Source organism: Chrysemys picta, chromosome 2 (genome assembly GCF_011386835.1).
Source record: "Chrysemys picta bellii isolate R12L10 chromosome 2, ASM1138683v2, whole genome shotgun sequence".
Lineage (NCBI taxonomy): Eukaryota > Metazoa > Chordata > Testudines > Emydidae > Chrysemys > Chrysemys picta.
The window spans coordinates 118,080,025-118,223,681 of NC_088792.1; the positions used below are offsets into that span (position 1 = coordinate 118,080,025).

Below are 143,657 nucleotides of genomic sequence, written 5' to 3' on the forward strand. Positions count from 1 at the left end.
CCTCTCACCTGGATCCTCCACACTTAGATCCTGCCTGGTTGAGCCTGCCTGTCCCGTATCTGGCTCAGAGTGGCAGGGTCCCAGGGGTTTCTGGAGCGGGCCCAGGCCTTGTGCTGTATCAGGGTCGGGTGCAGCCTCACCACTTAGTCTGTGTCCCTGGGATTGGGGGTGGGGAGGCTGCAGGGTTATCTCCCACCTTCGTGTACTGGAGCCTCTGCATTTACTTATTGACAAATAAAACTTGCAGAATTTTTCAGAATTTTAAAATATTGTGTGCAGAATTTTTATTTTTTTGGCACAGAATGCCCTCAGGAGTAACCCCCTGGAAAGCCTCTGCAAACCCCCAGAGGTACACATACTCCTGGTTGAGCACCTCTGCGCTAAACTACACCAGATGGATTTGTCTAACTTGTTCTTAAAAAACTCCAATGACAGAATTCCACAACTTCCCTTGCAAGCTTATTCCAGAGCTTAACTACCCTTATATTTAGCAAGATTTTCCTAATAGCTAACCTAAATCACCATAGCTGCAGACTAAGCCTATTACTTCTTGCCTTACTGTCAGTGGAAATGGAGAGCAAATGAGTATGATCTTCCTTATAACAACCCGTAACATATTCGATGAGCATCAGGTCCCCTCCCCCATCTTCTTTTCTCAAATATAAACAGCACAGTGTTTTTAAACTTGTTTCATAGGTCAGGTTTTGTAAACCTTTTATCATTTTTGTTGCGGTCCTCTGGACTCTCCAGTTTATCCACATTTTTCCTAAAGTGGGATGCCTAGAATTGGACACAGAACTGCAGCTGAGGCCTCACCAGAGTGTAGAACAGGACACTTATCTCCTGTGTTTTACATACCAAGTTCATCGCCGTTGTTGACTCATTCAATTTGTGATCCCCTAGGACTACTAGATCCTTTTCACCGGTACTACCACTTAGCCATTTCATAGTTATGCATTTGATTTTTCCTTCCTAAATGAAGCACTTTGCACTTATTTTCATTGCATTTCATCTTGTTGAATTCAGAGCAATTCTCCAGTTTGTCAAGGTCATTTTGAATTCTAATCCTGTCCTGGAAAGTGCTTGCAACTGCTCTCAGCTTGGTGTCATCTGCAAATTTTATAAGCATACTCTCCATTCCATTATCCAAATCATGAATGAAAATATTGAATAGTACTAGATGAAGACTGATCCCTGTGAGACCCCACTAGATACATCGTCCCAGTTTGATGGCGTAGGTCAGGGGTTGGCAACCTTTCAGAAGTGGTGTGCCGAGTCTTCATTTATTCACTCTAATTTAAGGTTTTGTGTGTCAGTAATACATTTTAATGTTTTTAGAAGGTCTTTTTCTATAAGTCTATAATATATAACTAAACTATTGTTGTATGTAAAGTAAATAAGGTTTTAAAAATGTCTAAGAAGTTTCATTTAAAGTTAAATTAAAATGCAGAGCCCCCCGGACCAGTGACCAGGACCCAGGCAGTGTGAGTGCCACTGAAAATCAGCTCGCTTTGGCACACGTGCCATAGGTTGCCTACCCCTGGCGTAGGTAATCCACCTCGCCGACAGGCAGTAGTCAGGTTGACTGTCGACCTAACACTGTCTACACTGGGGGTTAGGTTCGTATAGCTACATATCTCAGGAATGTGGATTTTTCATACCCCTGAGAGATGTAGCTATACTGATGTAAATTCCTAGCATAGACCAGGCCTTAACCTGTTCAGAGGAAGTCCATTCAACACAATGGCTGAAACACCACTGATTGCTGATGCCTTGTCTATATCAGCGTTGTTACTACCTATAAAGCTGTTTTGGTGTTAACGATTACTGGAAAAATTTTTGGGGGAAAAAGCCAGTTTAGACTTTTGTGAGGCCCATAGTGACAAAGCAAAATAAATTAAATGAATCTCAGGCTGAACCTGTTTTTTAAAATGGGATAAGCAAGGACAACTTTTTTTTTTTTTTTTTAAAGTATAAACTGGACCAAAATGTAGAGGTGCGTGTTAGGTACATGCTTTATAAGGATGATAAGAAAGAGGTATTAAACAGCATAGTGGTTAAATTGAAGACTGTACTAAAATGAAATATTTCACTGAGGAACAAGAAATAATACTAAAGGAAATAAAGAGCATGATCAGGAAATTGCACAAATGGGATTACATTTAGAAAAATGCAAACTAATGCAGCAGGGAGGAACATATGAAACATAGATATTCAGTGGGAGGAAGACAATAGGAAAGCAGCAGTGTTGAAAGAGACCTGGATAGCATTATAGAACATGGCAAACTAGTTTATAAAGTTTACAATGGAACCGGGCAGAAAAGAGTTCAGTGCAATTATGGACACCCTGCATAGACCAAGAAGGTGAATCATGAATCTGGTGAGACTGCACCTGGAATTCTGCATACTTAGTTCTGGGCAGCTAAACAAATAGTTATAGATCATTTGGAATTCCGGAAAGAGCAAAAAAGGTTACCAATATGGAGGGACTGATTTATGAGGAAATATTAACCATAGTTTAAGATTCTCTGATCAGGTCATAGATTCTAAGGCCAGGAGGGACCTTTGTGATCATCTAGTATAACACAGGCCATACAACTTCCCCAAAATAATTCCTAGGGTATATGTTTTAGAAAAAAATCCAAACTTGATTTAAAAATTGTCAGTGATGGAGAATCCACCACGACCACTGGTAAATTGTTCCAATGGTTAATTACTCCCACTATTAAAAAATTATCCCTGGTCTTTAGTCTGAATTTTTCTAGTGAATTTCTTCCAGCCATTGGATTGTGTTATACCTTTCTCTGTTAGATTGAAGAGCCTATTATCAAATATTTGTTTCCTGTGTAGGTACTGACAGACTGTAATCAAGTCACCCCTTAACCGTCTCTTTCTTAAAATAAATAGATTGAGCTCCTAGAGTCTAAGACATGTTTTGAATCCTTTAATTATTCTCATGGCTCTTCCCTTAACCCTTTCCAATTAATCAACATCATTTTTGAATTGTGGACTCAGGCATTGGACAGTGTTCCAGCAGCAATTGCACCAGTGGCATATACAGAGGCAAAATAACCTCTATTCCTACTGGAGATTCCCCTGTTTATGAATCCAAGGATCGAATTACCCCTTTTGACCACAGCATCACATTGGGAACTCATGTTCAACAGATTATCCACCCTGTCCCCCAAATATTTTTCAGAGTCTCTGCTTTCCAGGAGAAAGCCCCTCACCCCCATCCTCTAAGTATGACCTATGTTCTTTGTTTCCAGATGATCTAGATCAGTGGTCTCCAAACTTTTTGATTGTGCACCCCTATCAGTAAAAAATTTTGAGCACACACCCCCTGCCACGTCAGCTCTACCATTTTTGCCAAAGCAAAAAAAAAAAAAAAAAGGCGCTCGGACTCCCGCCTGAACTGCTGAAGCAAAAAAAAAAAAAAAAAAGCGCTCCTCCTGTCGCGCACCCCCAAGGATCCTCTTGCGCACCCCCTGGGGGTGGAGGGCTGGCAGGGCCACTTTGGAGACCACTGATCTAGATTATCCAATAAATGTGCAAAACAGACATTTAATGCCTGACAATAACCCTGTGGCAATAAGTAAAGTATTTATCCCCATTTAATTCACGAGGAAACTATGGGTATGCCTACACTGCAAAAAAAAAAAAAAAAAACTACATCAGCAAGTCTCAGACCCTGGGTCAACTGAAGCCCAGAATCTGAGCCTGGGTTCTAGTTCAAGCAGGAACAGCTACACTGCTATTTTAGCCCTGTAGTATGATCCCCACAAGCCCAGGTAGCTGGGAGAGGCAAAGTCTCCCCAAACAGGCCTGCATGTCTCTGCCCACGCTTCCCTTCGAGGCCCACTCCTGCTTGCTGCTTCTCCCTTGGCCCCAGCCCAGGCAGGCTGCTCCTCTTCCTGGAAGCAGGCTGGTGCTGGGGCTAGGGCAGCTGGCTTGCGGCCGGGACTCGGAGCGGTTAGGGCCTCCGGGCACTGGGGCCACGGTGCCCAGCGCTCCAGGGTGCTCAGGTAGTGCGGCCCGAGCCTGGTGCAGTGGAGCCGGCAGCTGTGAGGAGGAAGGAGGGGTTCGGAGCTCCGGCAGGGGAATGGGGGCGGAAGGGGCAGGGGCAGAGGAGGTGGGGCTGGGGGCTAGACTCCCCCAACAGGCGGCTTATGTGCTACCCATGCCAGGTCAGTTGACCTAAGCTCTGAGACTTGCTGCCGCAGGTCTTTTTTTTTTTTTTTTTTTTTTTTTTTTTTTGCAGTGAATATGAACCCTATGGCACAGAGAGGTTAAATGACTTGTCCAGTAACACAGCAGGTAAATAGAACCTATGCTCCTGATTCTCAGTCCTGTTTGCTAAACACTAGACTATGTGTATCTCATACAACTGTGTATAGTTTGACTAAGCTAAGCCAAAGGTCAGAACATAAGTCCACCAACAACTGAAGGATTTAAAAACCAAGGAAAGAGAAGAATGTAGGGTGATAGAGGTTGGCTCAAATAGGAATAAATGAATGATATTAAAGTGAAAACATAGCCTGAATAACAACAATACCAACAAAAAATAACTACTTGACAGTAAGATTGTAGTAAACTAGATCTTGCTAGAGAAAAGGCTAATGATTTTTTGAGACCTTAAACTATATGCAACAAAGCCCTAGCAAATACACTACATTGGCTCCAGGAGTGAGCTAGATTAGGGTTACCATACGTCCTCTTTTTCCCGGACATGTCTGGCTTTTCGGCACTCAAACCCCCGTCCGGGGGGAATTGCCAAAAAGCCGAACATGTCCGGGAAAATGGCGGCTCTGCTCCTCCCCTGACTCTTCGGCTCTGTTTAAGAGCCGAGCTGCCCCAGCGCTACCGGCTTCGGGCAGCCCCCTTGCCTCCGGACCCCAGCCGCTGGGCGGGAACTTCCCCTCCCGGGCTCCGGCGGCGCAGGGTCCGGAGGCATGGGGGCTGCCCGAAGCCGGTAGCGCTGGGGCAGCTCGGCTCTTAAACAGAGCCGAAGAGTCAGGGGAGGAGCAGAGCCTCCAGCCGCGGTGGCTCTGCTCCTCCCCGACTCTTCGGAGCCGAGCGCTACGGGCTTTGGGCAGCCCCCATACCTCCGGACCCTGCGCTGCCGGAGCCCGGGAGGGGAAGTGCCCGGCCAGGGGCGCAGGGTCCGGAGGCATGGGGGCTGCCCGAAGCCGGTAGCCGGGCTGCCCGAGCGCTCTTAAACAGAGCCGAAGAGTCAGGAGAGGAGCAGAGCCTCCGGCCGCAGCGGCTCTGCTCCTCCCCTGACTCTTCAGCTCTGTTTAAGAGCCGGGCTGCCCGAGCACTACAGGCTTCGGGCAGCCCCCATGCCTCCGGACCCTGCGCCACCGGAGGGGAAGTGCCCGGCTGGGGGCGCAGGGTCCGGAGGCAAGGGGGCTGCCCGAAGCCCAAGCGCTACCGGCTTCATGGTTTGCCGGGCAGCCTCCAGACCCTGCGCCCCCGGCTGGGCGCTTCCCCTCCCGGGCTCCAGCTGCGCTGGGGAAGCGCCGGCCAGGGGAGCAGGGTCTGGGGGCTGCCCGGCAAACCGTGAAGCCGGTAGCGCTCGGGCAGCCCTTTCCGCGTGGATGGGAGTGGGAGGGAGGAGGGGGCGGAGTTAGGGCAGGGAAGGGGCGGAGTTGGGCGGGGCTGGGGTGGGGAATTGGGCGGGGCCAGGGCCCGTGGAGGGTCCTCTTTTTTTATTTATTAGATATGGTAACCCTAAGCTAGATGACCTCAAAGGTCTTTTCATTGCTAATTTTCTGTGAATGTATTTCAAGGCAATAGAAAATTTGTTTTTGTTTAAAAGGACATCACTTTTCAGCCTCAAAGGAGTTGAAGATAAGTATCAATATACTGCACAATATAAGGCAAACTCTTGTTGGATCTGTAAAGTTAGGTACACTATCTAGATAATGCCAGAGATGTGTAGTATGCTTTACAAACATAGGAAAGAAAGGTCCTTAGTGCTCAATGTTCATAATTGAATTTCTATGTACCAAAAAGAAAAAAACAGCAACAAAAAACAACAACTGGTTGTTTGAGGGGATAGTGTAAAACCAGTAGGAGACATGAAAACTTTAATATGAGGGATGTGATAGGATGACTCCCCAGTTCAAAATCCATTTATACAATGACTTGGCAATTTTGCTAGATTTACATTCTTATTTCTTCTGTTTATACAGGCTCTGGGTGGCCGGGCGGTGTGGCCACAGCACCCCCAGCCCCATGAGCGGGGCGGCCAGCCCCAGAGTGCTGGCTAGCACAGCTGCAGTGTCCCCAGCCCTGGTGCACCAGGCGGCGCGGCCTCAGCACCAGCCACCCTGAGCTCTGAGTGTGGGAGGCAGGCCAGCCAGCCAGGGCAGAGCGCTGGGAACTGCATGGGGGACCTGGCCTGGGGGTGGAGGGTTGGCGGGGCCACGCTAAGCTGTTTGAGGAGGCCTCCCCCTGCCTACCATACACACCACCCATGCCCTCTAGACACCAGTCACACTCTAAAATACCTAGTTATTTTTACCTTAATTAAGTTGACACATTACCCCATTTAAAGTAAATTAGCTTCTTTTTTATTGTTGTACTGTTGTGAAGCCTGTTGTGCCAGTTCACATATGGTGTAGTATTTTGTTTGTAACAACTTAGTGTATCAGAAATGGTCTGTTATTACTAAACTAAATTGGCATGTAAACCCACATGGTGGTTTTTGACCTGCTTGGTTTCTGTGGAAGATAAATAACCCCTGACCATAAGCCGGAATCTTGCTAAGAAAAAAAGTTGCCTTATTCCTTATAAGGCATGGGCAGGCTCATGAAAGGGTGTAGTTACACTTCAGTGTGCTGTGAGCTCACTCCAGCACTGTCAGCTCTGCAGACAGTCTCTGCAGGCTTGGCTCTCTACAAGAAAATTACAGTCAGCTCAAAACACATCTTAATTCTTATAGGAGTAACTAAGTCAACAGAAGCAGCTTCAGGTAACAATCAAGAACGAGGTCATGGGAAAGTCAGGTTGGTGAATATTTATACAGAGCTTGTTGTGAATACTTAATCTGTAGATTATGTAAACAAAGCTTGTATGCAAAAATCCTTCCCGATGGTTTAAGAATTGCAAAAATGGTAGTGGCTTTGTCTTGTAGGAGCTGATTGCTTTTATGCATACAGTAATCCAGGAGGAGTTTCTTTGTTTTGTGACAAAGGAATGTTTTCATTAGATTTTAAAATACTGTATAGAATTTATAAGATAAAACCAGTTACCTTATTATATATGGTGACTTTAATATTTAAGGTAGCTTTGTTTTGATGTATGCAGTTAGACTAGCTACACAGTACTTGAAGCACGATATTTATAATTATAAGCACCTTAGTTGTGAAACTGCAGTTGGTGAGTGGCTCCGTAAGCATAACTGAGGCAAATCATGTAGTTATAAATATGCTTATTGCATTAAGTTAAGTACTTCTTGCCTAGATGACCATATTCAGGAAACTGTTAGGATCAGCCTTTAGCTACAATTCAGCAGAATATAGTCTCTGGCTTTGCGGGGTTCATAGGTTTCACAGCTGTGTATCCTCCTCCCTGTTGTGAGGATGAAATCTATCCCCTCTGCCTGCCATAAATTGTTGCATTAGACATTCCACAGCTGTCATCCTCTGCATGGCCAAATTCTGTCAATATGATTCTGATATCTCTTATGCTGGTGTAGATCAGAACAAATTCCACTGAAGTCACTGGAAATACACTAGTTTTACACCAGTGTGCGTGAGATCAGAACTGGGCCTAGGCCCATCATGGTGTCTTTATATTAGTTATCAGATTTATGGAGCCAATGGAGATTTGCTTATTATGATCAGTCGAGTCTATTAATGAGGGGATATGAGTTTTACCTGGTTGATTTTATATCTGTTAGTCTGAAGAATTTGAAAGGGCTCATGCCCCAAAGATACTAAACTCTCTCACTGAAATTCTCAGAGAAGGGGAAGAAGGGCATTATGCAATTTAAAGATTAATGCTCTGCCTACACACACAGTTGACAGGACCTGGGAACCAAACATAGCAGAAGAGGAGTTCTGACTCCAGTAAAATAGTTTTTAGATGATGGAACAGAAGTTCCTTCTAATACAAATAAGTAACTTGAAAAAAAATAGTCTGAGCATAGGCCAGGCCAGGCCAGGCCTCAATCATTCTGTCCCCTGGCAGACACACACGAGAAGTTACTCCAACACTAGAACACTTGTAACTCTCTTGCTCACATGGGGATATTGACTGTTCTGAGAAAAATGGGGGAGCTTATTTACATATTCCCACTGCTCGCTGCTGTGAAGCTGAATCATTTCTTTTGGCAGCAAACAATGGATGGTCATCAATAAATGACATATATAGGGCTAGAAACTAGAACAGAGGACTTTCAGTTCTTAAAAGTGCAAGCCTCTCCCAGTTAAGCTCAAGAAACATCTTCATTAGCTGTCAGTTATGGTGGGGCTTTTTGACCTTCCTGTTTATTGGGAGTTGAATTGGGCCTTTACTCCTTGGAAGACCATACACCAGATGCCATATTGTCAAAATCACTCAGCACTCATAATTAGGATTAGATTTTCAAACAGTTTATCATGTTGAGTGCTGAGGTCTTTAGAAAATCTGGTCATAAAAGGTGAGACAATTGCAAAAACCTGAGCAGGACTTAATCCATCCAGTAGAGGGAGGTAGGATACATACATTCTATGTCAGATGTTACAGGCTAGAATGTGAGTGCTCTTTGTAGTCACATGGCTCTGAAGGCTACAGATGTTTTCAAATGGATTAGGTCCTTAGTAAATATGTTTGTGATTTAAATTCCTATCCTGTTTCAGCACTTCCAAATTTAACTACCGTATATTCCGGCGTATAAGACGACTGGGCGTATAAGACGACCCCCCAGCCAACAGGGTGTAAGAGACAAGTTTTGGCGCATACGCAGGGCGCTTCTTTAGCTCTGGGTTTATTCCCAGAATCATTTATTCCCGGCCCTGGCTGCGCGCTCTCATCCATTAAAAGGCGGGATTCCCGCCTCTCTGCTCTCATTTAGCGCAGCGCTTCCCTGGGGCCACCCTGCTGCACTTCCCATAAGACTCCCAGCCCTGTGCTTCCGCAGAGCTGTAACAGTCGGCTCCAAATCAAGCCAGTCCGCCCCTTGGTTACCTACAAGCAGAGCCAGCCGCTCGGGCTGCCCTGCCCAGGACGTGCACCAGAAGAGGCGCGCTGGCTACTTAGGAGCCCTGGAAGCGAGCGGGCTGCGCTGCACAAGCTCTGGCCATGGGCTTGGACTTCAGTAACGTGCCCGGCTAATTCCCCCCCGCCCCGCACTTCGCCGCAGGGTCGGTGCCGTGCCAGCCTGCACATTACACACAGACTAGAGCAGCCCCTCCCCCATGGTGCGGTGTCCGGTGCGATTGGGCACGTGGCAGTGCCCTCCCTCCCCCCACATGTGGGGCTGGTTCGCAGCCCTCTGGGCCCCGCGGGCTGGGGCTGCAGGGGACCCGGCTTGCCTGGCTTCCCGCACAACACGGCGTCCGGCGCACTGGCTCGGCAGCTGATAGGGCTCAGCGCTGTCTCTGGAGCCGGGACTGTGTTCGCTCAGCGTGGTCTTAATCAGCTGAGCCTCGATGGTCCCCGGCTCGCTCACTCTCTCTGTCCGGGAGCCGTCACCCCTTGGGGCAAGATGCCCTCCCGCCCCCCGCTGTTCGCCCCGATCCGCCCCTGGCCTGCTCCCGTGCGGATCGTGGCTCCCTTTCCCCGTAGGGATCCCCCCGCCCGGGCACTCCGCGGCAGCCGCAGCTGGTTCCCACGCTCCTGTCAGGGCGGGAGGGAGCGGAGGCAGCCGCAGCAGCCCGGGAGACATATGTGGTGCCGCAGATTCAGCTCGGAGGTTTCAGCACCCGGCGTATAAGACGACCCCCGATTTCGGAGAAGATTTTCCTGGGTTAAAATGTCGTCTTATACGCCGGAAAATACGGTATATAATTTTTAGGTTGGAATAACCCTTTTATGCTAGTAGAATAAAAAGGACAATTGTCAGATAAATTAACAACCCAGTGTTACACCAATAAAGATTATGTTTAATTGGGCAAAAGTGGTGGAAATCAAAATAGGTGCAATCCAATTAGAATTTGATTAAAATCTGTTTATCTTGGCATGGACATGGTCCATGTTTGAATACTGGTAATTCTGTGGATGATGAGATTAATCTCTGTAATAAATAACAGATTATGTTTCCCTGACACTTACTGAGCGTCAGTCAGTTGTGGTTTTTATTCTGAAATTACTTCCAGTCTCTTACTGGTTTTTGTTAGTTTGCCAATCTTGATAGTTTTTGTGGGTGTAATTTTTAGACAATCATTATACAAATACATCCCAGAAGTGGATTTTCTTTGGTTACTTAATAGGTGGTACTCCTCCTTTTGAATCAACACTGGGTGACCCAGCGTGCTATCAGTGGGCAGTGTATGTTGCTGGGGGTACATTCAGATATGATCTATAACTGAGGTCCTCATAGATGCCGCTACAACCCCTGGCTTGAAGTGGTTTCTATCACATACAGGGTTTACAGTTTGGTTCAATGACTCTCAGTACCCCACTATACAAATTGTTCCAGCATCACGGGAGATCCTGACCATCTATTATTAAAAATCTTCCAGGCATACAATAAGAGTAGAGGTGTTGACCCCTATGTTCTGCCCTGTTCCCTCTTAGACAATTACATTCACTGACTAATTTCTCTGTGCAATTTCAATTTGATGTAGTATTCTTCATTTCCTGTCCTGAACCATTCTGTGGTCTTTTCTCTTTAAATAACCGTGTGTTCCATACAGAGGTGGCTGCATTTCGATGATAGGTGAACTGATTCCTAGTATATATCTGATGTTGTGAAGCTTAATTAATATTTGTAAAGCTTTTTAGGTAAATATCCAACTCCTGTACAAATGTAATGTGCTCCACAAATGGCATTGCTCATCCCAAATACCAAATCATTCAATTAATGCTACCTCCTCACCAGCTACAAACTAAATCAGTTTGAGTTCCCTATAACAAGTCAATGCTAAACAGCCCTTACCTTCTCAACAAATTGATTTGTGCTGGCCCTACACATACAACCTTCTGGTGGGAGGATAGGGCAGGAGGCTTCCATCCATCCCCCTACTCAGCCCTTGATGGGGCAGTATTGGCAGGAGGCCCCCATACAAGCAGAGCTTTCTGCTCCAGGAGCTACATAGAACCAGACCATTTTTTTTCCCCAATGAAGAGTAAATTTACCAAAAAATGCATTTTTGGAGGCACCCAAACTGTTTATGAATTCAGGTCAAATGTGGCAAACAGTTTGACCTGGAAAAAAAAGCCAGAAAACAAAAATTGTGAAAACATTGAAATGTTTTGAATCGACATTTCAGGAAGGAAATGAAGATTTGATTTGACAGTTTGTTTTGGAAATGCCAATTCAAATTGACATTCCGAATGTTCCATTTCAACCCAAATGACTTTTTTTGTTTTGAGAAAAAACAAATGAGTTGTTTCTGTTTGAAATGAACATTTTTTTTCCAGTTTGCCCATGGAACCAAAAAAAAAAAAAAAAAAAAAAATCAGTGATTCACTCAGTTCAGAGTCACAGGCTGGCCAAAGAACCTTACTCCTAACAGCAGCAGCTGTGCCCCTCCTACCGAGCACCTCATCTCAGTGGTTCTCAAAGTTTTGTACTGGTGACCCCTTTCACATAGCAAGCCTCTGAGTGCAGCCCCCTTATAAATCAAACACACTTTTAAAATATATTTAACACCATTATAAATGCTAGAGGCAAAGCTGGGTTTGAGGTGGCGGCTGACAGCTCAGGACCCCCCCCCCATGTGATAACCTCGCAACCCCCAGTTTGAGCACCCCTGTCTTATCTGCAATGCCAGCCATGTTCCCCCTTTACAGAGGTAGTTGCGCTCGCCCTGCTCCCAAACAGTGGTGTGGGCGATAGAGCCATCTGTCTGAGCCTGCCGACACATGTCACTGCATGGGGTTATGTTTAGAAGATTTTGTTTGAAACTTTAAGGGCATTTAAAAAAATGTAAGCTGAGGTTCTGCAGAAATTGATGCAAAGATTGCTATTTGCTGTGGGTGAGTGGATTTTTCAAGCCCTAGTAGCGATATTTCTAAATTCCTAGCCTAGCAGTCAGACCGCCTTCTCGCTTAGTAATTTTAGAACATTAAACATGATAGCAATATTCCCCTGTCAGGACTAGAACATCCCCTCCCATGAAAATGATACACTGGTCGGGAAACTCCCCAAATTTTGCCTACATTTTCAGGAAATCATTCCTTTTGGGACAATATTTGGGGCAGTCTTTCAACTCCATGAATCCTGGGGATCTGAAAGGAAAAGACTCTCTCAGTGCTTCTTGACAAGAAATGACCACACCAGGGGCAGGCAATTCTATGCTGCTCTGCAAGATTCCTAATGGCTGAATCCCCTGCAGCTGTGCACTTGCAGCTGTGCAGGGACTCTGCAGCATTAACTCCCAATAACTCCCACTTGGATGTCTGTAGGGCCATCTGGTAATGATGTTTCAGAGAGCAACTGGTTGCCAGCCCCACCCCTAGGCTCTGAGGAGCCTGATCCTTGCTGAGAACCCATAAATAAGCTTCTAACGGTCCCCACTGAATAGGGTGACCAGATGTCCTGATTTTATAGGTGCTTATTACCCGCAACACTCTGTCCCAAGTTTTCATACTTGCTATCTGGTCACCCTACCACTGAAGGGGTGGAAGAATGTTGCAAAAATAGCACTTCCCTTCTCTCCCTCCCCCTACCCACTTTCCAGGCTCTGAGAAAGGCTTTTTTAATTTGAGTGTTCTCTACTCCTGAGCAGAGGGGATGGCCCGGAGATCTGTCACTAACTGTTCTTTGAAGGAATCTTGTTAATGTGGTATAAAATAACATCACATTGGGGGAGATTCAATAAGGAGTGACTCAGTAGATATTGTATATCAGTGGTTTTCAAACTTTTTTCTGGCAACCCAGTTGAAGAAAATTGTTGATGCCCATGACCCAACGGAGGGGTTTGGAGTGTGGGAGGGGCTCTAGGCTGAGGCAGGGGGTTGGGGCTCTGGGCTGAGGGTGCAGGCTCTGGGGTGGGGCTGGGGATGAGGGGCTTGGGGTGCAGGAAGGGGTTCTAGGTTGGGGGGGCTCAGGGCTCAGGCAGGGGATTAGGGCACGGGCTTACCTCGGGCCAGGGCTGGATTAATCTTTTGTGGGCCCGGCGCCAAACATATTTGTGGGCCCCCATGGAGGCAATGGTACATGGCACAGGGAGGTCAGTCCTCAGAGCAAGGGGCCAGCCAGAAGCAATGGGGCATAGCGTGGCAGGGGTGGCCCCACTCCGCCCAGCCCAGTGCAAGGCCACTATTTACAAACCGGCAGTTGCCAGACACACAGTGGCCCACCTGGCCCTGTGCTGCCAGTATGCCCCTTCTCCTCAGGGGCAAGCCCATGCCATGCCACACAGCACCCCCCCGCCCAACACCCTGCCCGACTCCCTATGGCCAGAGCCCCCTGGACCCATTATGTCCAGCGCCCCTGTCATAACTATAAAGGGAAGGGTAATAGCTGTCCTGTGTACAGTACTATAAAACCCCTCCTGGCCAGAGACTCCAAAATCCTTTTCCCTGTAAAGGGTTAAAAAGCTCAGGTAACCTGGCTGGCATCTGACCTAAAGGACCAATAAGGGGACAAGATACTTTCAAATCTTGGGGGGGGGGGAAGGCTGTTTGTGTTCTTTGTTTGGGAGTGTGTTCGTTCTCGGGACTGAGAGGGACCAGACATCAATACAGGTTCTCCACATCTTTCTAAACAAGTCTCTCCTATTTCAAACTTGTAAGTAAATAGCCAGGCAAGGCGTGTTAGTTTTCCTTTGTTTTTCTCAACTTGTAAATGTACCTTTTACCAGAGTGTTTATCTTTGTTTGCTGTACTTTGAACCTAAGACTAGAGGGGAGTCCTCTGAGCTCTTTAAGTTTGATTATCCTGTAAGGTTAATTTCCATACTGATTTTACAGAGATGATTTTTACCTTTTTCTTTAATTAAAAGCCTTCTTTTTAAGAACCTGATTGATTTTTCCTTGTTTTAGATCCAAAGGGGTTTTGGATCTTGATTCACCAGGAGTTGGTGGGAGGAAGGAGGGGGGATGGTTAATTTCTCCCTGTTGTAGATCCCAGGGGGGGTTGGAACTGATTCACCAGGAGTTGGTGGGAGGAAGGAGGGGAATGGTTAATTTCCCCTTGTTTTAAATCCAAGGGGTTTGGATTTGTTTTCACCAGGGAATGGGTGAAGGTTTTTCAAGGCTTCCCAGGGAGGGAATCCATTGAAATGGTGGCAGCCGAACCAGAGCTAAGCTGGTAGTTAAGCTTAGAAGTTTTTCATGCAGGCCCCTACATTTGTACCCTAAAGTTCAAAGTGGGGATATAGCCCTGACAGCCCCCCACCCCATAAATGCACAGCGCCCTGCACAACACTACTCCTGCCGAGCGCCCCCCTGCCCACAGCCCCACCACAACTGTCCAGCGCCCCCTCAGAACCCCCACTCCCTAGTGCCTCAACACACACAGATCTTCCCCGCCCCTCACAGCCCATCCCTCCCCCCCCCACACGCATACCCCAGAGACCCACTCCCCCACGCCCTGCCTCCCGGCCACACTCACCTGGTCTGCTGGGAGGCGACTGTGTCTGCCGGGCTGAGATGGCAGCGCAGCCAGGGCTGGTCCCGGGGTGGAGAATCGCTCTGGCCCCTTGGGAGTGACATGATCAGCCAGGGCCTGTCCTGGCAGGGCTCCCTCAAGACGCACTTGCCTGGAGGGGCCCAGCCAAGCCCCCCACACTGTTCTCCCCACCCCCACCTGGCTGAGACTGGCAGGGCTTCTGTACCAGTCCCAGGCAGCTCAGCTCTGGGGTCCCCACAGGTAATGGGAAGCAGAGACTGCCTGGAGCCAGAGGTGTATTGGGGTCCAGCCAGGGGGCAGAGAGGAGCAGGCGGATGGGGCCAGAGGGCCGAGAGAAACCCTCAGCCAGCCGGCAGGCGGGCAGGCCGAGAGGCGCAAGTGGTGGGTGGGGGCAACCAGTGAGATCCCCGGGCGCAGTGCAAGCGGAGCAGGCTGGGGCCCCTTATAAGCAAAGGGCCACTGGCACCATTGTAAACCCGGTGTGATGGGTTAGATTACAGAACCTCCCTTGGGAGCTGCCACCCGATGTGCCAAGACTACTTCTGCTCCTGCTTTCCCTGCCAGCTCGGGACCCCAGCATCCTGTCTTGCTGAGCCAGACACTCCCGTCTGCTCCAACAAAGACCCAGGGTCTGAATTACTTGCCCCAAAGCTGCAGGTTTACCTGAAAGCAGCTAACAGAAGTGTTCCTGTCTTTAACACTCATATGCCCAACTCCCAATGGGGTCTAAACCCAAATAAATCCGTTTTACCCTGTATAAAGCTTATACATAGTAAACTCATAAATTGTTCGCCCTCTATAACACTGATAGAGAGATATGCACAGCTGTTTGCCTCCCCAGGTATTAATACATACTCTGAGTTAATTAATAAATAAAAAGTAATTTTTATTAAATACAGAAAGTAGGATTTAAGTGGTTCCAAGTAGTAACAGACAGAACAAAGTAAGTCATCAAGCAAAATAAAATAAAATGCGCAAATCTATGTCTAATCAAACTGAATACAGATAAGATCCTCACCGGTTCCAGAATGCTCCCTTTTACAGACTAATCTTCTTTTAGCCTGGGTCCAGCAATCACTCACACCCCTTTCACACTGTCCTTTGTTCCAGTTTCTTTCAAGTATCCTGGGGAGTGGAGAGGCTCTCTCTTTAGCTAGCTGAAGACAAAATGGAGGGGTCTCCCAGGGGTTTAAATAGACTTTCTCTTGTGGGTGGAGACCCCCTCCTCACTCCTGCAAAGTCCAGCTCCAAGATGGAGTTTAGGAGTCACCTGGGCAAGTCACATGTCCATGCATGACTCACAGTTTTTACAGGTAGCACCATTGTTTACATGCTACCTTGAATGTCCTCAAATAGACTTCTTATGTGGATTGGAGCATTCCAAGATCCATTGTCCTTTAGGTGTTTCTTGATTAGATACTTAATTTAAACATTCCTTTCTCCAGGAACTGACCAAATGCTCTACTAAGGTTATTTAGAAATCAAGCCAGTTCACTGCCAACATTCATAACGTCGAAAACAAAAATGATACATGCATACAAATAGGATTAATACATTCAGTAGATCATAACCTTTACAGAGATATGTTACATGGCATATGTAGCATAAAACACATTCTAAGCATATTTCCATAAAGCTTTATGTGAGGTACCGTCACACCCAGCACTGCCTCGGGCAGCTCTCGGGCAGTGGCGCAGTGGGGGTGCTAAGGCAGGCTTCCTGCCTGTCCTGGCACTGCGGACCCCGCGGTGCCCCAGAAGGGGCCAGCAGCAGGTCCGGTCTGACCTGCAGTTTGAAAACCACTGTTGTATATCATCTTACATATCCTTCTGTAAATATGAGTCAGAATTCAAAACAAAAGAACTGTATCCGTGAGAAGTGAGTGAGCACTAGGAGTATCCTAGGTTGTACTGCCAGTTGAGCCAGTACAACAAATAAATAACTGATAAGATCCAAAAAGAATACAAATGATTACAAAAGAAAAACAAATCACTTTTAAAAATGTGTTTTAAACACGGTTACAGCTTTAGAAGCAAATGTCATTTTTCTCATTAAGTAATGTGGGATAAATGCAACTTTTGGAAATATTCAAATGTCTTCGATTTCTTTATGCAAAGTGAGATACATCTTAAAGTGAGCTAAAATTCATGTCACTGTTTTGTGAAGCTGTTATACAAAATGTCTTGCAACACTTGTTGCAACTGCCTTGTTCTAGTTCTTAAGGAAAGTATCACAAGTTCACTAGATGCACACAGGCTACCAAAATGATAATTCATTTTCTGTGTTTGTATGTTTTACAGGACCAGAGGGGATAGACAGGAGATGATGAATTAGTCTTTGTTGTTATCAACAAGATGTTCATAGACTATCATAGTTGGAAGGACCTCAGGAGGTCATCTCATCTAACCCCCTGCTCAAAGCAAGACCAATCCACAGACAGATTTTTGCCTCAGATCCCTATACAGCCCCCTCAAGGGCTGAACTCACAACCCTAGGTTTAGCAGGTTAATGCTCAAACCACTGAGCTATCCCTCCTCTCCTGATGTTCAGGAACATTAGGGCAATTGCAGATCTTAGAAATGTTATCTCCTCTTATTGTCTAAGGCCTTGTCTACACTACGAGAGTAGTTCGATTTTACTTGCATCGAATTTTTGTAATCGATATTGCAAAGTCGAACGTGTGTGTCCACACTAAGGACAGTAATTCGACTTTGTGCGTCCACACTAACGGTGATAGCGTCGACATTCGAAGCGGTGCACTGTGGTCAGCTATCCCACAGTTCCCGCAGTCCCCTCTGCCCATTGGAATTCTGGGTGTAGCCGGCAATGCCTTCTGGGTAACAAAATGAGTCGAGGGTGCTTTTGGGAAACTGTCGTCATCCGTCCATCACTCCCGCCCTCCCTCCCTGAAAGCGCCGGCGGGAAAACAGTTCGCGCGCTTTTCCAGTCATTGACAGCGCGGACGCCACTGTACTCCGAGCATGGAGCCCGCTGCGACCATCGCTGCAGTTGTGGCCGCTCTCAACGTCTCGCAGCTTATCATAAAGGTTTCCCTGAGGCAGATGCAGAAAAGTCAGGCAAGGAGGCTACGGCACCGCGGTGATGTCCTGAAGTCTGAGAGTAGCACAGACCTGTCAGAAAGCAGGCGACCCAGCGCCGAGGACATCACAGTGGCAATGGGTCATGTTGATGCCGTGGAACGGCGATTCTGGGCACGGGAGACAAGCACTGAGTGGTGGGACCGCATAGTGCTGCAGGTCTGGGATGAATCCCAGTGGCTGCGAAACTTTCGCATGCGGAAGGGAACTTTCCTGGAACTTTGTGAGTTGCTGTCCCCTGCCCTGAAGCGCAGTGACACCCGGTTGCGAGCTGCACTGAGTGTACAGAAGCGAGTGGCCATAGCCCTGTGGAAGCTTGCAACGCCAGACAGCTACCGGTCAGTCGCGAACCAGTTTGGGGTGGGCAAATCTACCGTGGGGGTTGTTGTGATGCAAGTAGCGAAGGCAATCGTTGATGTACTGCTGCCAAAGGTAGTGACCCTGGGAAACGTGGAGGCGATCATAGATGGCTTCGCAGCGATGGGATTCCCAAACTGCGGTGGGGCCATAGATGGAACTCACATCCCTATCCTGGCACCGGACCACCAGGCCACCCAGTACATTAACCGAAAGGGATACTTTTCCATGGTGCTGCAAGCACTGGTGGACCACAGGGGACGTTTTACCAACATCTACGTGGGATGGCCGGGCAAGGTTCATGACGCTCGTGTTTTCAGGAACTCTGGTCTGTTTAGACGGCTGCAACAAGGTATTTACTTCCCGGACCACAAAATAACTGTTGGGGATGTGGAGATGCCTATAGTCATCCTCGGGGACCCAGCCTACCCGCTAATGCCCTGGCTCATGAAGCCCTATACTGGCGCCCTGGACACTGAAAAAGAACTCTTCAACTACCGGCTGAGCAAGTGCAGAATGGTGGTGGAGTGTGCTTTTGGCCGTCTCAAGGGGAGATGGAGAAGCTTACTGACTCGCTGTGATCTCAGCGAAACCAATATCCCCATTGTTATAGCAGCTTGCTGTGTGCTCCACAATCTCTGTGAGAGCAAGGGGGAGACCTTTATGGCGGGGTGGGAGGTTGAGGAAAATAGCCTGGCTGGTGATTACTCACAGCCAGACAGCCGGGCGATTAGAAGAGACCAGCGGGAAGCGCTGTGCATCCGGGAGGCTTTGAAAGCAAAGTTCCTGAGTGAGCAGGGTAACCTGTGATTTTATAGTTTGTGTACTGAGAAGCTAAACCTGCCCCCGTTTCTTTACCCAGGTAATGTTGACTATCCTATCCAGTTACATACCCCCTTCACCCCCCCTCCAACACACGTGTCGAAATAAAAATAGTTCTACTTTGTTAAAGCACACCGTTTTCTTTAATACTGTTTTAGCGGGAATTTTTTAAAACTGGGACGCAGACTGTGGTGCGGGGCGGGTCTAGTGTTGTGATGCGAATGCAGCTTCTAAACTCAAGGATTGACAGGCTCCGCTGCGGTGGGATGCTTGTTTCAACGGAGCCTGTCACCCCTCCTGATCGGGACTGTGTGTATGGGAGGTCTATTTGACTTTGTGGCAGGGGGAGGACGGTTACAGATCCCATGCTGTGTGGCTCTGTGATCCTGTCTAAGGACCGGCGCTTAAGATCTGTAACTGCCCTCCCCCGCCACAAAGTCACAGAGCAACCCACCCCCCCCAACATTACATCAAAACAACCTCCCAGACTAACCGGGGCAACTAGTCACTGCATCACTGCACTGTGTATATGCCCTGCTGCTGTGCCTGCCCCCGACTATGTACCCTGCCAAAGGAGACTGTCCTGTCCAATTTCCAACCCCCTTTCCCCTCCTCCTCCAAAAGAACATGATTGAAACAGTAGTTAACAGAAACGAATTTTTTATTATCAACTACACATGGCATTGGGAGGTGAAACTTGGACGTGGGCTTGTGTCAGGCGGGAAGGAAAGAACTTTTCAAATTTTGGGAAATGAGAGCCTTCTGCTACTAGAGCTCTCTGCAGGGGTGGAGTGAGAGTTAGCAGGGACTCTGCCGCCTCTCCTTCTTTGCACTTTGGGTGAGGTGGGTATGGGACTTGGTGGCGGGGGAGGGCGGTTAGAGATGGACTGCAGCGGGGCTCTGTCCTCCTGCCTCCGTTCCTGCAGAACATCCACAAGGCGCCGGAGCGTGTCCGTTTGCTCCCTCAGTAGTCCAAGCAGCGTTTGAGTCGCCTGCTGGTCTTCCTGCCGCCACCTCTCCTCCCGATCCATGTTGGCTTGGTGCATTCGGGTCAAGTTCTCCCGCCACTGGGTCTGCTGTGCTGCCTGGGCTTGGGAAGAGGCCATAAGCTCAGAGAACATGTCCTCCCGTGTCCTCTTCTTCCTACGCCTAATCCGCGCTAGCCTCTGGGAGTGTGATTCCAGGCTAGGTTGTGAGACAGTCGCAGACGGGGCTGTGGAAATGGGAAAAAGGGAGTGAATTCCTCTGAAAGATAAATGTAGTTGTGAACAAAGAACATAGTCTTTCTCTGTGAACAAGACCATGCACAGCACCTTTCACATGCGCACTCAGCACAAGGTCGAATTCTCGGCCTTCGCATTCTGTGCCTGGGGTCTTGAACAGCACATTTGAGAAGCGAGGCAGCACAACGGAATTTCTGTTGCAGGCAGACATGGTAAGCCGTACACTTGTGGCAGTTTAAAACTTTTATATTACCACTGGCCTCATTTCACATTTAAATCAATGTCAGTCCCTGCTGCCAGCAATCCGGCAAGCGGGAACTCTGCCCCTGTCCCACCCCCTCGCGGCTGTCCCCGGGAATGATCCCTTTCGGCTGCCCCTCTCCCGCCTCCACCGCGTGGCTGCAAACCAGCGGTGACAGTTCTGTAAAGGAACGGGAAAGCAGTCCCAACACTAACATTCCCCTACCTAATTAAAAGCAGGTCACCATGGCCGACATCACCCTGATGAGGATCTCCGAGAGCGACAAAGAGAGAATGCTCCGGGAAAGCCTCCAAAGACCAGGGCCGTATGCCGCCCTGCTGTGCAGAGCAATGATCCCCGAGTACCTGATAATCTCGTGGCGCGGCAACGTGTCGTACTTCGGAGGACCCAATAAGGCCGCTCTCCCCAAGAACCTCATGCAACGGCTTTCAAGTTACCTCCAGGAGAGCTTCATCGAGATGTCCCAGGAGGATTACTGCTCTATCCCCGCACATATAGACCGCATTTTACTGTAGCTGCAGTAGCAGGGAATACACAGTAGAGCGGCTTGTGCAGGACAATCACTGAAAACCGGACATTGCTAGATTTCTTTTCAAAACTTGCACTGCCCCTTACTAAACCGTTAAGCGCCTAGGGCACACTAATCATGAACAACCCATTCTTTTAATTGTTAATATTCCTGTTTTGTTAAAAATAAATGTTTAGATGTTTACAACACTTACTGGCTGATCCTTCACCAGATTCTGTGTCCGGGGTAATGGCTGGGGACGCTTCGTAGGGGATCTCTGTAAGGGTGATGAAGAGATCCTGGCTGTCGGGGAAATCAGCGTTGTGAGATCTGCCAACTGCCTCGCCCTCCTCATCTCCTTCCTCATCTTCCCCGTCCCCTAACATGTCTGAGGAACCGGCCGTGGACAGTATCCCATCCTCAGAGTCCACGGTCACTGGTGGGGTAGTGGTGGCGGCAGCACCGAGGATGGAATGCAGTGCCTCGTAGAAACGGGATGTCTGGGGATGGGATCCGGAGCATCCGTTTGCCTCTTTGGTCTTCTGGTAGCCTTGTCTCAGCTCCTTGATTTTCACGCGGCACTGCGTTGCATCCCGGCTGTATCCTCTCTCTGCCATGTCTTTAGAGATCTTCTCGTAGATCTTTGCATTCCTTCTTTTGGATCGCAGCTCGGAAAGCACGGACTCATCGCCCCACACAGCGATGAGATCCAAGACTTCACGATCAGTCCATGCTGGGGCTCTCTTTCTATTCCCAGACTGCATGGCCATCACTGCTGGAGAGCTCTGCATCGTTGCCAGTGCTGCTGTGCTCGCCACGATGTCCAGACAGGAAATGAGATTCAAACTGGCCAGACAGGAAAAGGAATTCAAATTCAAATTTTCCCGGGGCTTTTCCTGTGTGGCTGGTCAGAGCATCCGAGCTCGCACTGCTGTCCAGAGCGTCAACAGAGTGGTGCACTGTGGGATAGCTCCCGGAGCTATTAGCGTCGATTTCCATCCACACCTAGCCTAATTCGACATGGCCATGTCGAATTTAGCGCTACTCCCCTCGTCGGGGAGGAGTACAGAAGTCGAATTAAAGAGACCTCTATGTCGAACTAAATAGCATCGCAGTGTGGACGGGTGCAGGGTTAATTCGATTTAACGGCGCTAACTTCGACATAAACGCCTAGTGTAGACCAGGCCTAAGGATCTTTCTATACAAGGAATAGACTAAAAAAAGTGCTTTTTAAAATCAAGCTACTTAACCCAGTTAAAAACACACACATGTGCTTTTAGTCTGTTCCTTGTGTGGAAAAGCCCTAAATCAAACAAAGGATTAGAGATGCTATATTTAAAAAAAAAATCAAAATGCAGTATTCCTAACCAGCAGAAAATGCTTTAAGCCAAAACCTGTCTTGCATTCCATGTAACCCTGCTGAAGTCAAAGGAGCTGCATGGTGTGTAAGAGAGTGCAGAATTTGGCTCTAATTTTGCACAGCACTTGTCCTTTAAACATGAGACTCACCAATGTTGCAGTAGATTGTGGCATATCTCTAATTCTTCTTGTTTATTGAAGGTTAAGTGCAGCCCACCCATGCTCAAAACTGATAAATGCTCAGAGCAAACATATCCGAGCAATTTAAAAGAGAAAGACAGACTGTACTTGTCTGCAGTTCTATCTCAAGGTTCTTCATAAAGTAGAACTTCAAAACATGCTCTCTTTGTTGCTTTCTCTTAATCCAAAGGGAAACTGTTGGGTTTTTTCAACAAGTTAATAAGGCACCACGAAAAATTTTCCTTTACTAAAATTAGGTGAAAGTTATTCATCCAAGAAATGAGTCTTCTGGCAGTGTTGCCGAGTGGACAGAGCACTGGACTAGGATTGAGACCTGGGTTCTATTCCCAACTGTACTACTGGTTTGCTGGGTGACCTTATGCAGGTCACTTCAACACTGTGCTTTAGTTTGCCCATCTGTACAATGGAGGTAATGAAATTTATCTCTTTGTAAATTGTTTTGAGATCTAGTAATGAAAAACGCTATATGAACATGAGGTATTATTATTATTATTTATTAACACAGTGGTAGTTTCTGCCTTTGCTTGTGTGCGTTTGACTTGGACATAATCACTGCTTCATATACACTGGAGAATCAGAAATTTGGGTGGGGGAGAGTGTGCTATTTTGTACATGTGCAATGCAGACCTAAGAGTGTGCCCACCTTCAGGAAGGTCATCATAGCAGTAGAGGTAGCATTTGGTGCAAAAACTGTGACAGGCCCGTATGATCCAGCCTTTAGGGCTCTATTGTGTCTCCAGAGTGTTCTGTGTTATCTTACCCCAGAGTGAGGTAAGTCACATAAGTGCTAGCAGTGGGACTGAAGGAGTATTTCATAGTTCTAGGTTCATAGTGCAGCAGAAATCCAGGGATGTGAGTGGGCAAGGTAGAAATTCCAACTCCTTTTGAAGATTCATCCCATGGTGCTCCCCCTTTGAGTTTCCTTTCCCCACTCTCCTCCCCAAGGGAAGGGCCAGATGTCATGTAGCTGCTCCCCTAAAGAAATATGAAGGTGAGAGAGGGGGCCAAAGGCTGCTGTTCTCCCCCAAACCCTCAGAAGATCGAAATAAGGAAGGAGCAGGCTGAGTCATTTGGAGGAAGAGGTTTTGGGCCTGCCTGAGACCAACACAACTATCTAAGGTTCACTGACAAGGAACCAGAACGAGTTTTAGATTTCCATAGCAACCATGTGATTTTCATGTGGTCTCAGGTATCAGTGGGACCGGTTCACACAGTCATGTGTACTGTGCAAATAAATTATGGTATGATAAGGTAACTTGGCAGATAACCTGTGCTATCGCTCTGGAGTCTTACGCAGATGTTACTGTGATGGAGGGTTCACAAACCATTTTATAATTAGAAAAAAGCTCTTTAGGATATGGACTGCTTTTGAATGTGTTTGTACAGTGGTTAGCCCAGATGGGGCCCCAATCCTGGCTGGAGCCTCTAGGTCCTACTGTCATACCAATACTGTAATGAAATAAATTGGGCCACATCTTCATAGAGTGTTGTATGGACATTTTCCCTCCCTGTGGCAACTACAATTGTCTATGTGGTAAAGAAAAGTTAGAAAACTATTTAATGTATTTTAAGCTTATTTTAATGTGATATAGAAACTGGAAACAAGGAGCAATAAATCTCCATGGACAAGCAGTAACACTGTGGTGGCCCACAGGTCAGATCCAGCCCAGGGGACAATTCCCTCCATCCCTCAAATGTGTCCATCCCCCCAACAGATTTGCAGTACAAAATGGTGTCCTCCATGCGGCATGACTGCACATACCATATGTTCGAGATCATGCCACAAGTCATGTTGTTTATCTATTCATGGCAAGATTTTATAAATTGCTTCCTTATATTCAGGGGTGAAAGTAACTCCGAAGACTTACCGGTATGGGGACCGGCTCTAGCCCCGGGAAGGGGTGGGGACTTGGGCGGAAGGGGCAGGGCTGGGGAGAGCATCCCCCAACCAGCCCTTCCACGCTGCATGGCCTGTGCCACCTGGGGCTCCAGGGGCAATTTAAAGGGCCCATGGTAGCAGCAGCGGCAGCTGGAGCCCCGGGCCCTTTTAAATCGCTGGCCCTGGGGCAGCTGCTCCCTTTGCCCCCGCCCGTCGGCAGCCGGGATGCGGGAAAGGGGCAACGACATTAAAGCGCTGCCACGGCAAAGGACCCCCCATAAAGCGCTTTAACATCCCTGCCCCTTTTGCCTCTCCCGTCGGCGGCCCTGCCGGTAGGGTCCATACCGGCAGGGCTGCTGACGGAGAAGGGGCAGCAACGTTAATGCGCTGCTGTAACAGCTCTTTAAGGACAGTCCTTTGCCGCAGCAGCGCTTTAACATTGCTGCCCCTTCCCCATCCCACCCCTAGGCTGCGTACGGGCCGGCTTCTTACCAGTACGTTGTACCGGCCCGCACTGGCTCACTTTCCCCCCTGCTTATATTCCTTCTAAACATATGCAACCAGTACAAATTATTGAAATCTGTACTCAAAATAAGGTTTAGGTAGCAAGATTATGTAGTGGTCTAGAAAACAATGTAAACACAGAATACAGTGAACGTCTTATGCAATTTACTCCTTTTGAATAATACAAATTCAGATGTGTCATTTATATTCATTCCTTGGGTATGAATATGTATACAAATATTTAATATTTATCATATTGGGGTGCACAGCTATTTAAGAGAAATCTAGCTTAAAACTGAAATTTGCTAATGAAGCAATATGCAATTTGCAATTTATTCATATAAAAATTGTGTTTTAAATTCACATTAAGGTGCAATTGCATTCACAAATATTATTAAAAATGTATGAAAATGTTTCCTACTACTAGGATTACCATATTAAAACATTTAAAAAAGAGGACACGCCACGGGGCCCTGCTTCCGCCCTGTCCCCGCCCCAACTCCGCCTCTTCCCTGGCCCCACCCCAATTCCCCCCCAACTCCGCCCCCATTCCAACCCGTTCCCCAAAGTCCCCGCCCCAACTCCGCCCACTCCCCTGAGTGCCCCGCATTCCCCCTCCTCCTCCCTCCCAGCCACGCGAAACAGCTGCCCGAGCGTTACCAGCTTCACGGTTTGCTGGGCAGCCCCCAGACCTCCAGACCCTGCGCCCCCGGCCGGACACTTCCCCTCCCGGGCTCCAGCTGTGCTGGGGAAGCGCCCGGCCGGGGGCGCAGGGTCTGGAGGTCTGGGGGCTGCCCGGCAAACCGTGAAGCCAGTAGTGCTCAGACAGCTTGGCTCTTCAGCTACACAGAGCGGAGGTGTCTGGGGGGAGCAGCAGCAGCCGCTGGAGCTGCTCTAAGGTAAGCAGGGGACAGGGATGCCGGCAAAGCATTTTCCCGGACATGTTCGGCTTTTTGGCAATTCCCCCCGGACAGGGATTTGAGGACCAAAAAGCTGGACATGTCCGGGAAAATACAGACGTATGGTAACCCTACCTACTACTGCCCCTGGAAATAGGGAAGTCTCCAGCACCAGAAAACGGAATTGGATCAGTGACCCTACAAGAAGGTGAAATCAAAAGAGGAAAACATTATGATTGCTTCATTCTGCCTATGTAGGAGCTCCACTGGCTGTCTCAGGTCTAACAAATGGATGTAATCCAGTGCTAGCTAGTGATGAATTTTCAGGGAATTTTTTTACTGTGTGGTTGGGCCTTGGAGAATTTTTGGCATGATAACTCACAAGGAATTCTTGGGATTCTTCTTAATCAGGCAGCAGCTTCCTCTTTTGAGTTAATGGCCTGACCATGTTTTCCACCATCTTAGATTGGCTAAGAAGTTCAGAGAGGCATTATTCCCACCCCAGCTTTCTAAAAGCAGAATGTCTCTGCATGTGGCCTGTTTGCAATAATTAATCAGTAATCAGTAAACAAGGGCTATTGGCAGCGTGGCAATGGCGTGGCAAGCACTGGCTTCTACAAATACAGCAGGTAGTCAGGCCCAACCATAAGTATGGCAACGTATCTATGAAGGAGGCTGGTTAGTGGTTCAGTAGCTAGCTTCTTCATTGATACACAAAGGAAATCATGTCTGCTTATGCCATGAAAGTGGGAAACTTGGTGTAACAACTGTTCAAGGTCTGGGGAATCTAGGGTGACCAGATAGCATGTGAGAAAAATCGGGATGGGTGTGGGGGGTAATAGGAGCCCATATAAAAGAGACCCCCAAATATCGGGACTGTCCCTGTAAAATCAGGACATCTGGTCACCCTATGGGAATCTATGCTCATTAGCCTGGCTTCTGCTTTGTTTGTTTGGCAGAAGGTTCTAAATCCTCTCAAGGAGTAACAAACAAAGCTTCTTGATTCCTTCCAGCAAGTGTTTCTGAGCTCCCCAAATCTCTCTACCAAAGTGGATGATCATGGGAAGGGCCATTCTTCCCAACATCCAGGTTAACAAGTGTATTTTTTCACCTGTTGCATACCAAGTGTGGGCAGTGGTTTAGTTAGTAAAAAGCCTTAACTGAGAAAATATATAAAGGCTGTTATTGATTTAAACAAAAATGGAATTTGCAGTTAATATATTTTCAAATGTTTTTAATGCTATGCATAAAAATATAAGAAACACTGTATACCAACTATAACACTTCATACCATATACCTCAAGTGGGGGAAGCCTGCCAAAACAGTTATCTGGTAGCGTGCCTACTCACCTTGTTACATGATGTGGCACATATACAAGACTATTGCATAGCCAGTGTAATGTAGAGAGAAATAGTGTGATGAGAAGAGATTCTGTCTTAACGTCAATTAACTTTAATAAGAGCTTGAGAGACATGAGCCTCACTGAAAATATAGCCCCATGGTGAGAAAAGTGTAAGAAAAGGCAAGATGGGAGGGAAAAAAATGCAAAAATAGATCAAGGAAAATCCTCACTAGATTGAAATGAATGCTATTTTGAGAGGTCTAACACACAAGGAAGTCCAGCATAAAAAAAAAAAGACAGTGTTCCTGGAAACTGCTTCCCTTCCAGTTCATGTATAACTATAACCCCAAAACCTCTAGTGCCTTTTGGCAATACTTTCTCTGTGAATTTGAGATACCACACCCGCAGGTATTTTTTCTTAACTCTTGCCCTGTGCAGGAAGTTACAAGGATGCTCCTCCCACTTTCTGGAAAGTGCCTCTTTGCTCTCCTAATACAGCATCCTTCGCCCTGTGCGTACATAACTTTTTATTTCTTCTGTGTTTCCCATAAATATTGCAACTATTTTTATTTGAAAGATGGGAGCCTTAACAGTGGGAAAACTCAAAGTTCTGAAATGAAGGGAAGGAGGGATTCATTGATATTAAAATGGGTAAGAAATATGAATTTTTAACTCCTTGCTAGCATTCCAAAAGGTTTCGTCATTAAAGTAGCAAAAATCCCAATGGCCAGAGATGTGGCACTAGATGGGGAGGGCTCTGAGTTACTACAGATAATTCTTTCCCAGGTATCTGCCTCAGGGTCTAACTGATTGTCATATTTGGGGTCAGGAAGGAATTTCTCCTGGAGCCGGCCCTGACTTGAAGTCTTTAAACCATGATTTGAGGACTAGTAACTCATCCAGAGGGTATGGGTCTATTTCAGGAGCGGGTGGGTGAGGTTCTGTGGCCTGCAACATGCAGGAGGTCAGACTAGATGATCACAATGTTCCCTTCTGGCCTTAGAGTCTATGAGTCTATAAAGACCATCCTGAGGCCTTCGTGACCTTGGGCATGTGAAACAAACTGAGGCAAAGGATAGGTATAGCTATGGGCTTTTTACTTCTCACCCAAATCAGAAATCTCAGGTATTTCCCCACAGAAGGGTTGTTATTGTAGGGGAATAAAATGATTAAATAAAGATTACTGTAGCTGGTCTTGCTTCAGAGTAGGATGTTGGTCCCAGTACATTTAATTATATCTGTACTATGTATTATGATATTCTTATTTTTATTTCAGTCATAGCTTTACTAATAAAAAGTCATTTTCACAATAAAGGCAAATTATAAAATACCTATCATAGGTGAACATAATATGACATGTACAAACCAGCATGGCTTCTGCTAAGGCTCTGAAGCACCTTTCTAATCCCCTGATCCTGGGTCAACCAGAGACCAAAGAGAGCTCCTGGCATAATTTAGCAAAACCTAGGGGCTGCTTCTAAATTATACTCACTGCAGTGGGTCCCACAGGGGCCAGTGTGTTGGACAGGATTCAGATGGCGCACCATGCACTCTCCCCCTGGGATGCCCCCTCACTGCCCTTTCTCCACCCCAACATTGCCCAGTATTATTTATTATTTCTATTATCTTGGAGACCCCATGATGGACCAGGACCCCATTGTGCTAGGTGCTGTACAAACACAGAAGAACAAAGACAGTCCCTGCCCCAAGGAACTTACAACCGAAGTATGGCAGCTCTGCACCACCTGAGGATTACGACTTCTTTATGGCTGCTGAAGTGGCACAAAGCAGTCAGAGCTGGGGCAGTCAACAGCCTGGACTGCTATAGTCAGTCCTGATCACCATGTCTCAAGAAGAATAGAGCAGAAATAGAGGGGGTTCAGAGGTGAAAATGAAGAAACTTTCATATGCGGAGATACTGAATAGATTGGCACTGTTTAGAGAGAAGGCTAACAGAGGGGACAAAACAGAAGTATTCAAAATAGTAAATTGTGCAGAGAAGGTAAATTGCTCCTATTTACCTTTTCTCATAATATGAAAATGGGGAACAGTCCAGGAAATTGAAAGGCAGCAGAACTTAATTCTGACAAGCGGAAATACTGTTTCACACCACACATCATTAACCTCTGGAACTCATTGCTATAAGATATTGCTGAGGCCAAGACCTCAGGATTCAAAAAAGGATTAGATACTTACAGTAACATTTGATAGGATGATTTTTTTTAATTAGAGGGTTTAAAACTTCATGACATAAAACAGAATCTTAATTGACTGGGATTACGGAGTAACTTTCTCCATGGCCTAAGCAACCCAGTTGCACAGAACAGGGAGGCACAAAAGCTATTTCCAGCTGGGAACAAGCCTGGAAATTCCCACTAACTCTCACTTTCAGTGTCTGGCTTCTCAGTTAATGGCATGTCATTGAAATGGAAAAAATAGAATTCCTTCCAAAACAAACTGGAAGACTTTTGGCAGGGTGGAGTCTCTACTTGCATATCAGAGTACACAGATCCTGGAGGGAAAAAATGGCAAAAATATACATGACCTTGAGATCATGGTGGATAATTACTCATTTATATAATTGTTCAATAGTAGCTTTTTTTGTGGGGGTGGGAAAAGGGCAGAGAAAGAGACACAGAGTAACTCTAGGCAAAAATTAAGTCCTGTTTGCTAAGTCTTGAGGAAATTGTTGGTATTGTCAATTGTGCCTGCTACTTATTTGCTTTTGTAAGCCAAAATGTAAATGCAAAAACAATTTTTGGTGCTATGTTTCTGCTAACGTGTTGAGTGACTATTTACGTGATCCTGTAAATCTCTGGACTCTTTGTCTAGTATTTTTCTCGTTTGCTCTTGCTGTTATTGGAGATATTTGTGTCACAGTTCCCCAGTTTACTGTACTTCTAAACCTCCATGGTCCCCATGAGTGTAGCTCATTAGCTCTTAGGCCTCTAGCTTTCACCTTTCTCAAGGTAAGATCCCACAATCCTCTCCCTCCAGACATGGCTGCATAGCTGTCATTCTGTGATCACCTCAGCATCTCTCACTTCAGAGGCAATAACAAAGTTATTCAGTGACCAACCGGCTCTCATAAAGTAGCATACTATTTTTTTAGAACAAAAACATTTCAGTTCAAACATAGCTTAAAAACAATAAACAGCTTATATGCATGCCTGGTTTTCCAGGTGGTCATCCATCTTTCATATGGAAACCCTGGCAGGCTTTAAAGCACTTCAGGTCCTCTCACAGGGCCTGTCTATGGGCACAGACTCATGTCAGCTCTTTGATTAAGTGTCAGTGACCCTCTCCCAGGTCAGGGCTGTCACTGTGTACCGTTTCAGATCCTCTGTATTCAGAAGCTTCTTGAACTAGGTCAAACCAGTATATGCTATTTCTGCAAGGAGCCATAACTTCAAAAATTTATCTGCATTGTTTCAGCATTGGGGATTTTCATTAACTGCCATCCATTAATTTACTGCAGGAAACACCTTTTAACTTACCCATTGAGCCAGGGATGCTCACTTTCAAGCCCACAAAGATATATATAAAATTTATAACATTAATACAATAGTCATTGAATAGTCCATGTTTCAAAAGCATCTGCCACAATTTGTATTTGAATAAAAGCTCTTTCCCTTGCGATCCAAGATTTTCCACTGTTTAATGCAGGACAGAAGTGATAATCCACTGTAGATGACATCAGTCAGTCATTGTGGAATTTGATTAGTTGTTGCATGCCGTAATATGGATCTCATTCCGGCAAGTGCAGCGTGGAACATGCAGATGCAACCTCTAAATCAATCTCTAAGCCAAATTCAGTGATAACAAAAATGGTGGTGTAAATTGTTCGGAAAATGGGTGCATGTGAGTTTGAGAGGCAAAGTGGTATAAGCTGCACCAATTTGGCATTTAAAGGTATTGAAAGTGAGTACAGAATATAAGTGGGGGGAAAGGTGAGGTATGGAAGGAAAAACATCGTGCAGGAAGATGCAGGGGAGGCTGCTAGGCTGGTTTCTTTTAATAAAGTTACATCACCCAGAAAACTCCCATTGCCAAATTCAAACCTGGCATAAGTGAACACAAGTCACAGTGACTTCAGTGGAAGTTGTTAATCTTTACTGCAGGGATTAGTTTAATGTTTATTTAATGTCAAACTGGTGCAAATCATACTGTTCCGCCACTCAACACTCATTCATACCTGTCTTCTGACGAATGTACACCTGTCATTTTACTGTACATAACTAAGGCTACAATTTTTTCACAGAGTTCGTGGAATCCGTGACTTCCAGTGACCTCTATGAATTCAGCCCTGTGGGCCAGGAGCTGCGGGTCCTCCTGCCACCCTCCGTGGCCACAGGCCCCCCAGAGCTCCCAGCTGCCGCAGGGGCGGGGCTGCAGCTCCTGAGGTGCTTCGGGCGGTGGTCCCCCCCAGCTCCCAGCCAACGCAGGCGGTGGGGCCCCCAGAGCTTCAAGCAGCTGCGGGCAACAGGGGCTCCCCCGCAGCTCCTAGCTGCCACGGTGGGGCAGGGGTCCCAGGAGCTCCAAGCCACTGGGGGTCCTTCAAAGCTCCCAGCTGCCGCAGGTGGTTGGGGGACCCTGGAGCTCCGAGCCCCTACAGGCAGTGGGGCCCCCAGAGCTCGGAGCAGCCCGCGCAGCTCCCCAACCTCTGCAGGCGGTGTGTTGAGAAGAAATTTAGGAAACCATAAGGTTAATAACAGGAAAAACTTCCCAACCAGGAGGTGAATTAAGCTAGAAATGATCTTACAGGGGGAGTGTTGGAAGTCCTGTTGTTTAGGATATTTAAAAATAGACTTGATAAAACATAATTAAATGGATAATAGTGAACAATCCTGCATCACTGGGGAGATAGAATTAACATTGTAATGGGACTTGTCTTCTTGTGGAGCAGCAATAGTTAAAGTTGAAACTAGCTTCTCATTTAAGGTTTGTCTATATTTTTTTCTTTTTGAAACCCAAACTGTCACCAAAAGAAACTGAAACGTCACATGCCACAGCTTATCCTAAAGTATAGTTCCTCTGTGAAGTTTGAAAAAATTCAGCAAAGCCATTGTAAATCTATGATGTCTCAAAATTTCCCTTGTTCATTTTTTGAAACCTCTCCTAATGGCTTTTTGGCTCATTGCATCTCGGAAACTCCAGTCTCTGCAAACTTCTGACTTCTGTCAGCAAAGTGAGTTGCTCCTGCTTCACTATTCCAGTGACACCATATATCATTGCTTATTCATCCTGTGTGCTGTCTTAAAGTTGAAGATTACCAGGGTATAAAAATAAACATCTTAAAGTTTTTTTAAAAAATCAGATTTTTACAAGAAACAAAACAATCCATTCCTGTCTTGCCTCTCAATATTTGTGGTGATTGTTTCAGTCTTTAACCCCTGAGTTGTATTTTCAATTCCTCATACGTTTTTTTCCAGTAATGGGGAGTGGTGGGGGTGGGGGCAGGGACAGTGACCTTATGCAATGTATGTTTCAAAATATTTGCATATATCTTAACTGTGAAGAACATTCACGTAGTCTTTTGACTATCTGTACCGGGGGTTTTGACATATGTAGAAAGGTCTTGTATAAAAAAAAACCTTTATTTTTATTCATCATCATGCTACTTAGATAGTGTCCTTCCAACAAAGTATCTCAAAGGGCCTGATTCTCATTTACAGTCAGGCCCCTTCACACTGACCTAACAGTATAAAAGGGCCTTAAAATATGCTTACTTTAAGGCCTCTTTATACTGCTACTGAGATGTTAAATTAGGGTGACCAGATGTCCCGATTTTATAGGGACAGTCCCGATATTTGGTGCTTTGTCTTATATAGGCTCCTATTACCCTCCCAGCTCTGTCCCAATTTTTCACACTTGCTGTCTGGTCACCCTATGTAAAAGAGCCTTATTGATGATGAGAATAAGGTCTGTGTTCTGCAGGCATTAATCAGTAGACCCAAATAACACCCTCTTGAGGTCGCAGGTAGGTATTTAAATATATATAACACTTTCAAAATTCTGAGATATAAAGCACTCGCTATACTTCTGGCTTCATTTCATTCTGCTTGTAGGTAATTAGGGTGGTACAGCTCTGTTGTTATTTCACTGAACAGTGCACACAGTATTTTTTAGATTCATTCAGAGTGCTTCCCAATATATTTCAAGTTTTCTTTTCCTGATTTTAATGAAGGCTGTATTTGATAGACCTCTCCAATATTTTGCATTATTTCAGCTTCCAAACAATTTGCTGAAGAGGTCTTAAAAGCCCACAATGACTACAGGAAGAAGCATGGCGTCCCACCACTGAAGCTTTGCAAGAAGTTAACCAGTGGAGCACAACAGTGAGTTCAACCCTTCCTTTCTTGTAATGAGACTTTTATCACATATATGAATTAAGCATAGCACATTCTATTCTTTTACCCAGCACCGGGATCTGCCTATGCATATCCCAGAAATATGTGCACTTTGATATGTATTGTCCTTTGTTGAGATGTTGCCTCCATGTATGATGCTTCCATAAATGATGCTTCTATACCAGTGAATCTCTCGAGGTGGCGGTGGTATTCATATTCCTAGCCTCTAAGGCCAGAAGGGACCATTCTGATAGTCTAGTCTGACCTCCTGTATAGCACAGACCATAGAACTTCCCCCAAATAATTCCTAAAGCAGATCTTTTAGAAAAACTTCCAATCTTGATTTTAAAAATGCCAGTAATGGAGAATCCACCATGACCTTTGGTAAAATTGTTCCAATGGTTAATTACTCTCACTGTTAAAAATTTACACCTTATTTCCAGTCTGAATTGGTCTAACTTCAACTTCCAGCCATTGGAGTATGTTACATCTTTCTCTGTTAAACTGAAAAGCCCATTATTAAATATTGGTTTCCCACACAGGTACTTATACATGGCAATCAAGTTACCCCTTAATCTTCTCTTAAGATAAATAGATTTTGCTTCTTGAGTCTTATCACTGTAAGGCATGTTTTCTTTAATCATTCTTGTGGTTCTTCTCTGAACCCTCTCCAGTTTATCAACATCCTTTGCAAATTGTGGGCACCAGAATTGGACACCGAATTCCATCAGTGGTTGCACCAGTGCCAAATACAGGGATAAAATAGCCTCTCTACTCCTATTCGAGATTCCCCTGTCTATGTATCCCAGGATCCTACTCTTGTCATCTGCAAAAGTACCCTATTCTGGAGATGGAATAGTGGAGAGATACAATAATTTCGCAGAGCTTTGACTAATATAATAACACCAGAGCTTTGATCAATATAAATTTTTGTGAGACTACTATTTTGTGCTCTGAGGGAAGGAGGATGGAAGAAATTATCTTTTAGAAACATAGGAACGACCATACTACATCAGTACACTAGTTCTTCTAGGGTTCCTGAAAGTAGGTATACTAGATGCTACAAAGGAAGGTATACAAAATCTGAGAATGGACAATATGTGAAATAACCTACCCTTAAAATAAGTTTCTTCCTACTCCTGACAGATAGATAGTATTTGGTTTGTGCCTTAAAGCATGCAACCTTATATGCTTTTATCCTTCTAATGTAACTGTGTAGTAAAAAAGTCATCTTGTTATCTATATCAATAAATCATTTTTGAGTATTACTAAATTTTGACTGCAATAAATCCTGCGGTAGTGAGTACCCCAAGTTAATTAGGCCTTGATTTAGGAAATGCTTCAAAAATTGTTGTGTTATAATTATATCTGATGTCCCCTTGTTTTATTTGAGAAGCTTCCAATTGCCTTTCTCTACACGATTAATTATTGTACATATCTCTCAGGTTCCCTAGTATTTGTCTTCTCTCTAAAATGAATAGTCCTGCTCTTTTCAGTCTTTCCTACAGGAGCCGTCCCATTTCTACAGTCCTTTTAATTGGCCCCTTTTGGACTCCTCCTACTTCTGGCATATTCTTTTTTGAGATGCAATAACCAGAACTTAGCCCAATATCCCAGGTGGTGCCACAAATTGGTTGTATACAAACAGTAATATTCTTACTGTTTTCTAACCCATTCTTTATGCATCCTAAATTTTTGGTATTTTAACTGATTGCCTTACAGTGACTTGTCCACAGCCAACCCAGGTCTTCTCCTGCATGATTACAGTTAATATAGACCACAGCAATGTTTATGAATAGTTCAAGTTATTCTTTCAAATGTGTATTACCTCGCATTTGTCTCTATTGAATGTCATCTGCCATTGTGCTGCCCAATTGCCTAGTATTGTTAAGTCTCTCTGGAATTCCTCACAATCCTCTCTGTTCTTGACTTACCACTTAACTTTTCCCTGTATGTGTGGAATGAAGAGAAACCTTTGCTTGACTGATGTTAGTCACCTTGATATATTTATTTTAACTTTGGAAGGCACTCAGATACCAGTGTAAACAGGCACTACAAGCACCTAATAACTTTTGTGTCATTGCAGATGTAAGCCCCTATTCCAATCATTAATATATTAAACATTGGTCCTAGTAGAGCACCTTGGGCAACTTCGCTGTACCATTAGCTCCATCAAACAACTCCCTGTCATTAGCTGATGCCTCACACTGTGCAGAAGACTTCACAGAAAACTTGGGCATTGGTGGCACCCTGTTCTCTCCTCTTCTCTGCTTGTGGCACACAATAGTTTAGTCTCCTGATGACTGACATGTTTTTTTTTTTTTAATTAAAACATCACTGGGCTCAGTATAGAGGTCTCTGGGTGAAATGCCGTGTGATATACATGAGGTCAGAGTAGATCAGTGGCTCCCAAACTGGATTGATTCACATACTACCTTCCTAAAAAAATTGATGTTTGAGTTACCACATGAAAATTTGTCCTTGTTGTGCATATTTATTTTAGGCCTTAGGAGGCTTACCTTATGTATTTCCAGATTCTATGGAAAAATAAATGCGTACAGAAGCCTCAAATATTTGATTATAATATTTGAAAACATCTCAGGTTTTTAGACAGTGCAACAAGAAGCAGCACAGTGAGGCAGCCATTATTATTATTGGCCTTTCGTAGTACTCAGATTACAAGAAACAATTACATATCTCATCCATGATGCATTGATCTGTATTGGTGTGCGGCTGTACTACATGCGGTGGCTTGACTTTTTAAATCATCTCATTTAAATTCAAAGTTCCTGCTAATTCTTATCTGGATGGTTGTTGAACACAAGCCAAAGGTCACGTTGCTTTCCTTTTGCAAGATGTAAATCAAGAAAAACACAAAATACTTTGAGTAGCTGTCAGAGAAAAAGAAGAGTGCTATTAATGAGAAGGGGACGTATCTGTGTGAAAGGGCAGGGGGGCTCAGCAGGTGGGGTAGAGAGGGGAGGGCAGTGCTTAAAGTGGTCTGAAAGAAGAGGTGGGGGTTCTATCCTAACCTGGGAGCAGCAGCTTTGGTAAAACAGTGCTTACAGTGCACGCCCAGCAACCCAGCTTGAGTTTAAATGTCTTTTACTAGGTCTGTGATCTTTTGCATTCTCCTTCTTGCCCTCTCCACTTTAAGTGCTGGTGGAAGAGTCTTTGCTGGAAGTTGGGGCCTTTATGTGGGCACCAGGCAGGTTCAGCTCCAGGAGGCCTTTTGCTCCTCAGCAGTTCTAGCCTCCACTCCCAAACATGGCCCCTGGACATCTGCAATGCTGGACAAACTGCACAGTGGCCCCGTTCTTAGGATGAGGCTCAGATTGCAGCCAGAGCAATGTGACTCTGCTTAGTCCTGTAGCCAGGCTTTTATTCACTGGACCTGACCAGGTGCCACCCCACCCTCCCAACCTCCCTGCAGAAGCAGGGGGAATTCTCCATGCATCCCCTGCCTTCCAGCCCTGCAGGGGTCAGGCCTCAGCCTCTGTGGGGCAGGGAGTGCAGAGGAAGCTCCTGCTCTGCAGCGGTTACTTATGTGTGTGGTGGGCGTGAGGGGGCTTCAATCCTGTGGCTCCCTGTGACTGTGAGCTTTGCAGCTGCCCTGAACCAGCCCTGCCTGCGCATGTCTTTTCGGATGAGAGGAGCTCTTGTGGCACGACAGGGAACTTTGCACGTTTGCTACAATAACTCGAGCAGTGTAGCCCTGTACAAGTAGAAGACTATGCCGGCTTTCTGTTCTGTGTGCAGCGCCTAGCACAACTGGGGCCTCGTCCTAGGCACTGCAGTGACGCAAATAATAATATAGCAGAAAGGCAGCTAGCTGGGTGCCTGGTGAGAGTAGAGCGCCCCTGTGGACAACCACAGCGCTCAACACACCACCGAATAAAACTACTGTGCCGGCGCAGTGGGCAGGTTGTTCACCTTTGTGGCTGAAAGCACCATGTTGCTTCTTGAAGTCGGGTGGCACCTTAAAGACTAACCGATTTATTTGGGCATAAGCTTTTGTGGGTAAAAAACCCCCACTTCTTCAGATACAGCTGAAGAAGTGGTTTTTCTACCCACAAACGCATCTAAAGAAGTGGGGGTTTTTTACCCACAAAAGGTTATGCCCAAATAAATCTGTTAGTCTGTAAGGTGCCACCAGATTCCTCATTGTTTTTGTGGACACAGACTAACATGGCTACCCCTCTGATACATGTTGCTTCTTGGGTATTTTTTGGCCTCCACGGTGCAGGAAATGACTGTTCCTTTGGAACCGAAAGGGTTTTTTAGAGTTTTGGGTGTAACCCTTCCAACAGGCTCCCATACCATGTTCATGTACTGCGGTTTGGGAGCCCCTGGACTAGATGATCTAATGGTCCTTCTGGGCTTAAACTCTTTTAAATCATCTCTGTCCACACTGAAAATTGACTATTTATTTCCTGCTCATTGTTTTTTGTCTCTTAAACAATCTCTAATCCATGACTATTTACCTCTCATGCCATGATTAATTTGTTCTCTTTATAGCTTCTTGGCTGGGACTTGGGAACTCCCCCCCCAATATATTCTAATTTATAATCCATATTGTCCCTATTCAGATTTTTCCCATGTAGGGGACTAAAAACTATAGGAATTGGCACTTACAGCAGTTTCTGCAGGTTCTTTTTCTTCTCCGTACACAGAAATGGCAGAAGCTGCAGCTCCTGGATTCTCCAGGATCTACACAGATCTCAGTGACATGAGGCTTTGTACCAGACCCTCTGTGGCAGAGAGTCATGCTGTATAGAAGTGGGGAGGCCCTAGAGGCAATAAGAAGGCAGAAGGCCTCTGGACTCCTCTCCTCATGCTGCTGAGATCTGTGTTGATCTCGGAGCATCCACTATTTTAGGTGCCTGGAAATTCAGTAACAGGATTATAAACCCTCAGGTCAGTGTGACTGCTATCTGCATGCGATATTAGCTGGTACTGCTCTGTCACTGGTGTATGATTCCTTTGCTAGGTATGCAGCAACACTGGCTAGCACCAAGGTCCTCCAACACAGCCCTGAGTCTTCAAATGGAAAATGTGGAGAAAATCTAGCGTGGGCTTCCTATGATCAGCCAGGTAAGTTTGGTCTTTGCTCCTAACTCATAGATATTAAGTAAACAAGCCTCTTTAGTCACTTTGAACTAGGCATGTAAATATTTTTAATACAAAGGCCCAAATCCCATCCTGGCTGGTCGGGTGGCTCAGAGCAAGGACACAGGTAAATATTTCCTCAGCTCCAGAAATCTTGACAGTATGAACCTGGTTCCATGGGACTGGCTTAGGGGATGTGCAGTGGTGGACACTTAAACTGCTGTGCTGAAAAGAAGATGTGCATGCTGCAGCTCAGGGCCGCCCGGGGGGGGCGGGGGGGAAGGGCAAGTGGGGCAATTTGCCCCAGGCCCCGGGCTCCACAGGGCCCCCACGAGAATGGCTGAGGCTCCCTCCCCAGCCCTGGCCCCGGCCCGACCCCACCTCCGCCCCTCTCCCGGAGCCTCAGCGCATCCAGGAGCGTCCCTGGCTCCGATAAGGCCTGAGCTCCTCCCCGCTCAGAGCTGTGTGGTAAGGGGGTGGGGCTGCAAAATCTGGGCTGAGCGGCGGGAGCTCAGGCCCCGCTGGAGCTCGCAGCCCCGCCCCCTTACCACGCGGCTCTGAGTGGGAAGGAGCTCAGGCCCCACCAGAGCCACGCTGCAGCACTGTCCAGGGACGCTCCTGGATGCGGCGCGCCGAGGCTCCGGGTGAGGGGAGAGCCGGGGGTAAGGGCCTGGGGCCGGGGGGGTTGGATAAGGGGCAGGGAGGAGGCAGAGGTTGGGGGGCGCGGTCAGGGAACGGGAGGGTTGGATCGTGGGCATTCCGGGGGGTCTGTCAGGACTCGGCGGGGGCGTGGATAGGGGTCAGGGCAGTCAGGGGACAGGGAGCAGGGGTGGGGTCCCGGCGTGGTGGTTGAGGGGGGTGTCTGAGGAACGGTGAGGGGATAAGGAGCAGGATGGGTCGGGGATTCTGAGGGAGGCAGTCGGGGGGCAGGAAGTGGGTGGGGGTCGGATAGGGGGCAGGGCCAGGTTGTTTGGGATGCACAGCCTTCCCTACCCTAAAGCTCATTCAGCAGTTTGAGGCTTGCAGAAGAGCCAAGCTGTTAGCTTTTCCATTAGGGCTGCCATCCACTAGCGTAGTTGCGGGGGAGCAGGGGAAGTGGCCTCTCCCCCACTGAGCACATATCCAAAAGTGGGGCCTTAGGCGCCGACTCATGGGTGCTCCAAAATTTGGTGGGTGGGTGCAGAGCACCCACCGGCAGCTCCCCACCCCGCTCCTCAGCCCCAGCTCACCTCCACTTTGCCTCTGCCTCCTCCCCTGAACGCGCCGCCCCGCTCTGCTTCTCCCCCCTCCACCCCCCCGCTTCCAGCGAATCAGCTGTTTGAGTGGGAAGCCTGGGAGGGCGGAGAAGCAAGCGGCGGCGCGCTCAGGCCTGGGGAGGTGGAGCAGAGGTGAGCTGGGACAGGGAGCGCCGGGCCGGCTCTAACTTTTTTGCCGCCGCCCCAAGCAAAAAAAAAAGCTAGGGGGTGCGGCTGGAGGAGCAAGGCATGGGGGTGGGGGCGGCACAGCTGGAGGAGCCAAGGGGGGTGGCGCGGCATGGCTGGAGGAGCGAGAGGGGATGCAGCACAGCCGCAGCGTGGCCGGAGGAGCCGGTGGGGGTTGCGCAGCCAGAGGAGCCATGGGGGGGCGGCGCAGCTGGAGGAGCCAAGGGGGGGGGCGGCACGGCCGGAGGAGCGAGGTGGGGGCGTAGCATGGCCACAGCGTGGCCGGAGGAGCCGGGGGGGGGCGTGGACGGAGGAGCCAGCCAAGGGGGTATGTGTGGAGCGACCGGAGGAGCCGGGGTGGGGGCGCAGCCGGAGGAGGAGCCAAGGGGTGTGTGTGGTGTGGCCAGAGGAGGAGCCACGGTGGGGGGGCGCTTTTTTTATGTGTTTGCTCCCCCTGCTCTTAGAACCTGGCTATGCCACTGCTGCCATCCCTTTCACTTCTCAAATGCCAAATTATAGTCTATATTTAATGTCAGTGCCATAGGGAGATTCATGTCAGGGGAGGGTAGCTTCATTTAAAATTAGCCACTTGGGGAGGGATCACATGAGAAGAGCAATATCCTACACCACCTACCTCCTTCCCAACCCTACCAAGGGAGACCCCCCCCCTGCATTCTCTGAGGATCCAGAGGGGTTAATTCAGTGCTTCTCAAATTTTTGTACTGGTGACCCCTTTCACATAGCAAACCTCTGAGTGCGACCCCCCCTTATAAATTAAAAACACTTTTTTATATATTTAACACTATTATAAATGCTGGAGGCAAAGCGGGGTTTGAGGTAGAGGCTGACAACTCGCGACTCCCAGTAATAACCTCGTGACCCCCTGAGGGTTCCTGATCCCCAGTTTGAGAACCCCTGGGTTAATTTAATTTTAGCACCCTGTGTCCATTCACATGCATGTACTATTTTGAGCATTTCAGTTTTCACAACATAGGCTCATCCCAGATTCTGGAACAAGCTCAAATGCTCAGTTCGTGGAGTGCGTACATAAGCTAAACTAAAGCAAACCCACAGTAACCGTCTCCAGTTTGTGAGGGACCCCATGGAGCCAGTCTCTAGGAAGCAGATAAATGCATGGAGGTTAAGTCCATTAATGGCTATTAGCCAGGATGGGTAAGGAATGGTGTCCCTAGCCTCTGTTTGTCAGAAGGTGGATGGAGATGGATGGCAGGAGAGAGATCACTTGATCATTACCTATTAGGTTCACTCCCTCTGGGGCACAGGATACTGGGCTGGATGGACCTTTGGTCTGACCCAGTATGGCTGTTCTCATGTTCTAACCTAAATGAACCCAAAGTTATGGAGACAGATATGAGTCAAAGAAGCCAGCAGAGTATCAGAAACCTGGAAAAATCTCTGACTGGATGGGCTCAGGCGTTTGGTCACAAGCTGAGGTGGTTCAAAAGTTTTGGATTTTTTTTAAGCAGAATTTTTTTATTGTTTCTTTAAACAATTAAACACAGCAAGCAGCAAATATTTGGCCACATATTTCTGAAACCCCAAACCATATTCAGGTTTTGGCAGACTAATTTCAGCTTTTCAATTAAAAAAACCACAACAAATTTTGAAGGAAAGCAGACATTGTCCGTTATTTTTTCTGCTTTTTAAAAACCCCTAGTTTTCGATCCAAAAAAAGTTTTGACGGAAAGTATTTGTCCAACCCTTTAAATGAGCTTTAGTGCCTTTTAGCACTAGCTGATGTTGAGAACCAGTGATAGCTTGTAAAGAAGTTTTCTCAAACTGGGTTTGTGCCGAGATGCGGAAGTTTTATTTTTCCAAGGCCGCCCGGGAGGGTGGGGGGAACAAGTGGGGCAATTTGCCCCGGGCCCCACAGGGGCCCCCACGAGAATATAGTATTGTATAGTATTGCCATTTTTTTTTTATGGAAGGGGCCCCTGAAATTGCTTTGCCCCAGGCCCCCTGAATCCTCTGGGCAGCCCTGCTGCAGCTAGCATGGTCTGCTAACGGCAGGTGACAGACAGCTGGTGGGCTGGATCTGCATGCTGCGAGTAGCAGCCCATGCCCCTTCAGGGAAAGAAGCCTCCTACACCTTCTCTATTCCCTGTCCCAATTTTGCACCAGCACAACATAGGAGAGTCGTTGGCCCAACATTGCCAAGAACCCTAAGGGCTTGTCTGCCCTTGAAACTCTACATTGGCACAGCTGCAGCAGCACTTCCGTGTAGACATACAATATAGCAATGGGAGGGATTCCCCACACCCCTGAGAAATGTAGTTATGCTGATGTAGGATTTCAGTGTAGATCAGCCCTAAGTCAATGCTAATTGCTCCTGCATTCTCCTCTCCAAGTGCGGGAACTGCTATATGAATAAATCACTTCTAGAGACCTTTGGGTCAACACCTTTCTGGTCCCTCTTGAATCACCAGTGCAAATACTTTCTGACCTAAAAGAGAAATGACTTTTATGTGGTTTAGTTTAGACATGTGACAAATCGAGCTCTTAGTAAAACTATCTCACATAGGCAGCATGTGGTGAGTGGTCAGGAAGAACAATTTTCACTGAGCTCCCATCCATCCCTTCTCCAGTCCCTTATTTTAGTGACTTTAAGGCTTGCTTTCCCCCTGCAGGGACCAGGCAATGCAGTAGGTTAGGACTCTATCCCTTCCAGAGAACATTTGACTTAGAAGAAAAGTAGTTTCATACTGTCACCTTAGACCGGGATTTTCAAAAGAGTCCTGGGGAGGTAGGAACCCAAATCCATTGTTATTAGGCCTCTGAGCACCTTTGAAAATCCCAGACCTATCCCTTAATGGATATTCGTTCACAGTAAAAAAATCATTACACACTTTGGCTCACTTCAGAACTATTAGCATGATGTCCTTTGGAATAGCATGAAACATGCTTTTGGGGCAGCCTGGGGGAGCATAGTTGTGTGAAGTTAGCACAGGGCTTGTCCCTTGCTAGCTGTACTTCATTTCCTCCTTTTTATTAGCACTAATGTTCCACAAACATTTTTAACAGTTTATATGATGACTTTGTTCGACAACTTAGCGAGGAAAAAAAAACCCTCTACATTATATAATCCTTACTCCTTCATGGAGCAGTTTTTTCTTCTACATGCTGTTTCCACAGGTGTTTTGTCTAATCTGCATGGAGAGCTTTTTATATGGCTGTATCTAATTTATTTATTTACAGCATTGCATGTCCTGCTGAGCAGTCTGAGCCATGTCCTCTCCTTGTTCCCCAAAATAATAACTTTTATGATACAAATCTTTTGAGTCAACTACATTGCCTATAGAGCAGGGTCTTTTTAAGTGCTTGTGAGTGAAAGCTAGTTGTGTGCAGAAAATTGTTCTCAGCTGTTGGCTTAAGCTATGCCCCTGTGGAGTTAGTTCTCTTTCCATTTTTTTCCCTTGTCCAGTTCCATCCTGATAATTAATTTGCATTAACCTGAATGAGGCTGGAAACTGGCTGTATTATGGATTCTATTCAAGTAGTTAACAAAGGGAGTTAGTGTCTTCCAATTTCCTTTCCAGATGAAGGAAACATCAGTAAATCTTCAACTTGGCATACAGTCTCTCTAAAAAGAGCTGTTGCATTGCTGGATTCTTGGTGTTCAACAAGAATGCTGGCATAGTTGGGTTTCATGTGTCAGAAGAAAAGTAGGGTTTGAAAATGTAATGCCTTAACTGTGAGTTTTTAGAATTTCTTTAAATTTCATTATAAGATTTCCAGCTAACAGTCTATGGCTGTTGTTTGAAATTTATTTAGCCCTGTACTCTAACAAGTATGCATCAGTCATTTGCTCCCTCTGATCCTGAGGAAGTTGCATTGCAGACTTTCTTTTTCTATGCTCAGATGAGTGACAGCATAAGCACAGTTACCTAGTGTATTCTACCTCACCCTTCTCTGGGCTGCTCTGGTACGCCAAACACCTGATGGCATGCCAGGTGTCTCATGAACTTGAAGGCAGGTACTAGAGACGTTTAGGACGAAATTCTGACTAGACCTTATGTGGTGGGAAGTATGAGAGGGCATCTTGTGGTCCGTGAAATGGCCATAGAGGACTGCAGGCTGTGCACTCTGGGGAGAAAAGGGACTTCACTGTTCTACTGCCCGGGGGACACATGATGTCCCAGAGGATTGGAAGGATGCAGGGCCTAACCTATGGAGATGGATCAGCATGCAGAAGGGAGCAAGCTTCACCGCAATAAAGGAGTGTAGTAGCAGGCACGCCTTGAGACTCCCCAATACGCCTCATGGCATGGATGGCTCCTTACCACTCAGTGCAGAGTTGCACCCTACGGGCTTGATCAGTATAAAGGTCTGTAGAGGCTGTAGCACCTGGTGCATTGCAGCAGCACTTACTGCACGTCTACTAGAAAGACCTGTACGAGGGGGGTGTTGCCGCTTCCGGGGAGCCCCCCAGGTAAGCCCCGCCCAGAGCCCGCCTCACCCCATCCTGTGCCCCCTCCCACACCCAAACTCTGCTGCTGGGGGGTGGGAGGGGAAGAGCCAGGTAGGGAGCCTGCCGCCTCCACCAACTCCCCCACCAGCACCAGTGGGGGTCCTGGGCCGTGTGCTGCTGCTTGTGCCACCCCAGCAACCACGGGGCCTCAGGCAGTTTCCCCCCCCCCAATCAAGCACGCAAAGAGGGCTGGCAGAAAAGAAAGGTTCAATATTACAAATAAATATTGGTTACATTAAGCAAATATGTGGTTTATTTTTGAGAGAAAACAACTCTACATTTCCTAATTTTCTGTGTTTTGTGGAAACTGGTAAATTCTAAGACAGTTTTTGTTTAAAAATGAAATTAGAAAAATGTTACAACTTTTTTTTTTTAATCGAGCCCAATTCTGCTGCTTTTCTTTACATGGAATAATATTAACTCTGTTAGACTACTTGTGAAAATCACTAGGATTATTCACGGAGTAAATTACTACTCAGTGTGAGGAAAGGCACCACAAGATATTAAGGAAGTGTACAAAAAAGCGAGTGAGAAAGAGAAGAGGTTTTAGTGGGAGAAGTATAATGCATACCTCTTCTCCATCTTCACTATAAAATCATTATCATCACCACAATAGAGCAGTATCAACTCTTAGAACTTAAAGCTTCTGCTTATCAGATTGTCCTGTTCTTATTATACATGTTCTGTCATCTACACGCAATATGGAATTTTAGCAGCTTTTCCTCACAGCCAGGGCATGTCGAAAACCATCCAAGACTGTTCAGTTCACACTTCAGAGAGGCATGCCAGGATTGCTGTCTAGTAGGGGCCATCAGTCAGACATTGTCAGCAGCAGCTGTGTTTCCTTAGAAAAGTTTTGCAATTTCAGCTGTGGTTCACAGCAGTAAAATCAAGTAAAGTTTTTTTTTTAAAGTGTTAGCGCATTGCTCTGCAACTAAGTCCAGCAGAAAGGAAGCTCCGGAAGTGATTTAAAAAGAGATCACATCTGTTTGCACACTGCTTGCACTCACCACTTCCGCTATGATCTGGTAACTGTCATCTAGGGTGGGTGGGTGTGGTTGGTTTGTCTGACTTCTTCCTTTAAACTAAAATGTACTTCTTACGAGTGCCAGCTCAGCCAAATGTTTCCTATTTGGGGTTTTGTTTGTTTGTTGTTTGTTTGTTTTACAAAAAGTTTATTCAAATGTAAAGTAAAATGGTGGCATTTAATATAAAATTACATTGCTCAATACAAAATCAATTCCGGCGGGTTAACTAGAAATGCGGTGGTGAGTTCTCTATATCAGTGTTTCCCAAATTTGGGATGCCACTTGTGTAAGAAAAGCCCCTGGTAGGCCGGGCTGGTTTGTTTACCTGCCGCATCCGCAGGTCCGGACGATCGTGGCTCCCACTGGCTGCGGTTCGCTGCTCCAGGCCAATGGGAGCTGCTGGAAGCGGCGCGGGCCGAGGGATGTACTGGCCACCGCTTCCAGCAGCTCCCATTGGCCTGGAGCAGCGAACCGCGGACAGTGAGAGCCGCGATCGGCCGGACCTGTGGATGCAGCAGGTAAACAAACCGGCCCGGCCCACCAGGGGCTTTCCCTACACAAGTGGCGTCCCAAGTTTGGGAAACGCTGCTCTAGATCATCAAACTTGGGGAAATAGATTCTGTGACAGTTACTGGCTAACTGCCCTTCTGACCCTCTGGTCTCTTTGCGCGCACCCCTTCTCAGATCTCTAGCCATCACCTGGTTTAAAGTGGAATTGTGCAATTCTCCTATTCTCAGGCTGGTCTCTGGCTTTAGTCTTCTGTGAATGATTCTGTGCTTATCTCAACAGGTCTGAATTTATGTCCAGCATCTGCAAGCCTGTTCTCTCTGGGAGCTATGACAGTGGTACCCAGTGACCGGACAGCCTTTTTAAAGTAAAGTGTCATATATTAACACACAAGCATTTAAGAGAAAAACAGATCTTAAAAGAACAATATTGCCAACCTTACAAGATCAAAAATCGTAAGTCAGACCCTCTCAGGAGATCCAAACTCATGAATCATGCCCTCAGATCATGAGATTAGCCCCCAGAATAGTCTTTTTCAAATCAAATCATGGTTTTTATTCTGTCTTTTGACTTTTTAAGTCCCCTTTATTCCCCTCCCAATGTGTGGGATAATTTCAGGTAGAAAAGTCAACCTTTAATGCACACAACAATTCACACCTCTCCAGGCGGCTCAGATGGAAACTCCACTTGCCCTCTCCTCACCCTTAAGATAGAGGAACTGCCATTCATCTCCTGTTTTGAATAAGGGAAAATTCATGAGTTGGCAACCTATCACCATATTTTTATGAAACAGGTAAAAATCACCCCAAAATTGCTAAAGTGATGGTAAAATTGTGAAAAATAAAGCAGATTGTACTTATAGCTAGTTTACCAGGTATCTAATTATTATCCATATGGGGCTCCTCATAGGGCTAAGCTTCCTATAAATCCCATAAGACCTCTGGGGTCTGGCTGGCATAGATACTTCCATTAACTCAACCCACTTCTCTCTCCCAGCCTCAGAGGAAGAGTTCTTTTAAAAGCTGTTTAGTCCTTTTGATCACCTCCCCTTTCTCCAAGACAATCACTTTTTAACTGTGTATAGCCCGGTGAGCATTTAGTTCTCAGCCTTGGCCCAAGGCTTGCAACTTGTTGGAGACAGGATGCAAGGTCCTTGGAGCTGATAGCTTTGCTCAGTCTTTCAGGTGTGAGCTGGGATGTCCTTATCTGGGCAATAGTTTTCTTCCTGGGGACAATTCTCCTTTAATTCAAGCATTATAGGTAAGGCTACATTTTAGTCACAGGTATTTTTAGTAAAAGTCACAGACAGGTCACGGGCAGTAAAGAAAAATTCACAGCCCATGACATGTCCATGACTTTTACTAAAGATACTGGTGACTAAAACTGGGGGGTGGGGGTAGGCTGTCTGGGCCCCTGCAGGTGCTGGGGTGGCACAGGCAGCAGCACATGGCCCAGGACCCCCACTGGTGCTGGGGGTGGGGGGGAGCAGAGTTGGTGGAGGCAGCAGGCTCCCTACCTGGTTCCCCCTCCTTCCTCCGCCCCCGCAAGCAGCAGAGTTTGGTTGTGGGAGGGGGCATGGAATGGGGTGAGGCGGGGTCTGGGCGGGGCTTACCTGGGGGGCTTCCCGGAAGTGGCAACGTATGCGGCTCTTTTACAGTTAAAGTGCGACTTGCAGAGCCCCCCGCATCCCCCATTCTCCGCCTACCAGACTTGGGGGGCGGAGCTAGGGGCTTCTGCCAGAGACAAATATTGCCTGCTGAGAGTTGGGGGGGCACAATTTAAAGGCCCCCCCCAACAGCTTGAGTCACGCCCCCCCCCTCAGGCACATGCCCCCTGTTACCATCAGCGGTCCCTCCCTGCAGCTCCCAGGTGTTAGCTCTGCACAGAGAGGCAGCGGCAAACAGCTGGGAGCTGCAGGAAGGGGCCGCTGCATTAGCTCCAAGGGGGAGAGGCAGCAACAAAAGCAGCGGCTCTCCCTGCAGCTCCCAGCTGTTGATGCCCAGCTGCAGTGCAGGGAGGGGGCCAGGCAGCACCATGTGACCAAGCGGCGCCAGCAAACTATGGCAAAAATCGGGGGGGAGGAGGGAGACACGTGATCCCATATGCCTCCCTATGTGCCGCCTCTGTGCCCAGCAGGGAGGGGGCCTTCAGCCCTGCTGAGCGCACCTGTCGGGGCTCGGGGCTTCAGCAGGAGCGGGGCTGAAGCCCTGAGTCCCAGCAGGTGCCTCCCAGGGGGCTGAAGCCCCAAGATCCTCCTCCCCCCTCGGCTGAATCCCCAAGCCCCGGCAGGCAAGCCCTGATTCTTGAATTTCTGAAGATTGTCGTATGCGTCTTAGAGGGTCAGTGAGTTTGGCCGCTCCCAGTAGGAATTAGATGAAGGCATTCATACAGAAACTTCTAAGCACCCAGTATACAGTAACTACCTCACTGACCAGGTCACATAGAGGGTTCATAAAATTCTTACCTAGCAGAATTCTTAAAATATGACATAACAATGACATGTTTGTCATTGGTTCCTCATATCTTGCGTACTCTCTATTCTGTTCCTGGTAAGCTCTTTCTTCATATGAAGTCTGAATGTATCTATTAGACCTAGAATAAAGACTGTGGGCTTAATTCACCCGTTTTATGCTGTGTAATGCTATGCATTCACACTGACCTATAGCTGGAGTAACATAGGGTTCATTCAGATTCTGCAGCTGAAGAAAAGGTTGCAATTGGAGCCACTTAACCAGGAAGAATTATTTTTTGGCATGCACTCGATTTAACGGAGATGTTGATACCAAAACATCACATTCCAAAAAAGCTCATAGCATCAATAAGATCTTGGTTTGGGCATCATTGACTGACTGATCGATTTATTTTAGACACGTTACTCCTGAATGAAGCACAGAAGCATCTATGATTTTTCTACAGTGTGCAGGTGTAACTTCTGTTAGCATTAATGGGAATCACACTTGCACATCTAGGTGCACAGAGACCACCCCACCCCGCCTACGCAGCTGCAAAACAGGTCTTGTTCCAATGGCTTTTCTTGGGCCAAAACTCAAGAGAAGGCAGAGGGGGAGGGAGAAGAGCCCATAATTATGCTTGAAACAATTGCTTCAGAAAGTGTCTGAGTGAAATGCAGTTTACTTTTACCACCAGTTTATGTGTCAAATGTAAACTAACACCTGCTGGAGAGCACCAGGATGGCAAGCAGTCGTGTGCAGGTCACTACACAATGCATTCAGTTCATAGATCTGTATCACAGACAGCAATTCACTTGCTCTTTTGTCTTCAGGGCGGAGCATTGACTTAACCCTCTTGCCAACTAAGGCTGGGAGGTTAGTGAAGTCGTAATTCTATGGGAGCATGTAAGTGGAGGGGGTGAGTGTGTTGCATCCCGAGAACTGAAGCCACACACGTATGGAGCTAGGGTTACCATATTTCCACAAGCAAAAAAGAGGACACTGGGGGGGGGGGGGGGGAGGAGCCCCACTCTAGCCCCGCTCCTGCCCCACCCCATCCACTCCCTCCCACTTCCCACCCTCTGATTGCCCCCCTCAGAACCCCCAAACCCCCCCACTCTTTGTCCCCTGACTGCCCCCTCCTGGGACCCCTGCCACTAACTGCCCCCTAGGACACCACCGCTTATCTAAGCCGCCCGGCTTCTTGTCCCCTGACTGTCCCAACCCCTCTCCACACCCCAGCCCCCCTGACAGCCTCCCCAGACCCATCTAACCCCCCCGCTCCCTGTCCCTGACTGTCCCAACCCCTCTCCACACCCTTGCCCCCCTGACAGCCCCCCCCCAAACTCCCGACCCATCCAACCCCCCCTCCCTGTCCCCTGACCAGGGCCGGCTTTAAAGAGCCCAGGAATCGGGCTGCGCTCCGGCCGGGGTTGCGGGGCTTGGGGCCGGGCCGGAGGTGCTCGGCCGGCGCTGTTGGGGCCCGAGCTGGGCCGGGGGTGCTGGGGCCCGAGCCGGGCCGGGGGTGCTGGGGCCCGAGCCGGGCTGGGTCCGGGCTGGGGGTGCTGGGGCCCGAGCCGGGCCAGGTCCAGGCTGGGGGTGCTGGGGCCCGAGCTGGGCTGGAGCCGCTGGGGCCGCCGGGCGCCGCTCGGCCAGGGCTGCGCCTCCCTGGAGCTCTCCTCCTCGCACACACCCCCCCCCCCGCCCCAGCTTACCTGCTGCTGCCTCCCGCTTGCCCCTGCTTCTTTTCAGACTTCCCACTAAGATCTGATTCGCGGGAAGCAGGGGAGGGGGCGGAGCAGGGGGCGGAGCGTTCAGGGGAGTGGAGGAGGGGGAAGACAGCTGCGGGCCGGACAGCATGGTAAGGCTGCAGGGGATGGGGGGAGCCGGGAAGGGGCTTTGGGTGCCCAGCGGCGCTTGGCCGCCGCTTTTCTATCTATAAATAGCCGACCGGGGGGAAATCCCAGACATTTTTAGATTTTTAAAAATCCCCCCCGGACGGCTATTTATAGACCGAAAAGCCGGACATGTCTGGGGAAATCCGGACATATGGTAGCCCTAATGGAGCACATGAACAGTGGAGTTTAGTTTGAGACATCGGTAGCGGTCGAAGACTAAGACTGCCTGTGAAATAGCAAAACATGAGTCATTGCTGTTCTGCAGTCAGAGAATTAACTAGGGCCCAACATTGTGCGTGTTTGTAGGCCTAACAGCTTTGGCAGCATCAACTGACTTATTACTCTACTTCCTGGAATGTTAAGCAGAGACAACATAGTTGATGGGGGTGGGAGACAAATCTAGGCTTGTTATAAGCAATCCCTGCAAACTATGGTTGTGGGTTTTTTTTTTAAATAGATTTCAGAGAGAGTGCTTTGCATCTGCAAATTGTGTTTGGAGCCCCTGCTTTCAGTATTTTCTGTTCTGCCTTACTTATTACAGATGAATTGACTGGGAAACCAGATACACGAAACCATAAATTAGAGCAGGGTTATTTATTTGATAATCTTTTTCTTGTATACAGAGCAATAGTCATCTGTGGTGCTGCATAAATTATCATAATTATGTTTAAAAAAAACTTTCTTCTTTGAGAGATGTCCCTGTGGGTGCTCCACTCCAGGTGTTGGTGACTCCCTGCACTTTCGCTCGGAGATTTTTACAGCAGTACTTGTACCGGTCAAGCACGCGCAGAGCCTGCCCCCCCCCCCCACTCCCCGAGAGTACTTAATAGTATGCGTGTGCAACCGGTCTCCTCAGTTCCTTCTCTACCGACAGACAGAGCTCAGCAGACTCGTTAGAGAATTTCTTCTCTCCCTTGTTCAACTTTTTTCCCTTTTCGTTTAGCTTACTAGTTTTAGTTAGGTACCCTTTTCCCTTCCCTTCTCTTCTCTTAAAAAAACAAAAACAAAAAAACTTATCTAACTTGCCTTTTCTCTGCCATCATTTACCCCTCCCCGGAGTGGACATTCCTCTGGATTTCAGAGTTCTCAACACTTGCTTGCGTGGGCGTGCTTGGAGATCTTGAAACTGGAGATAGCACTCCTTTGGTCCAGTGAATCCGTCCATCCAAGGAAACAAGCTGCACAACCCCTCTGAAGATTGTTTTAATCAAATGTCAGTAACCCTGGTTCTTGTTCGATGAGAAGATCACTCTGCCTCTTCTCGGACCACCCCTTAGAGTCTCTTTGCTGTGCCCCTTCCCATACAAGTGCTTTCCCAAACCAGGCTGGTGGTTACTCGCACACTGCCTTCACCTCAGGCCCACCTCAGTCAGCTCCAGGAACATCAACAGTCTCTTCCCTGGCTCCAGTGAAGCCACCAACCACCTCTGAGGCTCTCTAAGCCGCAGCAGGCTCTCAGTAGTAGCTTCTGGCTTCCTGGCAGCAGGTTAGCAGCAGCTCCTGGTATGGACAGAGATCCACAAAAGCAATCTCAGGTCCTCTCCCAAAAATGGAGCCCACCACACGCTCCCCCTGCACTCCCTGGGAGAGGATGACTCTCTCCTTTCCCCAAGGCATTATGGGAGTTGTAATCTCCAATGTGGGATTGCAGCGTTCAGGATCTTCCCAGTTAAGTTCAGAGGTGTGGAGAGGCAGCTCAAAACTCAGTTAGTACCCGTGGAAGTCACCCAAAATACAGCTAGACTCCCTACGACCTGAGTTTGCAAGTCCCCCAGGGTACTCTCAATTTATTGATCCTGCAAGTTCTCGATTGGTTCCTGAGGGGTGCAAAGCACCCTCAACTCCCATTTTGAATTCCATCAGTTAACAACTGTCAAGAAGTAATGGTGAATTTGCAGGATTAGCTCCTCATGGCAGAGAAGCAAAATGAAATGGCTGTTGGCCTCCTCAAAGTTGCAGACACAATTGAACCTGACAGTAAACAGACGAGCAAATAAACTTTCCATCCTCAACAGCTTACCCCTTCCTCCCCCAAAACAAAGAAAGAAAATAGAGCCAAATTCATCACTTACAAAAACTCAAAGCCAGCCTTTGAGGCAGGCAAGTTGGATGCCAACTTTTTTCTCAGCTGATCTGCTTGTATGTGTGTATGCACGCCAAAAAACATTTTCCGCCCTGGGTGGAAAACACCTAGGCCAGCCTTGTTCCATGCACTCCCATAGAGTTTAGTGGAACTACATGGTATATAAGTCAATGATCAGTTAGCCCCATTAAACACAATCTGTTTCATATAAAACCTCTGAGCTCCAACAAACTGCAAGCCTTGTTCTGCCAAGGCTGGGAATAAACAGATCACAGGGCTATAAACATTAACAAAGCACTATGCAGTGTTACTAACAAATGATAAAACTCTCAAGACAGAGCTTGCCTGGGTCATTTTTTTTGTTCTAAGGATTTGTGTAGTATAATCAAAGTTTCTTAATTTTATTGCAGGACAAAAATGGATTAAAATAGCAGAAGATGGTAAACAGTAAAAACAGCTATTGAAATGTGGTTCTGGTCAGATAGCTCCTGGGGTGGAGGTGAACAACACAGCTCAGGTGTGTCAGCCAGGGTAGCTTAAAGCTCACATTGTTACCTCCCTGCTCCTGGTGCTGGCTTTATGCAGGGCTTGTCCCTGTGAACTGAAGGCTATTCTAACAAATGGCCCCGGGGATTTTAACTGCAGCCAAAGATTGATGTATCACAGGGGTGTCTTGCCATGTCCCCTTTTCCCTAATCTACTTGCAGTAGGGAAAGGGAATGGTGCAGGACTCTCTACATCAGCTCTGATCCACCAGAGGATTACCCTCGCACTGACATGATCTTCCCTGGTTCACTTACACTGGTTTAGAGCGAGACTATTCTTTCCATGTGACCCCAAGCACCTGCCCAGCACTGGAGAATCTGGTCTAGTGTCTTTAATAACTCATTCAAAAAATTTAGAAGAGCAGCTGTAGTAATTGACTGTATCAGAAGGTTAACAAGAAAATTGGACCACATAGATGTTCTCCAAATGGTGCAGGAGCTGTATAGAATTAAAACGCTGGGGTCGGGGAATGACTGCAAAACAGCCAGCATTGAAAAACACGCACACAACACAAACTGTACAGCACAGGCACAGTATCGGTAAGTTCAGTGCTTACAATGTGTGTGTGGGGGAAGGGGGAGGGGGCTGTTACAAAAGAATACGGCAGGGGAGTCCTGCTTTGAATTTTGTTGTAGAGTCTCAAGTGGCTCCTTCTTTCCTTCAACTGCCTTTTCTTTGGTGGTGGATGGAGGAACCTTCTTGACTCTCTGTGACTTTTTCCTGACTGACTTCTGGAATGGACCTGCTGTGATGCTTCCCAGGGTACCCAGGATTGTGAGGCACCTTGCTGCCACCTGCCCTTAGCATGAGGAAGTCTTGTCTATGCCTGGTGTGGATGAGCTCCATGACTCCACCAGCCTCTGGCAACACAAGCACTGCCTTCCAAGCCTCCACAGGCTTCACTCTCTCTGTGTGGGTTAGCAATAAGCATACACCAATCCCCAAGTCCTCTGTGCATACCTCTGCAGTGCCCAGCCCCTATTCCACTGAACACTCACAGAACTATCAGGTTGGCTACTCCCAAAGGAATAGTACACAGCAGCTTACTAGTTTCACCTCAGGATCACCACTCCACTTAACACACAGAACTTAGATACATTTATAGTGAAAGCAAGTTTGTCATCAAAGAACGGAGATTCAAATGATAGTAAGAAAGAATACTGTAAACAACTGGTTACATGTAAAACAAAACGATAATATGCTTGCTGCAGCCTATAACACACAAGACGAATAGCCCTGCCTCATACAGGTTAGCTTCCCCTAAGTCCTTTCCCCAGCCTTTTCAACCAGAATGGCTGAGACCCTTTTTCATAAGATCAAGCCAGCTGGCAGCTTGTCCTCACAGATTGAAGGATACCTGATGTATCTCCATACCCCCAGTTTTGCCCCCCAAAGTTCATTGTCTTTACTCATAAACAGGATAACCCCTGCTGGTTTTGTTTTTTCCTGCAGCACTCGCAGTCTGATTGAAAGACTTCCTTTGTAAGATTCACAATGATCATCTCCCACCTCCTGTCTGGAGAAGTCTGTCTCAGTGCACACTACCTCTAAGTGACCAGCCTTTAACTACAAGGCCTTATGAATATAAATTTTAGTATATATTAATACATTCTGCCCATATATTTCACAATGATTTGATGACCACTGTGACACAGGCTTTCAGCAAAGATTTTATCTGACCTGCTTTGGTGAACCCCTGCGCCCTCTGCCAATGGACATCAAGAGGTTCTTGGGTCACATCTGCCATCCAGAGAGGGCCCAATAATTTGAACTGCAAGCCTTTTCATATTCTTCTCTAGCTGAAGTTCATTGAGACAGAGGAAACTGCCTCAAAGATTTCCGGGAAATTAAGTCTTCCCAGTGAATCCATTACCTTAAAGCTGCTGGTAACTGCTTTATATTGGGACCAAATATTATCATTGCTTTTGATTTATTGCTTTCCTGTTTTTTCATGTTGTCCAATTTTGAGAGGTTATATATTTGCCAGGCTTGGATTACTACTGGGGTTTTTGGTGGGGTAGGGGAAGGGGTATCTCTGCTTTATTTGGTGGATAAATTTGCCAGGTGTAATAATAATCATACTGCCCTCTGCTATTTGGACCACAGGGAATAAATAAGACTAGAAATCACCCAGAAATGTGGAAATGGGGGTGGTGGGAGCAGTGCCTTTGTGGCATCCTGTCCACAAATCCCCGAGCAGAAAACCCTCTGTAAAAGACCAGCACTTCATCCTTAACTTATCGTGATCTGTGTAAATAATACAGACAGTGGATAATTTTACTGTACATGCCATCAGCCAACAGGATGAGTTAATCTTTCTGAAACCTCACTTTGGTGCTCATCCTTTTGGGTAGGTTTGTGGTTTTTAATTTTAATTCTCTCTGAAAGTACATCATCCTGTTTAGGGTGTGGCCTTTCATGTCTCTTTCCGCTGCTGTTGCTCATAAAGGGCCTAGGGTTTTCTTCTGTTATAGAAAGCATCCATCAGCACTCTGTTTCTCTTTTCTTGCTCTAGTTCCTTTTATAATGGAATGCTATATCTGAGTATGATGGTAATTGGGGAGTGGGGCGGGAAGGCCACTTGTAACTAAGAACTTCTCCTGAGTCAAGAAGTAGCTTAAAATTGTTACTCATTCCATGTTTATATGACTCCATTTAAGCATCAACAGTTCTTGCTGATCTATTAACAGAAGAATCTTGTGGGCAGGGAGATGTGAGTTGCAGTTTGCTGAGTTCACTCTGTCTGTTGCAAATCCACAGCATCATTTCTTTTGTCTTGCAGGAAAGGAAGTAGCTGAAAGATGGTACGCTGAAATAAAAAATTACAGCTTTCAAAATCCGGGGTTTTCTTCTGGGACAGGTGAGCTCAGGCTGGGCACTGCTCCTTCAAAGATGCAGCTCTTACTTTAAAAAGTTGTTAAATCTACTTTATCACTATTTTTAAAAAATCAGCTTTTTAAAAAAAATTAATGTGTGTGTGTGTGTGTGTGTGTGTGTGTGTGTGTGTGTGTGTGTGTGTGTGTGTGTAAAAGACCAATGTTAGAATTGCTCTCAGGAAAATGACAATAACTGGAAAGATAAAAGGAAACTGTGACTCTGAGGGGAATGAGAAAGTAAACAAAATTTGTATTAGAAACAAAGTAGATATATTTTTAAAAAATTCTCAGTCTTTTCCCTTCAACTGTCAGTATTAAAAGGTGTTGGTTTTGAGGACAAATGCACTTTATTTCCCACAAAATATCAAAATTATAATAATAGAAACTATACAGCTGTTTAATTAAAGATACTGTGCTGATGTCTGCCTTGATTTACCTCTCCTACCATCTAATCCCATTGATGTCAATGAGGTGTTACCTACAGGGCCGGCTCCAGGCACCAGCGAAGGAAGCAGGTGCCTGGGGCGGCCAATGGAAAGAGGCGGCATGTCCGGGGCTTCAGCTGCAATTCGGCGGCGGGTCCCTTCGTCCCTCTCGAAGGACCCACTGCCCAATTGCCCCGAAGAATGAAGCGGCGCAGTAGAGCTGCCGCCGAAGTGCCGCCAATTGCGGCTTTATTTTTTTTTTTTTGCTTCGCCGCTTGGGGCGGCAAAAAAGCTGGAGCCAGCTCTGGTTACCTAGAGTGTAAATTGGGGTCAAATTTTGGCTCCTTAGTTGCCTATTGGCAATTTAGTATGAGATGAAAATACCATTGTTCTTGGAATTGGCAGGAAACAATGAGAGAGATTTCAAAAGTGTTTCGTAGGAAAGGTTTCAGAGTAAGACAATTGGTATGGGTACTTCCACCTTTTCATGTTCTCTGTATGTATAAATACCTTCTGTCTGTGTTCCATTCTATGCATCCGAAGAAGTGAGCTGTAGCCCACGAAAGCTTATGCTGAAATAAATTTGTTAGTCTCTAAGGTGCCACAAGTACTCCTGTTCTTTTTTCATAGGAAAGTTTCATTTATCTGTAACTGTGCCTAGAGGGAACAGCTGGTGGAGTAGGTTTTGAGAGACGGCTACTCCATAACTGTCATAAGGGACTAGAAAAAAGCCTGGGAAGTTAATGTTTCACTAATGCTATTAACTTATGCTGTGCACCATAGAAACATAATCGGAGTGATCAGAACGTTGAAGCAGGTGGGAACAGTCAGTGGTAGGATGGTTACTTTGTCAGCCAGACTGCTGGGAGTGACAGGGCTGGGATCATTGTTGCGCATGGTATGGTGTGTACCCAGGGCCTTGGATCTGGGGCTTTTATACTTGATGTTCATCCAGGCCTGGTTGTTTTCACATAACTTTTCCTATGTATTTTGGTTTTGGAACAGAGTAAGGAGCTCATGAGTGCAGTGGAGAACCATGTTGGCTGTCTTTCTAAAGACAAACTATTAGATCAACTGCATTTTCTTTTTCACCCCCTAGGTGTGTTATCCTGTCAGAGAAAGAAACTAACTTAGTTTGGTGTGACTTGTTTTTGCTCAATCACTAGAAATAATTTTTCAGATTTGTTGTCCAAAGTTAATGTGTTTATTTGACCTTTTTCCTCTTAGGTCACTTTACAGCAATGGTTTGGAAGAACACAAAGAAGATGGGAGTTGGAAAAGCCACAGCAAGTGATGGCTCCACATTTGTGGTGGCCAGATACGATCCACCTGGAAATGTAGTAAATCCAGGTTTCTATGAAGAAAATGTTCTTCCTCCAAAGAAATAATAAAAAGACAGGGGTTTTTTTTGGTTAATGAAAAGTGTACTTGTGGACTGAAGACATCTTTAAAATTAAATAAAATCAAATGATAGTCCATGCTTGATACTACCATTCACCTGTCACTACGAAGCAACAACTATGCTACTTGAATGAGTCTGTACAGTAGATCTATACAGCTTCTGAGATATGTTCTTGTTCTGAACTAATTCCTTTGAAAAGTACTCAAGCATGGGTATATGTAAACTCCAAGATTTTGATTTTGCCAAACATGTAAAGGGCAAGAATTTATGTGGCTTTTTAATAGTTTGTGTGAACTGTGTGTGGCTTTTTTTTAAAGCAAACAAGTTTGTAACTTTGTAACTTTTTAACTAAAAATATCACCTTGTAATTATCTATCACTGTATTCCAGTTTTCCAGTATTTTTTAATGAGACGCCATCTGTACGTTACTGTTTTAAGATCCAATCCTGCAGTCTGAGACACGCAACACTCCCTTAGACTTCAATAGGAAGTTACATACGAGTAAGGGCGGTGGGACCAGACCCACCCTCTTCTATGAAGAGAAAAATCTTGTTGAATGCTATCCAAAACACAGCAGGTGAAACCATACAAACCAATCCGCTCTGTAATTAATGTCTGGTACATTGTCAAAGATTTCAGAGTAGCAGCCGTGTTAGTCTGTATTCGCAAAAAGAACAGGAGTACTTGTGGCACCTTAGAGACTAACAAATTTATTAGAGCATAAGCTTTTGTGGGCTACAGCCCACTTCTTCGGATGCATAGAATGGAACATATATTGAGGAGAGATATATACACACATACAGAGAGCTTGAACAGGTGGGAGTTGTCTTACCAACTCTGAGAGGCCAACTGATAGATTTTAAGTATTAGTAGCTAAAATAGTTTTTGAATGGACTATATTTCCAATTCAAATAATCTCTTAGATTTTACAGTACTTATGTTGCCTTATTATAATGTGCCAAATTGGAGATGGATATTAAGTGCACATGTCCTGTTTATTTCATTACAGAAAAACAAAATATCCCCCTTTCTTTAGCTTCTTGCACTCTCTCTCTGACTCACTAAATGTTGCCACAAGTTGCGGTTTTAGACCTAATCTAAGGAACTGCTAGTTTACTTACCATCAAAATGTGCTAAACTCTCTCTTAGACATCTATTGCCTGACATAGGTCCAGAGATGGTGCAGGTGGCTCGTGCTTCCATGCAGAGGGAATAATACTTAGTACCTGGGCCCCAGAAGAAGAACTTCAGTGGAGCATCTTGGATTTTGCATTTTTGTTCAATGAACTAATATTTGCTTCCAAATGAATATCAGGTACATGCCTCATACTAGAAGATCAATAATGTTCCAGAGTCCTATTCTGTTATTCTCTAGCAAAATCGTATGGGGTTGCATTGGATATAAATGAGGCAAGACTTTGGTCCACATAGTTTACTTTGAGTTTGGACTAGGCAATAAGAATAATATTTTCCTGTGCAGGATGGATGTGTGAACCAATCCAAGGTTAAATTATCTCTTTAAAAACTGGCTGCAGGTATTTTCCCCCCTGATCAAATATAAAAAGGGGATCAGTGTTATCCCAGCACTACAGGGCCAGGTGCTGAAACCCTGCTTCCTGTTGGGTATGCCTGTGCTTCATAAGTATTCCTTTTGACTTCAGTGAGATTCTGTAGGTCAGAATCTGGCCCACAGAGAGTACCAGTATGGAAAGGCTTTTTGTTTACACAATTTTGGTATATTGCAATGTTATGGCTTAGTGATATGTCACTGTGGTAGTGTGTTAGATTCCTTTTGCTGTAACCAAAGAATTTAACACAAAAAAATGAAAATCTGAAAATGAAAATAAATATTTTTCTTATGAATTACTTCTAGGTAATTGTAGACTAATTTGAGTTGCTTACCTCAGTCTATATTAACTAATCCAGACACTTTATTTTCAGAATGAATTATATAGTTTTATAATGCAGTGCACAGGAGTGGTGATTGTTTTGATCCAGTAAAGAAAGGAGTAGGGGGGAACCCCCAACAAGTTGTAAATGATACAGCAGATCATAAATATCGCATACCTCCTGTATGAGGTCTAAATTAACACTTGCTCCCAGATGGGTTCAAGGTTGCACACATCTTAGAAGCAGGCGTTGTTACAATGTTGTTTTCATCTTTTTATTTGTTTATTTTAATTTCACACATGCTCAGTAGAAGATTCTCACTTTGGCCCTGATCCTGGCAAACTCTTACATAGGGCACTTAAGTGTTTGCAAGTTTGGGGACTTTGTGCCCAAGAACTCAGTCTGAGAAATGCTGGAACCAACAACTCCAGACAGGCTACTACCATCCGTGCAACATACTATCCTCTCCAGAGGTGAAAATGGAAGAATTTTAACAAAATGTTAGACAAAACTGATAATTTGCAACACCAACTTTATTACCTTATTTGAATAAATATATGCTTGTTATACTTGCTGACAGCCCTGAGACTGGCTGTATTGTCTCTTGAACAAGGAACTAGACCCGGGAAAACTTGGCCAGATCTGTTCGTGTGAATCATTAGTAAAAGAATTGGCTAGTGAACTTTCTCTGCCTGCTAATAATTTCCTAAGTATCATGGAGAACTAGGGGGATAGGGACAAGGATAAAGGAGAAAATCACAACCTAGCATCATTCTTTAAAAAATTTAGTGATAAGTAGTTATTCTCCAAATGGTTCATAAGCTGTTTAGAAATAGCAGTCTGTGGCAGCTTAGATGTGCAAAACAGAATAAAAATTGAAAAACACATAAAGACATCCAGACACAAACAACTTTACAGCACAGTCACAATAAGCCAGTTCCTGTTTACAAAGCAAGTTCTTAAACATGGCTAGCAGTCAAGAAATGCCAATTTAGTTCTCAGTGCCCCACACATAAGACATGGAATGTTGATACACAGAGTGTGTGCATAATGTGTTCAGTCCACACCCTAAATCCTGGTCTAGGTTTGATTCCATGTTCATTGGGAGTGGTAGCATCATTGATGGGGGCCTCCCAAAGAGAATTGGAGCTTTGTGTAGTTCCATGATCGAGCCCAGCTAGTCAGAGCTTATAGAGAATAACCTCCAAACGATCATGTTTATCAGTGCAGGTCAACTTATGTAAGGCAAACCATTCCCACCTTCTCTTAGTGGGATATGAAGCTGACTGGGGGATTGGGAGAATGGTAACAGTAGTTATAGGCTGTACTAATACAGAGTTGTGTTTACAATGCTTCCTTCTTTGGGGCTATACCTGTAGCAAGAGTTGCAACAGTCTAGGAACAGGCCTGATGTAATGCCACTGAGGTCAATGGAAAGATTCCCATTGACTTTGCTCGGCTCAGGATCAAACCCTAAGTTTTCTCTATGCAGTCACAGGTGGGATGCTAACTAGACCTGGTTAGCATCTCCAATCAACCAGGCTACATAGTAAAAAAAATGTACAGGATGGGTAAATGTTCTCCCACTCCTGATCACAAAGTATGCTGGAGGGGAATCCTGCCTCTAATCACCATTTTATTTTGGTAGCCTCCCCACTTTACCTTCCATGGGTGTAGAGACAATTGTAGGCTTTAGCCTCTCCCCACCCAGAAATTCAGGGATTGCATTAATAAATAAAGGAAACACTGAGTTTAGCACAGAACATCGTTTAACCCAGTTTACTAGAAGTGGACATATTTAGTCATGATACAGTACTACTAATTATAGCATTACTTTTTAAAACTTAAGAAAATGAATGACTTACAAATCTGAAAAGGTTCCAAACACTGCTCTTCCCCCTGGGTTTGTGAAATGAATTCTTCTGCAACATCTATAAGCTGTACATTTGCCCTTTTGTCCTTATGTACATGGAAAGTCATACCCCTGTTGAGCTGTGATTGTCACATTGTAATTAGAAACCATTTTTTAATATGATGTAGAGCACTGAAACTATGCTCACTTACAGCACTGGTTGCCAGTTCATCAAAATCATTTTTATCAACTTCACCACTTTGGAAATCTGCCAGCACTCAGTTTGGCTGAGCAAACTAAGCTATTTCTGAACTGATTTCAGTGATTGTTCTGTAAGCTGATAGTTGGCTTGCAAGAGATGAGGCTGAGTAATCAATCTATCATGGCACCATGCAAAATCATCAAACCAGGATAAGCAGAAAGAACAGCCTTATTTTCCAAAGTAATGCACAGGGAAAGACTTAAGTGGTGGTTGATGTGGTGGCTCAGAAATGCTAACAATCAGGCAACTCGCATTTGGTTCCTGTTGCAGGTGATGGAGGAGACAACTCAGGACTACAAGCAGCAGAAATTGGTCCACTCCTTGTTGGAAGTGCAGTTTCCTCCTTTTTAATCAGTCAGAATTTAAGTGATTTCATTTAGCACTTTGAAAATACACCCTTTGTTTTTGTAGTTCACTCAGTCAGTATTCAGTCAGAATGGTGTAATGTCACTATGTTCTTTGAACAGTCTGGAATGTGGCAGAATGAAACAGGGGAGCAGCTTATACCTGAGTTGTTGATTAACAGGAAAATAACCGCTTTTATATTTTGCTTATGTAACCTAGGGTTCCTCTCTCACCCAAAGACTCTGATAAGGACAAGACTACAAATATGATGGCAGGTGGAGAATCTTTTACCCCTCCAGGCATGATGGGACTGGGGTCAGAGGCTGCAAAAGGACTGTCAAAATCATGGGGCCTATGATGTCTGGGTTCCACCTGCCTTTGTGAAAAGAACCCATAGAACTCATGCCAGAGAGGGGTGAGGGGAAGAAGAAAAGAACTAATCAGGAAGCTCTCATTAGTCCCAGAGAAGTGGCAGTGGGTTGGACCTGTCCCAGGTCTTCCTAAAGAGAGCGGATCAGAAATCCTTGAGCAGAATTTGGCTTGTTTTTTAAAAAAGGCACTTTAATTTTATGAGAGTTGCAGGTTGCAGGCTTATATTATTTGACAGTCACTTATTTGAGCTTTTTTGTAATAGGTGACAGCGGGCGCCCAGCTCTGAAGGTAGCACTGCCGCCAGCAAGAGTGCAGAAATAAGGGTGCAGTGGTGTGGGTGTATTGCCACCCTTACTTCTGCACTGCTACTGCTGGCGGCGCTGCCTTCAGAGCTGGGTGTCTGATGACACCTATTACAAAAAGCCCAAATAATTTTTTTAAATCTCTGAGGGTAATTTACTACTGGCTACGTGAGACCTCCCCCGTCTGTCTCCCAATAGGAAGTGCCCCATGCGAACCCAATTGTCTTCCCACAGGTCACAGACAGGTGCAAAAGAAGAACCTGAACCTGCTCTCTGGTTTGGATTCAGTGAACTGTGCCAGCCCCCCACCGGTTCCCCTGCTGGGCTGTGTGAGTTAGCAGATTGATCCCTGTCCATTCGAGGTCCTGGGGTTCTCAATATCCAAGAACTTTAAACAGATAATGATGTGTCTAATGTCCAGTGCCACCGCGCCCACCATTTTGATCCTCTCTCCCCTTCCTATAAGGGTTGTCACCAGCAACACTAACATTCTAGACAGACACATCGTCCCACCAGATTTCCCAGTTCTATCCACTTTCCCCTCGTCATTGAGAATTTCCAACTCCTCTTCTGTATTGCCCAGACTCCAGTGCTAACAGCAGTGTTGCTTCCCTTCACGAGTGAGTATCTTGCAGGGCACATACACCATAGCTCAGCATTCCCCTGAGTACACACTTGTGTTTCTGCAGGAGGGTCATCTGCAGAGGAGATGCGTGGGGGAGGGAGCATGTGGGCTCATGTGCCTCTCCCGCACCCCACCAGAGTTGCTGCTTGGCTTGTACTCAGCATGTTCAGAAGCAGCTTTCTAGAGGGTTGATTCAGAAATTCCCCGTGGAACCTAGGGGCTGCGGCCTACGGCAGGAAGGAGCCAGGCGGTTGTTGGAGTGACTCTAGGAGGAATGCTATGGGATGGCTCTCTGATCACCTCTTCACTCTGCTTCTTCCCACCCCCACCTTTGGGGTAAGTCCATCACCTCCTCCTTAGCCCTCGGCTGCTGCATGTGGGCTGGAAACCAGACAGAACAGTAGAGAGGTTGCCCACTCAGCCCGTGCACAGGAGGATCCATTGTAGCTCAAGTCCTCCTGCTTTTCACAGCCCAAAGGAATACATGACACCTGGACTGTGATTGCATTAGTCTCCCACATGTGAGTGTGGCAGGAGAGGACACTTGACATGTCTGCAAATAGCTTCTTCTGGACTGCTGGGGTGGAGGGAGAGAGGCCAGATGCCGCCTGGCTCCTTTGAAGCTCTGAGGCACTTCAGTGAACAGATCCAAAACAAAGGGTAGGAATAAATTATCAGTTTTCAGAATGGTGAAAGCAGGAGTGCCGCCAGCTTTTCTGCCACCCTAGGCAATGGAAGGTCCCGCCCCGAAATGCCGCTCCCCACAGAGGCGGTGGAAGGTCCCGCCGCCGAAATACCGCCATGGTCGCCACCCCCCAAATTGTAGCGCCCTAGGTGACTGCCTAGGTCGCCTAATGGGTTGCGCTGGCCCTGGGTGAGAGGTAAATAGTGGTGTCCCCCAGGGGTCTGTACTGGGACCAATACTGTTCAACATATTCCTCAATGATCTGGAAAAAGGGATAAAGAGTGAGGTGGCAAAATTTGCAGATGATATAAAATTACTCAAGATAGCTAAGTCCAAAGTTGACTGCAAAGGGTTGCAGAAGGATCTCACAAAAGTGGGTGACCGGGCAACTCAATGGCAAATGAAATTCAGTGTTGATAAATGCGAAGTAATGCACATGCCAAAAAATCCCAACTTTACATACAAAATGATGGGATCTAAATTAGCTGTTACCCGTCAAGAAAGACATCTTGGAGTCATTGTGGACAGTTCTCTGAAAACATCTGCTCAATGTGCTGTCATAATCAAAAAAGTTAACAGAATGTTGGGAATCAATAGGAAAGGGATAGATAATAAGACAGAAAATATCATATTGCCTCTGTATAAATCCATGGTATGTCCACATCTTGATTACTGCATGCATATCTGGTCACCCCATCTCAAAAAATATATATTGGATTTGGAAAAGGCAACGGAAATGATTAGGGGTATGGAACTGCTTCTGTATGAGGAGAGATGAAAAAGACAGGGACTTTTCAGCATAGAAAATAAATGACTAAGGACTGGTCTACACTGGGGGGGGGATCGATCTAAGATACGCAACTTCAGCTACGTGAATAGCATAGCTGAAGTCGAAGTATCTAAGATCGAATTACCTGGGGGTCCACATGGCGCGGGATCGATGGCCATGGCTCCCCCATCGACTGCGCTACCGTCGCTCGCTCCGGTGGAGTGCCGGAGTCAACGGGGAGCGCGTTCGGGGATTGATATATCGCGTCTTAACGAGATGCGATATATCGATCCCCGATAGATCGATTACTACCCGCCGATCCGGCGGATAGTGAAAACGTACTCTAAGGGGGGATATGACAGAAGTCTATAGAACCATGACTGGTTTGGAGAAAGTAAATAAGGAAATGTTATTTACTCCATATAATACAAGAACTAGGGGGTCACCCAATGAAATTAATAGGCAGCAGATTTAAAAGAAACAAAAGAAAGTATTTCTTCACAGTCAACCTGTGGAACTCTTTGCCAGGGGATGTTGTGAAGGCCAAAACTATAACAGGGTTCAAAGAAGAACTAGATAAGTTCATGGAGAATAGATCCATCAACGGCTGTTAGCCAGGACGGGCAAGGATGCAACACCATATTCTGCTTGTCCCTAGCCTCTGTTTGCCAGAAGCTGGGAGCGGGCAACAGGGGATGAATCACCTGATGATTGCCTGTTCTGTTCATTCCCTCTAAAGCACCTGGTATTGGCCACTGTCAGAAGTCAGGATACTGGGCTAGATGGACCATTGGTCTAACCCTTTATGGCCATTCTGATGTTCTTATATAGAACCCAGATGTATCTGTCCCCCACTGTAACCCACTAGACCCCACTCCCCTCCCAGAGCTGGGATAAAACCCAGGAGTCCTGATAGGGTCTCCCTCTCTCTGCGGAGATACTAACAAAGTAAGAAAATACATTAAAAGTTTAACAATGTCGCTTAAGTGACTTGCCACAAGATGTCAGAATACATTAGTATTAGAGGTCAGAGTGGTAGCCGTGTTAGTCTGTATCAGCAAAAACAATGAGGAATCCTTGTGGCACCTTAGAGACTAACAAATGTATTTAAGCATAAGCTTTCATGGGCTAAAACCCACTTCATCAGATGCATGGAGTGAAAAATACAGTAGGCAGGTATAAATATACAGCACATGAAAAAATGGGAGTTACCTTACCAAGGGGGGGGGGTGTCAGTGCTAATGAGCCAGTTCAATTAAGGTGGAAGTGACCTATTCTCAACAGTTGACAAGAAGGGGTGAATACCAAGGGAGGGAAACATCACTTTTGTAGTGCTAATGAGGCCAATGCAATCAATCCTAACCCTAACCCTAATTTGATTGTGTCCAGTTTGCAAATTAATTCCAGTTCTGCAGTTTCTTGTTGGTGTCTGTTTTTGAAGTTTTTTTGTTGAAGAATGGCCACTTTTAAGTCTGTTATTGAGTGTCCAGGGAGGCTGAAGTGTTCTCCTACTGATTTTTGAATGTTCTAATTCTTGATGTGTGATTTGTGTCCATTTATTTGTTTTGCATAGAGACTGTCCGGTTTGGCCAATGTACATGGCAGAGGACCTAACCCACATCAGCCATACCATCAGGGGCTCGTTCACCTGCACATCTACCAATGTGATATGTGCCAGCAATGCCCCTCTCCCATGTACATTGGCCAAACCGGACAGTCTCTACACAAAAGAATAAATGGACACAAATCACACATCAAGAATTAGAACATTCAAATTAGGCCTGACTAAAGACTGGGAGTAGATGGGTTACTACAAAAAGTAATTTCCCTCTGCTGATACTCACATCTTCTTGTTAACTGTTTGAAATGGGCCACCTTGATTGCATTGGCCTCATTAGCACTACAAAAGTGATTTTCCCTCCCTTGGTATTCACCCCTTCTTGTCAACTGTTGAGAATAGCCCACTTCCACCTTAATTGAATTGGCTCATTAGCACTGACCCCCCCCACACACTTGGTAAGGCAACTCCCATCTTTTCATGTGCTGTGTATTTATACCTGCCTACTGTATTTTCCACTCCATGCATCTGATGAAGTGGGTTTTAGCCCACAAAAGCTTATGCCCAAATAAATTTGTTTGTTAATCTCTAAGGTGCCACGAGGACTCCTCGTTGTTTTTATTATAGCTCAGTGGGTCTAATATTTATTTAATTTTCTTTCTTTTATATAGGAATTAGATACAGCGCTCCTGACAGCTACTTACTAAGTTATCTGCACACACACACACACACACACACACACACACACACACACACACACACACACAAATCTAGAGCTTTCAGGTGCCTAAATAGCCCCTGTGTGACTTTATCTAGTTAAAATATGACCATGTAGATCATTGTTGCTCCCACTGTTATATAATTGCAACAAATCTTGCACAAAATATTTCAAGTAAGGTGTCTATGGAAAGGTTATGATTTGTTGAATATGATTATGCTATTTGTATATATGTATCATTTTTGTATCTGAAGTTATGAATATTAACTATGGACCTGTATTCCAAATGTTTGTTCCTGTGGTAACACCTAGAAAGAATTTAGCCTGCACATCTTGAAGGGACTATTCAAGTTAAATGGCTCATCCAGGTATACTTAACTCACAATGGACCATGGAAGACACCTATCTACACTTAATGGACTTTCCTGTGAACGTTCTAACTTTGACTAAGCGAAGCATGCATGGTCATGTGACTTGCTCATGTGACTCCAAACCCCATCTTGTTACCTGTGATTTTCCACTAACTGTGCTGAGGGTTTTGTTTGAAACAATGGGTTTCCCTCCACCTGGCAGAAACTATAAAAGGCCCTGGAAACATCTCCATTTTGCCTCTTTCCTGCTCAAACCTCTGGACTATGGATTTATACTAATGGCAGCATTCTAACCAAGGGACTGAGGACCTTCCAATGATTTGCAAGCAACCAGAGACTTAACAAGACAGCAGTTTATTCCATCACTGCTACAAGCCTGATTCAAGAACTTTGCAATTATTGTATGTATTTGATTCCTTTAACCAATTTTAACTCTCACCTCTTTCTTTCTTTCTTTCAATAAACCTTTAGATATTAGATACTAAAGGATTGGCAACAGAGTGATTGTTGGATAAGGTCTGAGTTATATAATGACCTGGGTATGTGGCTGGTCCTTTGGGATCAGAAGAACCCTTTTCTTTGATGAAATTGGTTTTAAATAACCACTCATCATTAAGTCCAGTGTTTGGGTGTTGAATCCAGGATTGGAATACCTAAGGAGGCTGCATTTCTGACTTCCTGTTAGGCAGAGTGGTGAGACAGAAGTTAACTTTTGTTGCTGGTTTGGTATACCTCATGGAAGAATAGCCACCAGTTTTGGGGGGCGTCTGCCCTCTTTCTCAGCAGTTTGTCCTGAATTTGGTATTCTCAGTTGTGACCCATGGAAGCACGGTGACACCCTGGAATCATGAATAAATAGCCCCCCTCCCACCAAAATCTGAAATGGTGCCCAAGTCCACAGTACCCTGCCATGCTCCCCTCACAAGAGCTGCATTAACAGGCAACTCTGCAAGTGACCCCCGTGCCTCTCTATTTCCTTGGCCACATGTATCATGTCCTTTTTTTTGGTGGCTAGTCCAGAAATAGAGGACAAGAGCTCACTACTGCTACCACCTCAGGGATTTGAGATCAGCTGGTAGAAGAAGGCAATAGTGACAGAATCTGAGACTTCAAGCTCCTAGTGTGACCTCTTAACTTTATAAACCTGCCCTTTCATCATACACAGCTATTTTAAAGTTTAGTGCAACAGTAAAGAGACCCATTGTAAACCCTTCACCACACAAGACAAAGCCAGCAGTATTCATCATTAACTATTTATTTCTACTCTCCTGGCTCCCAAATGGCTTCTCCTCCTGCAGCCATCAGCCACCTTCGAGTTCTCCCTCTTCTCTCCCCGGCTGTGCTCACTTGATTGCAGCAGCTCAGCGGATGGTTCAGCTTTGCTCTTTTGCTTCCATTCTTCACTTCTTTGGATGGCTGCATTTGCCATTGAGCAGCCTGATGGAAATACCTGAGTCCTCTGTCTAGGCACGCAGGCGCAGCAGCTAAAGCCAAAGCCCCACTGAGAGCAGTGGGAGATTAGCCTGGAGTGTCAGGAGTGGAGGCTTGGCCCATGGGGACTCCAGGCACTGCAGCTGCTGCCACCTACATGGCGAATCCTCCACCCATTGCCAAATGGCTCGTCCACATTCTGCAAACTGGCCTCACTGGCTGACTATCTATGAGAACAGAAACCCTTTGTTAGAGCAGGAGAGTCTCGTCAATGCTGCACTCTTTCCATGGCTCCCAGAGGGTCACAGGGAAACACGACTGGGCAGCCCCTAGGAGTCTCTCCAGGAGCTCCCTGCTCAGTCACTTGGCACCCACTAGCAATGGTCTCTGACAGAGGCATTGCAGAGGGGACTCAGCACACGGTTCCTTCTATGGCTCCCTGAAAGGGAGGGAGTCAGCTCTTGTCATTTAAGGACTGGCTGTCAGAGTCAGGGCTCCTGGGTTCTCTGGATATGGAAGCGGGTGTGGTCTAGTGGTTGGAGCTGGACTGGTATCTGGTCCTGCCTCTCTCAGTGACATTATGGGTGACCTTGCAGCCAATCACTTTTTATCCCTGTGCCCCAGCTAACAGGGATAATACTGACCCACCTCAGAGGGGCTGGCAGGGGTCACCACTGTCATGGCTCAAGTTGGAGTGAGGTTGTGCTCTTGGTAGCAAAGGGCCCAGATTCAGTCCCCATGGATGCCCAGGGTGTCTGTATGTGGCCATGGTTGTACTCACCTGGCATTACAGGCTGTTTAGCCCATTCCTGGCCATGCATGGAGCATCTGCTCCTGGCCCTCTCTAGCACACAGCTCCATCACACACTGGGACATGGCCCACCAAGGACAATCTATCAGCTCCCATCTGGTGTTCAGCTCCAAGATGGATGGTGAGCCCTAGTCAAACCATAGAAAGACAGGGTGGTGTCCTCTTGTGAGAACTGCTGGAGCTTCAGCCTCTGCCCCCACCTCCACCCACATGCCAAGGGCTTCAATAGTGGTCCCTGATCCCAGGTTAAGAAAGTAGCTCAGCTGAGGCCAGGGTGGATGAAATTACTGCTGGGACTGATTCTAAGAGAAGAGGAGATTTCTCCTCCACTCTAGGGAGATTCCCATAGGAAAAGCAGCTGTGGTGGGGGCAATACAATCACTACCCCTCAGCCCTAGACTAGCAGACAATGAGGACTCTGGGAGCCAAGGGATTGGTGTGCCTTGCTGGAGGAAGCAGTGCCAGAGAGCAGAAAAGGGCATTGGAGAAATTGTACAAAAGTCGGTGTCACGGCCAGGTCAGGGGCAGCCAGACCTAATGGTCAGAGCCAGAGTCCACACTCACAAGACAGGAGTCGAGAGTCAGCTGGGTCAGGATACTGGAAGGTCCGAAGTAAAAGACAAACTTGTGATCAGAACCACAAATCGGATGCCACGAGTCACACCGAGTCTGGATGCCAGGAAATCAAGCCGGGGGAACGGGAGCAGGAGCAGGTAGCACACGGTCCAGAAGAGGGAGGAGCTCGGGTGTTCAGACAGCTTCCTGTTCCTGCTGCTGTGGCATCCTAGTTTCTATTTAAGCAAGAGATACCACACACTATAAACTGGAGGCCAATGTTAAGTGCATTGTCACTTGTTCATCCTGAAGTTGAACATTAGTTCTGAACAAGACCAGCAAATGCTCACTATCTTTCTGCAAGAAACTCAACTGACTGTCTAGAAGCATGTGGTGCAACAGTGAAAGACTCAACAGTTGAAAAAATGAAGAACTCTCTCACCACATTCAAAAAATTTGCATACATGGCTGATGAATGCACCGATGCAAATAGGCATCAAGTATTAAGCCATTGTGTACGTTATCTTGATGTCAGGGGTAGGCCAATGGATGCATTTCTAGATGTTCAAGTCATAGAAGACACAGCAGGATTAAAAAAAGAACTAGCTAAATTCCTGGAGAATAGGCCCATCAGTGGCTATTAGCCAGGATGGGGAGGGATGCAACACCATGCTCTGAGTGTCCCTGGCCTGTTTGCCAGAAGCTGGGAATGGGCAACAGGGGATGGATCATTTGATGACTACCTGTTCTGTTCATTCCCTCTGAAGCACCTGGCCTTGACCACGGTCGGAAGACAGGATACTGGGCTATATGGACCATGGGTCTGACCCAGTATGACCATTCTTATGTAAAAATTAATTATAATAATAAAAATGTTTAGTATAGAAACTCCCCAACATAATGACCTCTCAAGATAGCAACGATGTGAGATAACAACCTTGGCAAATAATGCATTTTAAAAATCTTGGCCTACTAGGAAATATATTTATATAAGTTTCCATTCCCAGTCACAAATCTAGCATTCTGGAGCAAAGTCACTAAAATATAGTCCAACAAACAAATGTTTATTTCACGTGCCCCTCACTTTTCCCTCCACCACACCGGTGTTGTCCTTGATCAATAGAGACTCAGAGTTCAGAGGTGCTTTCACGTGAGTACATCTCCCAGATGGGGGGCAAGAAGGCACCTTGCTCATTCCTCCACCTGCTCACTGTTCGCTCTGGCCACTGCTGTTTGTTGTGCCACTGTTCACTCCACCACTCTGTTGCCAATGGCCCTGTGCAGTCACCTTCTGCTGCCACCTGCCACTGTGACCTCTGCGAGTTGGTCTCTTGAGGTTCCACCCAGGTCTCAGTGATTTCAACTGAGCTCTTAGTGGGGAAACCTCGCTGCTAGTGCAGTCTGGGCCGTCTCTTCCACAGAAACACTGTTCCCACAGCACAGACTAAGCACTTAGACTTGATTATCAGTGATTTCAGCTGCAGTGGTCACTTAACAGAACAAAAGACTATCTATGGAGCCTAATCGGCTCTGTCTTTAAACTCTCTCTTGATGCCCTCAATCATCACAGGCTAAGTACAAGTATCAGGGGGTAGCCATGTTAGTCTGTATCTACAAAAACAACAAGGAGTCTGGTGGCACCTTAAAGACTAACAGATTTACTCATACAATAAGAACAACAACATTTCATTCCCCCCCCCCCCCCCCCGCATTCAAGTGATTTGTAACCCAACCCCAGCCAAAATCTATCACTTGGGCAACACAGCTTTGTTTGCTGGGTACCTAGGTAGATTAGGTGTGAATGTAAATACAATCTGGTCCTGAAGCCTTTCCTGCCCCCCCAGCCCCAGCTCACCACTAGCTGTCAGGGAGAGCTCATTTAGACTTTGCTTACAAATCATCATTTGAAATTATTAGGTTGGCTAACATCACCGAAATGAATGCACTGACATGGTCATAAAAAACAAGAGCTGTATAAGGAAGCTAGTCTATGTTCATACTTTTTAAATCTATTATACTTTTTCAGATACACGTATTTTATCATACACTGTATATGCTTTTAAAGTGTGTATTAATGTTTCAATTTCAATTCAAATTTCCAAACAGTCACTAAATTTGCATGTAACTGTGATGTTGTGCAGTCTATATGGTTTTATAAAAACATGATAATAAGTGAATATAATGTAACTGGGATAGTTTTAGAAAAATATGGTAAAAAGTGAACATAACGTAACTGGGATATGCGTCATGCAAAAGGTCTCTTGTAAGGTATCATTACAAAGCTCATAATTTACTGAGGCTACATCTACACTACAGGGGGGGGGGGGTCGATTTAAGATACACAAATTCAGCTACGTGAATAGCGTAGCTGAATTCGACGTATCGCAGCCGACTTACCCCGCTGTAGGGACGGCGGCAAAATCGACCTCTGCGGCTTCCTGTCGACGGCGCTTACTCCCACCTCCGCTGGTGGAGTAAGAGCGTCGATTCGGGGATCGATTGTCGCGTCCCCACGGACGAGAGGTCGATTTCTACCCGCCGATTCAGACGGGTAGTGTAGACCTAGCCTGAGTGTGATCATCCTATTTGTAGAAATGTACCGCTCTTGTATCTAAAACTAGAAATATAAAACATAACTCTGAGGGCCTATTGTAATTATGTAAAGTGTGGGCCATTAAGGATAGTTTGGAATCTTGATGACTCCCATTGTCTGCAGATGGCTGTATTTACCTAAAAAGAAGAACAGGAGTACTTGTGGCACCTTAGAGACTAACAAATTTCTTAGTCTCTAAGGTGCCACAAGTACTCCTGTTCTTCTTTTTGCGGATACAGACTAACACGGCTGCTACTCTGAAACCTGTATTTACCTGTGAGTCTTCCTGTATATATGTGTGCTGGCAAGTGAGTAATGAAGTCTTGCAGTGACATGTGATCATGTCACCTGAACTGGAATCCATCTTTAACCTGGTCCTTTTCCAGTGAGGGGGGTGGAAACCCAGAGGGACAAAGGGTTCCCGCCTTATGCAAAAGATGTATAAAGGGGTGGAAGAAAACAAGGGGAGGAGGAGCCATCATGAAGAATCCCCTAGCTATCACCTGAGCTACAACAAGAGCTGTGCCAGGGGAAAGAATTGTGCCCAGGCTTGGAAGGTGTCCAGTCTGAGAAAAAAAAAACATACTGAAGCATCTCTGAGGGTGAGATTATCTGTATTCACTTTGATTAAACATAGATTTGTGCATTTTATTTTATTTTGCTTGGTGACTTACTTTGTTCTGTCTGTTACTACTTGGAACCACTTAAATCCTACTGTCTGTATTTAATACAATCACTTTTTATTTAGTAATTTACTCAGAGTATATATTAATACCTGGGAGAGCAAACAACTGTGCATATCTCTCTATCAGTGTTATAGAGGGCGAACAATTTATGAGTTTGCCCCGCATAAGCTTTATGCAGGGTAAAACGGATTTATCTGGGTTTAGACCCCATTGGGAGTTGGGCATCTGAGTGCTAAAGCCAAGCACATCACTGTGAGCTGTTTTCAGGTAAACTTGCAGCTTTGGGACAAGTGATTCAGACCCTGGGTCTGTGTCTGGAGCCAGACGGGAGTGTCTGGCTCAGCAAGACAGGGTGCTGGAGTCCTGAGCTGGCAGGGAAAACAGAAGCAGGGGTAGTCTTTGCACATCGGGTGGCAGCTCCCAAGGGGGTTTCTGCCCATCACAGTAACTAGTTCACAAAACTGGGGGGGGATGTTGGGGAAATTCAGGGGAGGTGTAGGAAATCACTGAGCAGGAGCTCCCTCTTTGTTGCAAAAGCCCCAAGTGCCCAGAAGAGTGAACAGTCCTTACCTCCAGGAGATGCATGGGAACTTCCATCTAAGCCTCAATGAGACCTGTGTTGCTTGGTTTGACAGGATGAAATCACTGCTTCCTGAGCTGGGCTGGCTGCAGGATACATCTGTGTGAGCGGCTGGGACAGAGCCTGGAAGACAAATGTGATAATCAGGGTCCAGGCACCCCATGGGGAGAACAGAGGGTCTGAAACCAAAAGGCTAAGCAATTAAATCAACTGATTCGATAGAGAATTATTGTACCATCCAGGGACATCAAGTAAGGTGTGTTAGGAACGCTGAGAACACACTGGTCAAGACTATCCTTATGTGATGTAGGTCCGGATGGGGTATAATGAGTTGTGTGTGTGTGCTGGAAACCGCTTCTTAAAATATGATTTGGGATCAGACTTGATAAACAAGTTTGGCTTAGAGACAGGAATGTGGCTTTATCTGTCTGGGTCAAGCTTTGCAAGCCATAGGCAATGAAAGTACATTGACATCGAAGGTAAACAAAGCAACCAAGCTAACACGCAGCAGCTTGGGGAGCACACCGGGGAACCGAGTCTGCACCCCAGGAAGCTTTCCTGGCTCTGGCACCACAGACAATGGACTTTGTGTAATAGAAGGGGAGCAAAAGACATTTGAGTTCTCCATCACGTAGGGAAGAGAGGGAACAGCACCTGGAGGGCTGGAGATGCTGGTAACTTGATGTTAGTCTGGAAACTGCTCTGGCAAAGATTGTAACTTGCTAAGATTCAGTTTTAGTCACCACAAAGCGTGTTTTGTTTCATTTGTAACCAAACTTATCTGTTTCTCTTGCTTAGTATCACTTAAATCTGATCTTTGTTATGATGATTCCCAAACCACCTCAGTGCTGTGTTCAAGTGAAGTGTGAAGTCTCCAGCCTACCTAACAGGCAGAGGTGTGCCCTGTCTCTTTCTGTGAGTGTCCAGTAAGTTCATCTCTAATCCCCTCCCAGCCCCACAGCTTCCTCCCCACCTCAGCCTCAGCAGCCCCTCCCATCTCCCTATTCTCCCCACCACTCTCCCATACCAGGTTGTTTCCATTATGGAAGCAGGCTTGTTCCAAAGTTTACTCACCGCTAGGTTCTGGCCCGTGTCACTGCTTTCTTGCTGGGCTAGTACCCGCGCCAATAGTCACTCTGGTAGTTTGTTGGCTGGGAACTCAGCCCTCCAGCTGGGTGACTGTGCTTTAGTCCACTCCTTCTTGGGTCGCACTCATCCCAAACTGAAAGTCCAAAAATGTCTTTAACAGAAACAAGGCCTTCCACCCTCTTGGGGGCACTTCCTCAGCCTGACTTCGGCTTGGCCTGCCCTTGCTGGGCTTGGTAGCCCTTTCTATGGCCTTGTACGTCCTCTTCCTTGGGGACAGTGGGAGAACCCAGTCCTGCCCTGGACTCTAGGTTCTGGCCCAAGGCCCTGTACTGAACAGGGAAAACAGCAGGAAATGTAAAGGAGCAGACCTAGCTGGTTTCCCCTCAGGTGGGGTTCACTTTGTAATCAATTTGGCCTAGCTCTAGGCTTTGCAGCCCACAGGCCAAGACACCCTGTTATATACCCTCCTCCTTAAAATCTGGTCCAAACCAGGTGCAAGTTATATTCTTGTCCAAGCTTCATCCTTCACCATCTTGTCGCTGTCACCGGCTGCGCACTTCTACAGCCTGGGCACTCAGTATCTCCAGCTCCCCTGCCAGCTCGCTCACCAGAATTAAGAAGCAATCCTTCTCTTCTGCAGTATCCCAACGCTCTTCCTGTAGCCCCTCAGTCTCATCAACAGCCGCTTGCAGAGCCTATTCTGAAGCCATTAGCTTCTCCTGTAGCCTTTTTGCTACTGCCGCTGCATCCCCCAAAACCTTTTCCGTCAGGGTCTGAGGACCCACCATGGACTGCTCCACCCTTGTGTTTGTCCCTACTTCAGTCTGCTTCATCTCAGTGCCAACCATTTCGTCCTTCACCTCCCTGCAGCACCCGACAGGGTGTGTTGGTGGAGGGTCTGCAAGGTCCACAGCCATCCCTGCCACCTCCATGTTGCCTGCCTCACGTGGGTTTGTGTCAGAGGACACCTTCTCCTTTCTTTCTATCTTCTTGGGGCCCTGGCCCCTCCTTTTGCCACTCAGCAATTTCCTAAGCAGGCCGTGTCTTTTGATATGGCCTGCTTCTCTGCACCAAAAACAAAGGACATTTGGCCTCATCTTGGCATTAGGCTACGCTTGTACACTTTCTCATGCCCTGCTCTCCTGGGCTAACCTTCTCAGCACAGCCCAGGCATGCTCTTCTCCGTGTCTGCTCTTTTAGTCCAGGCACGGAATCACAGCCCTCTCACTGGACTACTGTCCCCCATCGATGGTCGCTCCAGTACCATGGTAGTTTCTCTGCCTGGTAACTCAGCCTCTGGCCCGGTCACCACCTTTAGCCCACCCTTCCAGGGCCCAGCTTTTCTCACACTAAAAGTCCAAGAGGTCTTCCCACAGAAAGAAGTCTTTCTGCCATTGCTGGGGCTCCAGCTCGGCCTGCAGCCCCCTTGCTGGGCTTGGAACCCACTCCGGGTGTGTGTACGCCCCCTTCTTTGGGGCCAGTAGGGGAACCCAGCCCCACCCTGACGCTGGTAGCAGCCCAGGGCCCTGTACCCAACAGCTAGGTCTGCTCCTTTCTCTTTGCTGCAAGTTTCCCTGGGCACTTCCTAACTCTCTTCTCAAGTTCCTCTCTAGGCTTTCCTTGCTGCTCTGAACTTCCCACCTAGTTCTCATTCTCATAGCCCAGCTGGGTTTTATCACTGCTAAAGTCTGGCTCTTTAGCGGGAGGTACATGGTCCCTCTCAGTTAGGGCTCTTTCTGTAATCAGCTGTGCAGCCCAGGGGAAAGCACCCTGTTACAGGCCTGCTCTGTCCAGTCCTGCTGTTACTGGGCTGGGGTTCTTGCTCCCCATTTCAGACCTGGTTTCCAGAGGAGCTGAGTACACACAGGCCCCACTGCCTGGAACTGGGGTTTTCTTGTTATGATGACTCTGACATTCAGGCCCTTCATCATTCAGAGGCTGACAGGTGTGGTGAGGGGGCTGGGGAAACCCCATTGCTGATCGGAAGGAGCTCAAAGAGTCGGCACTCTGGGAGCTGAAGGGTTCATGTGTTCTGCTGCAGGAAGTGGAACTGGGGAGCGGAGATGCCATGGGAACGAAATTGCATGATGCTCTCTTCATGGCTGAGGGGCTGGAGCCTCCTGCCAGAAACGCTGTTAGGAGTCCAGGTTTGAGGACGTCTCTGGGGAGACTCTTGCTAGGAACAAAACAAAGGTGGCACATTGATGGAAACGTTTCTGTCCCAGGGCTGGGATCCAGGGACAGGCGAAGCTCCCAGCCAGGCTATGCATCGGGGATCCCATTTCTCCCCCAAGAGACCCCCATGCCCTGAGGAGTAAATGGCTCTTACCTCCATGAGGGAGCGGAATCTTCCCTCTCAGCCTCTTTGAGAGCCAGCATTGCTGCTTTGATGGGACGAGGTGACCTGTCCCCACTGCTCCCTGAGGTGGCTCAGCTGCAGGATGCGCCCGTCTGTGAGGCTGTGCCAGATCCCCGGGCCTGGAAGACAGCAGGGAAGGAGGCTCCTATTCATTTCACACCCAGAGTCCCCATAGAAGGGCCAAGGGGAGAATAAAGGGCAGGAGGTGAAGCTAGCCCTGATCCTCTCTCCCACCCCCATCTCCTCAAAAGTGGAGCTTTCCGAGCTTCAGTGGGGCTAGGGGCTGTGGCCCTGACACAACAGCCCTTCTGCACCATATGGGGAAGGGAGAGCTCTCCCTACGCACACGGGGAATGGGATGGGGGTCAGGCTAAGGAAAGGGTGAGGGGAATGGGAGTGAGGGGAAGAGCTCCTGCCCCAGATGAAGGAATCTGGGGGACAGAGGGAAGGACCCTGTTCCACAGAGGAGCGAGAGAGTTTCTGTGAGTGCCAGTGGGCTCCATTTGCCCTTCCACTAGCTCCCCATTTACAGGGAGCCAGAGCAGTACCTGCAGCAGGGAGCGGGAATTGCTGCTGGCCTCAGAGGCACAGCCCCTGGAGTGCCTCAGGCACCTGGCGCAAGTGCCGGATGATATGGAGCTGGCGCATCATGTTGGCTGTGACGTCCTCCTGCTGCAAGGGAACAAGAACCTGTCAGAGACTTAGACGCCCCCGAGGAATCAGGGGAAATTAAGGGCATCTGAAACCAGCAGAATTTCCACCCAGCATCTGCCCACCTTTGAGGGATGGATTCACCCTCCTGACCCCCAGAATGGGTCTTGTCGTCCTTACTAGTGATCTCCAGTGCCAACCCCCCCTCCTTCTACGGTGAGCTCCTGTCACCTCCCCTTCAGTGCCCCTGACAGCTGTTTCACCTCCAAGCCACAGCTCAAGTTCTCAGAACCCTCTCCTCCATCCCCACCCAGGTTCGGCAGGGAGGGGGCTCTAGCAGGGGGGGCAGGAGGGATTCTGGCAACAGTGAAGTGGGATGTGGGGAGGTTGAGACCTTTCCCTAAGTCACCCCAGTGACTAATGCTGAAGCCGCAGGATGGCAGCCCTGGTGAATGGAGCAGATCAGCAGCCCCTGCTGACTGAATCTTCCCGTTCTCTCTAGAGGGGGCCCAGCCCTGCCAGCAGGAGGACAAGCTTCCCCCTGCCCATGTGCCTCAGCCCTGCCTGGTCAGTCCTTGGCCTCCCAGGCTGCCAGTGATGGGAGCAACTCAGTGGTGGCTCAGGTGACAAAGCCCCTAGGCCACTGGGAACTGGGTGCGGCCCTTTGGGACAGGACTGTCTCGCAGAGGGCACTTACAGGACTCTGCTGCCCTTCCCAAGAGTGATAGCACCGTGTCCTAAGAACATAAGTCTGTGATGAGGTAATGCTTGTCATTAATTAGCCTTGCTAAAGAGCTGGGTTGGAGTTGCTCCAGGGACAAGCTGGCTCCCTCCTGCTCATGGAGGTGAATTCATCTCCCTTCCCAGTAGCGCCTGCTCTCACTATCATTCCCCATCAGACTCCTTGCTGCCAGGCCAGCGAATGGCCATAGGAATGAGGCCAGGGCCACGCCCCAATCTCCTGAGTCTAATTCAGCTGCTTACCTTGTCCCCCATCAGCTGCTGGGCTTCTCCGAGGAGGAAGTAGGTGAGAAGCAGCCCAGCCTGGCTGACACGCAGCAGGGGGTCGTGGATGGCCAGCACTGCCATCCAGAGGAAGGATCTTCTCTGCCCCTCCGAGAAGAACTTTCCGAAGACCTAAAACCAACAGGACGTGAGGCATTAGCAGATTGCCCAGAACCAGGCTCCAAATCCTGGGGCTAGAACATACCGGTATCTCCATCTAGTGGTCCCAGGAGGCAGCCACTGCAGGGGACCCAGCCACCCCCACTCCCTGAACTGTCTGATGCCCTGGCAGAGTGTCCTTACCTCCCCCACCCTGGCTGTGTTCCTGTAGGCCAGGAGCCTGCTGTCCTGGTGCCAGTCCCAGCACCACAGGTCTTCGGTCTCCTGGATGGTCAGCCCTGGGAAAGAGACACACTCACTTGTCATTCTGGTTGCAGTGCTTGTGTCCTGCTAACCCCATTGGTGGCTGCACAGTGGGCAGAGTTCTCGCTGCACGCCTGGCCCAACAGAATTGCAGGGGTTGGTGTGTAGAACATAGAGAGAGACTCATCCTCCAGCCGGGGTCAGTCTGAGAGAAATTGGCTGGGGTCCCAGTCTCACTCTTCTATCGGGTGCCATTTCACTGCTGGTAGAGCTGACAACCCCCCTCCCTGCCCTGCCGGCTGATGTCCTTGGCTGGGCCACCAATGAACGGAGCCAGCTGTGCCACATGGTGACCCATCCTGGGGAATTCTGCTGAGTTCTAATGGAAGGGAGAGGGAGAGGGGACTCCATCAGCATTTTCCTGTCAGCTCCCAGTCCCCCCCGGCCAGGACTCTCCTTCCCCTCAGCCCCTCTGCAGGAGATGCTAGAGGATAGGAGCTAGAGCTAGACCCTTAATTTTCTCTGCCCGCAAGGGAACCTGGAGCACAGGGATGTGGGCAGGGCCATCCATGAGGATTTGCTTCCCCAGCTGCTCCAGGGTGAGAGGAAGGCATGAATCTGGAGCATGGTCCCCTTAAAAGCCCAGAGTCACCACTGAACCAGGACAAGAAGAACTTAACTCAAGCCAAGCTCATTCTCTGCTCTGGCTCTGCCTCCCCGAGAGGGACACTCCTAACCCACAGCCCCTGCAGCAGCAGATCCTACAGCCCGTTGGAGCCAGCCCACCTACGCCTGGAGCCAGGAAGCTGGGGTCAGAGGCCACTTACGTCAAATTCAGGGAGGGTGATGGTGGATCTGAGCACGGCCGTGCTGCTCCTAATGGCCCTGGCTCTCTCTTGCCACACCCTGGACACGATCCAGCCCCTCTGCAGGAGATGCTAGAGGATAGGAGCTAGAGCTAGACCCTTAATTTTCTCTGCCCGCAAGGGAACCTGGAGCACAGGGATGTGGGCAGGGCCATCCATGAGGATTTGCTTCCCCAGCTGCTCCAGGGTGAGAGGAAGGCATGAATCTGGAGCATGGTCCCCTTAAAAGCCCAGAGTCACCACTGAACCAGGACAAGAAGAACTTAACTCAAGCCAAGCTCATTCTCTGCTCTGGCTCTGCCTCCCCGAGAGGGACACTCCTAACCCACAGCCCCTGCAGCAGCAGATCCTACAGCCCGTTGGAGCCAGCCCACCTACGCCTGGAGCCAGGAAGCTGGGGTCAGAGGCCACTTACGTCAAATTCAGGGAGGGTGATGGTGGATCTGAGCACGGCCGTGCTGCTCCTAATGGCCCTGGCTCTCTCTTGCCACACCCTGGACACGATCCAGCCCCTCTGCAGGAGATGCTAGAGGATAGGAGCTAGAGCTAGACCCTTAATTTTCTCTGCCCGCAAGGGAACCTGGAGCACAGGGATGTGGGCAGGGCCATCCATGAGGATTTGCTTCCCCAGCTGCTCCAGGATGACAGGAAGACATGAATCTGGAGCATGGTCCCCTTAAAAGCCCAGAGTCACCACTGAACCAGGACAAGAAGAACTTAACTCAAGCCAAGCTCATTCTCTGCTCTGGCTCTGCCTCCCCGAGAGGGACACTCCTAACCCACAGCCCCTGCAGCAGCAGATCCTACAGCCCGTTGGAGCCAGCCCACCTACGCCTGGAGCCAGGAAGCTGGGGTCAGAGGCCACTTACGTCAAATTCAGGGAGGGTGATGGTGGATCTGAGCACGGCCGTGCTGCTCCTAATGGCCCTGGCTCTCTCTTGCCACACCCTGGACACGATCCAGTAGTTAATGTGCTGTGGGGAAAGGAGGCAGCTCAGGATCAATGGGCAGGTGCATGTGTTGCGCTAACGAGCCCTTCCCCATAGCCAGGGGGCTGAGACATTGTGTGCGGGGTGGAATATCTGATTAATTGATCGCAGAGCTTTAGAAGGGGATTGCTGCCCCCAGGACAATGCTTGTATCCTGCAGGTCACAACTTGTCATTGTCTCTCTAGATTGGGACAACGCTCGGTGTCGGGGCTGGTCCCATCCTCCCTGAACCCCTGATTCCTAAACAGCTCAGCAGGAAGGAGACAGACCCCTCCCCCCACCCTGGCTCTCAAGTCCTTGGCTGGATGAAGGGACTGAGTGTGAGCACAATCCCCCCAGAAATCTCAGGGCCCGTTGGAGAATCGGGCTGATTCTCTGGGGTCCTCCTGTTTCTCTAGGAAGGAGCCTGTGCCTCTTCTCTGAGGACCATCTTCTGGATCTCACAGGAGGGGTTCAGACTCTCATTCTCCAAGCCAGCCAGGGGCCCTGTGGTTAGTGCTCAACAGAACCAGGCAGAGCTCTGGCTTGAAGTCCCAGCTCCTTCCTCTGTCCTTCAAGGAGAAAGGGCCTCACACTGCATTGCACTGACTGCCCTGACCAAGGACGGCCCACTGGGGGCCCAGCTAGGGGGACAGACTGGAAAATGGATCTAAGAGTTAAGGTAAAATTGCCCCCACCCCTCTCATCGGGCTCACCTCCAAGATGTAGTGCAGCCTGTCGGTGTCTGGGGACTCTGCCAGCAAGTTCCCCAGCATGGCATCCAGGAGGTCTGGCGAGACGCTATGCAGATCCTGCAAAGCAACGGAGAGCTATGGGTCAGAGATAGGGAAACTGCCACAGAATGGGAAGAGGGGTCTCTGGGAAGCACTGGTGAGACCCACAAACACATATTCTGGCCTCTCTCATTCACATCCCACTGCGCGCAATTAGCAATGATTCGTGGCAGGATGACAGCTGGTTCTTCAATCCATAACTTTAGCATGATCTACCTGGACTTGGGTGGTGTCCTTCTCCATGCCCAGGGTGAAGACGGCATGCAGGGCAGCTCAAAGGAGGTGGGTCTCCAGCTCTGACTCCAGGGCAGGGGTCATGGTGCTGGCAAGAGAGAGGAGCCGGTATTAGACTGTGCAGTGCGGGAGTGGGACTGGCACTAACGCGGACGTGAAACTGCAGAGAAATAGGCAGAGACTGGTGAGAAACTGAGGCACCGAGCCAGGGAATGACAAGACCAAGGTTTCCCAGACAGACAGTGGCAGGGCAGGAATAGCGCCTGTTCACTGGACACTGCTGCCCCTCCTGTATCTGATCCTGGGAGTGAGCCTCTCCCCAGAGCCATTGCAGTGTTACTGGAGTGAAAAGAACAGCTCAGCAGGGAGAGAGGGAACCTTCCCATCACCTCTGCCAGAGAAGTCACCCTTGGGAGGTGACCTGGGAGTGGGATGGGCAGTGACTCCCAGCCCTGGGCCTGAGCAGCACCGGGGTTAGGGGAAATGGGCAAGAGGGTCTCGGTACCTGAGGTTGCCCATAGCAATCAGGGAGTTAGCTAGCATGGCACCGGGTGGAGAGTTATCAAGCAGCTCCTCAATGAGCTCCTGTGAGACCCAAAGGAGACAAAGGAGCATGTGAGATTCGGGCCTCACTGACACTTCCCAGTGAGGAGATTACACAGCCAGCGCCCCACACAGCCAGCAGGATCCCCCCACCTGCCTCCTGCTCCTCCGATTCCTGCCCACTGGTGACCAATCTCAGAATTTCTCACATCTCTTCTCCCCAATCTTCAGCCCCAGCAATCCCCGCCCTCAGCTGCCCTCCAGCACCACCCATCCCCCATTCGCTGACCCGGGGAGACCCCTGCCCCTCCCATGTCTCTGTCCTCCCTCCAGCTGCTGGGCACCGTGTCTCGCTCACCACAATTCTCTCCACCACAGCCGCCTTGCAGCAGTGTGGCTCCAGCGTGTCCTGTGCTCTGCTGTGCAGCAAGACACACGGGGTGGATGGTGTGCAGAAACATGAGCTGCTGGACCTCATCCTGCACCCACCAGGAGTGGGGTTAGGAGAGAGAAAGCCAGTTAGCCAGGAACCTCCCTGCCCCGCCCACACCAGCTGCAGGACTTGGGCCTGAATGGGGGATAGTGGGGACCCAACCATTGTCCAAATCACCCACGACTCCTACACAAGCAAGGTCAGGAACTGGGGTTGTGCCTGTGGGGGGAAGAGACCCTGGTTGGTGTGTGACAAACACCCCCACCTTGGGGATCCCAGGTCACGGAGGAGAAAGGTTCCATTAGGGGTGGTGGATCATTGGGGACAAGACCCTCTGCAGGGGGTCGTGATGCTGGGAAGGGGCAGGACAATCTTGGTTCCAGCACAGCTGGGGAATGTTTGTACCTTTTCTCGGCCCTGGAGCTGCTCTCGGATGTTCTTGAGAGCAGCCTCCTCTGTGGCCATGTCCTCCCATTCCTCCTCCTTCTCGTCCTCTGAGTCCCTGTGGGTCCCTGCACCAGGGAGAGAAGGGGACAGGGTGATTCCTGCTGCCACTCACGGGAAGGACAGGGACATGGTGGGGCAATGTGCCCCCTTCCCACCTGCGGGACCTAGGGCAGATCGCGCACCACATTCCCCCCTCTCAGTGATGCCTTCAGCCCCCAACTCCTTCAGGAGCCCATAGCAAAGACACCCCCCCCACATACACTGTCCTGGACTCCCTGGGAGCTGCCTGCCCCCCAACCCCAACTGGAGCACCAAGGACCAAAGTGGCAGCATCTAGTGTCAGTGGGGTCACGTGGCTCAGGCCAGACACCTGGGCTGGGGACCCGCCCCCATAGCACTGGTAGAGCACCTGGGCCCAGGGTGTTCACAGCCCCGTCACCCCTGTGACGATGCGGTTCTGGCGGAACCCAACTGAGAGTGCCAACTCAGGACAAATTGCTCAAACAGCCCAAGGCTGGGGTTTTTTCCACCTCTAAGGCAAACCAAACCAGCCAGACTAAGAGGACTTCGGTCTCACCCCACTGGCTAACCGCAAGTCTCACAAGCAATCTCCTTAGACTCCCCAGTTTCCCAGTATTACCACCAGTGCCACTCGTTATGGGGACAAATGGTTATGAAAACCAAGACCCCAGTAAAAGAAAAAGGTTCTCCTGATCCCAAAGGACCAAGCCCCAGACCCAGGTCAATATACAAATCAGATCTTACCCACAAATCACGCTGTTGCCAATCCTTTAGAATCTAAAATCTAAAGGTTTATTCATAAAAGGAAAAAGATAGAGATGAGAGATAGAATTGGTTAAATGGAATCAATTACATACAGTAATGGCAAAGTTCTTGGTTCAGGCTTGCAGCAGCGATAGAATAAACTGCAGGTTCAAATCAAGTCTCTGGAATACATCCCCCGCTGGGATGGGTCCTCAGTCCTTTGTTCAAAGCTTCAGCTTGTAGCAAAGTTCCTTCAGAGGTATGAAGCAGGATTGAAGACAAAATGGAGATGAGGCATCAGCCTTATATAGTCTTTTCCAGGTGTAAGAACACCTCTTTGTTCTTACTGTGGAAAATTACAGCAAAATGGAGCCTGGAGTCACATGGGCCAGTCCCTGCATACTTTGCTGAGTCTGAAGGCATATTTGCCTTCTCTCAATGGGTCCATTGTATAGCTGATGGTCCTTAATGGGCCATCAAGCAGGCTAGGCAGAGCTAATCCCAGCTTGTCTGGGATGTAACCCAGCAGCATAGCATAAGTTTGCCATACAGACAGTATAGAGCCAATATTCATAACTTCAACTACAAAACTGATACAGACATATAGACAGCATAATCATAACCAGTAAACCATAATCTTGTCTTAGACACCCCATTTGACCCCCTTTATACAAGATTTGGGTGCCACTACAGGACCTTGGTTGCAACAATGATCTATATGGTCCCAGTTTAAGTCAATAACGTCACAACCCCTCCCTGAGCCCAGCCTGGCTCCTCACCTGGAACAAAACAATGGCGTCCATAGGCCTCGCTGCTGCCCGAGTCCCAGACGCTGCTGCTGTCCCATGGGGAGCGGGCCAAGCTGCTTGTGCTGGGACAGGGATCATTCACCTCCTGCACTGGAAAGGCTGGAAGGTCCTCAGCTATGCCTCTTGCTGGAATCTGGTCTGGGCTCCTGGGGCCGGTGCTGCCCACACAACAAGCCCCAGAGACACCCTGCCCGGCTCCCCTCCTGGGCTGGGTCCTGCCTGCCCAGCCGCATCCAGGGCCCAGCTCCATTTTGGCCTGGCCAGTGCCTCTCCCACCTTGGCGCCTGTGCCGGGAGTGGGTTTCCCCAGAAGGCTGGGCATTTCCACCTCCTGTCCGGCCAGGAGCTCCTTCCCCATCAGCAGGAACAGAGGGGCCGCTTTGCTCCTGGGGAAGATGGCAGGTGCTTCCAGAGGGGCCGCTTTGCTCCTGGGGAAGATGGCAGGTGCTTCCAGAGGGGCCGCTTTGCTCCTGGGGAAGATGGCAGGTGCTTCCCTCAGGCTCTGGGGCCACCTACAGAGCCTTCTTCCTGAACATCCTCAGGAGCCTGGCCATCCTGGAACCGAGCGGGGAGCAGGCGTGAGTCTGGGGTCAAGGCAGCCTCTCACTAACGGGTCTTTTTGGTCCCTCCCCATCCCTGCCCCAGTCAGAGCAGCTCCTCCTCCTCCCCCCCCGAGGGATGCAGGTAAGATCTGATTTGTATATTGACCTGGATCTGGGGCTTGGTCCTTTGGGATCGAGAGAACCTTTTTTCTTTTATTGGGGTATTGGTTTTCATAACCATGTGTCCCCATAATGAGTGGCACTGGTGGTGATACTGGGAAACTGGAGTGTCTAAGGGAATTTCTTGTGTGACTTGTGGTTAGCCAGTGGGGTGAGACCAAAGTCTTCACTGTCTGGCTGGTTTGGTTTGCCTTAGAGGTGGAAAAACCCCAGCCTTGGGCTGTGACTGCCCTGTTTGAGCAATTTGTCCTGAATTGGCACTCTCAGTTGGGTCCCAACAGAACCAGCATCGTTACAGAAATCCCTCCCCGATCAGAGAGCAAGGGGCTCCTGGGGGCAGTTTGCAAATACAGTCTCCTTTGGGAGAGATTCTCTACCCCACTTTCTGCCTCTCCCCAGACAGACAGGTGATGCCACAGAGGAACCCTAATGCTACTCACTTGCTCTAGGTGATCGAGCGATGGATGGCGGATGTTCAGGGTTGTCAGCTGTCCCTCGCCCTACTCCTCACTCCCCAAGCCCAAGGCAGGCTGGAGAGGGTGGTGACCTGAGGAGTTACCCTGCCCAGCCAGCAGGCAGGGTGATGACACTGGGCGATTGACTAGCTGTGAAAACAAGAGTCTCTCTTATTGCCAAGGGACGGAGAAACTCGGCCAGCAGCAGGGGGTGCAGAACACTGCCCTAGTGCGGGGGTGACAGCGCCTCCCAGCTCCTGACATCCCGGCACTTTACACACCTTCCTGGAGCCTCCCAACCCCCCTGGGCTGTAGGGACTGCGACCCCAACCCTACTGATGAGAAACAGGCCTGAGGAGGGGAAGCTACTGGCTCAGTGTTGGGATAATTAAAAGTAAGAAATACAAAATGGAGTCTGTGACATGTGACTTCGGGATTCAATCCTTGTTTACCTCAGGGGCACTGACTCAGAACTAGCCCCAACTGGTTAGAACTGAATTTTCCCACCTTTGGGCTCCGGACATTCCGTCTGTTTTCCCGCCCAAATCCCTGAAGGTTCTATTACCTCTGATTTACCTCAGACTTGTTTGGCATTGCCATTTTGGAACAGTCAACTTTTTCCTGCCTTGACATCTAAAAGGACTGACTCCTGTGCAAATGAGGCCACTTTCCATCTGAGCGGCAGCCTGTGCCGGTACGGGTCTCATCGTGGTTCCGACCATATCGATGAGAGTGACACCTATCCGAAGACACTGGAGAAGACCTTCAACACCTACCTTATCCTGCTGTTCCATCTGCAGAGGGCTTCTCTTCCACGGATATCACCACCCATCCGATGGACTCCTCAGAGTTCCTCCTTGACAGCTTTCCACTAGCTCGATAGTAGAGGTCCTGAGCATCGCCACCGCACACAACCCAGCCCCTAGACTGAGTAGGAAGACATCTATTTTGTTATAGGTATTTGGCCAAGGGAGGGATTTATCTGGGTCCGGGCTTCATGCCTCACTATTGTTATTGTCATTGGTTCTAGTACTGTTTGCATTTGTGGTTTTCTTCCCCTTCCCTATTAATTGTGTTTTTATCCCTAATACAGATCTCTGTTATTACCTTACTTACCTGTCTCCTCTTCATTTTACACCACACCATACCTGGGGTATTGGTCCACTGGGTGATCAGATACCACATAGTTCGTATCGGCACTTCTGAGTAATAGGGGTATCCATTTTCTTTCCCTCTACCACACCTGATTTATTTTAAGGGTTACCTACCCAAGGGCCTACACAGAAAGGCGGTGCCAGAGCCAGAAAGAGAAGCCACCAGTCCTGACTCCTGTTCTAACAGACAACAACCCCCCACCCCCCCCAGAGGCAGGAATCAAGATGACGGGGAAATGTCATTGAAACCGTTTCTGTCAGAAAATCCCATTCAGCCTAAACCAGTTTGTTTCTTGATCTTATAACAAGTGGGATGAAAATTCTTTGCAAAAATATTGTGTTGCAAAACAAAAGCATCTCCTGTTTGTCACATTGTGCTAAACTGTCTTGTTGCACACAAAGAGGAGACACTTAGATCTCAAAAATTAGATAAGATGCTTCAGTCTGAGCTAAGTAGTTGCTGCTCTTAACCATTTCAAAATAATAAAATACAAATAAAATTGAATATTTCAGCTATTCTATTATGTCATAATCTGATCTAAGTAAACATGACAGGACACCTCATATTCTGCACTGCTCCTAGTGACACTCTCCAATGGATCCCCATCCTCCACCCACCAGGAGGTAGGTAGGAGCGGATTGTTATCCATATGTGAAAGAGGGAGAAGAAGCTAAGGCTGAGAAAGGAGAATTGTCTTGTTTTAGGTCACTCAGCCAGTCAGTGGCAGAGTTGGGAATAGGACCCAAGAGTCCTGACTTTCAAACTAACCATCACATCTTGAATTTCATACATTGAACGACCTGAATAAAGTGCTCTAAAATGAGCCCCAGACCAACAACAGTTCATAGTAATTATTCAGGAAGTATTTTAGGAGAACTGGAATGTTAAGGAGAATCATGAATTGCTCAGAGACAATTAATCCAGAGAAGCAGCAAAATTAGTCAAACATATCATTGGTTCTGACTTATTTACTTGGTCTTAAAAGAGAACAACAAGGACCTGAGTCTCCTCCCTGACAATAGTCCCCTGCTCAGCTAATCAGGGTAGAGACTGAGGGTTCTCACCAAAGAGCCTAAAGGATGGCCCAGGTCACCTGTGGGCATCACTGTTAGAGAACTATTCCAGCCCCATCTTTTTGGGTGGGCCTCCGACAATGGGAGCTGCAGAGCAACCCCCATCCTCCCCCCACACACCCCTCCTGGTGGTGGGAGGGGAACAGGGGAAAGGACAAAAGAAGCAAGAGAAGAAGAGAAAGGAGAGAGGGATGGAGGAAAAGGGAAAACAAAAAGGACAAACCCCAATGTCCCCAGTGATTCTAAGGGACAAAGTCCTAGGTGGGGAATAAAATTCTTCCACCTTAAGCTAGTGTTTTCCATGCCTAGAATTCAGCCGGCACCAGATGGATCAGATTGAACAGGTTCCAAACCTCCTGGAGGCTCTTACCTTCTAAACAGGGATGTCTGTTTTCTAGTAAAATCAGTAAAAGGAAAGGGGAAAACTCGAAAGAGGTTCCTCCTCGCGCTCATGTACGTGAACCCTAATACTCTCTCAGTCCTCAAGGAGAGACCTCGAGAAGGAGACTTGCTGAAACGAAGCCACAGGGGTCTCCAAGGTTTCCCTGGCCCTGTCCTGCCTGGCTGATGTCAGCATCTCTCTGTGAGGCCACCACCTCCCCACCACCTTTGACCAATAGGCTGAGGTCCTGGAAAAGGCCCTTGTGATGTCACTGCCACACTCACCCCTCCCCTGCAGTGCTGATGTCCTGTCCCTGGCCAACCACTTTGAATGTTTGAGCTACTCTCTGTGGATCACCCCACTCAATGAGTGTTCATTCTAGGAAGCAAGCCAGCTAGACAGTAAAACATCAGAGGCTGCTCCCCATGCTACACTCAGTTTTTCATAAATTAGTAAACTTAAGGGGCAGAAGGGACAATTAGAGCATCTAATCTGACCCCCTGCATATCACAGGCCGCCTATATGACACATTAGCTGGTTTTTGATCAAACACATTCAACAAAGGCATCTAGTCTTCATTAAAATACATCAATTCCGCTGGTTTGGAAAGACAGAAAATGTGGCAAAAGACCACCTTGGCTTAACCACGAGATCTTGCATGATCTAAAAAATAAAAAGGAGTCATATAAAAAATGGAAACTAGGACAGATTACAAAGGATGAATATAGGCAAACAACACAGGAACGCAGGGGCAAGATTAGAAAGGCAAAGGCACAAAATGAGCTCAAACTAGCTACAGGAATAAAGGGAAACAAGAAGACTTTTTATCAATACATTAGAAGCAAGAGGAAAACCAAAGACAGGGTATGCCCACTGCTCAGTGAAGAGGGAAAAACAGTAACAAGAAACTTGGAAATGGCAGAGATGCTTAATGACTTCTTTGTTTCGGTCTTCACCGAGAAGTCTGAAGGAATGCCTAACATAGTGAATGCTAATGGGAAGGGGGTAGGTTTAGCAGATAAAATAAAAAAAGAACAAGTTAAAAATCACTTAGAAAAATTAGATGCCTGCAAGTCACCAGGGCCTGATGAAATGCATCCTAGAATACTCAAGGAGCTAATAGAGGAGGTATCTGTGCCTCTAGCTATTATCTTTGGAAAATCATGGGAGATGGGAGAGATTCCAGAAGACTGGAAAAGGGCAAATATAGTGCCCATCTATAAAAAGGGAAATAAAAACAACCCAGGAAACTACAGACCAGTTAGTTTAACTTCTGTGCCAGGGAAGATAATGGAGCAAGTAATTAAGGAAGTCATCTGCAAACACTTGGAAGGTGGTAAGGTGATAGGGAAAAACCAGCATGGATTTGTAAAGAACAAATCGTGTCAAACCAATCTGATAGGTTTCTTTGATAGGATAACGAGTCTTGTGGATAAGGGAGAAGCTGTGGATGTGGTATACCTAGACTTTAGTAAGGCATTTGATATGGTCTCTCATGATATTCTTATCGATAAACTAGGCAAATACAACTTAGATGGGGCTACTTAAGGTGGGTGCATAACTGGCTGGATAACCATACTCAGAGAGTTGTTATTAATGGTTCCCAATCCTGCTGGAAAGGCATAACAAGTGGGGTTCCACAGGAGTCTGTTTTGGGACCGGCTCTGTTCAATATCTTCATTAACGACTTAGATATTGGCATAGAAAGTACGCTTATTAAGTTTGCAGATGATACCAAACTGGGAGGGATTGCAACTGCTTTGGAGGACAGGGTCATAATTCAAAATGATCTGGACAAATTGGAGAAATGGTCTGAGGTAAACAGGATGAAGTTTAACAAAGACAAATGCAAAGTGCTCCACTTAGGAAGGAAAAATCAGTTTCACACATACAGAGTGGGAAGAGACTGTCTAGGAAGGAATACGACAGTAAGGGATCTAGGGTTTATAGTGGACCACAAGCTAAATATGAGTCAACAGTGTGATGCTGTTGCAAAAAAAGCAAACATGATTCTGGGATGTATTAACAGGTGTGTTGTGAGCAAGACAGGAGAAGTCATTCTTCCGCTCTACTCTGCGCTGGTTAGGCCTCAACTGGAGTATTGTGTCCAGTTCTGAGCACCACATTTCAAGAAAGATGTGGAGAAATTGGAGAGGGTCCAGAGAAGAGCAACAAGAATGATTAAAGGTCTTGAGAACATGACCTATGAAGGAAGGCTGAAAGAATAGGGTTTGTTTAGTTTGGAAAAGAGAAGACTGAAAGGGGACATGATAGCAGTTTTCAGGTATCTAAAAGGATGTCATAAGGAGGAAAGAGAAAACTTGTTCACCTTAGTCGCTAAGGATAGAACAAGGAGCAATGGGCTTAAACTGCAGCAAGGAAGGTTTAGGTTGGACATTAGGAAACAGTTCCTAACTGTTAGGGTGGTTAAACACTGGAATAAATTGCCTAAGGAGGTTGTGGAATCTCCATCTCTGGAGATATTTAGGAGTAGGTTAGATAAATGTCTATCAGGGATGGTCTAGACAGTATTTGGTCCTGCCATGAGGGCAGGGGACTGGACTCGATGACCTCTCAAGGTCCCTTCCAGTCCTAGAATCTATGAATCTACGAATCAAGAGATGGAGAATCCACCACTTTCCTTGATACTGTATTTTGTTCCGTAACACCTCTGTGCCCCTTGTCACTTGTCACTAAGAGTTTCCTGCATCCCATGGGGAACTTCCAGAAGACTAAAAGAAAGATAATAATGTGACCATATTTAAAAATGGTAAATGGGATGAACTGCGTTATTATAGGCCTTTCAGTCTGACATCGATCCTGGGCACAACAATGGAGTGGCTCATATGGGACTCAATTAAAAAAGAATTAACGGAAAGTAATATAATTAATGCCAATCAACATGTATTTATGGAAAATAGATCCTTTCAAACTAACTTGATATCTTTTTTGATGAGATTATAAATTTGGTTGATAAAGGGAGCAGTGCCAGTGTAATATACTTACACGTCTGTAAGACTTTTGACTGGTATCGCACAACATTTTGATTAAAAAAACTATAACAATATAAAATGAACACGGCACACAGTGAGATATGGGCAGTGGGTGAAGCTTCCCCTTGGGGCGGCTAGCCCGCTACCCCACCTCTTCCAGCTGAGGCCTCGACCCTGCTCGCTGATCTCAGCCCCCTCTCCTGGCCCTGGCCAGGGATGGGGCTGAAAGCTCAGCCCCTCCCCGCTCTGGTCCTGCCTGGGATGGGGTCGGGGGCTGAGAGCTCAGTTGCGGGCATGAGAGGGGGTAGGCTGAGAGTTCAGCCCCTGCTGGGGTCAAGCTCTCAGCCTCGGTTGGGACCACAGTGGAGCTCTTGCCCCTGGATGGAACTCCAAGCACAGAGTCCCTCCCCCATTCTGCCCGCAGCCATGCCCATGACCCATCCTATTCTGTGCCTTCCCCCACAGCTCTTCCCCCATTCCACCCATGGCCCAGTCCCCATTCCTCCCCCACTCCACCTCTTCCCCCCTGAAATTGAATAGAAATGTTGGGCTGGAAGGAACCTCAAGAGGTCATCTAGCCCAGGGGTTCCCAACGTTTTACTTTCTGAGACCTGTCCAACATGTTATAAAAATTCCAAGGCCCAGCACCGGAGGGTGAGGGTGTGGCTTGGGGCTCTGGATTTCAACCACTGAAGGCAAGGCTCGGGGCTTTAGCCCTGCAGGGTGGGAGCGGGTCAGGGGGATCAGGGCTTCTGTCTTCTGTGGTGGTGGGGGGTTAGGTCTCTGGAATTTAGCTGCTGGACGGGGGGCGGGGGGGCACCTCGGGGCTTCATTAGGGTGACCAGGTGTCCGGTTTTCGACTGGAGCACCCAATGAAAAAGGGATCCTGGCAGCTCTGGTCAGAACCGCTGACTGGGCCATTGACTGTCCGGTTGGCGGTGCTGCGCATGGGACTGCCAGGCTCCCTGCTAGCCGCTGCGCCTTGCGGCTCCCAGGAAGCAGCCGGCATGTCCCCCTCTGGCTTCTACGTGTAGGAGTAGCCAGTGGGGTCTGCGTGCTGCCCCCCACCCACAGGCGCAGCTCCCATTGGCTAGGGCAGGGCAAGGGACAAACTAGCGCACCTGGGAGGCTGCGGTTGAGGGGTCATGGTGCACACCTCTCCCGCTGCTGCTGGCCCACTTCTCCTCCTTGTGCTCCCCATCGCCGGCACCCAGGAGTTGGAGGTATGTATCCATGTCTCCGAGTGCTGTGAATGGGGCTGCATCCCATCCCCCTCACTGCATTCCTCCCTGTCCCAACCCCCATGAATCCCCATCCCCCCGTCATTGCATCCCTCCCCATCCAAGCCCCCTGCACCTCCATCCCCCTCACTGCATCCCTCCCCCGTCCCATCCCGCCTGTCCCCCACACCTACCCATCCCAGCCCTATCCCACCCATCCTCTCCACATCCCAGAGCCACCACCCCCATGTCCCTCACCTCCAAAGACCTGCACCCCATTCACCTCCATACACTGCTGCACTCCCATTATGACCCTATACACCCCTGTGCCCCGCACATCCTCATGCAGCTGTAGCCTTCTGCCTCCCCCTGCATCCGCATCCACCCCACGTATACCCTTCCCCCCCTCCTCTCACCTTCACTGCCCCCTTTCACCCCCACCCTGCTCTTTTCCTTGGCCTCTTTCCCTCCTCATCCTCTCTCCTCCACCTCACCCCACCCATCTTTTCCCCTCAGCCCACTCTCCTCCCTTCCTGGCTGGGTGTCTGTGTAGGCAATTGTGTCATGTATGCATTGTATGTGTGTAAGAGACTGTGTGTCTTTGTATAGGAAGGTGCATGTATTGCCACGTGAAGCATCTCTAAGTGTGAGATTATCTGTATTCAGTTTGATTAGACATAGATTTGCGTGTTTTATTTTATTTTGCTTGGTGGCTTACTTTGTTCTGTCTGTCACTACTTGGAACCACTTAAATCCTACTTTCTGTATTTAATAAAATCACTTTCTACTTAGTAATTAACCCAGAGTATACCTGGGAGGACAAACAGCTGTGCATATCTCTTGATCAGTGTTATAGAGGGTGAACAATTTATGAATTTACCCTGTATAAGCTTTATCCAGGGTAAAATGGATTTATTAGGGTTTAGACCCCATTGGGAGTTGGGCATCTGAGTGTTAAAGACAAGAGCACTTCTGTAAACTGCTTTCAGTTAAGCCTGCAGCTGTTTGGGGCAAGTAATTCAGACCCTGGGTCTTTGTTGGAGCAGACGGGCCTGTCTGGCTCAGCAAGAGAGGGTGCTGGGGTCCCGAGCTGGCGGGGAAAGCAGGGGCAGAAGTAGTCTTGGCACATCAGGTGGCAGCTCCCAAAGGGGGTTCTGTGCTCTAACCCGTCACAACCCGCTCCCAGTGCAGGCGCCGAGGTGGGAGAGGCACTGGCCAGGCTGAAATGGAGCTGGCCCAGGATGCGGCTGGGCAGGCAGGACCCAGCCCAGGAGGGGAGCCGGGCAGGGTGGCTCTGGGGCTTGTCTGGGCAGCAGCAGGCCCAGGAGCCCAGCCGCGATTCCCAGCAGAAGGCATCGCCCTGCCCGGTCACTGAGGACCTTTCAGGATCCTCAGGGCAAGAGCTGGAGGATCCCTGTCCCAGCACCAGCAGCTCGGCCCACTCCCCATGGGACAGCAGCAGCTCCTGGGACTCTGGCAGCAGCGAGGCTGATGGGCGCCGCTGCTTTGTTCCAGGTGAGGAGCCGGGCTGGGCTCAGGGAGGGGTGAGGATGCTGTACCAGTGCTATGGGGGTGGGTCCCCAGCCCAGGTGTCTGGCCTGAGCCACGCAAACCCCACTGAGACCAGCAGCAGTCACACAGCTGCCCCTGCAGCAAGGGGAACTGTGGGGTGGGGACAGCGGGAGCTGCTGTCACTTGGGTCCCTGACACTCCAGGGGAGTCTAGGATGGCGGGGGGGGGCTGTCTGCTAGGGGCTCTTGAAGCTGTTGGGGGCTAAAGGCATCCCTGAGAGGAGGCACTGTGGGGCCCGATCTGCCCTGGGTCCAGGACCAGCTCCAGGCACCAGCGGAGGAAGCACATGCCTGGGGCGGCACATGCTAAGGGCCGGCATTCTGTCCATTCTTGGGGCGGCACAGTCTGGGTGTCTTTTTTTTTTTTTTTTTGCTTGGGGCGGCAAAAATGGTAGAGCCGGCCCTGCCTGGGTCCCTGAGGTGGGAAGGGGGGACATTAACCCTGCTCTCCCTACCACACCCCTGTCCTTCCAACGAATGGCAGCAGGAGTCACCCTGTCCCCTTCTTTCCCTGCTGCAGGGATTCCTAGGGACTCAGAGGATGAGGAGGAGGAGGAGGAATGGGTGGACATGGCCACAGAGGAGGCTGCTCTCAAGAACATCCAAGAGCAGCTCCAGGGCCCAGAAAAGGTACAAACATTTCCCAGCTGGGTTGGAACCGAAATTGTCCTGCCCTTTCCCAGAACTCCCACCACCCCTAATGGGGACCTTTCTGTTCCATGACCTGAGACCCCTAAGGTGGGAGTGTTTGTCACACACCAGCCGGGGTCTCCTCCCCCCACTGGCACTGTCCCAGTTCCTGACCCTGCTTGTGTAGGAGTCGTGGGTGACTTGGACAATGGGCGGGTCCCCACTATCCCCCGTTCAGGCCTGAGTCCTGCAGCTGGTGTGGGTGGGGCAGGGAGGTCCCTGGCTAACTGGCTCTCTCTCCCCTAACCCCGCTCCTGGTGGGTGCAGGAGGAGGCCCAGCAGCTCATATTCCTGCACGCCATCCACCCTGCGTGTCTCGCTGCACAGCAGAGAGGGCAGGACATATTGGAGCTGCACTGCTGCAAGGTGCCTGTGGTGGAGAGGATTGTGGTGAGTGAGACACAGCGCCGGGCAGCTGGAGGGAGGAGAGAGACATGGGATGGGCAGGGGCCTCCCCGTGCCAATGGATGGGGGTTGGGTGGTGCTGGAGGGGGCAGCAGAGGGCAGGGATTGCTGAGGCTGAGGGCTGGGAAGAAGAGATGGGAAAAATTCTGAGATTGGTCACTAGTGGGCAGTGGGGGAATCGTGGGGCTGGAGGGGCAGCTGAGGCTGGGGGACAAGGAATCGGATGGTCCCAGCTCGGTAGTTGGGATGCTGTTGGATGGGGGCAGTTTTGACAGGCAGGAGGGAAGAAGGGGAATGAGACCAAGCTGGGCAGGAATCCTGGGCAGGGGCCAAGTTTAATGGGCAGGAAGGAATTGGAGGAGCAGGAGGCAGGTGGGGGGGATCCTGCTGGCTGTGTGGGGCGCTTTCTGTGTAATCTCCTCACGGGGAAGTGTCAATGGGGCCCGAATCTCACATGCTCCTTTGTCTCCTTCAGATCTCACAGGAGCTCATTGAGGAGTTGCCTGATGAATCTCCACCCGGTGCCGTCTTGGCCAGCTCCCTGATCTCTGTGGGCAACCTCAGCTACCGAGATCTCCCCTTCCACCCCCCGTCCAGCTCCCCTAATCCCAATGCTGCTCAGGCCCAGGGCTGGGAGTCACTGTCCTTCCCACTCCAAGGTCATCTCCTAAGGATGGCTCCTCTAGCAGAGGTGGCAGGAAGGTTCCCTCTCTCTTGGCTGGGCGGTTCTTTTCACTCCAGTAATGCTACGGGGGCCTTGGGGAGATGCTCACTCCTGGGATCAGATACAGAAGGGGCAGCAGAATCTAGGGATCAGGCGCTATTCCTGCCCTGCCACTGTCTGTCTGTGAGGCCTTGGCCTTGTCATTCCCTGGCACGGTGCCTCAGTTTCCATTCTCGCCAGCCTCTGCCTATTTCCCTGCAGTTTTACGTCTGCATTGGTGCCAGTCCCACCCCTGCGCTGCACAGTCTAATACCGGCTCCTCTCTCTTGCCAGCACCATGACACCTGCCCTGGAGCCAGAGCTGGAGACCCACCTCCTGCGAGCTGCCCTGCACGCCATCTTCACCCTGGGCACGGAGAAGGACACCATCCAAGTCCAGGTAGATCATCCTCCTAATCCTCCCTGCCAGGAGCAACCTTTGGTGCCTGCTCCCTTGAGTCGCTGGAGCTCCAGAGATAAGGGTGTGGTGGACAGAGATGGAACAAGGTCCAGGGTTGGATCCTTCCTGGGAGAGTCCTACCTTCCACATGCCGTGTTTTGCCCAGCCGCCCACCTTCCATCCATAGCAGCTTGCCTATCCCATCCTCTGCTGCCTACAAGGCCCTCCGCAGAGATTTCCTAAGGTCATGGATTGAAGAGCCGGTTGTCACCCTGTCATGAATCCTGGCTAATTGCCTACAGTGGGATGTGAATGAGAGAGGCCATGATATGTGTTTGGGGATCTTACCAGTTCTTCCCAGAGACCCCTCTTCCCATCCTGTGGCAGGTGTAGCCCGTTTCTCTAAATGTGACCCATGGCTCTCCCTTGCTTCGCAGGCTCTGCAGAAGGTCTTGCCAGAGCTCCTGGATGCCATGCTGGGGAATCTGCTGGCAGTGTTCCCAGACACAGACATGCTCCACTACATCTTGCAGGTGAGCCCCATGAGAGGCACGGGGGGCAATTTTACCTTAACTCTTAAGGGGACTGCTAAGGGGCCTTCCTTGGTTGGGACAGTCAATGCAATGCAGTGTCAGCTCTTTTTTCCTTGAAGGACAGAAGAAGGATTTGGGACTTGAAGCCAGAGCTCTGCCTGGTTCTGTTGAGCACTAACCACAGGGCCCTTGGCTGGCTTGGGAAGTGAGAGTCTGAATCCCTCCTCCCCCCGTGAAATCCAGGAGATAGTCCTCAGAGAAGAGGCACAGGCTCCTTCCTAGAGAAACAGGAGAACCCCAGGGAATCAGCCCTACTGTCCGATGGGCCCTGAGATTCCTGGGGGGATTGTGCTCACTGTCACTCCCTTCATCCAGCCACGGACTTGAGAACTGGGGAGGGGTGAGGGGATACAAGCATTGTCCTGGGTGTAACAATCCCCTTCTAAAGGTCTGTGATCAATGAATCAGATATTCCATCCTGTGCACAATGTCTCAGCCCCCTGGGGTTGGGGAGGGGCTCATTTGCACAGCACATGCACCTGCTCATTGACCCTGACCTGCCTCCTTCCCCCACAGCATATCAACTTCTGGATCATGTCCAGGGTGTTCCAGGAGAGGGCCAGGGCCATTAGGAGCAGCACAGCCCTGCTCAGATCCACCATCACCCTCCCTGAGTTTAACGTGAGTGACCTCTGACCCCAGCTTCCTGACTCCAGGTGTAGACTGGCTGTAGGATCTGCTGCTGCAGGGCCTGTGGGTTAGGAGTGTTCCTCTTGGGGAGGCAGAGTCAGAGCAGGGAATGAGCTTGGCTTGAGTCAAGTTCTTCTTGTCCTGGTTAAGTGGTGACTCTGGGCCTTTAAGGGGACCATGCTCCAGCCCCTGCTCCAGCCAGGTTCATGCCTGGCCTTGGGTCCCTTCTTAGCATCCTGAAGCAGCTCTAGTCTCCCTTGGGGGCAGAGAAAATGAAGGGTCTAGCTCTAGCTTCTCTCCCCCAGCATCTCCTGCAGAGGGGCTGAGGGGAAGGAGACTCCTGGCCGGGGGGGGGGGGGGACTGGGAGCTGACAGGAAAATGCTGATGGAGTCTCCTCTCCTCTCCCTTCCATTAGAACTCAGCAGAGTTCCCTAGCATGGGTGACCATGTGGCAGAGCTGGCTCTGTTCATTGGTGACCCAGTCAAGGACATCAGCTGGCAGGCCAGGGAGGGGATTTACCAGCTCTACCAGCTGCTGCTGCACCAGAGGGGTAAGGAACCCAGCTGGGAAATGGGACCCAATAGGAGACTGAGACTAACCGCGGCTGGGTAATGGGACCCCAACTGGAGGATGAGTCTCTCTCTGTTCTTCTCCACCCCCTGTGAGCCACTCCACCAGCTGCTCCACTCCACCAGCCGTCTCGTGAGCCACTCCAGCCGTTCCACGAACTGCTCCGCTCCGCCAGGTGTTCCTCAAGCCGCTCCAGTCGTCCCGCAAACTGCGCTGCCAGCTGCTCAGCAACATATCTTCAGGTTCCCCCACAGCACTCAGTGATTTCAGTGAATACCCACTTCATCAGACGCATTTCGTATTCACCCACAAAAGCTTATGCACCAATACATTTGTTAGTCTTAAAGGTGCCACAGGACTCTCAGTTGCTTTTTACAGATCCAAACTAACATGGCTACCCCTCTGAAAATTAGCTCTGATATTCCACAGTAGAGAGAGGAGATGCAATTGGTATTTCAGATCCATACCATCAGGTACAAATACCTGTCCCCAGCCTCTCTCTAGTCACTGGGTTTTGGAACCCATGTCCCTTTTCTAGCGAGTGCTACTGAATTGATGACAAGTCCCTCTGTCATAAAACAGTTTCATTGTCCTTGATTCACATAATCAGGATAACAACACTTTATTCTTCCTGCCCCAATAACAGAGAACAGCCTAGCTCCATCCTCTTTGGAACCCACCTTCAGGTAGTTGAAGGCTGCTATCAAATCCCCCCTCACTCCTCTCTTCTGCATATTAAATAACCCCAGTTCCCTCAGCTTCTCCTCATAAGTCATGTGCCCCAGCCCCCTAATAATTTTTATTGCCCTCCGCTGGACTCTCCAATTTGTCCACATCCCTTCTGTAGTGGGGGGACCAAAACTGGACCCAATACTCCAGGTGTGGCCTCACCAGTGCCGAATAGAGGGGAATAATCACTTCCCTCAATCTGCTGGCAATGCTCCTATTAATATAGCCCAATATGCCGTTGGCCTTCTTGGCAAGAAGGGCACACTGCTGACTCATATACAGCTTCTTGTCCACTGTAATCCCCAGGTCCTCTTCTGCAGAACTGCTGCTTAGCCAGTTGGTCCCCAGCCTGTAGTGGTGCATGGGATTCTGCCTCCCTCTCTGGGTATATCAGAAGCAGGGTCATTCTTCCCTCAGGGAGGGGCCTTCAGGCAGTTGCTCAGGGAGAGATCCTGCCTTCCCTCAAAGCCTGCAAGGTAGAGGTCCTTCCTCTGCCTGGTCTGCCCACAAGTGAGCTGTTCTCCTCCCTTTTGAATGCTCCCCCAGTCTGTGCATCCCCTGCATGTGTTTTGGGGTGGGGCTGGCTGAGGCCAGGCCAGCTCCTTAGCCTCTTCTTGCCCAGTGTGGAGTTTGTAGTCCTCTTCACAAGTCCAAACAGATGGAGAAAATCCCTTGAAGGTACAGCTTTCCATACTGTTAATGGCCTGAGCGCCTGTTTTTGCAAGTAGAGCTTTTTGTTATATTGGGTACATTGATCTAATGCTGCAGATGCCTGTTTTGGGCAGCAAATTATTACCCTGCCTAGCAGTGACAATGTGAATTTTGAATCCTTTTTTATCTTGGCTTCTCCTTATCTCCTTGGAAGGTGACTTTAGATGATGCTTCATGGAGCAGGCATTCTTTTATCCTGTGTTGTCCTTGCATTTCTGTTGCTGGGCTTGGGAGGAGGGTTGGGGGGAATCCACTCAGTGGCCTGCGGAAGGATGCCTTCTAATCCAAAAGTTTGTTAATTTTCATCCTGATTTCCTTCCGCTCCTGGAAGGCGTAGTTCAGACTTTTTCAGGGAGCGTGAATTCTAGATGACTTTTTCAGATTTCTGGGTAGAAAGAACTTTTGTAGACCACCCTCCCCCTGTCCCAGGTAGCTTACTAAACCATTGCATCATTGATATGCTATTCATGCACCATTTCCCTGAATAGCTCCTCTGAGTACTATGATGGGATCCCACCATATGTCTTGAAAATTACTAGGTTTTCCAATATTTCTGAAATATTAAGGGTTTCCCCTGCTACAAAGTCAGAGCCAGTATTGGTAAATATCCCCAAAACACAACTTCAGGCAACCCTGCATTAGCCAGATCCAGCTTCTTAATTTTTTTGTATTGATTTAAAGTAAAATCAACAGGTTGACGCACACTCAATTTGTGGAACTCTTTGCCAGAGGCTGTTGTGAAAGTCAAGACTATAACAGGGTTCAAAAAATAACTAGATAAATTTATAGAGGATAGGTCCATCAATGGCTATTAGCCAGGATAGGCAGGAATGGTGTCCCTATCCTCTGTTTGCCAGAAGCTGGGGCTGGGCCACAGGGGATGGATCACTTGATGATTACCTGTTCTGTTCATTCCCTCCGGGTCAACTGGCATTGGTCACTGTCAGAAGACAGGATACTGGGCTAGATGGACCTTTGGTCTGACCTAGTATGGAAGTTCTTATGTAAAATCAGTGTTACTCACACACCTGCATAGGGTGGGCTTGTGCGTGTGTGAATCTTCCAAGGACAGAAGTGAGATGGAGTGTACATGAGAATTTATGAAAGAGAGATATAGAAGCATTCCACAGTATTGCAAATCATGGCCTTGTGGATAGACAGAAAGAAAAGTGAGGGATTCTTTCTCCTTCCCCTCCCTCCCTCCGCCCCCCCGCGGACGGGTAGTACACAAAATATAGCCTCTGTTTCATTCTATTGGAAGACACTTGCACACCTGCTGGGCCAATCCTGCTGCTTGGGACTGCGGGAACTACAAGTGGCCAGCAGTGGGCCAGAAGGAGGAGGACCATGCAGGAGCTTTTGGAGATGGGTAGGAGCAAAAAGCACCTTGCTTTCAAAATTGCCAAGGAGGAGAGGGACACGGTCCATGAAGAGAGACTGCTCCAGGGGTTCCTGGATGAAGAGAGCGGGGGCAGGGAGTAGGACCGATTGCTCAGGGAGAGAATGCTGGAGAATGCAAGGTGGTTCATCCAGTTCATGTCACAGCACCAGCATCAGTGCATGGGCCAGCTGCAATGTCTGCAGGTGCGCAGGTCCATGTAGACATGACAGTGGAATGGTGTTCTTGGTACTGGTTCACAATGGTCAGAGGGTGGAGTTTGTGGCAGGGCCAGTGAGCAAAATTACAGATGGGGTTTCTGTTCCAAGCTATTGACAGTTGTGTTTCTGAGAGAAAGATCCTCTAAGCCCTGTCCAAGAGATGTACGCCTGTCACCAAGAGCAGTGAGGTGGCAGAGCACATACTGATTTATGCCATATACTGCCCTGAACTCTCCAGTTCCCTGATGAATGTTCTTCTGACACTTAATAGCTTGTATATTTTTGCTGTAGCAATTATTCAGATGCTCAGCCAAATCGGCCAGGTCGCACTCCCACGTAGTTCTTCACTTTCCCCCTCTCTGAAGTGGGGAGAATCCTGACTCATATTCAGAAAGTGTTTGATCCTCTGCTCTGGCTTTCCAAGTCCCTGCCCTCCTTGCCCAACCCTGGCCTCTGCCCTATTCCCCAAACTTCCATGCCCATGTTAATGCCTGTCTCACCCCGCAACCTGCAAGGTTTCATACACAGTCTCCTGCCAGTAAACGGAAGCTGCCCCTGGCTCTGGAGCTGCAATCATAGGTGCCAACTCCATGGGTGCTCCGGGGCTGGAGCGCCCATGGGGGAAAATGGTGGGTGCTTAGCGCCCACCCCCATCAGCACCTCTCCCGCCCATCAGCGGGCCCCCCAGATCAGCGCCTCCCCGCCCTTCCCACGTCTCCCATCCACCGTGAACAGCTGTTTTGCAGTGTGCAGGAGGCTGGGAGGGGAGAACACGGCACGCTCAGGGGAGGGGGAAGTGGAGTGGGGGTGGGGCCGGGGCCTTGAGGGAAGGGATGGAGTGGAGGTGGGGCCTGGGGCGGAGCCGAGGGTCGAGCACCCCCTAGCACTTTGAAAAGTCATCGCCTGTGGCTGCAATTGTATATCCTGAGCACTGTCCTGTACCATGTTCACCCTCTACAAGTAGATCATCAACTTCCATCTCTGTCCCAAGTAGGGTGACCAGACAGCAAATGTGAAAAATCGGGACGGGGGTGGGGGGTAATAGGAGCCTATATAAAAAAAGACCCCAAAATCGGGACTGTCCCTATAAAATTGGGACATCTGGTCACCCTAGTCCCAAGTGCAAGGTGGCCTCAGGTCCCTGCTCCCTCAGGCGCCTGAAGCTGCTGAGATGGGGATGAGGTTGGCAGAGCATGAGAACAGCCCATGAGGTTAAGAAATGGCAGGGAGAGCCTTTTCCCTCCAGGGGAGATTACATTGTTCCTCTGTGCGCAGTCCTTTCTTTTCTCCTGCTGTGCTTTGGTTCCTGGACTCTGCCCAGAAGCCCAGCTCCCATCCCTCGCAGGTTGGCTGTTCCATACCCTGCTGTGTACCTCAACTGCCCTGTCTTTCTCTCCTAGGGCCTTGTCCTAAGTGCTCAGCCTGGCCCCTTCCTGGCTTGTCCCTGACCTTTAAAGGACTATCCAAGCCCCGCCCAGGCCTGCTCCCTTTTGGGGTCTCTCTCCTGGCTGAGCACAGGCTGCCCTTATATCTCCCAGCAGACCTGGTTCCTAGTCACATGCTGCTTCTTGTCATGTGATCCCTACACTTATTCCCTTTACCTGGGAAGTTGCAAAACCTGGGCTAGGTGCAGTTGAGCTCCAACCCCTTTCCTGCCATCTCACCCTGGGACCAGCTGAAACTGGAAACCTGTGGGCTAACAGTAACTGTTTGCTATGAAAGGTGCTGAAAATACAATGGATGAGGAAATCCTTTGGACTGGATTGAAATTATTCCAATGGAAAGTGAATGAGGGAAAATAGGCCCAGAATTATTTTCCTAGCAGCAGAAAAATGTTAAGGTCAGAAAGGACCATTCTATCCATCTAGTCGGCCCTCCTGTATAACACAGGCCCTAGAATGTCACCGAGTGGTTCTTCCAGCAAACCCATGACATGTGACGGAGGCAGAGCACGTCTTTTGAAAAGACATCCACATGCATTAGAGCCAACTGGCTGACAGAAAAGCTTTCTTCTGCGGTGACCTGAAGTTAAAGGACATGGAGAAGAAGGAAACCTCTACTCGGGCTGTGACTGAAGTTGGAGTAGAGAGGCCAGGAGAACCAGGGCTAGGGCCCAGGATTGGCTATCAGAAGACCTGCCGTTTTCTATTCCTGGCTTTTTGACCATGAGTGAATCTCTTTGTCGCTGCGTGCCTCAGTTTCTCCAACCATAAAATAGAGCTAATCAAGGTTTCATTTATTAATCTCATTTTAGAGGGTGAGAGACTGAGACACAGTTGGGGCCTATCTACACTCTAGGTCTATAGCCCATTTATAAGCTGCTGACTCCCACATGTTGTTCAGAGCCTATCGACAACACAACTCCTAAGCATGTGTTTGTTCTGTGCTTAGCTTCTATAGAACAGCTGGGTTGGACGGCCTTTTCTCACTATGCTGTGGGGAGCAGGCACTGGGCACTAGGGATCTGAAGAGGCTCTCAAGGACTAATTCTTGAAAATAATTGTTATCAATGAACTGGAAGCCAATATAAAATCACTGCAGATAACATTGGTGGGTGCCAAAATACTGGCAGAGTGGTAATTACTGATGAGAACAGGGCAGTGATATAGAGCGATCTGGATCCCTGGAAAGCTGGACCCATTCAAACAAAACAAGTTTGAACCGAGCCAAATGCAAGACCTAGCAACAAGCCATGCCGGCTACACCTACAGAATGGGGAAGTGTATCCAGGAACGCAGTGACGCTGAAGGGGATTTAGGGGCCATACTGGGCAAACCATTCAACATGAACTCCCAGTGTGATGCTGTGGTGTGGTGAACAGGGCTAAAGCCATCATTAGACGTATAAGCAGAGCCGTGAGTAGGATAGGGAGTTGACACAGCAACAGTGAGACTGATATTGGATTACTGCATCCAGTTTTGGTGTTCTCATTTGAAAAAGATGTTGAGAAATGGGAGCTGGGGCAGCAAAGAGCCACTAAATGTTCTGAGGGGTGGACAAAAATGCCTTTTAGTGAGCTATTGACAGAGCTCAACCTATTTAGCTTATCAAAAGAAGGTGGAAGGGTGACCTCACTGAAATTTTGAAGTGCCTTAATGGAAAAAAAAACATCGGGTATTAAAGGGCTCTTTAATCTAGCAGGAAGAAGAACAGGAGTACTTGTGGCACCTTAGAGACTAACAAATTTACTAGAGCATAAGCTTTCGTGGACTACAGCCCACTTCTTCGGATGCACATAGTCTCTAAGGTGCCACAAGTACTCCTGTTCTTCTTTTTGCGGATACAGACTAACACGGCTGCTACTCTGTAATCTAGCAGGAAAGGCATAACAAGACACAAGGCTGGAAAATGAAAAGAGACAAATTCCTTTTACAAATAAGGCACAAATATTCAGAAGCGAGAATGATTCACCACAGGAACAAACTACCAAGGGAAGTGGTGGATTCTCCATCTCTGGATGTCTTTGAGTGGGGTGATCCACAGAGAGTAGCTCAAATATCCAATGTGGCTGGCCAGGGACAGGACATCAGCACTGCAGGGGAGGGGTGGGTGTGGCAGTGACATCACAAAGGCCTTTTGCAGGACCTCAGCCTATTGGTAAAAGGTGGTGGGGAGATGGTGACCTCACAGAGAGATGCTGACATCAGCCAGGCAGGACAGGGGCACAGGGCCAGGGAAACCTCAGAGATCCCTGTGGCTTTGTCTCAGCAAGTCTCCTTCTCAAGGTCTCTCCTTGAGGACTGAGAGAGTATTAGGGTTCATGTACATGAGCGCGAGAAGGAACCTCTTTCAAGTTTTCTCCTTTCTTTTTACTGATTTTACTAGAAAACAGACATCCCTGTTTAGAAGGTAAGAGCCTCGAAAAAGGTTTGGAACCTGTTCAATCTGATCCTCTTGGTGCCAGCTTAATTCTAGGCATGAAAAACACTCGCTTAAGGTGGCAGAATTTTATTTCCCACCCAGGACTATTTCCCCACCCTTAGACTCACTAGGGACATTGGGGTTTGTCCTTTTTATTTTCCCTTTTCCTCCCTTTCTCTTCTTCTCTTGCTTCTTTTGTCCTTTCCCCTGTTCCCCTCCCACCACCAGGAGGGGTGTGTGTGGGGAAGATGGGGGTTGCTCTGCAGCTTCCATTGTGGGAGGCCCACCAAAAAAGATGGGGCTGAAATAGTGCTCTAACAGTCACCTGGGCCATCCTTTAGGCTCTTTGGTGAGAATCCTCAGTCTCTACCCTGATTGGCTGAGCAGGGGGCTATTGTCAGGGAGGAGACTCAGATCCTTGTTGTTCTCTTTTAAGACCAAGTAAATAAGTCAGAACCAATGATATGTTTGACTAATTTTGCTGCTTCTCTGCACTAATTGTCTCTGAGGAGTTGATGATTCTCTCTAACCTTCCAGTTTTCCTAAAATACTTGCTGAATAATTATAATGAACAATTGTTGGTTTGTAGTTCATTTCAGAACACTTTATTCAGGTCATTCAATGTATGAAATTCAAGATGTGATGGTTAATTTGAAAGTCAGGACTCTTGGGTCCTATTCCTAACTCTGCCACTGTCTGGCTGTGTGACCTAAGACAAGTCACTTCTCCTTTCTCAGCCTTAGCTTCTCCCTCTTTCAGGTAGGGATAACAATCAGCTCCTCACACCTCACAGTGTGTACCGGATGGGGATCCATTGGAGAGTGTCACTAGGAGCAGTGCAGAATATGAGGTGTCTTATCACGTTGAGTCGTATCAGATTATGACATAAGATAATAGCTGAAAGATTCTATTTTCTTTGTATTTTATTATTTTCTAATTGTTAAGAGCAACAACTACTTAGCTCAGACTGAAGCGTCTCATCTAAGTGTCTAGATCACAGTGTCTCCTCTTTGTGTGCGATGAGACAATTTAACACACTGTGACGAACAGGAGATGCTTTCGTTTTGCAAACAAATATTTTTGCAAAGAATTTTCGTCCAACTTGTTTCAATTTCAAGAAACAAAAAGGTTTAGTCTGAATGGGATTTTCTGACAGAAAATGGTTTCCATGAAAATTTTCCCACCATCTGGATTCCTGGGTTCTATCCCTGCCTCTGGGGGGTTTCTTGTCTGTTAGTTAGAAAAGGAGTCAGGACTGGTGGCTTCTCTTTCTGGCTCTGCCAGTGCCGTGGGTAGGTTGTTTCCTTTCTCTGTACTTCAGGATGCCCGTTTGTCTCATGGGAATAGGGACAGTTCTCTAACTCTGGGCAGCAGTGAGCCTGGGTGAGATAAGGGGCGTTAAAGCCCTCTGTGAAGGAGAAAGGGTGTTTCCAGGTGTTGAGCACCAAGGAATTCTAATCTTTGTTAAAATGTCTAGTCTGCGGAAACAAGAAATGGTTGGGTCCAAATTTTAAACATTGTCTTTTTTAAAGCCCATTCAGGGATGTGAGTCCCATTATTTTAGTCACCTGGGGCTCTTTGCCAGTAGCGAGAACAGGTTCCTGGCTCAATTTTTGTGGCTTTCATAAACCAGGTGCCATGCACCAGATCTCCTCTGAGATCCCAGAAAAAGAACATCTTCCCATCCATTAAAAGGGGGAACAAACAGAACCCTGGGACTTACAGACTAGCCAATCTCACTTCTATGTCTGGAAAGATACTGGAACAAATGATTAAGCAATCCGTTTGAAATTCAAAACTCCCTAAACAAATTGGAGAATTGGTCTCCTTGAGCCAGACTCCAGGCTGGGCCCCTCTCAATAGACTGGGCTGAAATGAAACCCCAGAGCCAAACACTCCTCCTTCTGGGCAATATGCTCTGACCTTTAATGGTCAGATGCTGCTTAGCACTGAGAGGGGGAGCAACTTGCCCAAAGTCCCACAGGAAAAAGAAAACCAGCAATGGAACCCAGGAGTCCTGCCTCCCAATACCCTGGTCCAGTCACTACAGCAGAGCACTCTCCCTCTCAAAGGCAGGGGGACCGGACATGAGGGCCTGGTTGTAATGGCCAGCTGTGGGTGGGAGTGTGCAGCAGAGGTTAGTGAAGGGGCCTGGAAATAAGGACTGCTGGGTCCCATCCATGGCTCTGACACTTGGTGTGACCCTGAGCCAATAGCTTTCCCCCCTGTAACGATGCTGGTTCTGTCGGGACCCAACTGAGAGTGCCAATTCAGGACAAATTGCTAAAACAGGGCAGTTACAGCCCAAGGCTTGGGTTTTTCCACCTCTAAGGCAAACCAAACCAGCCAGACAGTGAAGACTTTGGTCTCACCCCACTGGCTAACCATAAGTCACACAAGCAATTCCCTTAGACACTTCAGTTTCCCAGTATCACCACCAGTGCCACTCGTTATGGGGACAAATGGTTATGAAAACCAATACCCCAATAAAAGAAAAAAGGTTCTCTCGATCCCAAAGGACCAAGCACCAGATCCAGGTCAATATACAAATCAGATCTTACCCACAAATCACGCTGTTGCCAATCCTTTAGAATCTAAAATCTAAACGTTTATTCATAAAAGGAAAAAGATATAGGTGAGAGCTAGAATTTGTTAAATGGAATTGATTAAATACAGTAATGGCAAAGTTCTTGGTTCAGGCTTGTAGCAGTGATGAGATAAACTGCAGGTTCAAAATCAAGTCTCTGGAACATCCTCAGTTGGGGTGGGTCCTCAGTCCTTTGTTTAGAGCTTCAGTTTGTAGAAAAGTCCCTCCAGAGGTAAGAAACAGGATTGAAGACAAGATGGAGGAGAGGCATCAGCCTTTTATAGTCTTTTCCAGGTGTAAGAACACGTCTTTGTCCTTACTGTGGAAAATTACAGCAAAATGGAGTCTGGAGTCACATGGGCCAGTCCCTGCATACTTTGCTGAGTTGCAAAGTGTATCTGCCTTCTCTCCATGGGTCAATTGTATAGCTGATGGTCCTTAATGGGCCATCAAGCAGGCTAGGCAGAGCTAACACCAACTTGTCTGGGATGTTTCCCAGAAGCATAGCATAAGTTTGAAATACAGACAGTATAGAACCAATATTCATAACTTCAACTACAAAATTGATACACACATATAGACAGCATAATCATAACCAGCAAACCATAACCTTCTTAGACACCTTATTTGACCCCCTTTATACAAGATTTGGTGCTACTACAGGACTTTGGTTGCAACCATGTTCTATATGGTCCCAGATTATATCAATAACGTCACACCGCCCCAGGCCCGTTTCCCATCAGTGGGGTTGGGGTCTCGTCCCTACAGCCAAGGAGGGTATGAGGTTTCATGAAGGTGTGTAAAGTGCCAGGATGTCAAGAGCCGTACGTGAACCCTAATACTCTCTCAGTCCTCAAAGAGAGACCTTGAGAAGGAGACTTGCTGAGGCAAAGCCACAGGGGTCTCTGAGGTTTTCCTGGTCCTGCACCCCTGTCCTGCCTGGCTGATGTCAGCATCTCTCTGTGAGGTCCCCACCTCCTCACCACCTTTGACCAATAGACTGAGGTCCTGCAAAAGGCCTTTGTGATGGCACTGCCACACCTACCCCTAGGGTGACCAGCCGTCCCAATTTTATAGGGACAGTCCTGATATTTGGGCCTTTTTCTTATATAGGCTCCTATTATCCCCCCACTCCCTATCCCGGTTTTTCACACTTGCTATCTGGTCAGCCTACCCACCCCTCCCCTGCAGTGCTAATGTCCTGCCGCTGGCCAGACACTTTGGAGGTTTGAGCTACTCCCTGTGGATCACCCCACTCAATGAGTGTTCATTCTAGGAAGCAAACCAGCTAGACAGTAAAACATCAGACGCTGCTCCCAGTGCTACACTCAGTTTTTCAGTAAAACCCCTGCTGCACCTCCCCATTCTGCTCACCTCCAAGATGTGCTAGAGTTTGTCTGTGCTGGAGGGTGCTGTCAGCAGGATCTAGAGCTCATCATCCATGTCTCTTGTAAGGCCTTGTTCAGAGTCTGCCAGCGGAGGGAGACCATGGGTCAGCGTTATGGAACCACATATCTATTCAAGTGACATCATCATAGGACCTAATCACATCAGCCATACCATCAGGGGCTCGTTCACCTGCACATCTACCAATGTGATATATGCCATCATGTGCCAGCAATGCCCCTCTGCCATGTACATTGGCCAAACCGGACAGTCTCTACGCAAAAGAATTAATGGACACAAATCTGACATCAGGAATCAAAATACTCAAAAACCAGTGGGAGAACACTTTAACCTGTCTGGTCATTCAGTGACAGACCTGCGGGTGGCTATATTACAACAGAAAAACTTCAAAAACAGACTCCAAAGAGAGACTGCTGAGCTAGAATTGATATGCAAACTAGACACAATCAACTCCGGTTTGAATAAGGACTGGGAATGGCTGAGCCATTACAAACATTGACTCTATCTCCCCTTGTAAGTACTCTCACACTTCTTATCAAACTGTCTGTACTGGGCTAGCTTGATTATCACTTCAAAAGTTTTTTTTCTCTTAATTAATTGGCCTCTCAGAGTTGGTAAGACAACTCCCACCTGTTTATGCTCTCTGTATGTGTGTATATATATCTCCTCAATATATGTTCCATTCTATATGCATCCGAAGAAGTGGGCTGTAGTCCACGAAAGCTTATGCTCTAATAAATTTGTTAGTCTCTAAGGTGCCACAAGTACTCCTGTTCTTCTTTTTGCGGATACAGACTAACACGGCTGTTACTCTGAAACCTGTCGTTATGGAACCTGTGGCTACACCTGCCAGGATGACTACTGGCTCTGCAGTCCTTGCCCAGAGCAGCTCTCTGCAGAGGGTCTGGTGCACTGCAAGGTATGGAACAGCCAAGCTGCTAGGGATGGGAGCTGGGCTTCTTGGCACAATCCAGGAACCAAAGCACAGACTGCGGAAAGAAAGGATTGCCCACGGATGGACAACGTAAAGCCCCATGGAGGGAAGAGGCTCTTCCTGCCATTTCTTAACCTCATGGGCCATTCTCATGCTCTGCCAACCCCACCTCTCAGTAGCTCCAGCGGTCCGAGGTGGCACAGAGGTGGCACAGAGGTGGAGGTTGATGTTCTACCTGAATATGAGTGTTGTCCTTTCTCATGCCAAGGTGAATACACCATTCAAGGGAAGGTCTCAGGACATGCAGTTCCAGCTCCAAAGCTGCTGGAAAGAAACTGTGTATGAGACCTTGCAGTTGGGGGATGAGACAGGCACTAACATAGGCATGGAAGTTTGGGGAAATGGGGGAGAGGCCAGTATTAGTCAAGGAGGGCAGGGATTTGGGAAGCAAGATCTGAGGATCAAACACTGTCTAACTGTCGGTTAGGATTATCCCCACTTCAGAGAGGAGGAAAGTGAGGCACCACGTGGAAGCGGGACCTGGCCAATTGGGCGTAGCGTCTGAATAATCGCTAGAGCAAAAATATAAAAGCCATTAAGTGTCGGAAGAACATTCATCGGGGAATTGGAGAGTTAAAGGCTGGCCAAAAAAGGTGCAGTATATGGCATACACCAGTCTGCGCTCTGCCCCCTCGCTGGTTTTGGAGACGGGGGTACGTCTTTTGGAGAGAGGGGTTAGAGCAGTGGTTCCCAAACTTTAACAGCCTGCGAACCCCTTTCACTAAATTATGAAATTTCATGAACCCCCTCCTAAAAATGAATATTTCCAGGGATTTAAGTTTAAATTTCCAAAGCGTGAAGGATGCATTTTCTTTGCTCTGCATAGCTCTTGGAAGTCCGGAACCACCGGAGAAAGATAAAGTCTCAGGTCTGGTTCGGCATCAACTCTGTTTCTGTATTTGGTTTTCAGATGTGCATACGAGGAAAACGCTTTCTCGCATAACTATGTTGTTGAAAATGGTAACAAAACTGCAGCGGCTTTTTCTGCCAGAAGGGGATACTCATTTCTTAAACTCAGCCAAAAGTTGATCAATGACAGATTTCTAAAACTCCTTTTCAGTTCGTAATCACAGGAGATCTCAATCAATCAATTTCTCTTTTTCCTCAGTGAGGAGTTTAAGAAACGAGCCAAATGCAAGGTCCTATACCTAGCAACAAGCCATGCCGGCTACACCTACAGAATGGGGAAGTGTATCCAGGAGCGCAGCGACTTAGAAGGGGAATTAGGGGCCATACTGGGCAAACCAGTCAACAGGAGCTCCCAGTGTGATGCTGTGGTGAACAGAGCTAAAGCCATCATTAGACGTATAAGCAGAGCCGTGAGTAGGATAGGGAGTTGACACAGCATCAGTGAGACTGATATTGGAATAATGCATCCAGTTTTGGTGTTCTCATTTGAAAAAGATGTTGAGAAATGGGAGCTGGGGCAGCAAAGAGCCACTAAATGTTCTGAGGGGTGGACAAAAATGCCTTTTAGTGAGCTATTGACAGAGCTCAACCTATTTAGCTTATCAAAAGAAGGTGGAAGGGTGACCTCACTGAAATTTTGAAGTGCCTTAATGGAAAAAAAAACATCGGGTATTAAAGGGCTCTTTAATCTAGCAGGGAAAGGCATAACAAGACACAAGGCTGGAAAATGAAAAGAGACAAATTCCTTTTACAAATAAGGCACAAATATTCAGAAGCGGGGGTGATTCACCACAGGAACAAACTACCAAGAGAAGTGGTGGATTCTCCATCTCTGGATGTCTTTGAGTGAGGTGATCCACAGAGAGTAGCTCAAACATCCAATGTGGCTGGCCAGGGACAGGACATCAGCACTGCAGGGGAGGGGTGGGTGTGGCAGTGACATCACAAAGGCCTTTTGCAGGACCTCAGCCTATTGGTAAAAGGTGGTGGGGAGACGGTGACCTCACAGAGAGATGCTGACATCAGCCAGGCAGGACAGGGGCACAGGGCCAGGGAAACCTCAGAGACCACTGTGGCTTTGCTTCAGCAAGTCTCCTTCTCAAGGTCTCTCCTTGAGGACTGAGAGAGTATTAGGGTTCACATATTTCTCTTGACATCCTGGCACTTTACACACCTTCATGAAACCTCATACCCTCCTTGGCTGTAGGGACGAGACCGCAACCCCACTGATGGGAAACGGTCCTGGGGCAGTGTGACGTTATTATAATCTGGGACCATATAGAACATGGTTGCAAGCAAAGTCCTGTAGTGGCACCAAATCTTGTATAAAGGGGGTCAAATGAGGTGTTTAAGAAGGTTATGGTTTGCTGGTTATGATTATGCTGTCTATTTGTGTGTATCAATTTTGTAGTTGAAGTTATGAATATTGGCTCTATACTGTCTGTATTTCAAACTTATGCTATGCTTCTGGGAAACATCCCAGACAAGTTGGTGTTAGCTCTGCCTAGCCTGCTTGATGGCCCATTAAGGACCATCAGCTATACAATTGACCCATGGAGAGAAGGCAGATACGCCTTGCAACTCAGCAAAGTATGCAGGGACTGGCCCACGTGACTCCAGACTCCATTTTGCTGTAATTTTCCACAGTAAGGACAAAGAGATGTTCTTTGGAAGGAGAGAAAGAACTGACAGGAAGGGGATGCAATGCATGACAGTTCGTTAGCAAGAGTTAGGCTAACTGTAACCCTAATAACGTGAGATTTGTAGAAGCGAGGAATGTGTGAGGCGAGTGGGAAAGGACTGTGTGAGAAGTTGTTGCGACCTTGTGTAGATAATGTGTAGATAATATGGAATGTAGACTAATGGTATGTCTACACTACGAAAGTAGTTCGATTTTACTTAAATCGAATATGTGGAATCGATATTACAAAGTCGAACGTGTGTATCCACACTAAGGACAGTAATTCGACTTTGTGAGTCCACACTAATGGGGCAAGCATCGACATTGGAAGCGGTGCACTGTGGGCAGCTATCCCACAGTTCCTGCAGTCCCCACTGCCCATTGGAATTCTGGGTACATACAGTAATGGCAAAGTTCTTGGTTCAGGCTTGTAGCGGTGATGAGATAAACTGCAGGTTCAAAATCAAGTCTCTAGAACATCCCCAGCTGGGATGGGTCCTCAGTCCTTTGTTTAGAGCTTCAGTTTGTAGAAAAGTCCTTCCAGAGGTAAGAAGCAGGATTGAAGACAAGATGGAGGAGAGGCATCAGCCTTTTATAGTCTTTTCTAGGTTGTCGGAGAATAACAGAGTTCTCACTTTTTGTTTGGGTATAGGAAATCAGATACTTTATTTTCTCTCTATCAATTGCATAGATGGGGAGAGCTAAACAGGTCTCTCAACAGGTAAACAATTACAGCAAACATTTATACCTTTTGTTACAGACAATAATGAGCAACAGCTGCATTTTGTTTATACATAGGTCATTCTGATATCTTGTTTTGCTCACTAATGTAGACTCTTAGTCTACATTCCATATTATCTACACATTATCTACACAAGGTCCAGGGCCGGCTCTAGGATTTTTGCCCCAAACAAAATCAATTTTGGCCGCGCCTCCCACGTTTTTTTCTTACCCCACCCCCTGGCCCTGCCTCAACTCCGCCCCTTCCCCAAATCCCCAGCCCTGCCTCCTCCCCCCAGGCTCTCAAGCCTAGGAGGGAGGGAGGGAGAGGGAGATGCAGCGCGTGCGCCTCAGCCACTCGGGTCTCCCCTTCCCTTCCAGGCTCTCAAACCCGGGAGGGAGGGGGAGCAGCGGCGCGCGAATCTGCTGTTTCGCGTGCCGCGGCCACTCGGGGTCTCCCCCTCCCTCCCGGGTTTGAGAGCCTGGGAGGGAGGGCGAGCAGCGGCACGTGAGCGGCAGCAGCGGAGGTGAGTTACGGCGGCTGTGGCACATTTTTAGGGGCAGCATGGCCCGCGCCAGAATGCCGCCCCTAAAAATGTGCCACCCCAAGCACCAGCTTGTTTTGCTGGTGCCTAGAGCCGGCCCTGACAAGGTCGCAACAAGTTCTCACACAGTTCTTTCCCACTCACCTCACACATTCCTCGCTCCTACAAATCTCACGTTATTAGGATTACAGTTAGCCTAACTCTTGCTAACGAACTGTCATGCATTGCATACCCTTCCTGTCAGTTCTTTCTCTGCTTCCACAACCCCCCCTTTTGTAGTACTAGTACAACAAACATTTTCAAATCTCTATTTGCATTAAATCTCGGAATTCAGATTCTACATCAGATGCTTCAACCTTAGGGGTTTTGATTGGATGTAATAACAATGCATGATGAGCATGGACATGAAAGGTATTACTATTATTATGTCCTTTACAACAACAATAATATACTCCTACACTAGCTAACAACAACACAAGCAATAACATTCCCATAGCGATAATATGATGGGATTGTTGTACAATCTTAGTCATATAACACAATACATCATACTTAGTACATAAGGTGGATACTCTATAAGCTGTCTGAAAAGCATACTTTTCAACTTGATATATATTTTGAAAATCGATCAGGTACTAAACTAGTCCAATTAAAGGGTATCTGGAACCTAAGGACTACTTGCAAAATTCTATTTGCAAGCCAGTAAATAATATGATTGCCTGCAGTGGTAATGAGATTAAAATGTATGTTTTGCAGAGTGGTGGCTTTAACATACACACAACTATCATTAGCTTGAAAAAAGCAAGTGTCCTGTTAGGGTAATTCCTTGTCCCCTACCCTCCCAGCAAACGTAGTCATGAAGAGTAACAACTTCTCCTGGCTTCAGTTTATGGATACACTGAAGCTGTGGGGGTTCTAATGTCCATTGACTCCCTAACCCCATCCAAATGTCAGATGTAATCCCAGGAGCGCTGACTAAAAATCGATTGGGCATACCAGGAGGTCTAATTTCCCAGATGTCTCGATGAATTACCCAATCCCACATGCATCCTCCCCATGGACCCGGCAGGATTCGGTATGTGGGAGCCCACACACCCCCAACTGGTCCATATGCTTGGAAGGAGCACTGAGAACGTCTGCACTTCCACCCAGAAAGTCTCCAAGTATGTCTCCATGGCCACAGATCAGATGGTACTCCTGATGTGTCTGTAAGGGCAGTGGGCCAAGCCTGATGCTCTAGATCATTCCGAATGGCCATTAGCTGGTCATTCAGGAAATCCTGAATTTCTGAACATGCTAGATCCCACTGCAATGCCTTCCCAGCCTCAGTGATATTCAATACCATCTCTGTCAGCAACTTCTGGGTCACAGAACTAAGGGCGGAAATAACATGTAACTCACCAACTCCAGCCTGTACTTGGGTTAGTTGTGCTCCAGAAACAAGGCCAATGGCCTTCTCTAGTTGCCCCAATTTCTCATGTTCTTGGTTCTTAAAAATATTCCAAACTGCTGCTGCACTATTGGCCCCATCCCATAGGGATCCGGTCAAGTCTCTCTTCTTTCTAGAAGAAATAACCCAAGCCCTCTGTTGTGCTAATCTAATGGCAGCCCCCTGTGAGTAATTTGGGTATGTAGAGGTAATCTGGAAACTGGATAAGGGCAATGAAAATTTAACAGTCCCTAGTGTAGTATTAATCACAGTCCATTGATATCCTAATACATCTCTCTTTTGTTTAGTACTATACCACATCTGTTGGTTGAACACCTTTATGTACTTCCGGGAAGCATTGATATTAATGGCATAAGAAGGGGTGTATTGCAATAAGGTACAGGTCACATTATTAGTCACTGGAATAATTTCTATGCAGGTAAAATTTCCAGTGGCAAAACAAACTCTGGGTATTCGTTTAATTGTTCACTAATTGGGTGACCAAATAACAATAAGGGCCTCTCTCATTTAACACAGTGCAAATTCCAGGAACATTCGCTATAGAACCCATCAATTGCAATTACAGATTCTTGGGGTTCACTGGTAGTGATATCATATACTTTTATCTCCACTGATCCATTCAATTGTTCACTTATATGGGATATCCTGAACCTTAAAAATATTTTTTTTCAAACAATATTTAAATAAATCACTAAAGTGTGAAGTAAACCTTAGTCATTGGTTTTATCAAATATGTGGCATTGTCTGTATTTGGATATGTTACAGGGGTAATAGTGTAATGGAGGAGATGGCAGGGGCAATGGCAACAAGGTGCCTTTGGTACTTATCATTTAAAATCCAATTAGGGAGGGCAATACATGCTGAAGGACTTATCCAAAACACAGGGCGCAGCCTGTAGAATAAACCCCAAAATCCAATCAATACCACGTTCCCAAGCATGGGTCCCACAAGTTTCTTCCTGCCAGTGTATAATTCTTTGTTTCTTCACCAGGGTCAGTTCTTAATGTCTCTTGTAGTCAGGAATCCCTGGACTTTGTGGTTTCAATGAAGCAAGTGTTCCTTCTTCTCTTTTCCTGAAACAGTGTGGTTCAGCATCATACAGGGGAGAGGTTACTAGCACATCACCCTGTAATGGTTTTGCTTCTTCTAGAAACATCCAAAGGCACAGTAGGTCTGTCAGTGGACCAGGGAGAGGTTACTAGCACTTCACCTTGTCTTTTTTTTCTTTTTCCTGCTGTCCAGAAGGCACAGCAGAGCTAGAAATAGGCTTATCATCAGTCGGAGAGTCCTCCCGAGGTGGAGGGGTCTTTTTACAATGAGAAGCATGGGTCCAGGCAGGTAGTCCTTGGCACTTCACAGCGGTGTTGGTGGTTAACAGGACTTGGAAAGGGCCTTTCCAATGTGGAGCCAAAGCAGTCTTTCGTTGATGGACTTTACGTAGACTCAGTCTCCTTGTGTCAATGAATGGCAGGGCTGCTAGGGTCTTTGGGTAGCACTTCTTTTATCTGTGAGAAAAGAAACCTAACACATTTCATTAATGCCTGGCAGTGTTTTGCAGATCTCATAGTTGCTTGGGCACATTCAGGCCCCCCTTTTCTTGGCTGTCAGCCAAGTCTTAGCTGTGGGCAGTGTCCTTGGATGGGGCCAGCGTCTTATCTTTGGACTGAGCTTGCTAGCTATTTTTTCCAGTTAACTTGTTCTGTTCTTTTTCCTTCTCCCCTTCTTGGCTTCTTTTAACCTACAAAGGAAACTTCCACTCGTCACTCATACACCTTTTCCCAACAATGAACACATACACATTGCCATTATACAGTACATTAGTCTTATTATTCAATGTATGCCATGTACACCCTTCCAGTAAAATAACTTTATTACAGAGCTTTGGAGCAACAAACCAGGACAAGCACACCCACTTTTGAGGAGTCCACTCGGTACAACCTCTGGTGTCCAATAGCTTTCCTCCCTCCCCAGCCCTCTGGCTAGAAATCTGAGGTAGCCAGAAGGATCCCATGGGCAATATGGATGTGGGTTAACCTTTCATGTCCTTGCTTCCAAAGACTGTTGGTATGCAAATTTTAACAACAATTTTTTTCAATTAAAAAAATCTGGCCAATGAAGTTTATTTTTCTTACTTAAGCAAATGTATTAGACTTTAGTATATCACATTTTCCTGATTTATACAAACACTTTGTATTCCAAGTTGAATAAAACAAGTATCTGCGTTTTGATTTAACCCTTCTATTTAATTTTGAACTAGACTGTCTTATGAAAATATTAAACCCAACAATTCTGGCCACAAGACAAACCCCACAAGACAGGACATAGAACACAAAAATAATTCCTATTGTACCAGTAAATGCATGGTACATTGAATGCTGTTCAGCTGGCATCCGTTTTCTCTGATGATCTGAAAGACAAAAGAACAGAGGTCTACCCCTTCTGGGTAGTCAGTCATTGCTTAAAATATTTCCTTTATATACACATACTCTTGTTGATTTTAGGCAAAACAGAGGAATTACCCCATATTTCCTTGTATTTGGTTCATAGGCAGCCCAGGTTTCAGTGGCTTCTACCTTATTAGTTAGAAAATTGCATTAATACAGATGCTTTCTGGCTTGCTTCCAGATCCAAAGCTATCCACAGCTTAAAGATTCTTACTTAAAAAGGGACACGATTAACTTTCCCAGACTTTTGATTGCCTTTTACTTCTAACTCCTGCTTTCAAACACCCAGTGATCTGAAGGAGACAACACAACCTATATTGGTAGGTTTGCATTTCTTTTACCTCTGCTACAATATACACTGCACATGTTCTGGGGAAAATGTACATCCTATCCACAATTCAATTTCCACAACACTAGCCACATCAATTTCTACACAAGGTGTAACTGTTTTTTTTGTGCTTACAAAATCTCCATGCACCCTTAGTAAAGTGACAGCTCGACCACACAGAGCCAGGGGCACTGTCCTTCTGTCTCTTTTTACCAGATCTTATATCTGCTATTTTGTCGCCCAAAAACAAATTCAAATCTTTTATTCTCCTGGCTTTGACTACTCTGCTGCAGCCACAACCTTTGGTCTTTAGTTAAAAACATTTTAAATCTTGTAAAGCATTAAGTCACCTTAAGGATTAAATGCTAAATACCATATTAAACAACACTAGTTTCCTGTGTCTGGCAAAAGTATTCTCGTTTTTTTTTTCAACTTTAAACAATACCAATTCATCTCAAACTTATTAAACACAGATCCCACAAAAACCAATAATCTATTTGTCCCAGTGCCTGGTTTTCCAGTACCAGGCGCAAGGGAGTTAAGTAAGTTGGAATGTCAAAAGATCTGGATTCGGGCCAATCAGTGCCCAGGGCTGGCCAATCCTGGGTGCAAAGCTGCAACAAGCGTCTCTTCGACATACTTTTCTGAACACCGGGTAAAGGCCATTTACTTAACATATAATTCAAAGGGCTATCCTTAGAGGGTTTTACCAGAGACCCACCCATCTGCCTGCTGACACTCTAACAGAGAATTACACAGAGAACAGAGGGAATTATGGCCTAATAGGATCCTATTACAGGAATTTCTACTAATACTGACCGCTACAGGGGACGGGACAGAAGGATCCCAATTCGACCTCAGAGCTTCATCGCACGCGATGGCTTCCACTCTGAGGAATTACGAATGAGAGGCTCAGTTCCGTCCACACACCTAACGCCCAAATGTATAAGGGTATGTCTACACTACGAAATTAGTTCGAATTTATAGAAGCCGGTTTTATAGAAATCGGTTGTATACAGCCGATTCTGTGTGTCCCCACAGAAAATGCTCTAAGTGCTCTAGTCGGCGGACTGCATCCACAGTACCGAGGCTAGTGTCGACTTCCGGAGCATTGCACTATGGGTAGCTATCCCACAGCTATCCCACAGTTCCCGCAGTCTCCGCCGCCCATTGGAATTCTGGGTTGAGATCCCAATGCCCGGATGATGCAAAACAGTGTCGCGGGAGGTTCTGGGTACATGTCGTCAGGCCCCTCCCCCTCCGTCACAGCAACGGCAGACAATAGATTCGCGCCTTTTTACCTGGGTTATCTGTGCAGACAACATACCACGGCAAGCATGGAGCCCGCTCAGCTCACCGTCACCATATGTCATCTGGGTGCCGGCAGACGTGGGACTGCATTGCTACACAGCAGCAGCAGCTAACTGCCTTTTGGCGGTAGACGGTGCAGTAGACTGGTAGCCTTCATCGGCGATCTGGGTGCTGGCAGCTGTGGGGCTGGCAGCTGTGGGGATGGCAGCCGTAGGGCTGCATTGCACCAGCCCCTTGCCTTTTGGCAGTAGATGATGTATTACGACTGGTAACCGTCCTATTACAAGTTGGATCATCGCACATTAGCAGAATCTTCCCTGAGCAGCAGATTGTGCAATAGGCCTGAAGGCCATCGTAGTACACTAACTGCCAAGCGCCCAGTATTTGCTGCCAAGCACCCAGAAGATGCCGAGGGCTATCAGTCACGCTGCACCGTCGTCTTAAGATGTAAAAAATAGATTTGTTCTGTATTCATTTGCTTCCCCCTCCCTCCGTCAAATCAACGGCCTGCTAAACCCAGGGTTTTCAGTTTAATCTTTGGGGGGACCATTCTGTGTGACAGTTGTTTGTGTTTCTCCCTGATGCACAGCCACCTTTCTTGATTTTAATTCCCTGTACCTGTACGCCATGTCGTCACTCGGCCCGCCCTCCGTCCCGCCCTCCCTCCTTCCCCTGGTCCTTCAGATACTAGTTTCGCGCCTTTTTTCAGACCAGGCGCCATAGCTAGCACTGGGATCATGGAGCCGGCTCAGATCACCGCGGCAATTATGAGCACTATGAACACCACGTGCATTGTCCTGGAGTATATGCAGAGCCAGGACATGCCAAGGCGAAACCCAGACCAGCCGAGGAGGCGATTGCAGCGCGGCGAAGAGAGTGATGAGGAAATTGACATGGACATAGACCTCTCTCAAGGCACAGGCCCCAGCAATGTGGAAATCATGGTGTCACTGAGGCAGGTTCATGGCGTGGAATGCCAATTCTGGGCCCGGGAAACAAGCACAGACTGGTGGGACCGCATCGTGCTGCAGGTGTGGGACGATTCCCAGTGGCTGCGAAACTTTCGCATGCGTAAGGGCACTTTCATGGAACTTTGTGACTTGCTTTCCCCTGCCCTGAAATGCCAGAATACTAGGATGAGAGCAGCCCTCACAGTTGAGAAGCGAGTGGCGATAGCCCTGTGGAAGCTTGCAATGCCAGACAGCTACCGGTCAGTCGGGAATCAATTTGGAGTGGGCAAATCTACTGTGGGGGCTGCTGTGATCCAAGTTGCCAGGGCAATGAAAGACCTGGTGATATCAAGGGTAGTGACTCTGGGCAACGTGCAGGCAATAGTGGATGGTTTTGCTGAAATGGGATTCCCAAACTGTGGTGGGGCCATAAACGGAACACATATCCCTATCTTGGCACCGGAGCACCAAGCCACCGAGTACATAAACCGCAAGGGGTACTTTTCAATGCTGCTGCAAGCCCTGGTGGATCACAAGGGATGTTTCACCAACATCAACATGGGATGGCCGGGAAAGGTACATGATGCTCGCATCTTCAGGCACTCTGGTCTGTTTCGAAAGCTGGAGGAAGGGACTTTCTTCCCGGACCAGAAAGTAACCGTTGGGGATGTTGAAATGCCTATCGTGATCCTTGGGGACCCAGCCTGGACAGTAGTCAGGACCTGTTCAACTATAGGCTGAGCAAGTGCTGAATGGTGGTGGAATGTGCATTTGGATGTTTAAAAGCGCGCTGGCACAGCTTACTGACTCGCTCAGACCTCAGCGAAAAGAATATCCCCATTGTTATTGCTGCTTGCTGTGCGCTCCACAATATCTGTGAGAGTAAGGGGGAGACATTTATGGTGGGGTGGGAGGTTGAGGCAACTCGCCTGGCCGCTGATTACGCGCAGCCAGACACCAGGGCGGTTAGAGGAGCACAGCAGGGCGCGGTGCGCATCAGAGAAGCTTTGAAAACGAGTTTTGTGACTGGCCAGGCTACTGTGTGAAACTTCTGTTTGTTTCTCCTTGATGAACCCTCCAACCCCCCCCCCCGACCCGGTTCACTCTACTTCCCTGTAAACCAACCACCCCACCCTCCCCTCCCCACTTCGAGCACTGCTTGCAGAGGCAATAAAGTCATTGTTTTTTCACATTCATGCATTCTTTATTAATTCCTCACAGAAGTAGGGGGATAATTGCCAAGGTAGCCTGGGATGGGTGGGGGAGGAGGGATGGAAAAGGACACACTGCATTTTAAAACTTTAACTCTTATTGAAGACCAGCCTTCTGATGCTTGGGCGATCATCTGGGGTGGAGTGACTGGGTGGCCGGAGGCCCCCCCACCGTGTTCTTGGGCGTCTGGGTGAGGAGGCTATGGAACTTGGGGAGGAGAGCTGTTGGTTAAACAGGGGCTGTAGCGGCGGTCTCTGCTCCTGCTGCCTTTCCTGCAGCTCAACCATACGCTGGAGCATATCAGTTTGATGCTCCAGCAGACGGAGCATTGACTCTTGCCGTCTGTCTGCAAGCTGACGCCACCTATCATCTTCAGCCCGCCACTTGCTCTTTTCATCCCGCCATTCAGCCAGCCACCTCTCCTCTCGTTCATATTGTGCTTTTCTCATGTCTGACATTGACTGCCTCCACGCATTCTGCTGTGCTCTATCAGCGCGGGAGGACATCTGGAGCTCCGTGAACATATCGTCCCGCGTCCTCCGTTTTCTCTTTCTAATGTTCACTAGCCTCTGCGAAGGAGAAACATTTGCAGCTGGTGGAGGAGAAGGGAGAGGTGGTTAAAAAAGACACATTTTAGAGAACAATGGGTACAGTCTTTCGTTACAAGGTCGCATTTTTCCTCTGCCTGCCGGTTTGGTATGAGAGATCACTCACGCAGTGCCCCAGGCAACATATTTCGGCTTGCAGGCAGCCATGGTAAGCCACAGTCTTTTGGCTTTTTTAACCTTCTTAACATGCGGGAAAGGTTTCAAACAGCAGCGCATTTCCCATATCAAGGATGAATTGGGCTGGCCATTTAAAATGGGTTTTCAATGTAAAAGGAGGGGCTGCAGTTTCCGGGTTAACATGCGGCACAAACCCAAGTAAACCACCCCCCCACACACACACCCCCAATTCTCTGGGATGATCACTTCACCCCTCCCCCCACCGCGTGGTTAACAGCGGGGAACATTTCTGTTCAGAAGAGCAGGAACGGGCACCTCTGAATGTCCCCTTAATAAAATCACCCCATTTCAACCAGGTGACCATGAATGATATCACTCTCCTGAGGATAACAAAGAGAGATAAGGAATGGATATTGTCTGCATGCCAGCAAACACCGGGACCATACGCTGCCATGCTTTGTTATGCAATGATTCCAGACTACGTGCTACTGGCCTGGCGTGGTAAAGTGTCCTACCATGGCGGACGGGATAAGGCAGCCCTCCCCAGAAACCTTTTGCAAAGGCTTTGGGAGTACATGAAGGAGAGCTTTCTGGAGATGTCCCTGGAGGATTTCCGCTCCATCCCCATACACGTTAACAGACTTTTCCAGTAGCTGTACTGGCCGCGATTGCCAGGGCAAATTAATCATTAATCATTAAACACGCTTGCTTTTAAACCATGTGTAATATTTACAAAGGTACACTCACCAGAGGTCTCCTGTGTGCCCTGAGGGTCTTGGGTGAGTTCGGGGGTTACTGGTTCCAGGTCCAGGGTGACAAACATATCCTGGCTGTTGGGGAAACCGGTTTCTCCGCTTCCTTGCTGCTGTGAGCTACCTACAGTACCTCCATCCTCATCTTCCTCGTTCCCCGAACCGTCTTCCCTGTGTGTTTCTCCATTGACGGAGTCATAGCACACGGTTGGGGTAGTGGTGGCTGCACCCCCTAGAATGGCATGCAGCTCCGCGTAGAAGCGGCAAGTTTGCGGCTCTGCCCCAGACCTTCCATTTGCTTCTCTGGCTTTGTGGTAGGCTTGCCGTAGCTCCTTAACTTTCACGCGGCACTGCTGTGTGTCCCTGTTATGGCCCCGGTCCTTCATGGCCTTGGAGACCTTTTCTAATACTTTGCCATTTCTTTTACTGCTACGGAGTTCAGCTAGCACTGATTCATCTCCCCATATGGCGAGCAGATCCCGTACCTCCCGTTCGGTCCATGCTGGAGCTCTTTTGCGATCCTGGGACTCCATCACGGTTACCTGTGCTGATGAGCTCTGCGTGGTCACCTGTGCTCTCCATGCTGGGCAAACAGGAAATGAAATTCAAACGTTCGCGGGTCTTTTCCTGTCTACCTGGTCAGTGCATCTGAGTTGAGAGTGCTGTCCAGAGCGGTCACAATGAAGCACTGTGGGATAGCTCCCGGAGGCCAATAACGTCGAATTCCGTCCACACTACCCCAATTCCGACCCGCAAAGGCCGATTTTATCGCTAATCCCCTCGTCGAAGGTGGTGTAAAGAAACCGGTTTAAAGGGCCCTTTAAGTCGAAAGAAAGGGCTTCGTTGTGTGGACGTGTCCAGGCTTAATTCGATTTAACGCTGCTAAAGTCGACCTAAACCCGTAGTGTAGACCAGGCCTAAGACAGAAATTCATTAACCGGAGTCGCCAGTAACTGTTACCGAAATATCGGGTCCACCTAGCTGAGAGCCAATAACAGCCAGACAGGGATAAGGAAGAGTTGCTTTATTCTGCAGAAGAAAGGAGAGCCTTCACCTTGGTACAAAGACTCTGTCTTACACACATTTTACCATTCCAATTATTATTCTCGGGATTTGAAATCCCCATGCTTATAATTACTTACTCCTTTCCTTCCACTATGCCCTCAAAGTTTCCAACCTGTTTTCCAATCTCTCTATCTATTGCCTGCCTGCTTGGGCCCGATCCTGCTTTTCTCGCTGAACCGTCCCTTCCATGGGCACCGGCTTTTTCACTACCAATTTAGATAGGAGGGTGGGCTTCTCAACTAGCCCCCACCCTTCCTGGTCTCTTCCCTTAAACATTCTTACTCACAAGGCTACCCGAGTCCTCCCTCGTGAGGCTTGCCACCTGGGCAAAACGCATGGCCCATTGGCATTTAACTATTCAATTTTCTCTTGTGGCAAACACACTGCTGTTACAGCATATGCAAACACAAATGGTTAAATTCTGACAAGTCCCTGAAGGACCGGTACTTGCTTAGCCAGTGCTTCCTTTTCTGCCTGGAAGTCCTGTCTCAAGGCTTGCAACTTGCCCTGGGCGTAGGTTTGAGTTGCTGCCTGGTTCATGATCTATGCTCTTAATTGCTCAATTCTAGTTATCAAGTACACAACTCTTCCCTTTTCTCCAACTTCTCTATTGCCCAGTCCTGCTACGACTGGGGTAGATCCACCTGACACCCTTCTCGGTCAACCGGGGTGGAGAGAGGAATGCTAAATGCCTCTCCGGTTCTCAGACTTACTGCGGCTGAGAGTAGGCACACTTTCATACTCACACACGTACGTCCAGACTGGCCAGGTCTGTGTATAACGTTCAGAGAAGGTGCTGTGCAATCTCCAACTTGCTTCCTCTCTTGGGAGGGCAGTTCTTTTACACCCTGAGGTCTCCTGGGGCGTCTTTTCAGTGATTCCAGTCCAGGCCGGCTGCCTGTGGCTTCTTCAGCGTCCCCAAACCACGCCGGCTCCAGGGTCACAAAGGCAGACTGTTGGATCTCACTGGTCAGTTAAGCTTTGCAAATGTAATCTCAGCACTGTAACTTGTATTGCCTTTGGTTTGACTATGTCTATATTTTTTCACAGCCAGCTGGGGCCAAAAGCAGTTTTTCTTTGTACTTAGCCTGGTCTGCATTGATTCTTGACCTTGAACGCAGATTAACTTTCTGTTTATCTCTGGACCAAGCTGAATTTCAAATTAACCCGTTCCTTTCCTCAATAGACAAATTGTTCCCATTGTGTGTCAGAGGCTTTTTGGTGATTAAAAGCTCCTTTGAGATGTATGATCTTATCTAGATTGAAGGTACCTTCTAGTGGGCATTGTTTAGATGAATTTTCACGCGTGTAATGATTCCAATTCTCTAAATACCTGCAGGTTTTAGGACCATAATGTACGTACATGAAATAAGCTGGGGTACCCTTAGAGGGTGAGAGGGAATCCTTAGACTGTCCCCCCCACATTTTCCAATCACACACACAGGGAGGATGCCCTGTCCGCTCTAGCGGCACATAAACTAAGGATCTCTCCCTACAGGGTACTCACACAGGAGAGACTAACGAGGATGGCCACGACCCTCCTACACCTCCCTTCAGCAAAGAGAGTCGGCTAGTCTCAGAGAGATGGCGCCGCTTACTCTCGTTGCATCCAGTGAGATGATCAGACTGTCAGTGGCTCACACAGAGAGGAAAAGGGGAGGGAAGATGGGTTCACACACTCCTAGACACAGGTAGCCTCCTCGCCGGACGATGCCAGGCCGAGTTAGCCCACCGTGGGTCGGATCTCCTAAAAGATCCTCTAGTTACCGGGCTTGCGTTAGAGTACTTCTGGTCACGAGCCAAAAGACTTCGCGGAGTACTCTAGGTGTCTTCCGGTAACTCTCAGTTCACACTGGTGTACACACACAAACACACACCAAGGCCTCTATTTCCAGGTACTATTCCCAAGTACCACGATGCAGCTACACTATGAGGTGGTAACAACCCCTCTTGAGGCGGTAAACAACCCCTCTGTCCGGACTCAACACACTATGAGGCGGTAACAACCCCTCTTGAGACGGTAAAAACCTCTCAGCACCGGTGCATACCCATGCATCTCTCATATGCATATATGGGGGTGGCCAAACTAACAGGTCCCCAGAACCGCATACAACTACCTTATTGGGGGCGGCAAAACAATTCCCCAAAACCGGTCTGCATCTGACCTTGCTGCACAGTCAATAAGTTCGGATGGCGTGAGCCCAACAGGGACAGACGGCCCCATGGACAGTCCTCCTCCGACACCCCAATAGAGATTTCAAAAGGTCTCCTACCTCTATTGTGGCGCCATGGGGTTCGAAGGGGAACGATCCGTAGCAGCTGCCGGTACCTCTGCGGGCGTTGCCATCCCGGATGAGCCCCCAAATTGTCGGAGAATAACAGAGTTCTCACTTTTTGTTTGGGTACAGCAAATCAGATACTTTATTTTCTCTCTATCAATTGCATAGAGGGAGAGAGCTAAACAGGTCTCTCAACAGGTAAACAATTACAGCAAACATTTATACCTTTTGTTACAGACAATAATGAGCAACAGCTGCATTTTGTTTATACATAGGTCATTCTGATATCTTGTTTTGCTCACTAATGTAGACTCTTAGGCCTGGTCTACACTAGGAGGTTATGTCGAATTTAGCAGCGTTAAATCGAATTAACCCTGCACCCGTCCACACAACAAAGCTATTTAGTTCGACATAGAGGTCTCTTAAATTCGATTTCTATACTCCTTCCCAACGAGGAAAGTAGCGCTAAATTCGACATGGCCATGTCGAATTATGGTAGGTGTGGATGGAAATTGACGCTAATAGCTCCGGGAGCTATCCCACAGTGCACCACTCTGTTGATGCTCTGGACAGCAGTCCGAGCTCGGATGCTCTGACCAGCCACACAGGAAAAGCCCCGGGAAAATTTGAATTCCTTTTCCTGTCTGGGCAGTTTGAATCTCATTTCCTGTTTGGACATCGTGGCGAGCTCAGGAGCACTGACAATGATGCAGAGTTCTCCAGCAGAGGTGACCATGCAATCTCAGAATAGAAAGAGGGCCCCAGCATGGACTGATCGGGAAGTCTTGGATCTGATCGCTGTGTGGGGCGATGAGTCCGTGCTTTCGGAGCTGAGATCGAAAAGACGGAATGCAAAGATCTACGAGAAGATCTCCAAAGCCATGACAGAGAGAGGATACAGCCGGGATGCAACGCAGTGCCGTGTGAAAATCAAGGAGCTGAGACAAGTGTACCAGAAGTCCAAAGAGTCAAACGGATGCTCCGGATCCCAGCCCCAGACATGCCGTTTCTATGACGCACTGCATTCCATTCTAGGTGCGGCCGCCACCACTACCCCACCACTGACCGTAGACCCTGAGGATGGGATATTGTCGATGGCCGCTTCCTCAGAGATGTTAGCGGACAGGGAAGATGAGGAAGGTGAGGAGGAGGATGAGGCAGTTGACAGCGCTTACAACGCTGATTTCCCAGACAGCCAGGATCTCTTCACCCACACAGAGATCCCCTACCAACCGTCCCCAGGTGTTAACCCAGACCCTGAATCAGGGGAAGGATCAGTCGGTAAGTGTTTTAAACATGTAAACATTTATTTTGAACAGAACAGGAATATTAACAATGGGTTTTTCATGATTTGTTTGCCCTAGGCACTTAATGTTTTAGTCCTTGGCAGGGCAACTACTGCAAAAGAATCTAACAATGTCCGGTTTATCATGATTAGTTTGCCCTAAGCACTCTACTTTTTAGTCCTTGCCAGTGCAGCTACCGGAAAATAAGGTCTATATGTCCGGGGATAGAGCTGAAATCCTCATGGGACATCTCCACGAAGCTCTCCTGGAGGTAATTGGAAAGCCTGTGCATGAGGTTCCTGGGGAGAGCGGCCTTATTGTGTCCTCCGTGGTAGGAAACGTTTCCTCGCCAGGCTATCATCAAGTACTCTGAGATCATTGCTTTGCAGAGCATGGCGGCATACGGCCCTGGTTTTTGCTGCATGCGTTCTTTCTCAGTCTCAGAAATTCTCAGCAGAGTGATGTCGCTCATGGTGACCTGCTTAGAATTAGGGGAATGTTACTATTGGGACTGCTTGCCTGTTCCTTTACAGAACTGTCACCGGCGGTTTACTGCCACGCGGTGGAGGTGGGAGAGGGGCAGCATACAGGGATCTTTCCCGGGGACAGCCGCAAGGGGGTGGGATGGGGCACTGTGATTCATCCCAGACCTGCAGCACTATGCGATTCCACCAGTCCTTGCTTCTTTCCCGGGCCCAGAATCGTCATTCCACAGCATCAACATGACCCATTGCCACCATGATGTTCACGGCGCGGGGTCCAGTGCTTTGTGAGAGGTCTGTGCCACTCTCAGACTTCATGTCCTCACTGTGCTGCCGTAGCCTCCTCGCCCGATTTCTCAGCATCTGGAGAAGGTGGATGATAAGGTGCGAGGTGTTGACAACGGCCATAACTGCAGTGATGGTCGCAGAGGGCTCCATGCTCGCAGTGCTGTGGCGTCCGCACTGTCACTCACCAGAAAAGTGCGCGAACTGATTGCCCGCCGGCGCTTTCAGGGAGGGAGGGCGGGAGTGGCGGTTGGATGACGACAGTTACCCAAAACCACCCTCAACACATTTTTTTCCCCAGCAGGCATTGGGGGCTCGACCCAGAATTCCAATGGGCAGCGGGGACTGCGGGAACTGTGGGATAGCTGCCCACAGTGCACCGCTTCAAATGTCGACGCTTGCCCAGTTAGTGTGGACTCACGAAGTCGAATTACTGTCCTTAGTGTGGATACACACGTTCGACTTTGTAATATCGATTCCACATATTCGATTTAAGTAAAATCGAACTACTTTCGTAGTGTAGACATACCCTTAGTCTACATTCCATATTATCTACACATTATCTATACAAGGTCGCAACAACTTCTCACACAGTCCTTTCCCACTCGCCTCACACATTCCTCGCTTCTACAAATCTCACGTTATTAGGGTTACAGTTAGCCTAACTCTTGCTAACGAACTGTCATGCATTGCATCCCCTTCCTGTCAGTTCTTTCTCTGCTTCCAAAGAACACCTCTTTGTCCTTACTGTGGAAAATTACAGCAAAATGGAGTCTGGAGTCACATGGGCCAGTCCCTGCATACTTTGCTGAGTTGCAAGGCATATCTGCCTTCTCTCCATGGGTCAATTGTATAGCTGATGGTCCTTAATGGGCCATCAAGCAGGCTAGGCAGAGCTAACACCAACTTGTCTGGGATGTTTCCCAGAAGCATAGCATAAGTTTGAAATACAGAAAGGATAGAGCCAATATTCATAACTTCAACTACAAAATTGATACACACATATAGACAGCATAATCATAACCAGCAAACCATAACCTTCTTAGACACCTCATTTGACCCCCTTTATACAAGATTTGGTGCCACTACAGGACTTTGCTTGCAACCATGTTCTATATGGTCCCAGATTATAATAACGTCACACCGCCCCAGGCCTGTTTCCCATCAGTGGGGTTGGGGTCACGTCCCTACAGCCAAGGAGGGTATGAAATTTCATGAAGGTGTGCAAAGTGCCAGGATGTCAAGAGCCATACGTGAACCCTAATACTCTCTCAGTCCTCAAGGAGACACCTTGAGAAGGAGACTTGCTGAGACAAAGCCACAGGGGTCTCTGAGGTTTCCCTGGCCCTGTGCCCCTGTCCTGCCTGGCTGATGTCAGCATCTCTCTGTGAGGTCACCACCTCCTCACCACCTTTGACCAATAGACTGAGGTCCTGCAAAAGGCCTTTCTGATGTCACTGCCACACCTACCCCTAGGGTGACCAGCCATCCCGATTTTATAGGGACAGTCCTGATATTTGGGCCTTTTTTCTTTTATAGGCTCCTATTACCCCCCACTCCCTGTCCCGGTTTTTCACACTTGCTATCTGGTCAGCCTACCCACCCCTCCCCTGCAGTGCTAATGTCCTGCCGCTGGCCAGACACTTTGGAGGTTTGAGCTACTCCCTGTGGATCACCCCACTCAATGAGTGTTCATTCTAGGAAGCAAACCAGCTAGACAGTAAAACATCAGACGCTGCTCCCAGTGCTACACTCAGTTTTTCAGTAAAACCCCGGCTGCACCTCCCCATTCTGCTCACCTCCAAGATGTGCTAGAGTTTGTCTGTGCTGGAGGGTGCTGTCAGCAGGATCTAGAGCTCATCATCCATATCTCTTGGAAGGCCTTGTTCAGAGCCTGCCAGCGGAGGGAGACCATGGGTCAGCGTTATGGAACCTGTGGCTACACCTGCCAGGATGACTACTGGCTCTGCAGTCCTTGCCCAGAGCAGCTCTCTGCAGAGGGTCTGGTGCACTGCAAGGTATGGAACAGCCAAGCTGCTAGGAATGGGAGCTCGCTTCCTGGCACAATCCAGGAACCAAAGCACAGACTGCGGAAAGAAAGGATTACCCACGGATGGACAACGTAAAGCCCCATGGAGGGAAGAGGCTCTTCCTGCCATTTCTTAACCTCATGGGCCATTCTCATGCTCTGCCATCCCCACCTCTCAGTAGCTCCAGCGGTCCGAGGGAGCAGGGACCAGAGGCCATCCTGCTGCTGGCACAGAGGTGGAGGTTGATGTTCTACCTGAATATGAGTGTTGTCCTTTCTCATGCCAAGGTGAATACACCATTCAAGGGAAGGTCTCAGGACATGCAGTTCCAGCTCCAAAGCTGCTGGAAAGAAACTGTGTATGAGACCTTGCAGTTGGGGGATGAGACAGGCACTAACATAGGCATGGAAGTTTGGGGAAATAGGGGAGAGGCCGGTATTGGTCAAGGAGGGCAGGGATTCGGGAAGCAAGATCTGAGGATCAAATACTGTCTAACTGTCGGTTAGGATTATCCCCACTTCAGAGAGGAGGAAAGTGAGGCACCACATGGAAGCGGGACCTGGCCAATTGGGCGTAGCGTCTGAATAATCGCTAGAGCCAAAATGTAAAAGCCATTACGTGTCAGAAGAACATTCATTGGGGAATTGGAGAGTTAAAGGCTGGCCAAAAAAGGTGCAGTATATGGCATAAACCAGTCTGCGCTCTGCCCCCTTAATGGGAAAAAATACATATCGGGTATTAAAGGGCTCTTTAATCTAGCAGGGGAAAGGCATAACAAGACACAGGGCTGGAAAATGAAAAGAGACAAATTCCTTTTACAAATAAGGCACACATATACTGAAGCGAGGATGATTCACCACAGGAACAAACTACCAAGGGAAATGGTGGATTCTCCATCTCTGGATGTCTTTGAGTGGGGTGATCCACAGAGAGTAGCTCAAACATCCAATGTGGCTGGCCAGGGACAGGACATCAGCACTGCAGGGGAGGGGTGGGTGTGGCAGTGACATCACAATGACATCCATTAAGGACCATCAGCTATACAATTGACCCATGGAGAGAAGGCAGATACACTTTGCAACTCAGCAAAGTATGCAGGGACTGGCCCATGTGACTCCAGACTCCATTTTGCTGTAATTTTCCACAGTAAGGACAAAGAGGTGTTCTTACACCTGGGAAAAGACTATAAAAGGCTGATGCCTCTCCTCCATCTTGTCTTCAATCCTGCTTCTTACCCCTGGAGGGACTTTTCTACAAACTGAAGCTCTAAACAAAGGACTGAGGACCCATCCCAACTGGGGATGTTCAAGAGACTTGATTTTGAACCTGCAGTTTATCTCATCACTGCTACAAGCCTGAACCAAGAACTTTGCCATTACTGTATGTAATCAATTCCATTTAACAAATTCTAGCTCTCACCTATATCTTTTTCCTTTTATGAATAAACCTTTAGATTTTAAATTCTAAAGGATTGGCAACAGTGTGATTTGTTGGTAAGATCTGATTTGTATATTGATCTGGGGCTTGGTCCTTTGGGATCGAGAGAACTTTTTTTCTTTTATTAGGTTATTGGTTTTCATAACCATTTGTCCCCATAACGAGTGGCACTGGTGGTGATACTGGGAAACTGGAGTGTCTAAGGGAATTGCTTGTGTGACTTGTGGTTAGCCAGTGGGGTGAGACCAAAGTCTTCACTGTCTGGCTGGTTTGGTTTGCCTTAGAGGTGGAAAAACCCCAGCCTTGGGCTGTAACTGCCCTGTTTTAGCAATTTGTCCTGAATTGGCACTCTCAGTTGGGTCCCGACAGAACCAGCATCGTTACAGGGGGAAAGCTTCCGGCTCAGGGTCACACCAAGTGTCAGAGCCATGGATGGGACCCAGCAGTCCTTATTTCCAGGCCCCTTCACTAACCTCTGCTGCACACTCCCTCCCACAGCTGGCCATTACAACCAGGCCCTCATGTCCAGTCCCTCTGCCTTTGAGAGGGAGAGTGCTCTGCTGTAGTGACTGGACCAGGGTATTGGGAGGCAGGACTCCTGGGTTCCATTGCTGGTTTTCTTTTTCCTGTGGGACTTTGGGCAAGTTGCTCCCCCTCTCAGTGCTAAGCAGCATCTGACCATTAAAGGTCAGAGCATATTGCCCAGAAGGAGGAGTGTTTGGCTCTGGGGTTTCACTTCAGCCCAGTCTATTGAGAGGGGCCCAGCCTGGAGTTTGGCTCAAGGAGACCAATTCTCCAATTTGTTTAGGGCGTTTTGAATTTCAAACGGATTGCTTAATCATTTGTTCCAGTATCTTTCCAGACATAGAAGTGAGATTGGCTAGTCTGTAAGTCCCAGGGTTCTGTTTGTTCCCCTTTTAAAGATAGGTCCTGTCTTCTTAATGGATGGGAAGATGTTCTTTTTCTGGGATCTCAGAAGAGAACGGATGCATGGCACCTGGTTTATTAAAGCCACAAAAATTGAGCCAGGAACCTGTTCTCGCTACTGGCAAAGAGCCCCAGGTGACTAAAATAGTGGGACTCACATCCCTGAATGGGCTTTAAAAAAAAACAATGGATTAATATTTAGCCCCAACCATTTCTTGTTTCCGCAGACTAGACATTTTAGCAAAGTTTAGAATTCTTTGGTGCTCAACACCTGGAAACACCCTTTCTCCTACACAGAGGGCTTTAACGCCCCTTATCTCACCCAGGCTCACTGCTGCCCAGAGTTAGACAAATGTCCCTATTCCCATGGGACAAACGGGCATCCTGCGGTACAGAGAAAGGAAGCGACCTACCCAAGGCGCTGGCAGAGCCAGAAAGAGAAGCCACCAGTCCTGACTCCTTTTCTAACTAACAGACAAGAAACCCCCCAGAGGCAGGGATAGAACCCAGGAATCCAGATGGTGGGAAAATTTTCATGGAAACCATTTTCTGTCAGAAAATCCCATTCAGACTAAACCTTTTTGTTTCTTGAAATCGAAACAAGTTGGATGAAAATTCTTTGCAAAAATATTTGTTTGCAAAACGAAAGCATCTCCTGTTCGTCACAGTGTGTTAAATTGTCTCATCGCACACAAAGAGGAGACACTGTGGTCTAGACACTTAGATGAGACGCTTCAGTCTGAGCTAAGTAGTTGTTTGAAAATAATAAAATACAAATAAAATAGAATCTTTCAGCTATTATCTTATGTCATCCGGTACACACTGTGAGGTAGGTAGGAGCGGATTGTTATCTCTACTTGACAGAGGGAGAAACTAAGGCTGAGAAAGGAGAAGTGACTTGTCTTAGGTCCCACAGCCAGTCACTGACAGAGTTGGGAATAGGACCCAAGAGTCCTGACTTTCAAATTAACCATCACATCTTGAATTTCATACATTGAATGACCTGAATAAAGTGTTCTGAAAGGAACTACAAACCAACAATTGTTCATAATAATTATTCAGCAAGTATTTTAGGAGAACTGGAATGTTAGAGAGAATCATCAATTCCTCAGAGACAATTAATGCAGAGAAGCAGCAAAATTAGTCAAACATATCACTGGTTCTGACTTATTTACTCGGTCTCAAAAGAGAACAACAAGGATCTGAGTCTCCTCCCTGACAATAGCCCCCTGCTCAGCCAATCAGGGTAGAGACTGAGGATTCTCACCAAAGAGCCTAAAGGATGGCCCAGGTGACTGTTAGAGCACTATTCCAGCCCCATCTTTTTGGGTGGGCCTCCCACAATGGAAGCGGCAGAGCAACCCCCATCTTCCCCACACACACCCCTCCTGGTGGTGGGAGGGGAACAGGGGAAAGGACAAAAGAAGCAAGAGAAGAAGAGAACGGGAGGAAAAGGGAAAATTAAAAGGAGAAACCCCAATGTCCCTAGTGATTCTAAGGGTGGGGAAATAGTCCTGGGTGGGAAATAAAATTCTGCCACCTTAAGCTAGTGTTTTCCATGCCTAGAATTAAGCCGGCACCAGGAGGATCAGACTGAACAGGTTCCAAACCTCTTGGAGGCTCTTACCTTCTAAACAGGGACGTCTGTTTTCTAGTAAAATCAGTAAAAAGAAAGGAGAAAACTTGAAGGAGGTTCCTCCTCGCGCTCATGTACGTGAACCCTAATACTCTCTCAGTCCTCAAGGAGAGACCTCGAGAAGGAGACTTGCTGAGACAAAGCCACAGGGGTCTCTGAGGTTTCCCTGGCCCTGTGCCCCTGTCCTGCCTGGCTGATGTCAGCATCTCTCTGTGAGGTCACCATCTCCCCACCACCTTTTACCAATAGGCTGAGGTCCTGCAAAAGGCCTTTGTGATGTCACTGCCACACCCACCCCTCCCCTGCAGTGCTGATGTCCTGTCCCTGGCCAGCCACATTGGATGTTTGAGCTATTTTCTGACTTGCATCTGAAGAAGTGAGGTTCTTACCCACGAAAGCTTATGCTCCCAATACTTCTGTTAGTCTTAAAGGTGCAACAGGACCCTCTGTTGCTTTTTACAGATTCAGACTAACACGGCTACCCCTCTGATACGAGCTACTCTCTGTGGATCACCCCACTCAAAGACATCCAGAGATGGAGAATCCACCATTTCCCTTGGTAGTTTGTTCCTGTGGTGAATCATCCTCGCTTCTGAATATGTGTGCCTTATTTGTAAAAGGAATTTGTCTCTTTTCATTTTCCAGCCCTGTATCTTGTTATGCCTTTCCCTGCTAGATTAAAGAGTCCTTTAATACCCGATATGTTTTTTTCCATTAAGGCACTTCAAAATTTCAGTGAGGTCACCCTTCCACCTTCTTTTGATAAGCTAAATAGGTTGAGCTCTGTCAATAGCTCACTAAAAGGCATTTTTGTCCACCCCTCAGAACATTTAGTGGCTCTTTGCTGCCCCAGCTCCCATTTCTCAACATCTTTTTCAAATGAGAACACCAAAACTGGATGCAGTATTCCAATATCAGTCTCACTGATGCTGTGTCAACTCCCTATCCTACTCACGGCTCTGCTTATAGTTCTAATGATTGCTTTAGCTCTGTTCACCACACCACAGCATTACACTGGGAGCTCGTGTTGACTGGTTTGCCCAGTATGGCCCCTAAATCCCCTTCAGAGTCACTGCGTTCCTGGATACACTTCCCCATTCTGTAGGTGTAGCCGGCATTGCTTGTTGCTAGGTATAGGACCTTGCATTTGGCTCGGTTCAAACTTGTTTTGTTTGAGTGGGTCCAGCTTTCCAGGGATCCAGATCGCTCTGTATCACTGCCCTGTTCTCATCAGTAATTACCACTCTGCCAGTATTTTGTCACCCACCAATGTTATCAGCAGTGATTTTATATTGGCTTCCAGTTCATTGATAACAATTATTTTCAAGAATTAGTCCTTGAGAGCCTCTTCAGATCCCTAGTGCCCAGTACCTGTTCCCCACAGCATAGTGAGAAAAGGCCGTCCAACCCAGCTGTTCTATAGGAGCTAAGCACAGAACAAACACATGCTTAGGAGTTGTGTTGTCGATAGGCTCTGAACAACATGTGGGAGTCAGCAGCTTATAAATGGGCTATAGACCTAGAGTGTAGATAGGCCCCAACTGTGTCTCAGTCTCTCACCCTGTAAAATGAGATTAATAAATGAAACCTTGATTAGCTCTATGTTATGGTTGGGGAAACTGAGGCATGCAGCAACAAAGAGATTCACTCATGGTCAAAAAGCCAGGAATAGAAAACGGCAGGTCTTCTGATAGCCAATCCTGGGCCCTAGCCCTGGTTCTCCTGGCCTCTCTACTCCAACTTCAGTCACAGCCCGAGTAGAGGTTTCCTTCTTCTCCATGTCCTTTAACTTCAGGTCACCGCAGAAGAAAGGTTTTCTGTCAGCCAGTTGGCTCTAATGCATGTGGATGTCTTTTCAAAAGACGTGCTCTGCCTCCGTCACATGTCATGGGTTTGCTGGAGGAACCACTCGGTGACATTCTAGGGCCTGTGTTATACAGGAGGGCCGACTAGATGGATAGAATGGTCCTTTCTGACCTTAACATTTTTCTGCTGCTAGGAAAATAATTCTGGGCCTATTTTCCCTCATTCACTTTCCATTGGAATAATTTCAATCCAGTCCAAAGGATTGCCTCTTCCATTGTATTTTCAGCACCTTTCATAGCAAACAGTTACTGTTAGCCCACAGGTTTCCAGTTTCAGCTGGTCCCAGGGTGAGATGGCAGGAAAGGGGTTGGAGCTCAACTGCACCTAGCCCAGGTTTTGCAACTTCCCAGGTAAAGGGAATAAGTGTAGGGATCACATGACAAGAAGCAGCATGTGACTCGGAACCAGGTCTGCTGGGAGATAAAAGAGCAGCCTGTGCTCAGCCAGGAGAGAGACCCCCAAGGGGAGCAGGCCTGGGCAGGGCTTGGATAGTCCTTTAAAGGTCAGGAACAAGCCAGGAAGGGGTCAGGCTGAGCACTTAGGACAAGGCCCTCGAAGAGAAAGACAGGGCAGTTTAGGTACACAGCAGGGTATGGAACAGCCAACCTGCGAGAGATGGGAGCTGGGCTTCTGGGCAGAGTCCAGGAACCAAAGCACAGCAGGAGAAAAGAAAGGACTGCGCACAGAGGAACAATGTAATCTCCCCTGGAGGGAAAAGGCTCTCCCTGCCATTTCTTAACCTCATGGGCTGTTCTCATGCTCTGCCAACCTCACCCCATCTCAGCAGCTCCAGGCGCCTGAGGGAGCAGGGACCTGAGGCCACCTTGCACTTGGGACAGAAATGGAAGTTGATGATCTACTTGTAGAGGGTGAACATGGTACAGGACAGTGCTCAGGATATACAATTGCAGCCACAGGCGATGACTTTTCAAAGTGCTAGGGGGTGCTCGACCCTCGGCTCCGCCCCAGGCCCCACCTCCACTCCATCCCTTCCCTCAAGGCCCCGGCCCCACCCCCACTCCGCTTCCCCCTCCCCTGAGCGCGCCGTGTCCTCCCCTCCCAGCCTCCTGCACACTGCAAAACAGCTGTTCACGGTGGATGGGCGACGTGGGAAGGGCGGGGAGGCGCTGATCTGTGGGGCCGCTGATGGGTGGGAGAGGTGCTGATAGGGGGTGGGCGCTAAGCACCCACCATTTTCCCCCATGGGCGCTCCAGCCCCGGAGCACCCATGGAGTTGGCACCTATGATTGCAGCTCCAGAGCCAGGGGCAGCTTCTGTTTACTGGCAGGAGACTGTGTATGAAACCTTGCAGGTTGGGGGGTGAGACAGGCACTAACATGGGCATGGAAGTTTGGGGAATAGGGCAGAGGCCAGGGTTGGGCAAGGAGGGCAGGGACTTGGAAAGCCAGAGCAGAGGATCAAACACTTTCTGAATAAGAGTCAGGATTCTCCCCACTTCAGAGAGGGGGAAAGTGAGGCACTACGTGGGAGTGGGACCTGGCTGATTTGGCTGAGCATCTGAATAATTGCTAAAGCAAAAATATACAAGCTATTAAGTGTCAGAAGAACATTCATCAGGGAACTGGAGAGTTCAGGGCAGTATATGACATAAATCAGTATGTGCTCTGCCACCTCACTGCTCTTGGAGACAGGCGTACATCTCTTGGACAGGGCTTAGAGGATCTTTCTCTCAGAAACTGTCAATAGCTTGGAACAGAAACCCAATCTGTAATTTTGCTCACTGGCCCTGCCACAAACTCCACCCTCTGACCATTGTGAACCAGTACCAAGAACACCATTCCACTGTCATGTCTACATGGACCTGCGCACCTGCAGACATTGCAGCTGGCCCATGCACTGATGCTGGTGCTGTGACATGAACTGGATGAACCACCTTGCTGGCCCACATATCCAGCATTCTCTCCCTGAGCAATCGGTCCTGCTCCCTGCCTCCACTCTCTTCATCCAGGAACCCCTGGAGCAGTCTCTCTTCATGGACCGTGTCCCTCTCCTCCTTGGTAATTTTGAAAGCAAGGTGCTTTTTGTTACTCCCCATCTCCAAAAGCTCCTGCATGGTCCTCCTCCTTCTGGCCCACTGCTGGCCACTTGTAGTTCCCGCAGTCCCAAGCAGCAGGATTGGCCCAGCAGGTGTGCAAGTGTCTTCCAATAGAATGAAACAGAAGCTATATTTTGTGTACTACCCGTCCCTGGGGGGAGGGGGGGAGGGGAGAAAGAATCCCTCACATTGCTCTCTGTCTATCCACAAGGCCATGATTTGCAATATTGTGGAATGCTTCTATATCTCTCTTTCATAAATTCTCATGTACACTCCATCTCACTTCTGTCCTTGGAAGATTCACACACGCACAAGCCCACCCTATGCAGGTGTGTGAGTAACACTGATTTTGCATAAGAACTTCCATACTAGGTCAGACCAAAGGTCCATCTAGCCCAGTATCCTGTCTTCTGACAGTGACCAATGCCAGGTGACCCAGAGGGAATGAACAGAACAGGTAATCATCAAGTGATCCATCCCCTGTGGCCCAGCCCCAGCTTCTGGCAAACAGAGGATAGGGACACCATTCCTGCCTATCCTGGCTAATAGCCATTGATGGACCTATCCTCTATGAATTTATCTAGTTATTTTTTGAACCCTGTTATAGTCTTGACTTTCACAACAGCCTTTGGCAAAGAGTTCCACAAGTTGAGTGTGTGTCAACCTGTTGATTTTACTTTAAATCAATACAAAAAAATTAAGAAGCTGGATCTGGCTAATGCAGGGTTGCCTGAAGTCGTGTTTTGGGGATATTTACCAATACTGGCTCTGACTTTGTGGCAGGGGAAACCCTTAATATTTCAGAAATATTGGAAAACCTAGTAATTTTCAAGACATATGGTGGGATCCCATCATAGTACTCAGAGGAGCTATTCAGGGAAATGGTGCGTGAACAGCATATCAATGATGCAATAGTAAGCTACCTGGGACAGGGGGAGGGTGGTCTACAAAAGTTCTTTCTACCCAAAAATCTGAAAAAGTCATCTAGAATTCACGCTCCCTGAAAAAGTCTGAACTACACCTTCCAGGAACGAAAGGAAATCAGGATGAAAATTAACAAACTTTTGGATTAGAAGGCATCCTTCTGCAGGCCACTGAGTGGATTCTCCCCAACCCTCCTCCCAAGCCCGGCAACAGAAAAGCGAGGATGACACAGGATAAAAGAATGCCTGCTCCATGAAGCATCATCTAAAGTCACCTTCCAAGGAGATAAGGAGAAGCCAAGATAAAAAAGGATTCAAAATTCACATTGTCACTGCTAGGTAGGGTAATAATTTGCTGCCCAAAAAATGCATCTGCAGCATTAGATCAATGTACCCGATATAACAAAAAGCTCTACTTGCAAAAACAGGCGCTCAGGCCATTAACAGTATGGAAAGCTGTACCTTCAAGGGATTTTCTCCCTCTGTTTGGACTTGTGAAGAGGACTACAAACTCCACACTGGGCAAGAAGAGGCTAAGGAGCTGGCCTGGCCTCAGCCAGCCGCACCCCAAAACAGATGCAGGGGATGCACAGACTGGGGGAGCATTCAAAAGGGAGGAGAACAGCTCACTTGTGGGCAGACCAGGCAGAGGAAGGACCTCTACCTTGCAGGCTTTGAGGGAAGGCAGGATCTCTCCCTGAGCAACTGCCTGAAGGTCCCTCCCTGAGGGAAGAATGACCCTGCTTCTGATATACCCAGAGAGGGAGGCAGAATCCCATGCACCACTACAGGCTGGGGACCAACTGGCTAAGTGGCAGTTCTGCAGAAGAGAACCTGGGGATTACAGTGGACGAGAAGCTGTATATGAGTCAGCAGTGTGCCCTTCTTGCCAAGAAGGCCAACGGCATATTGGGCTGTATTAATAGGAGCATTGCCAGCAGATCGAGGGAAGTGATTATTCCCCTCTATTCAGCACTGTTGAGGCTACACCTGGAGTATTGCGTCCAGTTTTGGTCCCCCCACTACAGAAGGGATGTGGACAAATTGGAGAGTCCAGTGGAGGGCAATAAAAATTATTAGGGGGCTGGGGCACATGACTTATGAGGAAAGGCTGAGGAAACTGGGATTATTTAGTCTGCAGAAGAGAGGAGTGAGGGGGGATTTGATAGCAGCCTTCAACTACCTGAAGGCGGGTTCCAAAGAAGAAGGAGCTAGGCTGTTCTCAGTGGTGGCAGATGACAGAACAAGAAGCAATGGTCTCAAGTTTCTGTGGGGGAGGTCTAGATTGGATATTAGTGTAAGCAGCATCAGGATGAGCTGACATTTGGTGGTGAATTGTGGCGGGTTGTGGAAAAGAACTTCAGGGGCTGATCTTGTTTGCATAGGCACACCCACCCCACTTAGCATGAGCCCAAATGGTCACTTTGGCTGCTCTGGGATCCCCAGTTTCTCTGTTATTGGGGCAGGAAGAATAAAGTGTGGTTACCCTGATTATGTGAATCAAGGACAATGAAACTGTTTTATGACAGAGGGACTCGTCATCAATTAAGTAGCACCCGCTAGAAAAGGGACATGGGTTCCACAACACAGTGACTAGAGAGAGGCTGGGGACAGGTATTTGTACCTGATGGTATGGATCTGAAATATCAATTGCAACTCCTGCTCTCTCTACTGTGGAATATCAGACCTAATGTTCAGAGGGGTAGCTGTGTTAGTCTGGATCTGTAAAAAGCAACTGAGAGTCCTGTGACACCTTTAAGACTAACAAATGTATTGGTGCATAAGCTTTTGTGCGTGAATACGAAATGCGTCTGATGAAGTGGGTATTCACCCATGAAAGCTTATGCTCCAATATATTTGTTAGTCTTAAACGTGCCACGGGACTCTCTGTTGCTTTTATCAGAGCTAATTTTAATTCTATTAGGAGTCTAGTTACGGGCTGCTGAGCTGAATTCACTTTGGGCCAATGGTGCACCAGCACTGAGGCTCCCCTATTAGAAACTGAAATCACTAAAGAGCTAAAATTACTGAGAACTGAAATCACTGAGTGCTGTGGGGGAACCTGAAGATATGTTGCTGAGCAGCTGGCAGCGCAGATTGCGGGACGACTGGAGCGGCTTGAGGAACACCTGGAGGAGCAGAGCAGTTTGTGGGATGACTGGAGTGGCTCACAGGACAGCTGGCAGAGCGGAGCAGTTCGTGGAACGGCTGGAGCAGCTCACAGGATGGCTGGTGGAGTGGAGCAGCTGGTGGAGTGGCTCACAGTGAAGGCTGCAGCAGAACCCCATGGAGAGGCGGGGCAGTTGGCCTTGGACCACGTAAGGTTCCCTTAACACTGCTGCCCCCCGCCTCAGGCTGGGAGGTAAAACTCTGTAGATATACTTTTGACCTCTGGGGCTGCACTGACCAGGGACAGAGACTTTTGGGTTGTTGGACTTTTGGGTGATTTTTTGTTGTTGCTGGACTTAAGACCCTGAGGGGAAAAAGATACTCCCAAAGTTACTTGGTGGGGGGGTGGGTCTTTTGCTCATGGTTTGTGTTATGAATCCTGTTTGTGGTGTTTCCCCAACATAATGCCGCATTGTTTCCCCCCTTTATTAAAAGGATTTTGCTACGCTCAGACTCCGTGCTTGTGAGAGGGGAAGTATTGCCTCTTAAAGGCACCCGGGGGGTGGTATGTAATTGTTCCAGGTCACTGGGTGGGGGCTCGAGCCGGTTTTGCATTGTGTTATTGAAACTAGATACTGAACCCGGCCCTTGTTGCTGCCAACTCAAACAGGCAGAAGGGTTACATTAGGAAACACTATTTCACTAGGAGGGTGGCGAAGCACTGGAATGGGTTACCTAGGGAGATGATTGAATCTCCATCTTTAGAGGTTTTTAAGGCCCAGCTTGACAAAGCCCTGGCTGCGAGGATTTAGTTGGTGTTGGTCCTGCTTTGAGCAGGGGATTGGACTACATGACCTCCTGAGGTCTCTTCCAACCCTAATATTCTATGATTCTGTGATTTCCCCCTCATGCGTACTAACCAGTTGGGTCTTGATTCCCTGGCTTTTGTTTATGGACTACCCCAGAAAGGAAGAAGCTTGGAACTGGCCTGGCTGGAGGGCCAAGTGACGAGAGGAGGCAAGTAGTATAAGGGAGCCTACCATCAATCAAACATTGGTGCCGCCCCCTGGCCTTTCAGACCCCTCTCACCTGCCACCCTAAGACCTGCCCCTATGGCTATTAGTTCCCGGGTCAAGATGGAATGTGACCCCTCTAAGAGCTTCTCCTCTAAGAGCTCTTCCCATGTCCCTCTACCAATCAGCAAAACAAGCAAAACAAAAGCACCTGGGATTAGCACAGAGGAATCTACAAAGCCATAAAGAAATTAAAGAGAGAAACCTAATCGCATCTTCCTAG

General features: G+C 48.0%; 3 protein-coding genes across 3 annotated transcripts; 1 reads left to right on the forward strand and 2 right to left on the reverse strand.

Annotated features, from left to right (window-relative positions):
• Nucleotides 1-6,677: 6,677 nt before the first annotated feature.
• On the forward strand, nt 6,678-59,636 carry GLIPR2 (GLI pathogenesis related 2). Its single transcript, XM_065584105.1, has 5 exons — nt 6,678-7,013; nt 33,415-33,523; nt 38,526-38,629; nt 55,850-55,927; nt 57,596-59,636. The coding sequence occupies exons 1-5, from the start codon at nt 7,001-7,003 to the stop codon at nt 57,754-57,756; spliced, it is 465 nt and encodes a 154-aa protein (XP_065440177.1). The 5' UTR covers nt 6,678-7,000; the 3' UTR covers nt 57,757-59,636.
• On the reverse strand, nt 19,654-22,146 carry LOC135981460 (uncharacterized). The gene is made up of 2 exons (XM_065584104.1): nt 21,215-22,146; nt 19,654-20,220 (listed from the first exon to the last, which is right to left on the reverse strand). Exons 1-2 carry the CDS (start codon nt 21,789-21,791, stop codon nt 19,745-19,747), a joined length of 1,053 nt encoding a protein of 350 aa, XP_065440176.1. The 5' UTR covers nt 21,792-22,146; the 3' UTR covers nt 19,654-19,744.
• Nucleotides 59,637-122,454: 62,818 nt separating the features above from the next.
• LOC135981461 (uncharacterized) lies at nt 122,455-126,807 on the reverse strand. Its single transcript, XM_065584106.1, has 2 exons — nt 123,976-126,807; nt 122,455-123,095 (listed from the first exon to the last, which is right to left on the reverse strand). Exons 1-2 carry the CDS (start codon nt 124,511-124,513, stop codon nt 122,593-122,595), a joined length of 1,041 nt encoding a protein of 346 aa, XP_065440178.1. The 5' UTR covers nt 124,514-126,807; the 3' UTR covers nt 122,455-122,592.
• Nucleotides 126,808-143,657: the final 16,850 nt, after the last annotated feature.

Coding starts and splice junctions, on each gene's coding strand:
- GLIPR2 (XM_065584105.1), top strand. Junction 33,524..38,525: donor TTAACCAGTGGAGCACAACA/GTGAGTTCAACC, acceptor TTCCTTTGCTAG/GTATGCAGCAACACTGGCTA. Junction 55,928..57,595: donor GGGGTTTTCTTCTGGGACAG/GTGAGCTCAGGC, acceptor TTTTCCTCTTAG/GTCACTTTACAGCAATGGTT.
- LOC135981461 (XM_065584106.1), bottom strand. CDS start 124,513: ATGGAGTCCCAGGATCGCAAAAGAGCTCCAGCATGGACCGAACGGGAG. Junction 123,096..123,975: donor GGGCACACAGGAGACCTCTG/GTGAGTGTACCT, acceptor CTCCTCCACCAG/CTGCAAATGTTTCTCCTTCG.
- LOC135981460 (XM_065584104.1), bottom strand. CDS start 21,791: ATGCAGAGCTCTCCAGCAGTGATGGCCATGCAGTCTGGGAATAGAAAG. Junction 20,221..21,214: donor ATCTGGTGAAGGATCAGCCA/GTAAGTGTTGTA, acceptor CCATTTCCACAG/CCCCGTCTGCGACTGTCTCA.